Source organism: Oncorhynchus kisutch, linkage group LG26, assembly GCF_002021735.2.
Source record: "Oncorhynchus kisutch isolate 150728-3 linkage group LG26, Okis_V2, whole genome shotgun sequence".
In the NCBI taxonomy this organism is placed as follows: domain Eukaryota; kingdom Metazoa; phylum Chordata; class Actinopteri; order Salmoniformes; family Salmonidae; genus Oncorhynchus; species Oncorhynchus kisutch.
The window spans coordinates 44300246-44428134 of NC_034199.2; the positions used below are offsets into that span (position 1 = coordinate 44300246).

General features: G+C 43.1%; 4 protein-coding genes and 1 pseudogene across 11 annotated transcripts; 2 read left to right on the forward strand and 3 right to left on the reverse strand.

Annotated features, from left to right (window-relative positions):
* Window positions 1–578: 578 nt before the first annotated feature.
* On the forward strand, window positions 579–21367 carry LOC109871083 (serine/threonine-protein kinase 24). Of its 3 annotated transcripts, none has more exons than XM_020461910.2 (11): window positions 579–726; window positions 8186–8416; window positions 14381–14437; window positions 14577–14685; window positions 14783–14940; window positions 15646–15831; window positions 16113–16258; window positions 16446–16578; window positions 17955–18023; window positions 18410–18549; window positions 18699–21367. In XM_020461910.2, exons 1-11 carry the CDS (start codon window positions 706–708, stop codon window positions 18730–18732), a joined length of 1284 nt encoding a protein of 427 aa, XP_020317499.1. In that variant the 5' UTR covers window positions 579–705; the 3' UTR covers window positions 18733–21367. The 3 variants fall into 3 exon arrangements, with proteins under 3 accessions (XP_020317499.1, XP_020317497.1, XP_031661851.1); XM_020461908.2 differs by having other exon boundaries at window positions 682–1610; XM_031805991.1 differs by lacking the exon at window positions 579–726 and adding an exon at window positions 7468–7922.
* Window positions 21368–26136: 4769 nt separating this feature from the next.
* Window positions 26137–40025, reverse strand: LOC109871084 (INO80 complex subunit D-like). The gene is made up of 10 exons (XM_020461912.2): window positions 39718–40025; window positions 37826–38072; window positions 36794–37710; window positions 36543–36648; window positions 36236–36457; window positions 35437–35534; window positions 35127–35260; window positions 34816–35042; window positions 31953–32110; window positions 26137–31689 (listed from the first exon to the last, which is right to left on the reverse strand). Exons 2-10 carry the CDS (start codon window positions 38041–38043, stop codon window positions 30725–30727), a joined length of 3045 nt encoding a protein of 1014 aa, XP_020317501.1. The 5' UTR covers window positions 38044–38072; window positions 39718–40025; the 3' UTR covers window positions 26137–30724.
* A 1675-nt stretch (window positions 40026–41700) lies between these two features.
* On the reverse strand, window positions 41701–52020 carry LOC109870772 (NADH-ubiquinone oxidoreductase 75 kDa subunit, mitochondrial-like; annotated as a pseudogene).
* Window positions 52021–56579: 4559 nt separating this feature from the next.
* Window positions 56580–62655, reverse strand: LOC109871259 (G-protein coupled receptor 1). Of its 3 annotated transcripts, none has more exons than XM_031806301.1 (3): window positions 62362–62655; window positions 61233–61344; window positions 56580–60981 (listed from the first exon to the last, which is right to left on the reverse strand). In XM_031806301.1, the coding sequence occupies exon 3, from the start codon at window positions 60964–60966 to the stop codon at window positions 59857–59859; it is 1110 nt and encodes a 369-aa protein (XP_031662161.1). In that variant the 5' UTR covers window positions 60967–60981; window positions 61233–61344; window positions 62362–62655; the 3' UTR covers window positions 56580–59856. The 3 variants fall into 3 exon arrangements, with proteins under 3 accessions (XP_031662161.1, XP_020317659.1, XP_031662162.1); XM_020462070.2 differs by having other exon boundaries at window positions 56580–60984; XM_031806302.1 differs by having other exon boundaries at window positions 61217–61344.
* Window positions 62656–64353: 1698 nt separating this feature from the next.
* Window positions 64354–120350, forward strand: LOC109871303 (disintegrin and metalloproteinase domain-containing protein 23). 4 transcript variants are annotated; one of them, XR_004205685.1, is made up of 27 exons: window positions 64354–64632; window positions 66276–66493; window positions 66995–67071; window positions 83734–83797; window positions 85606–85688; window positions 87312–87375; window positions 88974–89046; window positions 89430–89497; window positions 92393–92458; window positions 92870–92938; window positions 94920–95086; window positions 95408–95492; window positions 95571–95658; window positions 95835–95886; window positions 100622–100721; window positions 100834–100905; window positions 100994–101080; window positions 102862–102942; window positions 103032–103082; window positions 103320–103383; window positions 103556–103661; window positions 104003–104122; window positions 104369–104537; window positions 105823–105934; window positions 115787–115877; window positions 117630–117891; window positions 119942–120350. XR_004205685.1 is itself a non-coding variant. In XM_031806278.1 (26 exons), the coding sequence occupies exons 1-26, from the start codon at window positions 64557–64559 to the stop codon at window positions 119985–119987; spliced, it is 2349 nt and encodes a 782-aa protein (XP_031662138.1). In that variant the 5' UTR covers window positions 64354–64556; the 3' UTR covers window positions 119988–120347. The 4 variants fall into 4 exon arrangements, 2 of the variants coding, with proteins under 2 accessions (XP_031662138.1, XP_031662139.1); XR_004205684.1 differs by having other exon boundaries at window positions 117630–117810; window positions 119942–120349; XM_031806278.1 differs by lacking the exon at window positions 117630–117891 and having other exon boundaries at window positions 119942–120347.
* Window positions 120351–127889: the final 7539 nt, after the last annotated feature.

Here is a 127889-nt window from a genome sequence, read left to right on the forward strand (position 1 = left end):
ACTTTTGCAGACATTATGACCAACCCATCAAGGTCATGAATGTCGTTTTCGATGAACTCCTCAGCCTCAACCACCTCCACCTCTGCCCCACGACTTCTTTTGATATTGCTCTCTCTTAATTCATATAAAAAGATACTTGTCAAGAATTCTATTCTGGAAGAATATAACAAATACAGCCTATAATTTCACTCCTCCACCAAATCGCTAAGTCCCCTGCAGTAGGCCTATCGAGAGCACTCTCTCTGAGGTGAATTAACTCAGACTGCTGAAGTGATGTATAGCGAGCGCTCTCAGACTTGTCTGTCAACCAAAAGCTAATTGTAATGTTTTACAATACATACAAGTCCATTGTAATGACGTGTCATAAATCCTAGACAAATATACATACATATTTTAACTTTTTTCATCAGTCACTGAGACTTAACCTACCTCTCTCTCTCCAATATGTTTCTTCTCACAACAAGTCTATTTCTGAGGGGAAGACAGAGGGGCAGCTGATTGGCAGATAATTAAGGTATTCATATATTCAAAACCCATACCAGGAAGTTTAGTAATAAGAGACAACTCAAGTCATATCAACTGATATCAAATCAACAATTCAGCTTTATTAAACATAGATAGACATATTTATTCAAGTTTTATTAAACCCACTACATCATTGTTGTCAACTCCTTGCCTTCTGGGACATCATGGTAACAGGACACAATGCAACTATACAGACTGAAGGTTGGGAGTGAGAGAGAGATGCAATCCATTACCAGCATAACTGTAGTTTGTGTATTTTAAAACCTGAAACTAATAATCCTATCTCATTCGTTAGCTAGTTGACGCAGTTTACATATAGCATTGTATATACGTCAATATTTGTCAGTCAATCGGAGCTGGCTGAATTTCAACAGTGACTCCCGACAGTATCTAGCTAGCTACTTTGCCGCTTTGGACGCGGTATGTATTCTCCTCGGACGCGGTATGTATTCTCCTCGGACGCAGCGGTGGAAGCGTTGCTGAGAGCCCATTGGCTATCGGTCTTGATTGCTTAAACACTTCCATGGAGGAATATTCCGGTTCACTGCGCACGGCTGTAGTTTTCCTGAAGTGTTTCCCTAATGTCAGAATGACAGCTATAAAAATGGCGGAGGGCAATAGAGAAAAGTGATGAGGACGGGGCAACAAATGAGACAACTATCCTCAATTTATTATATTATTCTCATTGTTCATCGGATATTCTCGAAAACATTTAAGGTTTGGTGAGACTTGTGCAGAGCCTAGTTTGTTCTTCTGTTGAAGATTTAGCTAGCTAACGTTAGCTAGTTTGCTATCTGCGGAAGAGGCACAACTTCCAAGACATTGCAGCTAAAAAAACAAGCAATGTTTTTGAGCTGATTTCGTGATAGTTGGGGACTTTTTGTAAATCAGGCATTATAATTCCAATAACGCAAGGTATCATTAGCTGGACATAAACCGCTTTGCACTCTCCGATTTGGGCTTGCTACAGTAACTCATTTAGCTAGCAAACAAAGTGGCGTCAACTGACTACAAATTTAGCTGATTGTTTATTTTATGACGACATGGCTCGTTCCCCGGATCAGAGTGGCATTCCAGGGATGCAGGTAAGATTTGTCTTAGTTCATCAAGTAGTCGGTCTCCCTCAATTTCTTTGCAGTACTTTAGCAAACTTGTTAGCCAGCTAACCTTAACGATACTGACTCGATTACGTGATCAGTAACTCGACTTTATTTATGATCACATCCTCACTAGCTGTGTTAGTTTATTAGTTAACGTTAACTAGCCACTTAGCTAGCCAACTATGGAAAGACACAAGGTATTGGATTCTTTGCACCAGAAAGAGGCCCACTGATGAGGCCAATCTATTGAGCCATATTTATGTTTAGCAGAGATGTGGCCAGATTGGCCCCATGTGGTGCAGTCTGTCTCTGACAGTCCTGTAGACTGGATGGCAAAGTTAAGCATATGGTTTACAATATATAAACTATTTAGCATGTTGCTAAAACAATAAGTGTTTGCCATTTAAGCCAAATCCTAAGCTACAACTGAAATGCTTTCCCTGTAGTGTTACACTAATGCACATTAATTGTTTGTGTTTACTCAAAGGCAATACATTTTAAGCACGACTCAATGGCTCAACCACTAAACAACTACCTCTTTCCTTACTGTATTTATTTTATTTGGCTCCTTTGCACCCCATTATTTTTATTTCTACTTTGCACATTCTTCCACTGCAAATCTACCATTCCAGTGTTTTACTTGCTATATTGTATTTACTTTGCCACCATGGCCTTTTTTTGCCTTTACCTCCCTTCTCACCTCATTTGCTCACATTGTATATAGACTTGTTTATACTGTATTATTGATTTTACTCCATGTGTAACTCTGTGTCGTATGTGTTGAACTGCTTTGCTTTATCTTGGCCAGGTCACAATTGTAAATGAGAACTTGTTCTCAACTTGTCTACCTGGTTAAATAAAGGTGGAATATATATATATATATATATATATATATATATATATATATATATATATATTCCTACACACTTTATTCAACAAGGAAACATGAAAGCAAAACAGTAAGTTACTGAGGTGCCTGCCAGTTGAGGCAGTGGAAAGTAATCGTTCCTCTTAAACATTCTTGACATTTTTCAGTGCAGGCAGTCAACAAGAAAGCTGCCGGAACATGACTTATCTTGTAAGAAAACTAGGTCTCTAGGTCATTCCCCATTCTGACAATGGACATATGACTGTCATTCTCATGGGGCACTACCACAAGATAGCCTTGAGCTGCATGAATAGAGCCATGTTTCACCACTGTACTGTCCTGAATGGTGGCAACATGGTTCATTCAGGCTTGGCCTGGGTAGAGCTGACCCAGAGGGAGAAGTGGAGTGTGTGTATATGGGGCGGGGGGGGGGGGGGAGATGAGCCTCAGGGTGCAGACGGACTGCATTGGACCACGCAATCTGGTGGTGCAGGTGGGAGAGGAGCAAACTCATGCTTTTTATAGGGATGTTTTAGCAGTGGTGATAAACCTGACTGTGGAGGCTCCCACCCAGCATGTGGAGCCTGTAGTCACAGTGCCCAGTGTTTTTCCCCATTGAGGTCAGTCTCAATAGGATGATTTTTTTTCACCTGGATGACTGCTCTGTGTTTGTGACAGGCTTTATTCTTCTTCACCCCCCCCCCCCTTTCAACTCATGTCAAGATATTAGTAGTCTCTTTGCCTCTTTTTAATGGAGTAGATTTACAACATTCTCCAGGGGTTGTTATGACAACAATAGGCTAGCTGTTCAGCATTGTTTTTATGGTCAATTCAACTGTAATTCTAGTGCAAGCAAATCAAGTTCCTCTCTCTTTCCAGAATGCCCCATAATGGGTATCTTATTGTGAATTTTTAATTTTTTATTTATTTTTTAAAGAGTATAGGGATATGAAATCTTTATGCCTGTAGTGAAATTAATTGGACATTGTTCACCTATAAAACAAAGTGTTTTCACTAGGAAATGTTCCTTCACACTATTTCTATTATGCAGCATAATAGACCGTTCCATAATTTGTGACAAAAGTGCCTCAGGCAGTTAATCGTTGCAGTGCAGGAAGTGAATTGTAATGTCAAGCGTGAAGAGGACCATCCCCTCATTTGTAGACCACAGGGGGGGGAAAAGAGGGCCTGTCTGAGGGGAGGGGGTGTTGTGTTCCTGCTCCAAGCTATTCTCCATCTTTATGGAGGAGGCCTTGGTTCTATTCTTTTACTGTCCGTATTGATGTTTAGATTTTTTTTTACTCCCAAGAGATTTTCTCACTTTATCATATCGGGATTTTCTTGTCGGGTTGAGCTGCTTCACAATTTCCCACTTTACTGGCCAAAGTACAAAATCCCAGTAGATTGTCCCAGTAGGGGCGGCAGGTAGCCTGGCAGGTAGGAGCGTTGGGCCAGTAACCGAAAGGTTGCTTGATCAAATCCTTGAGCTGACAAGGTAAAAATATGTTCTGCCCCTAAGCAAGGCAGTTAACCCACTGTTCCCCGGGCGCCAATGACGTGGATGTATATTAAGCCAGCCCCCCCCCCCCCCCCCCCCCCCCGCACCTCTTTGATTGATGGTTGGGTTAAATGTGGACGACACAATTCAGTTGAATGCATTGTTGTACAACTGACTAGGTATCCCCCTTTCCCTACATAGTAGGTATCCAGCCCAGCCCGCCTCCACTGCTGAAAAACATCCTAAGGGAAACACTGATTGCCTAACTTAAAGAAACATAGGGCCTATTTGACAAAAATGGATAAAGGCAAGTGACCAAAGAGTCACTATTGCAGGGCAGAAAGTGTGAAAGACTGCTTTGTTTGTCAATAAGGCCGAACTAAAGCCATCGGATTAGTGGTGCTGTTCACCTATTGGTTGTTACGGGTGTTTAGAATGAATTCCTCAAGCCGCTTGAGTTTCTCAGGGGTATAATGATGATATTATTGGTTTCAGCTTTGGGAATCCAAAGCTGTGCCCCCCCCCCCCCCTACACCAGAATCCTTTGTATTATAGCGTTCTGTGATTGGCCCAGGGAAGCATTAATAACTGAACAGAGCCTTAATAGTCTTACCATGTTGCAGAGTATGTAACCCTTCATCCATTGAGAATTTACAATAGTTACTCAATGTTTTTGAAAAATCTTTCCAGCTCACTTACTTTTGATAACCACTCAGTGTGAAAGCGAAAAATGTCATGCTCTGATCCAGTGGAAACATCATAAAATAGGCCTACCTGATAACTTCTTATCAGTGCTTGACTTGGGCTGAAATAGGTTCCGGTACTCATTTTGGGTGCTGGTACTTTCCGAATGCACTGTAAACAGTATTCAGACCCCTTGACTTTTTCCACATTTTTTTACATTACAGCCTTATTCTGAAATGGATTAAATTGTTTTTTTTCCCCCTCAATCTACAAACAATAATGACATAGCCAAAACTGTTTTGTTTATACAAAAAAAAAAAGAAGGGAAATATCCCATTTACATAAGTATTCAGACCCTTTACTCAGACCCTTTACTTTGTTAAAGCACCTTTTGGCAGCAGTTACAGCCAAGAAAACTAGAGGCTATGATGCTACAAGCTTGACACACCTGTATTTGGGGAGTTTCTGTCAGATTGGTGGGAAAAACAACACTGGGCACTATGACTACAGGCTCCACATGCTGGGAGCCTCCACAGTCAGGTTTATCACCACTGCTAAAGCATCCCTATAAAAAGCATGAGTTTGATCTGCAGTCATTCTGCACCCTGAGGCTCATCGCTCCCTAAACACATGTGGAAGACTCATTTCAGTTGAATGCATTCAGTTGTACAACTGACTAGGTCATCCCCCTTTCCCTAGATAGTAGGTATCCCCCCCCCCCAGCCTGCCACCACTGCTGAAAAATGGGGAGCGTGGCTGCACAGCTATTTTCAGGTCTCTCGAGAGATTAGATCAGGTTCAAGTCTGGGCTCTGGCTGGGCCACTCAAGAACATTTGGAAACTTGTCCCGAAACCACTCCTGCATTGTCCTGTTGGAAGGTGAACCTTCGCCCCAATCTGAGGTCCTGAGCACTCTGGAGCAGGTTTTCATCAAGGATCTCTCTGTACTTTGCTCCGTTCATCTTGCCCTCGATCCTGACTAGTCTCCCTGCAGCTGAAAAACATCCCCAGAGCACAATGCTGCCACCACCATGCTTCACCGTAGGAATGGTGCCAGGTTTCCTCCAGACATTACGCTTGACATTCAGGCCGAAGAGTTCAATCTTGGTTTTATCAGACCAGATAATCTTGGTTCTCATGGTCAGAGTCTTTAGGTGCCTTTTGGCAAACTCCAAACGGGCTGTCATGTGCCTTTTACTGAGGGGTGGCTTGCGTCTGGCCACTACCATAAAGGCCTGATTGATGGAGTCCTGTAGAAATGGTTGTCCTTCTGGAAGTTTCTCCACAGAGGAACTCTGGAGTTCTGCCAGTGACCACCGGGTTCTTGGTCATCTCCTTGACCAAGGCCCTTCTCCGCCGATTGCTCAGTTTGGCCAGGCGGCCAGCTCTAGGAAGAGCTTGTTGGAAGAGCTTGTTGGTTCCAAACTTCTTCCACTTAAGAATAGAGGGCACTGTGTTCTTGGACCTTCAATGCTGCAGAACATTTTTGGTACCCTTCCCCAGATCTGTGCCGTGACACAATCCTGTCTCGGAGCTCTAAAGACAATTCCTTCGAACTCATGGCTTAGTTTTTGCTCTGACATGCACAGTCAACTGTGGGACCTTATATCGACAGTTGTGTGCCTTTCCAAATCATGTCCAATCAATTGAATTTACCACAGGTGGACTCCAAGTTGTAGAAATATCTCAAGGATGATCAATGGAAACAGGATGCGCCTGAACTCAATTTTGAGTCTCATAGCAAAGGGTCTGAATACTTATGTAAATAATATATTTCTGTTTTTTATTTTTAGTAGATATGCAAACATTTCTAACAACCTGTTTTCACTTTGTCATTATGGGGCATTGTGTGTAGATTGATGAGGGGAAAATAGTTTAATCCATTTTAGAATAAGGCTGTAAAGTCCCCAGTTTCGTGAGATCCAATTGGTAGTTTTCACCTCTCCCGGACTCGGGAGAGGTGAAAATTGAGAGCCATGTGTCCTTCGAAACACGACCCTGCCAAGCTGCACTGCTTCTTGACACACTGCTCGCTTAACCCGGACACCAGCCGCACCAATGTCGGAGGAAACCCACAACTGGCGACCATGTTAGCGTGCATGCGCCCGACCTACAACAGGAGTCACTAGAGCGCGATGGGACAAGGACATACCTGCCGGCCAAACCCTCCCCTAACCCGGACGACGCTGGCCCAGTTGTACGCTGCCTCATGGGTCACCAGGCTACAATATTTTCTTGTTGGTTTTTGTTGCCTTTATGTAGGCAATTTTTTTTACATAGTTAGCAATAAAGTTTCTTTTTAGGTTTTGTCATTTTCATATAGATTTGGATAGAATTTTGATTTCGGTTTCACGAAAATGTACATATGAAAACCAAAACTGGCACGCATATCAGTAAAAATTGTAAGATAAATTGGCATTCGACATGAGTGGTTGCAGACTCCTCGTGTAGGCTATTATCGGCAACTTCGGGAGAGTAATGGTAGAATCTGCGAAAGTCAGCAGGAGTGGGAGGAGAAAAGTTGGGTCAGGTTAAGATTTTTTTCTGGTTATCTAGATCTCTTGAGGGATATTTCATCAAACCGTAATGTTTTTTTAAAGTATCAGACAAACTCTTCCTAATAGTTGATTTTATTAAAATGCATAGGGTGTGTCTATATATGGACAAATACACCCCCCAAAAAAATTCTACCAATATACTAGTCGAAAGTACAGATGACTTTCGGTCTACCAAGATTTTTGTTGTTGGGGACAGCTCTAGTCTGAATTTTTTTTTTTAAATACATTTTTTAATTGTAGATTTGGTTGTCTGGATTTTATACTGAGGAAGGTGAGCTGTTGTGTGAACATTATCTCTAGCACAAGGGGAAGTTCATTTGGTTATACAGGAAGCAGATGTTCATAGGCTATATAAAACAAATATCAGTCAACAAAGCCACTGGCCCAGATAACATCAGCAACCATGTTCTGAAATCCTGTCACAAGGTATTGCTGGCTGTTCAATCGCTCACTGAGGAAACACGCAGTACCAGCTCTGTGGAAATCAGCCTTCGTATGCCCAGCCTGTTAAGTTTCATTTTTTTATTTTTATTTCTCACCACCCTAATAACTATAAACACAACCCTCACTATTGTCATTGGTTGCACGAATTGCGCTGTTTGTCTACATAACCCGGTTCAAGCATTCATGACATCACCCTGAAGAAGGCACAGTGATGCTGCAACATTGGTGGTTTACCCAATAAAACTGTGAGCTTGTATATAAAGGGTCCAACTCTTTTATAGCGTACCGTTAGTCAGCACCTCTACTAACTTTTTATTTAAAAAAACTTGGGGGGGGGGGGGGTGGATGTGCCAGCCAGCTCATGCTTTTTATTGGACTATTATTAAAACCAGACAGGCTACAATCAGGTTTTTATTCTATGCTTGATCGCATGGTGGTCCTTCTTTACCTGTGATTTGAATGTTGCTCTGCTGTCCTTACCACAGCCCTGTTTCTCTCCTTCCATCAGAACTTTAAAGCCGATCCGGAGGAGCTGTTCACCAAGCTGGAGAGGATAGGGAAAGGCTCTTTTGGAGAGGTGTTCAAAGGCGTTGACAATCGGACTCAGAAAGTAGTGGCCATTAAGATAATTGACCTCGAGGAGGCCGAGGATGAAATCGAAGACATCCAACAGGAAATAACAGTCCTCAGCCAGTGTGACAGTCCCTTCGTTACCAGGTATTATGGATCATATTTGAAGGTAAGTTGACCAAACCTTGTGTTATTTCAACATGCTGTGAAAAAAGGATTTTGGCTGAATAGTCCATCCACAAATTGTGGCAAAGCATTGTTCTCTCTTTCTACATTTTTTCTCCCCCCCCCCCCCCCCCCCCCCCCCCACCCCCTCTCTCTCTATTTGTGACAGTTGTGGTGTCAGTTCAAGTGTTGCTGCCAGTGGTGGTATGTGTAACAATTGCAGGCAACTGTATGTGGGTCAATAAATCATTCATATGGTTAATGGGACAAGGCTCTCATTAATTGTGCCTGAGCATTAGGCCTATGGCATGGATTGGTGATGGTGAGCAGAACACAGGCATGCATTACTTCATTATCCTATATGTCCTACAATGTACTGCATGTCATGCGAGGACAGTAATACTATTAAAAAAAACAATTAAGCATTCATGAGGATCCCGTGTTGACTTGTTCGTGAGGGATTTCATCATTTCCTGGCCCTTGGTTGCTGTGAACTATAGGTTTGAAATGAATCTGGAGTAGGCAGAGTACTCCAGGTCTACATGTGATAGGGCTTAAGTGGCTCTTAGAGAGCATGTAAGTGTGTTAGTGGCAGTACTTAAGTTAAAATACTTTAAAGTACTACTTAAGCTGTTTTTTGGGGTATCTGTACATAACTATTTCTATTTTTGCCTGCTTTTGCTTCACTATATTCCTAAAGAAAATAATGTACTTTTTACTCTGTACATTTTCCCTGACACCCAAAAGTACTTGTTATATTTTGAATGCTTAGCAGGACAGGACAATGGTCCAATTCACATAGTTAGTAAGAGATCATCCCTACTGCCTCTGATCTGGTGGACTCCCTAAACACACATGCTTCATTATTAAATGATGTCTGAGTGTTGTAGTGTGCCCCTGGCTATCCATAAATAAATAAAACCTCTGTCTGGTTTAATTAATATAAGCATATTAATTTTATGCTTTTAATACTTACATTTTTGCAATTACATTTACTTTTGATACTTAAGTATATTAAAACCCAAATACTTTTAGACTTTTACTCAAGTAGTATTTTACTGGGTGACTTGCACTTTTACTCAAGCATGAGAATTGGGTACTTTTTCCAATGACTGGTTAAGGGTTTACCTGAGGCCAGTGGTGAGAGGGCCAGCTAGCTGTTGGCTCCAGTTGTACTGGCAGATGGAGGCTAGTGTTGTGTGCGTGTCTGAAAGTGGGGCAAGCAGGCAACAGGTGCTACTCCAGCCCTTGGAGCGCTGGTTCGTATAGCTCAGACCCAACATCTGCCCTCCCAGAGACGGCAACAGCCTGGCTCTGACCACACTCTGTTCAGCCAGACAATCAGCCTGTAGCCTGCAGCACGATCAGGCCAAGTCTAGGTGAATACACATACTGATGTTAAGCAGTCTCTGAAAACGGTAGCTGAATCGTATAGCATTTCAAATGCTTGGTTCTAAGGCTTGTGCTCACTTTTTATATTTGATGTAAAAAAAAAAAAAAAAATGTATGTAATGCTGCCCTCCCTGACATGAAATGGATCGATGTGGTATAACATCCCTAGCCTTGACTGTCAACGGTTGACCACCGAAAATAAATTTGACCAGTCATGCTTATTGGTTAATTTGCATAATTTAGTGGAATTATCATCCCCAGTTTACAATTGGCTCATTCATCCCCCTCCTTTCCCCTGTAACTATTCCCCAGGTTGTTGCTGTAAATGATAGTGTTCTCAGTCAACTTACCTGGTAAAATAAGGGTTAAATAAAAGAAAATGATAGGCTCGCTATTGTCGCATGACCTTCGATGCATAGTATTTTCTGTCACATAATTTTACAGCTTGGAACGAATTTAACCTTTTGTTAACCGATGAATTTGCTCAATTGCAATTTGTGGGAAAACACAAGTTAGAAGCATAGTCGATAACAAAATTTGCATCCCAAGTCAAGGCCATATCAAAATTGGTTACACAGACTGACTTTAAATCTCTCAATAATTCCTGGTAAAACTGTCATACAATAAGAACCATTAGAGAAGATATTAGTGTCAGTCAGTGATGAATTAGAACTCCTATAATTACTCATAGGCCTAGTCTTTCTAAAAATATAAATAAATAAAAAAGGTGAAATGTACTCTTTTACACATGACGCTGGCACCTCAGGCAGGTTTATCTAGTCTGTCTGACCACAGGCCTCCGTCTGCAGCTCATACTTACTCATCCACACACCACTGGCCTACATGATTACCTGTCTACAAGGGGAAATTCACAGCCGCAGCAGACAGTCATGCACAGCCATTTATAACAGAAAATGCTCACTCAGGCAGAATCGCCTTATGTTGCAGTCAACGAAGGTTGCAATTTGGTTCATTTTATATATTTTTCAGAAACACTAAATGACTAAATGTATGTGGACACCTGCTTATTGAACATCTCATTCCAAAATCATGGGCATTAATATGGAGTTGATTTCCCCCCCCCCCCCCCCCCCCCCTTTGCGGCTTTCCACTAGATGTTGAAACATTGCTGCGGGGACTTGCTTCCATTCAGCCACAAGAGCATTAGTGAGGTTGGGCGATTAGGTCTGGTTCGCAGTTGGCATTCCAATTCATCCCATAGGTGTTCGATGGGGTTAAGGTCATGGCTCTGTGCAGGCCAGTGAAGTTCTTCCACACCGATCTTGGAAAAACATTTCTGTATGGACCTCAATTTGTGCGGGGGGGGGGGGGGCATTATCATTCTGAAACTGGTGGGGAAGGCCCTTTCCTAACTTTACAGTTGCCACTATGTATTCGGGCAGGTAGCGTTCACCTGGCATCCGGCCCTCGGACTGACAGATGTTTGTGTGATTCATCACGCCAGAGAATGCGTTTCCACTGCTCCAGAGTCCAATGGTGGCATGCTTTACACCACTCGAGCCGTCACTTGGCATTGCGCATGGTGATCTTAGGCTTGTCTGTGGCAGCTCGGACATGGAAACCCATTTCACGAAGCTCCAAACTAACAGTTATTGTGCTGACTTTGCTTCCAGAGACAGTTTGGAACTCTGTAGGGAGTGTTGCAACTGAGGACAGGCTGTCCCATTCTGTGAGCTTGTGTGGCCTACCACTTCAGGGCCGAGCCGTTGTTGCTCCTAGATCATTTCCACTTCACAATAACAGCACTTAGAGTTGACCGGGGCAGGGCAGAACTGACTTGTTGGAAAGGTAGAGTTCTATGACTGTGCCACATTGAACGTCACTGAGCTCTTCAGTAAGGTCATTCTACTGCCAATGTTTGCATGGCTGTGGTCAATTTTTATATTCCTGTCAGCAATGGGTGTGGCTGAACTGACCAAATCCACAAATTTGAAGGTGTTTCCACATGCTTTTCTATATATAGTGTATCCCCCCCCCCTGACTTCCAGGTTTTCTTCTGCGGTCATGTAGTATTTGTGCCTGATCATAGCTGTTCCTTATGACCCTTGTTTGAGTGCATAGGCTACTTTATAAACTCTTGGGTATTGTTCACCACAGTGCCTAGTGAAAGTCAACACAGTCCTCACATTTTTATGCCTTAAAATGAAATCTAAAAAGGGAGTAAATTAGATTTACACAATCTGCTCCATGTTATAAAAGTGAGAAAAAAAATTACATTTTCCAAATCAATGAAAAATGAAGATTTATTGATTTTTATGAATGTCTTCACCTTAGTTAATACACATTTGGCAGCCATCACAGCTTTGAATCATTTTTAATACGTGTCTACCAACCTTGCACAACACATCCATTGATTTGTCAAATTTGTTAAAGTTCAGTAAATTTGGTTGGGCAGAAATATTTAAAACTCGTCTGATTTTCAAGCAGATTTAAGTCAGAACTGAGACTGAAGCACTCAACATCTCTTGAAAAGCCGTTCTTTGACATTAAAATGTGTGTAAATACCCCAGGGTGAAAAGAGGAGTTTTCTTCCATGTTAACAGCACCGTGCAGGGCCCATTACTTCTGCTCCACATACTGTTGCATTATGGTTTACAAATGAAATGCTCTGTCTGATCCCATACATAAGGATAAGAGCTGGTTAGTAGGCTATGGCAAGCTGCTGAAGAGATTCAGGCCAGGGAGGCTGGGAAGGAGAGATTCAGGCCAGGGAGGCTGGGAAGGAGAGATTCAGGCCAGGGAGGCTGGGAAGGAGAGATTCAGGCCAGGGAGGCTGGGAAGGAGAGATTCAGGCCAGGGAGGCTGGGAAGGAGAGATTCAGGCCAGGGAGGCTGGGAAGGAGAGATTCAGGCCAGGGAGGCTGGGAAGGAGAGATTCAGGCCAGGGAGGCTGGGAAGGAGAGATTCAGGCCAGGGAGGCTGGGAAGGAGAGATTCAGGCCAGGGAGGCTGGGAAGGAGAGATTCAGGCCAGGGAGGCTGGGAAGGAGAGATTCAGGCCAGGGAGGCTGGGAAGGAAACCAACTGGTTTATGGATCATAACGAGGAAGAAAGTCTGGTCTTTTTTTGTGTGTTTAGTGCATAACACACTAGACCCTTATAGCTAAACATCCTAGTTGTATTTCTTTGACCTGAGGCTATTCTGCTTTATAAATTGTTGTATTATGCCATTTCTCTCTCTCTCTCAAGGTTATCAAGTAGCACATGAAACGCCAGGGTTGTGGGTTCAATTCCCACTGGGGGACCATTATTTAAGAAATATAAGGATGAAAATGTATGCACTCACTACTGTAAGCCACTCTTGATAAGTGTCTGCTAAATGATGCCATTTTTTTAATGTGCTGCGTTATTGAACTGCACTTGTTCCGGGCGTCGCTGGGCGGTTGTGTTCCGGGCGTCGCTGGGCGGTTGTGTTCCGGGCGTCGCTGGGCGGTTGTGTTCCGGGCGTCGCTGGGCGGTTGTGTTCCGGGCGTCGCTGGGCGGTTGTGTTCCGGGCGTCGCTGGGCGGTTGTGTTCCGGGCGTCGCTGGGCGGTTGTGTTCCGGGCGTCGCTGGGCGGTTGTGTTCCGGGCGTCGCTGGGCGGTTGTGTTCCGGGCGTCGCTGGGCGGTTGTTGCGTCAGACCTTAGGTCACTTAACTTTCCACCATTTTGATATGATCCCTGATGCAGCCAGATGTGCTGTGATTGACTCCCCTCTAGGCTCACCGGGAGAAGAGATTGCTGAAGTGCTTAGCTTAAGCTTCTCATTTAATATGAATTATTATGAAAGTATTAAATGAGAGGTTAACTGTCTTCATCTTATATTTAATTTCCCCTTCCACTCTATTCAAATCAAATCAAATGTATTTATATAGCCCTTCGTACATCAGCTGATATCTCAAAGTGCTGTACAGAAACCCAGCCTAAAACCCCAAACAGCAAGCAATGCAGGTGTAGAAGCACGGTGGCTAGGAAAAACTCCCTAGAAAGGCCAAAACCTAGGAAGAAACCTAGAGAGGAACCAGGCTATGTGGGGTGGCCAGTCCTCTTCTGGCTGTGCCGGGTGGAGATTATAACAGAACATGGCCAAGATGTTCAAATGTTCATAAATGACCAGCATGGTCTATTATTATTATTATTATTATTATTATTATTATTATTATTATTAAGGCAGAACAGTTGAAACTGGAGCAGCAGCACAGTCAGGTGGAAGTTGAAACTGGAGCAGCAGCACAGTCAGGTGGAAGTTGAAACTGGAGCAGCAGCATGGCCAGGTGGACTGGGGACAGCAAGGAGTCATCATGTCAGGTAGTCCTGGGGCATGGTCCTAGGGCTCAGGTCCTCCGAGAGAGAGAAGGAGAGAATTAGAGAACGCACACTTAGATTCACACAGGACACCGAATAGGACAGGAGAAGTACTCCAGATATAACAAACTGACCCCAGCCCCCCGACAAACTACTGCAGCATAAATACTGGAGGCTGAGACAGTGATGCAGAATTATAACAGTACATGTTGATCTGTTTTAATGAAGACTCATCATGATTTATGATTAAAACATTCTCTCTTTTTAATTTCAGGATGCGAAATTATGGATTATTATGGAATATTTAGGAGGAGGATCAGCTCTGGATTTAGTAAGTTTCTCTACAGTATAGTAAACTCCTCAGTAAGATGGCATTGATGTAACACAGGCCTAACCCAAAAGGAGTCTTCACATTTCCATCAAGGTCCAGTAGAACACTTTTTTTTATTCCAGCCTGTTTTCTCTTTTAGTTGGAGCCCGGTGCCTTGGACGAAACCCAGATTGCCACTATTCTCAGAGAGATCCTGAGGGGACTTGAGTACCTGCATTCTGAAAAGAAAATCCACCGAGATATTAAAGGTACTGTTTAGAACCCACTATGGCCATACAGTGCAGCATGAATATCCAACTGACTGGCCACCATGGTAAATCTCATAGTTTGTGTTATTGCCCCCAGCTGCTAACGTGTTGCTATCGGAGCAAGGAGACGTGAAGCTGGCAGACTTTGGAGTGGCGGGGCAGTTAACGGACACCCAGATAAAGAGGAACACGTTCGTGGGCACTCCGTTCTGGATGGCACCTGAAGTCATAAAACAGTCTGCGTACGACTCAAAGGTCAGAAATACCACATGCTCTCTTTCAGGTTCTAGGTTGTCTCTTTCAGGTTCTAGGTTGTCTTTCAGGTTCTAGGTTGTCTCTTTCAGGTTCTAGGTTAAGATGGCATATCTGTTCATAGGTTCGTGAAAGTGTTATAATGTGTCATAGGCAATGTGTGGAATTGTCAACAAAATGTTTAATGCAAATTTGTTTTCATAGTGGGGAACCTAATAAATCAAATGGTGTCCAATTTCTTTTTTCCCTGGCTGAATTGTTCTGCTGAGTAGAGGCATTGCAGAGGTAGCTTCAGCTCTGTAACCTGCTGTGATCACACTACAGCCAGGGAACAGCACTGCACACAGATAGAAAATATCACCAGACACATTAGGAATGACCACAACATATGAATCACCATGCGGCAAACCAGAGCCACCACAGTCTCTCACTGGGCTGACGGTAGTTCCTTAAATGGCCTACTACAGGATCAGGTTCTGTCTGTCTGGCGAAATATAAAATGGCTCCCTCATCTTTTGAATAGAAATCTCAAGTGTTATTATCACTTTCATTCTGTGAATCATGCTGTCTGTATATCCTTTGTCACAAACCTTCCCTATTGATATTTGCTAGGAGGTTTTGAAGTCCGTTGTGGAAGTGTGATGAATTTGTTCAAAAAAATCTTTCTTAAGTGTCTTTTTTCTTTTTCTTTTTATCGTTGTGTCGCAGGCGGATATATGGTCGCTAGGTATAACAGCCATAGAGCTAGCCAAAGGAGAGCCGCCCTACTCAGAGCTTCACCCTATGAAGGTCTTATTCGTCATCCCAAAGAACAACCCGCCCACCCTGGAAGGAAACTACTGCAAACCCCTCAAAGAATTCATAGAAGCCTGTTTGAACAAAGAGCCCAGCTTTGTAAGTGGTGTTTGGGGAGCAATTGAGCTCAAATGGGCATTTCGTTAATTAGCGGTTAAGAGTGTTTGGGCCAGTAACCGAAGGTCGCTGGTTCGAATCCCCGAACCCGACTAGGTGAAAAATCTGTCTGTGCCCTTGAGCAAGGCACTTCTATTGCTCCTGTAAGTTGCTCTGGATAAGAGCAACTGCTAAATTACAAAAAAATGTAGAAAGTCAACCCTCTGTACATTTAGAAAACACATCCAATGTTTACACTTGTTTGACTCGATGTTCCTCCTCAGAGGCCAACTGCCAAAGAGCTGCTGAAACACAAGCTGATTATCCGGCACGCCAAGAAGACGTCCTACCTTTCAGAGCTGGTGGAGAAGTACAAGAAGTGGAAAGCAGAGCAGTCTCGGGAGGACTCCAGCGACGACGAGTCGGACTTGTAAGTCGTCATCATTTGATCCATTAAAGTCCTTTAATGTTATTTAGCCGATCGTGGTCATTCGTTCCTCGGCAATTCACACACACAAGTGGTTGTTAACCAGATTGTTTATTGGGACAGATTACTAATATGCTTCAGACTGTGCTTCCATGTGAGGTTGTCTAAAAGGTTGTCTTTGTCTTGTCAGTGAGCAGGATGGCCAGGCGTCTGGAGTGAACGACTCTGGGAACGATGACTGGATCTTCAACACCATTAGGGAGAAGGACCCCAGGAAGTTCCTGAATGGTGCCGCCCAGTTTCATGAGCTGGAGAGGAACCAGGTAAGATGGCAGAGAAACATGCATCTTAGGTTATCATGGTTATCCTCAACCCAAATTCTGATTTAAGCTGAGTGTGTATTCATACCATTGTGTGTTTATACCATTGTGTATATTTATGCCATATTATAAACCAGGTGGTTTGAGCCCTGAATGATGATTGGCTGAAAGCCGTGTTATATCAGACCATATACCACGGGTATGACAAAAACATTTTTTTTTTACTGCTCTAATTACGTTGATAACCAGTTTATAATAGCAATAAGGCACCTCAGGGGTTGGTGATATATGGCCAATATACCACGGCTAAGGGCTGTATCCAGGCACTCTGCATTGCGTCTTGCCTAAGAACAGCCCTTAGCCGTGGTATATTGGCCATATACCACACCCCCTCTGCCCTGGTAATTATACCAGGGCATTCTAGAGCACTCATTATTTCCCTCTAATGCACGGTAGAATTCAATGGCTATAGTTAATTTTTACATGTTTCGTTTGAGCTACTTTTGAAAGCAGAAGTCAAATTTAAAACATTGGCATTGTTGGAATTCTGAATGTGTTGATTTTTCAGGTTGTCATTGGATTTGGGGTGAAAAAAATGGGGTCCCTGGAAACTCTGCAGGGGATAAAATGGGTACCACGCGGGAAAGTTTGAATACCACTGCCATAGTGTATTCCTACCATACTCGTACCATGGTATATACAGTATTTATACCGTAGTGTACAAAACACCTTACTACTACCGAGTTTGCCCTCAGACTAGCCTTAATTCGTCGGGCATGGAATCTACAAGTTGTCCAAAGCGTTCCACAGGGCTGCTGGTCCATGTTGACTCCAATGCTTCCCACAGTTGTCAAGTTGTCTGGATGTCCTATAGGTGGTGGACCATTCTTGATACACACAGGAAACTGTTGAGTGTGAAAAACCAAGCAGCATTGCAGTTCTTGACACAAACCGGTGTGCCTGGCACCTACTACCATACCCCGGTCAAATGCATTTAAATCTTTTGTCTTACCAATTCATCCTCTGAATCCTTCTCTCGGGGCTTAAAAATCCTTCTTTAACCGGTCTCTGCTTCATCTACACTGATTTGAAGTCTATTTAACAAGTCACATCAATAAGGGATTATAGCTTTCACCTGGTCAGTCTGTCATGGAAGAGCAGCTGTTTTAAAAAAAAATGTTTTGTATACACTTAGTTTATATATTTATACCATAGTGTGTGTATTCATACCATCAGGATCTAACCAAACAGTTGTTCAGGTGGTTTCTGGGTATTCTCTGTTTTAATAAGCTGACGTTCACTCTTCAGCTGTTTTTCAGCTCTTGCACTGAGCCATCAGTATGATTTTATTTTATTTTATTTGATACTTTCTTTATCAGGTGCAAGACAATCCAGAAAGGCCTCTGTCACAGAGCTGGTGCACTATCATGTCACCTTTGTTTGCCGAGGTAAGAATGTATTTGGGCTCATTTTAACTATATCTTCTGACGTTACTATTTCTCTTTTTATCTCAAGATAATAACGGTGAATCTCAGTCAAGTTGAATGATTCCGGGTCAAACTGTTCTGATATCTGTTGACCTTATTGAAGTTACAGCTGTACACTTTAAGATTTTATTGAACTAGGCAAGTCAGTTAAGAAATTCTTATTCACAATGACGGCCTACACCGGCCAAACCCGGATGACGCTGGGCCAATTGTGCACCGCCCTATGGGACTCCCAATCACAGCCGGTTGTGATACAGCCTGGATTGGAACTATGGTGTCTGTAGCACTGAGATGCAGTGCCTTGGGAGCCAAAATCATGCAGTAAACTGTCTCTCCTTCCCTTACAGTTAAAAGAGAACCAGGTTGAGGCAACCAATGGCAAGCCAGAGGCTGTGGAGGAGCTGAGGGAGGCCGTTTTCATGTCAGAGGAGTCCTATCCTGGTATCTCTGACGCCCTGGTTTCTGAACTAGTGCACAGACTACAGAGGTAATGGCATCAACACCTCCTGTGATTTGATGACAACTCATAGTATTGTAATTTTATTCCAACATTAGGGTGCAGACCTATAAGTCTAGTGTTTCTCACACCTCCATCCCAAGCTAAATCTTCCCATTGTTCATCCTTTGCTCCTGCAGGTTTTCTCTACCCAGGGCCTCATCCTCCCAGTGACACCCCCACCCCTACAGTAGCAGCAGTCCGTCAGTCCATGGCCTCTGACATCAACAGCCAAGATGAAGTCTCCCAGGAAGTTCTCCATCACTCATTCATTCACCTAAAGCAAAGCCTCAGCCCACTTTTCTTTTTTACTTAAGGTATATTGTCACTTTGCGGCCAGTCACGGGCCTGTTGGTCAGCTGCCACTGACTGACAACTGCTGTAAGACCTTTTGGCCTCAATACCTCCGATATGAACGCAGGACCATTGATTCAAACATTTGTGTGGCTTATTCCTAAAAGGTCCTGAAGCCTTTCAGGGAGGATCTAACTTTTTTGTGTGTGTGTGTGTGCATGTGAGCATCTCCTTTGAGATCCTGTGAAATGTGCGGTGGAGATTGAAGCATTCTTTTCAAAACTCAGGTATCCTGCTTTTAAGTGGATGGGGGTCCTCTGGGAGAATTAAGAGATCTGTTGGGTGGCTGTACAAACTTGTAAATAGGCACATTTTTACAAATATTGAGAAATAATGGAGTGTACACAAAGGAATCTCTGTGGCCAAATGCTTCTGTACATATATTCTGTTAGAAAGGGTCAATGTTTAAAGAGACATGTAAATGGTCATAACTGAGATTGCTTTGCCTTTATTACTTGCTCTTTTTGTATTTCAGTCATGGGTTCCCTCTTGTTTAAACACATTATCTTGGATTCCCTCTTGTTTAAATACATTATCTTGGATTCCCTCTTGTTTAAATACATTATCTTGGATTCCCTCTTGTTTAAATCATACATTTTCAAGGACACATCCATTCAATGGCAATTGCTTCCCTCTGTCGTGTTTTTATGTTAATTTTTTTTTTTTAAATGCTCTTTGACCTTTTTGATGTCTCACTCTGTGACATGGCTGTAGTTGCCATGCAGTGCAGACCACAGAAACAGAATCTGTCCAGGTGCACAACTTCTAACCCTCTCTAGTCTTGACACTGGGTTCTATGTTGCCAGAGCATCGAACTTCATGAGACCACATGGTTTCATGACAAGATGTCTGTTGGATGGCAGTAAATTCAATTACATCATCCCACAACAGACACGTCTTCTTTGTTACTGCAGTGGTACAATCTATTCAACAGCTTGACTTGCAGATTTTTTTTGTTGTTGCCGTAAGACCCCGTGGTCATTATTGTACAGGCATGTCTCAATGCTACATAAGACAAATGTCCACCTGTAGCAACACAGCTTGGAGCATAGTATAACAGAACACTGTAAACGTGAATTCCACACAAAGTTTAGTTGAAAAGGATTGCAGAAGTGCGTTATGGTGTGTTCATACTAGTTGACGTAAAGTAGCAGAAAGCCAGCGGCCATTTAGGAAGCATACCGCACTTCCCTGCTGCTACCCCCCCCCCCCGTGTGTATGTGTTAATGCACAAGCATTTCGCTACACCCAGTAGACACATGTTTCCATAAAGTTTAATTTGATGAAAAATAACTCCTGTGACTTGGCCTGCACAGTATTTATTTAACTAGGCAAGTCAGTTAAACACCATTTTTATTTACAATGATGGCCATAGGAACAGCGGGTTAACTGCCTTGTCAGCTCAGGGATTCGACCAAGCAACCTTTCAGTTACTGGCCCAACGCTCTAACCACTAGGCTACCTGCCACCCCTAATATGCATTGTAGCAAGCATGCTACTGGACTCTTAACCTGATGTCCTGGACCTTGAGTGTTCAAGTCAGCCTTAGCAACTTTGTTGAGAGTGGGGTGCAGTCACATTTTTTATTTATTTTATGTTTTGAGCCAAGTGTTACATGGCAGCATGGACACATTTAACAATTGATTTACATCAGCTAAGTTAATGGTTTTTGCTCTTTACATGGGGTTAGATACTATAGCTTCATAAAGCACACAGAAGTATGAACACTGGGTCTCCTATGGGATTTCAACAGCTACTGGAAACCTTTTGTATTTGCTGTGTTCAGACCAATGTGATGTCCAGTATTGAACTGTTTTTCTTCTGAGTTTTGGGCATTTGGGATTAGAAACAGAAGTCCCCCCCTTGTTTTGAACCCACTTCTGTTGACCAGTTTTTCCAACATTTTGAGTGGACCCCCTTTTGATCTATTTCCGTTATTCCCCTTATGTCACACATGAAAGTGCCATGTATGGACGCCCATCTTGTTTTTTTTTTGTTTTGTAATTTGCACCTTGTGGAGACAACTGTCCTGTTTTTTATTCTTTGTGTTGCACTTTTTGTAAGTGTTTTCTTCAGGATTCAGGTAAGAATAATGGTACTTGAGACCATAGGTTTTTTTTTTTCTTCCGTTGTCATATCTTCCGTGATTACTAGCAAACCTTTTTGAGTGTGGCGATAAAGCAGTGGCGGTGTCAGGACACATTTATCAGCAGATATATTCTACGGAACAAGAATATATTTTTATAACTCACACAAGCAGTATGTATAGAATAAAGAATATTGTCCTTCCGTTTGTTATTAATGATCACATTAAAATTGAAATGTCATTTTCTGTAACATTGCAGACTGTTTATAGTCTTGTATATAATCATTGTTCATTGTCACTCAAATTCCAAGGTATTGGGAGTCTTTGTAAGCTTTCAAGTGATTAAAATCTAATGCAAATTTAAATGGATATTTCTTTTGTGTGGAGCAATATAGTTTTTTTTACCAGCATTACAATGCAATACCAGAGTGCAGCTTTTTAAAACCTCTATAGGATCAGTGTCCTGGCAGGATGGTTGAGTTAACATTGACTAATATGATTAGCATGACGTTGTAAGTAACAAGAACATTTCCCAGGACATAGACATCTGAGATGGGCAGAAAGCTTAAATTATTATTAATCTAACTGCACTGTCCAATTTGGAGTAGCTATTACAGTGAAATAATACCATTGCTGTTTGAGGAGAGTGCACAGTTATGAACTTGAAAATGTGTCAAACCAATTGGGCACATTTGTGCAACATTTTGAAATTAAATGGTTCATTGTATCAGTCTAAAATGCTGCACACTGCTACCATCTAGTGGCCAAAATCGAAATTGCACCTAACCTGGAATAATACCTTGAACTTTCTCTTGCATTTAAAAAAAGATGGAACAAAAAAATTCATGGTTTTTTTCTTTGGATTCTTTGACCAGATCGATCTGTGTTATATTCACCTACATTAATTTCACATGTCCACCGACTTCAAAGTGTTTCCTTTCAAATGGTACCAAGAATATGCATATCCTTGCTTCAGGTCCTGAGCTACATGCAGTTAGATTTGGGTATGTCATTTTAGGCGAAAATGGAAAAAAAGGGTCCGATCCTGAAGTAAATTCACAAAGTTGTCATAAAAAAAAAAAACGCCATTAATGAAAGAAACCCTACATTAGGCAGCTGGTTGTTTGGTCAGTACTGTGCATTCAGTTATGTTCTCATGCGGTTCCATCCGAGATGTTAGCTTCCTTGACAGGGCGAGGGGCAAAAAGGCCCTAAAGTTAGTTTACTCATCACAGAAGGCATGCCTTTGTGACTTGAAGGTCCGGATTCCGACAGGAAATTATGCCTTAACTACACACTTCTCAGTAGTTGGTATTCAGAGTTACTTTATGAAGGTGCGTAACTGGCTTTGCAGGCGTAGCTCCCTTGCACGCGCTAAATAAATGTAATTCAACCGATGAAAACTCAACAGATTTTCTTGTGGAGCTGCCATTCAATAGGGTTTTCAGTACACTTAAACCATCCCTTTAAATACGATTTACCTTTTAATTAGAATTTTGTCAACAGACTAGACTACATCGAGAGAACGGGTTCAGAAAATAGGGATACATGAAAGGAAGCTAAATATATGCATATTTGTCTCCGTTTCAACACCAACTGGTAGATTTCAAATTGTCAGATTTGATGGATTATTTCAGGGTTAGGAAAGTATGTATGAATCACGAACAGGTTTGGAGAACCTTTTGCGCACTGAAATATATTGATTAATAAAACACTGGTTTGATTCAACCTAAAATCCTTGTTCTTAACTAGCTTACCTGGTTAAATAAAATAAAAATAAATTGTCATATTCAAATTCAATCCATGAAATATTAGAAAATGGGGGAAATCGTGTACAATGGGGGTGCCCTAATTCTCACTAATCATGCTCCATGTTTAACCGTTTGGTCTGAGTGCCATAATGATTAGATGGTAGATTTATAGGACATGTCCCGACATAATTTGCTAATAAATTCATTAAAAATCCTACAATGTGATTTTCTGGATTTTTTTTCTCATTTTGTCTGTCATAGTTGAAGTGTACCTATGATGAAAATTACAGGCCTCATCTTTTTAAGTGGGAGAACTTGCACAATTTGGTGGCTGACTAAATACTTGTTTTGCCCCACTGTACATAGCTATGCCTTCAATTTGCGTTTATGAAATTTTGACAACCAAGCTATTGGTTTCTGTAGATCTGAACCTGCCGAGTTGGTGTATGCGCTATAGAATGTTCAATATTCTAGGCTTTTCTAGGTTTTATTTTACAATGTGTATCATGATAAATATTAGCCACTATAGGAAGCCATCGTCAGTAATACTCACATACATTTATAACTGTCACTTTAGTGTTCGTTTTGTTCCATCTGTCACGTCCGTGTAAATTGTTCCTGAATGTCGTTAGTGGATCATGTTAGGCTAACGGCCCGTCTGAAGTTTGCTAGAGAGCATTTGGATGATCCAGAAGAAGATTGGGAGAATGTCATATGGTCAGATGAAACCAAAATATAACTTTTTGGTAAAAACTCAACTCGTCGTGTTTGGATGACAAATAATCTGAGTTGCATCCAAAGAACACCATACCTACTGTGAAGTATGGGGGTGGAAACATGCTTTGGGGCTGTTTTTCTGCAAAGGGACCATGACGACTGATCCGTGTAAAGGAAAGAATGAATGGGGCCATGTATCGTGAGATTTTGAGTGAAAACCTCCCATCAGCAAGGGCATTGAAGATGAAACGTGGCTGGGTCTTTCAGCATGACAATGATCCCAAACACACCGCCCGGGCAACAAAGGAGTGGCTTTGTAAGAAGCATTTCAAGGTCCTGGAGTGGCCTGGACATGTACTGGCTTAAGCAGGGGGACACGTCTGGCACTGCTGGCACTGCACTGAGTCCCTTGCGGCGTAGTGTGTTACTGATGGTAGGCATTGTTACTTTGGTCCCATCTCTCTGCAGGTCATTCACTAGGTCCCCCCGTGTGGTTCTGGGATTTTTGCTCACCGTTATTGTGATCATTTTGACCACACGGGGTGAGGTCTTGCGTGGAGCCCCAGATCGAGGGAGATTATCAGTGGTCTTGTATGTCTTCCATTTCCTAATAATTGCTCCCACAGTTAATTTCTTCAAACCAAGCTGCTTAACTATTGCAGATTGTCTTCCCAGCCTGGTGCAGGTCTACAATTTAGTTTCTGGTATCCTTTGGTCTTGGCCATAGTGGAGTTTGGAGTGTGACTGTTTGAGGTTGTGGACAGGTGTCTTTTATACTGATAACAAGTTCAAACAGGTGCCATTAATACAGGTAACGAGTGGAGGACAGAGGAGCCTCTTAAAGAAGAAGTTACAGGTCTGTGAGAGCCAGAAATCTTGCTTGTTTGTAGGTGACCAAATATTTATTTTCCACAATAATTTGCAAATAAATAAATTAAAAATCCTACAATGTGATTTTCTGGATTTTGTCCCCCCCATTTTGTCTGTCGTAGTTGAAGTGTACCTATGATGAAAATTACAGGCCTCTCTATCTTTTTAAGTGGGAGAACTTTCACAATTGGTGGCTGACTAAATACTTTTTTGCCCCACTGTATATTCTATTTCACTGTGGAAATGGGGTCCCAATACATGTCATATATACAAATCTGTCGTTCTGCCCCTGAACCAGTTAACCCACTGTTCCTAGACCAGTTAACCCACTGTTCCTAGACCAGTTAACCCACTGTTCCACTGTTCCTAGACCAGTTAACCCACTGTTCCTAGACCAGTTAACCCACTGTTCCACTGTTCCTAGACCAGTTAACCCACTGTTCCTAGACCAGTTAACCCACTGTTCCTAGACCAGTTAACCCACTGTTCCTAGACCAGTTAACCCACTGTTCCTAGACCAGTTAACCCACTGTTCCTAGACCAGTTAACCCACTGTTCCTAGACCAGTTAACCCACTGTTCCTAGACCAGTTAACCCACTGTTCCACTGTTCCTAGACCAGTTAACCCACTGTTCCTAGACCAGTTAACCCACTGTTCCACTGTTCCTAGACCAGTTAACCCACTGTTCCTAGACCAGTTAACCCACTGTTCCTAGACCAGTTAACCCACTGTTCCTAGACCAGTTAACCCACTGTTCCACTGTTCCTAGACCAGTTAACCCACTGTTCCTAGACCAGTTAACCCACTGTTCCTAGACCAGTTAACCCACTGTTCCTAGACCAGTTAACCCACTGTTCCTAGACCAGTTAACCCACTGTTCCACTGTTCCTAGACCAGTTAACCCACTGTTCCTAGACCAGTTAACCCACTGTTCCTAGACCAGTTAACCCACTGTTCCACTGTTCCTAGACCAGTTAACCCACTGTTCCTAGACCAGTTAACCCACTGTTCCTAGACCAGTTAACCCACTGTTCCTAGACCAGTTAACCCACTGTTCCACTGTTCCTAGACCAGTTAACCCACTGTTCCTAGACCAGTTAACCCACTGTTCCTAGACCAGTTAACCCACTGTTCCTAGACCAGTTAACCCACTGTTCCTAGACCAGTTAACCCACTGTTCCACTGTTCCTAGACCAGTTAACCCACTGTTCCTAGACCAGTTAACCCACTGTTCCACTGTTCCTAGACCAGTTAACCCACTGTTCCTAGACCAGTTAACCCACTGTTCCTAGACCAGTTAACCCACTGTTCCTAGACCAGTTAACCCACTGTTCCACTGTTCCTAGACCAGTTAACCCACTGTTCCTAGACCAGTTAACCCACTGTTCCTAGACCAGTTAACCCACTGTTCCTAGACCAGTTAACCCACTGTTCCTAGACCAGTTAACCCACTGTTCCTAGACCATCATTGAACAAGGCAGTTGAAAATATGAATTTCTTCTTTACTGACTTGCCTTTACTGACTTGTCAAATCAATGTAAAAAAATAACCAAATGGTTTCCTCACGCAAAGGTGGTGGAATTATTCCCTTTCTCACTTTTCTCTATTCTGACCTTGAATTTGCGCACGAGAATAGCATGCTATTTTTTTTTTTTTTCCGGTGTGGAGATCTAAGAAATAAAGGTGTGTCGACAGAGACACTGTATTCTGACTTATTTTCCCTCAAACGTACCATTTACGTACATATGGGGGGTATTATTGTCAGAATTGTGGATCTATAAATAAAAACCGACAACCCATGACAGCAAATACCTCACAGCAAGGTTTATTTATACATCCAAAAACAAAAGATCACATTTTATCACACTATATACACATTCCATACAGTGTTTATACACATATTACATCATTTGTACACAAGAAAAATATACATAAAAATGTAAACCTTTGTATACAAAAAAAATTGCTTAGACAAATTATACAAGGACCGATAACAAAAGGTGACTAGATTATTATTAGCTCATCTTATCATCTTTAAAAACAGTAATACAGTACATTCAATGAGTATAGGAATTTGTCAGCCATCTCTCAGATTTCAAGCAGTTACGAGTGCCTACAGAGCCCTGCTTAGTTTGTTCTATATGGTTGGTGAGGAGTCAAACTGCAATGATTCTAATCTCATGCTTTGTGAATACAGCAGTGTCGCCTTGCTTGCGAAAATTCAAGAAAACATTCCAGCCCACCTATTTCCTAGGGGCTGTACATCTAGGAACAATGCTGTGGTCAAGCAAAAAAGAAACTGAAACTTGAAGCATCTGCTCTGGTAATGTCTGTCTCTTTGAAATAACTAGGCCTTCTCACAGTTGGAAGTGGGGCCTGCTCGGTTCTAAGCAGTGTGTGTGCAGTTAATGGCAGCTGTTCGTTTTTCGTATCATGACAAAAGGCACGATGCTTACTGGGAGTATCTGGCCTCCCACAGTGCTGTTTAGAGCAGGTCAGGGGTGTGTTCCAAATCCAAAATGAATATGGGTGCTGTTATGTGCAATATACATATATATATACATATATATACACATATATACATATATATATATACACATATATATACATATATATATACATATATACATACATACATACATACTTGCGAGAAAAAAATTATGCTATGGCTGGATTTACTGCTACCAAGAGATCTGCTAATCACAATAAAGGGAGAAATGTTGTGGCCTTTCACTCAGCTGTAAAGTTGTCTCGCCATGCAACCCCGGTCTTTCAGCAGCAACTACTTGCCAGAGTTTAATAACTATCAAAAATACTGTCTCACATTAGACATTCTTCCAGTTTGGTTAGCTAAATGACAATGTACACAAACAATCGATCATTTCACTTTGAAGAGAAACTACGAGAGTTTTGATAGCCATTAAAACAAGGGGTGTTCCACAAAAAGTTTCCATCAAGCGCATCACAAAAGACTGACTTCATTTTTCAATCCATTGCCACTCATTAACTCACAATAAAACCTAAAACTGTAGAGACCTCAACCCTATAAATATATCTAATACTTAACAATGAGTAGACTTTCCGTTTCTAAAAAATAAAAAATAAAAAATAAAATCCATGATTTACTACTGTAGAGTTTAAAACCAGACAGGGCAGAGTTGTCTGGTTAATTCCATCCTCATTCCTTAACAGTTAACATTTAGACCCATGCTTCATTAACCTTAATGCACCTGAGAATATGTATTTATTTAGTACAACAAACAGTGCTATCTATACCTCAGAAATGCTCATTGCACCAGTTTACACCAATGGTGTCACACTACCACACAAAACAGATAAGATGCTAAAACAAGGGGGCATCATTTCACATGTCCATATACCCATCCTACGTATCCATATACACTGCTAGACTAGTGAAAGATGACTTTCTGGTCCTTTACTGAGGGAGTTACAGAGTGGACAAAACATTAGGAACACCTGCTCTTTCCATGACAGACTGACCAGGTGAAAGCTATGATCCCTTAATGATGTGACTTGTTAAATCAACTTCAAATCAGTGTAGATGAAGGGGTGGAGACCGGTTACGGGATTTTTTAAGCCTCAAAACAATTGAGACATTGAATGGCACACGTACACAATCCGAGGGTGAATAGGCAAGACAAAAGATGTAAGTGTATTTGAACGGGGTTATGGTAGTAGGTACCAGGTGCACCGGTTTGAGTCAACTGAAGCACTGCTAGGTTCATGCTCAGCTTCTCATGTATCAAGAATGGTCCACCATCGAAAGGACATCAAACAAGGGCCAGCATCCCTGTGGAACGCTTGACACCTTGTAGAGTCCATGCCTGACAAATTGAGGCCATTCTGAGAGTTAAAAGAGACAGGGGGGGGGGGGGGGTGCAACTCAATATTTGGAAGGTGTCCTACTGTTTGGTATACTCAGTGTTTACCCCCCCAGGTTCCTTAAGTAGTTTCTATCTAGATGGGACCATATCCTTGAATGTCCTTTTAAAATGCCATTATATAGCAAGAGCACCATGGAGAGTTGTGGACACCCGAGCCCATGGATTTGGCCCCTTGCAATAACTACTCAGTATGACCTAAGAGAAGCATCCTGTTCAATGATCAGTTACAGTCTCTCTCTACTCAGACAGTTCAGATTTGATTTAGAACAAACGGTTTATGTCACAGAGAGTTACACAGGCCCAAACATATCTGTTCCACATCGGTTTGGATTACATAGTGAAGATACATAAAGTGGAGATTCAATTCAATACTGTGACAAGAGTGTGTGCCAATGTGTTTATTGCTTCAAGTAACACAATTTACCTTCAAGTGGCTAATAGGTCACCCATAAGGAGTCCCACAATGGTGAGGTCAATCGATCTTTTACGTTTCTGAGTGACCCAATAATAGAGCAAATATATACACAATATATTAAAATTAAAACGCTGTTTAAAAGTGGTTTGGCCAAATTCTCTGTTAAGTGATGGAGGACTAGACTACATCATGGTAAGATGGCGGAGCCATTTACTCTGTTGCTTCACAATGGGTCACCCGCATACAAGGACCTACCTTAGAATCTCTTTCAAAAAAGTGAATGGAACAGATGAACCCATGCAATGACCATAGCCAGGCAGGATACACTACCCTACGTATTTATTTGGACAGTGAGGAGAAAACGTTTAAATTTGGCTCTATACTCCAGCATTTTGGATTTGGATTCGTATGAGGCAACAGAATGTAACCTTGAATTTGAGGATACATTCACACACATCCGTTTTACCGTTTAGGAATGAAAACACGTCATGTATCTAGTGCCCCTCATAAGTATCTGGAAAAATCCCCTTGTGTATTAAAGTAGTCAAAAGGTGTAACCTAGCACGCAAGGATTACATCAACCTTGTGACTCTACAAACTTGTTGGATGCATTTAAAATTTGCGTTTCAGATTATTTTGTGCCCCATTAATATTAAAATGGTAAATAATGCAGTGTCATTTTGGAGTGACTTGTGTTTCTGAACACTTCTACATTAAATGTGGAGGCGGCAGGGTAGCCTAGTGGTAAGAGCGTTGGACTAGTAACCAAAAGGTTGCAAGTTCATATCCCCGAGCTGACAAGGTACAAATATGTTGTTCTGCCCCTGAACAGGCAGTTAACCCACTGTTCCTAGGTCATCATTGAAAGTATTTGTTCTTAACTGACTTGCCTGGTTAAATATAGGTAAAATAAAATACCATGAATAATGAGTGAGAAAGTTAGAGGCATAAATATCATACGCACACCAAAAAAAGCTAACATCCTGTAATGGAGAGGGGTTATCATGTCTTGTGGGTATGATATAAAATGCTAATGCATCCAACATGGTTATCATGTCTTGGGAGTATAAACTTTGTGCCTCGAACTTACTCACGACTCATTCATAATCATGGTAGCATCCACATTATTGTAGAAGTGTTTAGAAACATTCTGTATATTTTTATATATAAGTGACTATACAAGATTTACTTTTCATTTCTATGGGGGCACAACATAATCTGAAACATCAACAAAACAAACTAAATTGCAGCCAACAAGTTTGCAGAGTCACAAGCTTGATGTGTGCTAGGAAACTGGGACCAAATACTAAACTTGACTACTTTAATACACAAGTGAATTAATCCAAATACTTATGACACATTCAAATCGGAGTCTAGATACATAGTGCTTTTGTTTCTAATTTAATCTCAAATCCAAAATGCTGGAGTATAGAGCCAATTTAAAAGTTTTAGCTTCACAGTCCAAATAATACGCAGGGGAGTGTTGTTGATGGATGTCAGACGACGACTAAACTGGCAATATTATTTTTTTTATTTTTTTTATTGACCATTGATTGACGCTTTGTCTCCGTATTCTCTAGCACTGTTGTTTTCACTATGATGTAAATAATCCTTCAATGTTCCCCCACATCAATCCATGTATTCCTCGTGTCACTATTTCTATTGTATCTTGAACTCCGCATTGTTGGAAAAGGACTCGTAAGTAAGCATTTCACGGTTAGTCTACACCTGTTGTTTACCAAGCATGTGACAAATAACATTTGATGTTTCTACTGAACCACCTCCCTCCACACACACACACACTCTGCCCCCTGCTGGCGAAACTCTGGAGCTGCATTTACATCAAACCACTGGACCCTTTCAGGTGGCCAACTGGCTATATTACCACCAAATCATTACACGGTTAAGGAATATCTGAGGTTGTGCAAATTCCAATAGAACAGTGAAGCGTTAGGTCCGTTACCACATTGCACACTTGAAGCAGAAGGGAAATGAATGGACACTGGGTGAATACGTTTCTAGAGTCCACGGTTTGACCTACAGCCATTGTACTGTGCACGGCTTGCTCTAGTTACTGTGTGGAAAGGGGGGCGTTGCACTGTTGGCACTTGCAGCGGTGGCACTAGCTATGGAGAAGCCAGTGGGGGGCGCTGTGGAGCTGTGACTGGGCTGCACGTCCTTGGGGATGCCACTGTGGGATGCCAGTTGGTGGCCGAAGGCAGCACTGAACTGAGGGAGCTGCTGCTTGGGAAGGGTGGAAATCAAGAGGTCGTGTGGTGGCGAGCGGGCGGGGAGCGCAGTCAAGCCCGTCAAGCCGCTCTGGGGCAACGCTGAGAGGGCAGCCATGGGCTGTAGGGTCACAGAGTGGGAGGAGGGGGGAGTGGACAGAGAGGTGGATACGAGGTGGCCCTCTGGTCTGATGAGGTTGCCGAACTGTGTGGGGTCAGTGAGGGCCAGGGGGAGGTTGTTCCAGGAGGAGCGTGGGGTACTTGGTACCTCCAGCAGGAGAGGAGAGTCAGTCTGAAAGGAGGTGGCGTGGGTAGAGGACATGTGGTCGTTGTAAGGGGATGGTACATGCTCGCTGCAGTAATGGCTGCCCTGCAGAGACGATGTGGGCGCCTCCGGCTTGGCCAAGATGTGGGGCGGGTGTGTCCTGGGGACTGTGCGGGTGGAGGAGGTGAGGCTGGGTCCCGAGGGAGGAGTCTGGCCTTGGGCAGGGGGCTGCTGAGGAGACACCGAGGGGGAGAAGTGGCCACCAGCAGAGTGCAGCAGGTTGTCCTCCAGCTCCTGATTGGAGAAGTTCTCTACGGGGATGCGGCCATTGAGCAGGTCCCCCATCCCCCCCGGCTGGACCCCTGGCCCAGGGAACACTGCTGCCATGGCCCGGTGGTCCACGCCATCTGCCTGCGCCATCTCCGCCATGGAGGTCAGGCACACCAGGGAGTCTGGGTAGGAGCCCATCAGCCCAGCCTGTAGTGCACGCACCAGCTCCTCTGCCTCCTCTGTGGTGGGAAGCAGCTCCCCATTCTTACCTGAGGATATACACAATATCTCTTACCCACACCGTAGGAATCTACCAACCATCCCCCTTTCTCAGAGAGCAGGAAGAAATGTTTGAGTAAATACTTGAGCCTTCAGCTTATTCAATAATATTCCGACAAACCTGTTCAAATAAAACAATTTTTTGTAAAGATAAAAAATAGCTGATGTCACACACACAAGCTAAAATTACCCCTTTTTGGAAAGTAGAGTGGTGAAATCCATGAGAACAATAAGCAAAAAAAAAAAAAAGTACCTTCAAACAAGTCAAAGTCCTGAAGGTCATCGGGGAGCCTGGGTAACACGTCCGAGAAATCCTCCTGGTTCAGCTCGAGGTCGTTTGGAATGTCTGACATGTCATTGGTGATGTCATCGGGAAGTTCATCGGTGCTCAGTTCAGGCGTCGAGGGACTCCTGCCATCAAGGGAGAAAAAAATTCAGTACATAAGGACTGTTCATGCACAACACACACTCCTCGTGTCTGGAACACTATGTTCATAGCAGCGGAGGCTCCTCAGAGGAAGGGGAGGACCATCCTTCAAAAAATGTAAAGTTAAAATGTTCAAAAGTTATCCTTTTTAGATGAAACTATAATAAATATAATCATGTCACCAAATAATTTATTAAAACTGTTTTGCAAAGGTTTACAGTAGCCCAACACCCTCTAGGGTAGCATCATGGTGTAGCCGGAGGACAGCTAGTTTCCATGCTCCTCTGGGTACATTGACTTCAATACAAAACCTAGGAGGCTAATGGTTCTCACCCCCTTCCATAACCTTACACAGTAATTATGATAACTTCCAGCGGATGTCCTCCAGTCTATAGGAGCTCTTGCAGCATGAACTGACAAGTACACCCAATCAAAAGATCAGAGAATGAATCTAGTACTGAAAGCATAAGATACAGCTAGCTAGCACTGCAGTGTATATAATATGGTGAGTAGTTGACTCAAGAGAAAGAAAGTTTAACAGTTTTGAAAAAATGTATTTTTCAAAATGAAGGAGAAGCGAGAGAGAGCTAGCTATATTTAGTCTTTTTTTCACTTTCACCGCTAGCTAGTTTAGCCAACTCAAACACTCAGCTCAAACAGAGAGGGATGTTATGTTAGCTAGTTGGCCATGGCTATCCAACACGAACTCTTTCAAGTCAAGGTTTAATTAAATTTATTGCTACCGGGGCCTACCGATGTAATTGCTAAACTGCTCGCTGTACACTGTACTGCATGATTGTAGCGGGTTAACTAACACGTTAGTTCTAGAACTATGTTGATGGCACCGGAGGAGATGGCTGAGGTTTTACAGGCTCCTTACCAATTGTGCTATTTTGTGGGGGGGTTTTCGCTTAATTTGTAACTTATTTTGTAAATAATCTCATGACCGAAAAGAGCTTCTGGATATCAGAGCAGTGATTACGCACCTCGCACTGAACAAATTTTTCATTTCTTTAACAAGTCGGACGCAAATGATTTACTCCAGATACCTGACCAGGCCCAAATCCCTGTCATTCTAGTGAAGAGAAGACGCAGGTCCGGGTGCCTTATGAGAATTTGTTGGCGAGTGGGTTTACCCGCCTCTACCATCCGTCTTATTGGCCAATGTGCAATCATTGGAGAATAAACTGGATGAGCTCCATTCAAAACTATCCTACCAACGGGACATTAAAAACGGTATTATCTTATGTTTCACAGAGTCGTGGCTGAACAACATATACAGCTGGCTGGTTTTTCGTGCGTCGGCAAGACCGAACAGCTGCCTCTGATAAGACAAGGCGTGAAGGTCTGTGTCTATTTGTCAATAACAGCTGGTCTCAAGGTTTTGCTCGCCTGAGGTAGAGTATTTCATGATAAGCTGTAGACCACACTATTTTCCAAGAGAGTTTATCTATATTTTTCATAGCTGTCTATTTACCACCACAAACAGATGCACTAAAACAGCACTCAGTGAGCTGTATACAGCCATAAGCAAACAGGAAAATGCTCATCCAGAGGTAGCGCTCCTAGTGGCCGGGGACTTTAATGCAGGGAAACTTAAATCTGCTTACCTCATTTCTACATGTGCAACAAGAGGAGGAGAAAAAAACCTCTACACCAAAAGCCTTCAGAACAACTTTTACCCCCAAGCCATAAGACTGCTGAACATCTAATCAAATGGCCACCCAGACTATTTGCATTGACCCCCCCCCCCCCCCCCCCCTTTTTTTTTAAACATTGCTGCTACTCTGTTTATTATCTATGCATAGTCACTTTACCCTACCTACATGTACATATTACCTCAATTACCTTCACTAACCTGTACCCCCGCACATTGACTCAGTACCGGTACCCCCTGTATACAGCATCGTTATTGTTATTTTATTTAGTTATTGTATTTATTATTTCATTATTTCATTTAATTACCATTTTATTTAGTAATTATTTCCTTAACTGCATTTTTAGTTAAGGGCTTTTAAAAGTAAGCATTTCACGGTTGTACACCTGTTGTATTTGACGCATGTGACAAATAACATTTCATTTGATTTGACTATGACGTTAGCTAATATGGTGAAAACGATGTAGGCTGTGTGTAGCAGTTAATGGTATGAAGGTTTGGCTTGGAAAGTTTTTTTTTTCCACCTGGTCACAGACGGTTGTGCTCTTCAGTCCACAAGCGAAGGGAAAAGGTGAGATGAAGAGTGCGGAGAAGCGAGGAGGAAAGTGATCAAATAGTTTGTATGTGGCTGCTATGAATGTGAACTGTGTTTACAGGTGATCAGTGGTGCATTCATTCTGGCGATTCTGTTGAAAAACATTTCACAAACAGAATGGGGATAAACATACCTGAATTTGTCCAATAGAAACACATGTTTAGAATTGTTGGACTAATGACTAGACCCTAGATCAGCTAGATGCAGGCAAGAGCGTGCAAGGCGGTATTGAACGCGTGTCACTTTCACCTTGATTACTCAAATTTGTTTCTGTCCTGTGTGCACCTACGTTGTAACCTTGAATTCATAGGTTAGATTGTAGCAACCTCGTGATAGGTACAGGGGAAATTCTAGTATCATTGTAGTAGCCTAAACCTATATAGGGACTAGGGTTCCATTTCAGACCCAATGAGAGACCAGATGGTTCTGGGACAGACCTGATGTTGGCCTGGGTGGGCATGGTCAGGCTGGAGGAGGAAGGCATTCCCAGGTTCCCCTGGGGCAGCGCCGGCGGGATGGGCTTCTGGGGCCGCCACGGCCCTCTCCTCCTCTTCTTCTTGTGTTTCTTGGTGAGTGCAGGCGGTTTGGTCTTCTTACGCGGCTTTCGCTGCTGCTGCTGCTGGTGCTGCACTCTTCGGTTACCGTCTCCACGCAGGAAATTGTCCTATAGGAAAAAAACACGTGTCCGTAAGTATAGTAATACAGAGCAGATACATATGTATAACAATGGTACTCCCAATGTACTGACCATCTTTTTGGCATGCTCCTCACAGAGCGGTGTCTGATGCGTGATGTCAAACACAGGAATGGAGCACTGTTGTCCATCTGCAAATTTGGCTGTGCAACTGGAGAAGAGCTGCTGGGAGCGATTCAACAGAATGTCTGCAGAAAAAAAAACGTGAAGGAAGCACTCCAGTGGAAAAGAGGACAACTGTCATGTCTCAAAAACAGAAGCCATAGTTTGAGTCTGTTAAGTTCTATTAGGACAAGTTGTAAAGCCATATTCTGCAATAATGACAGTTTGGTCCCAACATTCCAGAGGTTGGTGAAAAGGATACGCTGGAAGCAGTGTCGGGTGAAGGGTAGAGCTCGGCTGCTACATGCCTGGCCCTTGGTGCTTCCAGTGCAGATTCCCGTCTCCTGCTGCCCTGGCGCACTGAGCAGAGAGACAGATAGGCCCACGCTTAGGACACAACCATGTCAACACTCTCTCAGCTCTTCACAACACAACTATCATTACTGACCACATTACCAGTGTGAGAGGGCTGGCCGATGTCAGTCACGTAAAAAAGGGTTTTACTAAAACAACTGGAAAGGTTTCTTCCAAATTTTTATAAATAAGAGAAAAAAAATGAAAAAAAAGGCTTAAAAAATGGCAAAGAGTTAAAATTGTAAAAACAAGGACTAAAAAGATTAAGACAAAGAATAAAATAATAATCTTCGCTGGTCTATCCCTACTTACCTCTCTTCCCCACTGGCACTCTCCCACAAACAGCTATAGCTCATCATCTCATTTAGGTGCAGGGGGCCAATAGCAAATTCAGACACTCAATTTACTAGACACTTAAATGGTTCTGGTGAAATTAGATCTCAACTGTGGCATGATATGAATAATGTAAGTTAAGCAGGAACCTCTTATACAATACACATAGAAATACATTTAAAAAACGCACAAATCCAATTTAAATAAGGAACTGTGCTCAAATGAGGATGTACTCACATCACAACCAGGAAAAGCTTTAGTATCTAAGTCATTTAAAAATTTACCATTGACATGGTATTGGAGGAGACTATTAAGGTTAGTCGGGCTCAATTTCACAAAGGGGAGTGTTGAGCAGTGTTGATTATTTAGTTTACCTTGAGGTCTGGGAGACCTTGTGCAACTTCTGAATCAACTGGCCAGCACAGTCAGGGTCTTTACTGGCGGCGTGCAGCAGGGCTTTGCGGAAGGCATAGTGGTATTTCTTCTGGCGCATGGTAGCCCTCTCCTGCCTGCACAGGTGCTTGTATTTCTCCTGGAGGTATGAGCACAGCCGAGCCAGCCGCGTTCTCCGCGAGCTGCCAGCATCTTCATCTGAGCTGGAATAAATAAATAAATAAACAAGTAAAAAACAAATCCATGTTTGATTTCATGATAGTATAACTATGTATGTAAGAAACTTACACATCCTGCAGGTGTCCTTCCTGTAGTCTCCAGGCATTGTGATAGGGTGGAACTCTCTCTGCCTCCACTTCATCATCCTCTGAACTGTCTTCAGACCAGTCCAACCCTGAAAGAAGATAACCTGTTAGTACAGCTGGTCTCAGCAGTATAATGTCAAATGATCTTTATTTATCTCGTCTTACACAGACCCAATACGACATTCAACTAATAAGCCAAATACAGTATGTCATGTGAATAGGGAGGAGAGGTACCTAGATGATGGAAGAGGTCTCCGTGCTCCTGATGTCTTTGGGTGCAGAGCTGCACCAGATGCTGTAACCTTGCCATGCAGGCAAGGGGAGGTGAGAAGGCAGCCGGACGCATGGCCACCAAATGATGCTGAGTGCTGTCCCAGCTACTGGATGGCAAGTGCGTGGCAGTGAACAGAGCTTTCCTGCCGAGGGGGGGACAGGAGGACTGCAGCGGACTGGGAGCTGTGTTGGGGGGCAGTCCGACAGGCAGAAAGGCGGGAATCTGAGGTGGAGCTAGCTTACATAATAAACCCTGCAGCTGTCCTGGGAGGACAAACGAGGGCATGGTGGAGGGCTGGGGGAGTCCTGTCTGCAGCTGTCCAGGGAGGACAAACGAAGGTATAGTGGAGGGCTGGAGGAGTCCTGTCTGCAGCTGTCCAGGGAGGACAAACGAAGGTATAGTGGAGGGCTGGAGGAGTCCTGTCTGCTGCTGACAGGGAAGATGAGGATGGAGGGGTGAAGAGCGGTGCACACAGGTAAGAGGAGAGGGGCTAAAGTGCTCCGGAGGTGGTTGGAGGAGGGCATTGTCGTGATGGGGGAGCTGGAGTTTCTGGCTGAGCACCAGTCGACTGTGTAGTTTCTTCCTGACGGTGGAGCCCTTCTGAGGAGGGCCCTCTTCCCCATCAGTGTCCTCCTCGTAGAAGGCAAAAGGGTCCAGGAGCTCCCCATCTGGGAGGGGTAGCAGACGGATGCAGGGTGGAGAGGGTGGCAGCTCGTCCAGGCCATTGGAGGCCTTCAGAGCTAGCGAGGGCACAGTTATGTTAAGAGCCACTGACTCCAGGTGAGGTGTTGAGCGCATCTCCTCCAATGCATTGTGTTTCTTCCTCCGCTCCTTCTTGGGGATAAAGCCAAGGACTTGGAGGTGGCTGTTACAGTATCTGTGGAACAAACACACCTTTAACATGCTGTTTCACAACTATGACAGATACATCAATCACAAAGACCTGACGTCTTCTGTGGCGAGGACAGCTTCTACTGGAACGCCACACCCACCTGCGGTCCTCAGACTTGGGGATGGGGTTGGTGCATCGTTGGCTGTTGTACTTGGCCACATATTCACATTGCTTGAAGGGAGCGGTCTTATCCTCCAGGACATGACGGATACAGAAGGCATAGCCATTGAGTCTGCGCTGCTTGCAGAGCTTTGGGCTGTATGAGCACAATGGCTTATTGTCCACCTCCGAGAAGTGGATGTGTTTGCCCTCATACATCACGTGACTCTGGTCCTTGAGAACATCAGCTGATGGGAGAGGGAGAAAGCAAGGAAAACCATGAGTCTTACATTATGCACAGTAATTACTGAGACTGCCCTGAATATGCAAACAAGACAAAAACAGACCAAGGGTACAGATTGTAATAAGCATTTACAGCTCCTCTGACTCTATAGTTTGACTGTTGCTAGCAAGAACTTAACATGCACAATTCAGGCAACTAATTAAGAATGTGGTAAAGAAAATAGTCTACTAGTGTAAAAAAAAAAGTTTCAAACAAACATGCATACATGACTAAAACATTAGGAAGATGTTCTAACAAATCAAGGGTGAAATTGGAAATGTCAAGATACACTGTGGCATATGACTTCATCTTAAATGTGTTTTTGATCCAATGATGTAAGGGCTATTTCTGGCTTAGCACCCTCAGGTTTAGAATTTAGACTGTACGCTTTCCCAAACATGTGGCTACTGTCAATTCAAGCGCCCGGGATGCAGCGTCAGACTGAGGTTTTCTGTTACATGCAAATGCAGGATATGGACACGGACTGTACAGTACTGTCACAATGTAATTTGCCAAACGGAGGGTAATACAGTAGTGTGTCCACGTAACATTGAATTAAATGTGTCTCTCGTAAAAACAGCTATTAGCTAGCGCTATAGCTAACGTTATGATTACATCTGGAGGAATTGCATAGCTAACTAGCTAAACTAAATGCATGAAAACGTGCAGACTTGAGCAAATTTACATCACGAGTTAGCTGTGCAAGTGAGTATTTGTTTAGCAAATAATTAGCTAACTACACAGAACAATGAACTTTGCATAACTAGGTACCTACTAGTTATCAAAACAAATAGGTTATTTTCCTACTTACTACCTAACGTTAGCTAGCATAGATAACCTAGTTAGGTAAAGTTAACAAACCCGAGCTAGTTAACGTTAGCTACCTAGATTTTGTGTGGTTGTTCCCTTGCTAACTAAATAGCTACATTCTGGCAAATTTGCAATAATCCGAAAACAGAGAATAGGCATTGGACAACAAGTAGATATGTGGTTAACGTATACATTAACATCATACAATAAAACGACCTTATAAAAATTGCAATTTTAGCCTGCTACGGTCTAGTGATAGGTAGCTAACTAGTTAGCACATTAGCTAGCTACGCTAAAAACACAAGTAGCGGTAGCCAGGAAACGGAAACATCAAGGCATAGAAGATTTCTATGAAATATGATGGGGAATTTACAATATTTTTTTTGTGTATTTGGAAATAGTTTAAAATATAAAAAGTACTTAAGATTAGGATTTCACGACAATCAACCCGCCTAATTTGTGGCAAATAGGAAAACAAAGGGATAGGCACAGAGGCTCTTTCAAAAAGGCCTTAAACTAAATATTGCCCGCAAGTCATCCGGTCATTTTCTGTTTAAGAAAATGAATACATTTAGGTGAATAACGAAACGTTGTGAATATATGTATATAATAAAACAACTCCGTAACTATCATAATCATATGTTGTGTGATACAGATAACGATCAAAAGTTAAACATTTAACATGAAACGATAAGGCCTATCAGACCTAGTAACCCTAGGGCCTCGAGTAGCAAAGTCGTCCCGACTAGTCCTGCGCCATAAGCGGCCTCTCCAAAAATTGAAGTCGAGGCTTCACTTACCTTCAATTTGTATAGGCTGTGTAAGGTATTCGCTCCTGATAGAGTAGAAGTGCCTATTACAACCAGCTCGCCTATTTGTGCATCGATATTCGATATTTTAGGTAACTAATAATGCTCCTATCTGAATGCAATATCATTGAAAATACTGATGCATGTAAATGTAGATTATCCACAGCAAACATTAGCAGGTGGGAGCTGCTGAGGATTTTAGATTAGTCCACAGCAGACTCCTCACAGCACCACTACAGGCACTGCGGGGACATGACAACAGTCCACAGTCCAACAACAACCTCTCTACCATATTGGAAATTCAACTTTGTATAAGCTACAGCAGGGAAGAAATACAATGTTATGTCTTGTCGACTGCATGCATGGCAATGCTGATTGATGGGTAGAGTAGCTATAGTTATGTACTTTTAAATAAGTTAAATGTCCCTGCTTATATCAACATGGTTTAGAAACTCTTATATAACACATGTCAAATTCCTATCTGGCAACGGGCTTATGTCACATTCTTTATGAATGGTTCTCTACTCTCGCTGCAACACTGTTGCTCAATGCTGATGCAGCATGTGACCATCTCCTACTAAACACTTGGAACGCTAAAACATTATAGGAACACAGTTTAAGGCCCTATACTCCTAAGGCCCTACATCCCACATTTGTCGTATTCTTTCCCCAAGGAGAGTATTTAAAAGTGATTGTTTTTTACTTTCTTGCCTTAATGATTTGAAAGGCACATGTTACCAGCTCAATTTGACCATACTACATGCATTTGTGGGTGAGTGACTATAAACACGTATTTAATGAAGGCATTGCAATTTAGTAAATTTGATCCTATTTCAACAGTGTAATACAGATATGTGTAATCACTGGTATAAACTGTGCTATAATAATAGTGGCACATAAGATATTCCACTGTGATAGATTGTGCTGACCAATGTCTCTATACAGGCTTTATCTAAAGATTAAGAACATGTTGTGATTTACCATTTATTACTACTGAAGAAAAATAGATTTCTTAAATAGTTTCTTGTGTACATTATCTACAAAGCAGCATATTCTCAATAGTTATTGGAGGAATAGGAATAGGCATCTATAAGAATGACTTTACTGCATAATAAATATGTGTCTACGGATGTTTAACAGCTATTTTTTATAAGTGAGGATTGGATAGGTACTGTATCTATCGCATTGACTTTACAGAATACATTCAAGTAATTGTCCAGTGAAATTCTCACTTTTAAAAGTTCATATTTTGTTAACTCATACCCAAATAATGTTGTTGAATCATATGTGGCCAAAGCATAAATTGGATTTTTAAAAACACATTAAAAAACCCACCTCAAACTTGTATTTTATTTTTAGTTTATTGAACCTTTATTTAACTAGGCAAGTCAAACCAACCGTCTCAAAAATGCTTGTTATTTCCTGATGGAGGATGTTTTCCTCCTGAAGAGGATGAGCTGGCCAATCAGTGGTTTACTCTAATGAATATTTTTATGACTGGTATATGCCCAGACCCTTCTGTTGTTGGGGTATACCCACACCATTCCAACACAGAAATACTGCTTTTTAACGTAATTAATTACACTTTTTTGGAAGGAAATCTATTTCACTCTCATATGGTACAAAAAAAGGTACAATTTCAGTTTGTCTGTGCTGTGAACGCCGAGAAAATTTAAACTTTCCACCTTCTCCACTGCTGTGTGGATAGGGTGCTGCTCCCACTGCTGTTTCCTGAAGTCCACGATCATCTCCTTTGTTTTATTGACGTTGAGTGACAGTTGAACAGGCTGGAATCTATTACAATGACACTGTATGGCATATAATAACATTTCTATGGATGTATGTAGGCCTCAGAGTTATTTCTGTCTGTGTGAGTTGGATAGACAGCTTGTACATGTCGAGAGGAATGACCTGGAAAACAGATCTTAAGCATATGGATGGCTCCTCTATAGCTTGGGCTCCTTCGGTCACAGCCTACACACACTTAGCCATGGTCTGACAGGCTCTGCTGATTGGATCTGTAGACAAGAGGGATATTTTAACACAACCAGTGCCTGACTTGGGCAGGATCTCACCGGAGCCGAGTACCAGTATCTGAAATGTTCTACTGCTTGAGCTCCTGTTCCTCTTGTCGAGTATTATCTCAAAAGTATTGTGGATCTCCTGCACCTAAATGTAAACAGTACCGGCACCTATTTCAGTCCAAGTCAAGCACTGAACACAACATTCACATACAGTAGTGAAGACAGACAGAGTCAGATGATGTGGGTTCAATTATTAGAATTCCATTTCTTCTTCTTTTTTTGTGAGCTCAATGCACCATCGCACCGCTTAATCTAAAGATACATTAGATCCAGACTGAACTGTGCAATGTAGTAAGGAGTTGTCGTTTCCAACATGCCAATATTCTAGGTAGTATTGTGCATAAAACGTGGTAATTAACTACAATGACTAGGGTTGCACATTTTGGGCAATTCAGAGGTGGAAACTTTCCGTGGGAATTAACGGAAATATATGCAAATTCATATCAATACCATTTAAATGTAGATGTTTTTTTGCATTGGATATATTTACCATATAATAATTGCAAATAATTAAATCCTTACAATATAAATAAAATAAAAAACATTTAGTTACAAATTTAACTTTAAATAAATGAGTTGACTCTTCACATGGGATGATTTCACTGAACAACAAAAGAAAGGCAATATTGAATTATCCCCAACGATCCATTGCATCTGTAAAATGATAGTCTAGAAACTAAAGCTTTGGTTGTCTTCCTCTCAGGCTTCCATGTCTTCTCCCTGGACCTCCTCAATGTCCACCTCTTGAACATCAGACTCTTGAGGCCTCATCTTCACTGTCACTTTCCAACCTTGTTGAGGATGGCTCATTGTCAGGCTCAAAAAGCCTCACATTTTCCCAGAATGCCACCAATTCTTCAACCCTTGTATTGGTCAGCGTGTTGAGGGCTTTGGTGTGTGTGTTCCCAAACAAGGACCAGTTGCGCTCTGTGGCGGCTGATGTTGGTGGGATTTGGAGGATGATGGAGGCAACAGGGGAAAAGAGCCTCAAATCCACAAAGTCCCTTCCACCAGGTGGCTGATGAGATATGTTGGCATGACTGCCATATTGCATCTCGGCTACGAGAACATAGGAGGGAGAAGAGGTCTGATTGCGGTTCCAATCGCTCACCCAAGGATCCCACCGTGCATCTGATGAACTCCGGTAGTCCCTGGCGTCTTCGTCCCCGAGGGAATCCAGGTTTACCCGAGTTCCTCCAAGAGCCTCCGAAGACTGCCGATTTGCCTTTTCCAGAGCCGATGCAGCTCGGCAGGGCTGGGCTGTCTCCAGCTGATTCTTAAGGATAATGTTGCTTCTCCCCCTACTCGCCCCCCTCTCTCCATGCCACCCTGCTGTGGGGTGACCAGTCCAAGTCTCTCCAGATACTCATCGACTCGGGAGCCGATATGAGTCTTATGGACGTTACCCTGGCGTCTGAGCTGGGCATCCCCACTGAACCCCTCTCCACTCCCATGGATGTTAGAGTGCTGGACGGGCGCTCTATAGGCCGGGTCACCCACCGTACCGCTCCCATCAACTTATGAGTGTCGGTGAACCACAGCAAGACGATCCAATTCTAATTGAGTCTCCGCAAGTTCTTGTGTTATTGGGATTCTCTTGGCTCCAGCGACACAATCCATCGATTAACTGGTCTACTGATGCCATCGTGGGCTGGAGCCCGTTCTGCCACACCCACTGCCTGAAATCCTCTCTGCCTGCCGCGGGACATCTTCCTGGGGGCTTGGAGATTGTTTCGAACCTCTCCGTCATTCCCACGGAGTATCAGGACTCCAGGCCTCATCTCTGAATTCCAACACCGACACGCCGGTCAGCCAGGTGGCGTCCCTAGGTGTGTGTGTGTGTGTGGGGGGGGGGGGGTATTGTCACACCCTGATCTGTTTCACCTGTCCTTGTTTGACCCCCCTCCCCCCCAGGTGTCGCCCATCTTCCCCACTTATCTCCTGCCTATGTTTCTGTCTGTCTGGTCCAGTTCATCTTGTTTGTTCAAGTCAACCAGCATTTTGTCTCAGTTCCTGCTTTTCCCCAGTCTCTCTTCTTCTTGTCCTCCTGGTTTTGAACCCTGTCTGCCATCCTGTGCCTTTGCCCCTACTCTGGATTTCCGACCTCTGCCTGACCTGACCCTGGGCCTGCCTGCCGTCCTGTACCTTGGCCCCACTACTCTGGATTTCCGACCTCTGCCTGACCTGACCCTGGGCCTGCCTGCCGTCCTGTACCTTGGCCCCACTACTCTGGATTATTGACCCCTGCCTGACTTGACCTGTCGTTTGCCTGCTCCTGTTGTTGCAAATAACATTGTTACTTCAACACAGTCTGCACTTGGGTCTTACCTTATACCCGATACTCATTAGTGTGCAAGATCTTGAGAATCAGTTGAACATGTGATGGAAGAATGCACTGTGCATGCAGAGGGTTGCAATTCCATTGAATTGGGGATAGTTTAACCAAAATATGGCACAAGACCTAGAATTGCCTTATGTGTATCCCACAAAAGGTTCACTAACCACTTGGCTACCTGCCGCCACAAAATTGAATTCTGTAACACAGAATAAAATAAGTAATAAAAGTCCCATGATGGTAGTGACTGCCCATTACGGCGTATTAACCATAGTTTATTCACACGACTTTAATCAAATATTTCACTTGTGTAGGTTATATTACATTTGTTTTATTTGATTACTTTATTATTTCATCTCTTCTCTATAAAGCTGCTGTCTGGGGGAAAAACAACTCTTTTGTAGTTCAAAGTAAATAAGGCCTACTTGTATGACTGCTGAATACCAACTATCAATCACTTAGATCATATTTTCAGGTAAGAGATTCATTTTGCTTAAATTCATCCAAAAAGTTTTAGCTTTAGAGCGTTGGACCAGTAAATCGAAAGGTTGCTGGATCGAATCCTCGAGCTAACAAGGTATAAATCTGTCGTTCTGCCCCTGAACAAGGCAGTTAATCCATTGTTCCCCGGTAGGCTGTCTGTGTAAATAAAAATTAGTTCTTAACTGACTTGCCTAGTTAAATAAAGGTTCAATTTAAAAAATCCAATCCACATAATGCATAGTTAATTTAATGTTTAAAAATACATAATCTAAACCGAAAACCGCGATTATCTTTTAATAATCGAACAGAAACCGACCTCAAAAAGCACTAATCGCTCTGCACTACTCACCTGTCATGTAAAAGTTTCGAACACTGAGCGGTGGAGGGACCAGAGGCTCTGTGAGGACAGTCTGATTCACATCCTGCGGTAGAAGACAGACATTATTAGTTAACAACCTCACTAACCATAGGCATGAGAGAATAATGTCAAAATAACAGTAACATGTTTATAGGAGGGGTTTTCCTTAGGCCAACTATGTCCGTCATTAGAGGACCATTAGAGGACCACCAATATTCTGTATGGCGCTCCAGGGAGGAGAGAGGGGTGTGTGTGGGTGTACTATCATCATAGCGCAAACCTCCGCCAATCTGTCACCCACCTCATCCATGGTGTCGTAGAGCAATGTCACTCCAGCAAGCTTTAGGGTAACCCCCCCCCCGCAACAATGATGCTAACTCATGAAATTACTACTGAACACATTCACTGACTAGTGTGGTGAAACATTAGTTTACCTCAGTTATGGCAGAATGATCTTCCAATCCTGCCTGGCCATGCCTGGAGCAGTCACAGCCAGCCTGGTCTGCTGGTCGCGCCCCTCAGTGTTCACATAGGTGCTACATTTCTCTGTGTACGCTGCTCCAGGGAGAATGATGTCAGCCATCGCCGCCCCAGCGCCTCCATGGTGCCCTGTGTAGAGGTCTGAAACTAAAAATACATTCAGTCTGACACAAGACTCAATTAAAGATAATGGATATTAATTCTAAGTGCTGCACATCTGATAATGTTTTTTTGTGTATCTGTTGTGGAAGAGCGTTGCAGCCAGCATCTGCCCCAAGGAGGAACAGGAAATGGAGTGACAGATAAACAAAGAGGGAGTTGAAAACTGATCTGTCAATAGCATTTTTTTAAATTCACCATCAATCTAAATGTGAGATCAGGTACAGTAGTAGATATTAGCTGTGAAGCACATTGAGAACCTTCCAGCATTCTCTTACTCCACTGCTGGCATTCTGAGCAATGGTGGACACGGCTGCGTTTATAGCGCCTCCATTCCTCTCTCTGCAGAGAACCACTACCCAGCACCACTACAGGATGCTTTGCCTTGGCAAGAACCTAGGAACAAGATTTTTAATCATTGTTGACATAGTGAATTCTCTATGACTACACTTAGTGACCAACCATCAGACATGTATAAATAATAGATGATTACCTTAGAGAAGGGGTGGGTCCCAGAAACTATTTCCTGCAGGACCTTAGCAGACTCCCCCAGATAATCGTACGTGTAGGTCAGGTCCACCTCCTGCCCCACCAAGGCCACCTACAGCTTGTTGTGAAGCCAACTACCAGGGGTACATGAAGTATCCATAGAATACCACCAGTCACGTTTCAGATTTATAGTTTCCACTTAAAGAGAGAGCGTAAATCAGGAGCTGGAAGCAGTTATTTATATGCAAATTGAGATGCCAGTGATTTTCGACAGCACTTAAATCCCATCCCGACCTCCCAGCTATACCTCTTTCTGATGCGTGCGTTGAAAAGTGGTGCCTCATAGTGTGGGTTGGTGCCAACTAGGAGCAGCCAATCAGCCTCTTCAATGCCAGCGATGCAGGAATTCAGAAGGTAGTTTGAGCGCAGGTCAAATCTAAAGGAAATAGAACCCAGATCAGGAATGTTCCACTGTTCCCCTCAGGCTCGGCCAGTGTTTCCCCTATATTTATTTAGCAATTGCGCTAGCATCCTAGTTGTTCCTGTAGACTTCCAGTCATTGCGCTAACGCTAGTTAGCAATGGCTTGCGAAACTACCTTCAAATCGATGGAGGTTATGATATCGTGAAGGACCTTGAGCGTGGCTGAGGTGCACCCATGACCAGCTCTGAAACCAGATTGCACAGCGGAGAAGGTACGGTGGGATTCGAAATGGGGAGAACCAAGGGAGAACCAAGGGCTATATCTGTTCCTGGTTATACATTTCTTGAATGGGGCATGCTTATTTAAGATAGTTAGGAATGCATTTAAAAAAAATAACCAGGCATCCTCTACTGACAGGATGAGATCAATATCCTTCCAGGATACCCCGGCCAGGTCGATTAGAAAGGCCTGCTCGCTGAAGTGTTTCAGGGAGCGTTTGACAGTGATGAGTGGAGGTCGTTTGGCCGCTGACCCATTACGGATGCAGGCAATGAGGCAGTGATCGCTGAGATCTTGGTTGAAGACAGCAGAGGTGTATTTAGAGGGCAAGTTGGTTAGGATGATATCTATGAGGGTGCCCGTGTTTACGACTTTGGGGAGGTACCTGGTAGGTTCATTGATAATTTGTGTGAGATTGAGGGCATCAAGCTTAGATTGTAGGATGGCTGGGGTGTTAAGCATGTTCGAGTTTAGGTCGCCTAGCAGCACAAGCTCTGAAGATAGATGGGGGGAAATCAGTTCACATATGGTGTCCAGTGCACAGCTGGGGGCAGAGGGTGGTCTATAGCAGGCGGCAACTGTGAGAGACTTGTTTTTAGAGAGGTGGATTTTTAAAAGTAGAAGCTCGAATTGTTTGGGTACAGATCTGGATAGTAAGACAGAACTCTGCAGGCTATCTCTGCAGTAGATTGCAACACCGCCCCCTTTGGCAGTTCTATCTTGTCGGAAAATGTTATAGTTAGGGATGGAAATGTCAGGGTTTTTGGTGGTCTTCCTGAGCCAGGATTCAGACACGGCTACGATATCCAGGTTGGCAGAGTGTGCTAGGGCAGTGAATAAAACAAACTTAGGGAGGAGGCTTCTAATGTTAACATGCATGAAACCAAGGCTTTTACGGTTACAGAAGTCAACAAATGATAGCGCCTGGAGAATGGGAATGGAGCTAGGCACTGCAGGGCCTGGATTAACCTCCACATCACCAGAGGAACAGAGGAGGAGTAGGATAAGGGTACGGCTAAAGGTTAAAATAACTGGTTGTCTAGTATGTTCAGAATAGAGAGTAAAAGGAGTAGATTTCTGGGCACGGTAGAATAGATTCAAGGCATAACGTACAGACAAATGTATGGTACGATGTGAGTACAGTGGTGGTAAACCTGTGCATAGAGTGACGATGAAAGAGATACAGTGCCTTGCGAAAGTATTCGGCCCCCTTGAACTTTGCGACCTTTTGCCACATTTCAGGCTTCAAACATAAAGATATAAAACTGTATTTTTTTGTGAAGAATCAACAACAAGTGGGACACAATCATGAAGTGGAATGACATTTATTGGATATTTCAAACTTTTTTAACAAATCAAAAACTGAAAAATTGGGCGTGCAAAATTATTATTAAAAGTAAATAAGAATTGCTCTGATTTGAGTGCAGACTGACTTGAGTTGTCAGTGCTAGTTAGCTGGCTAGCTTCTGTTGGGGTTCTGGTTCAGGCGACGGATCAGCAGGGCTCCATATGGTGGGTATAGTGGCCAAAGAATATGTCCGATGGGCCTCTTAAGCTAACAGTCCGATGTAGTTTAGACAGCTAGCGGGCCGTGGCTAACTAGTAGCCAGCTAGCTTTTGATGAGTTGATGAGTTCTTAAGTATAAAAATAGCAGATCCGTACCACATTGTGTGAGGCGGGTTGCAAGAGAGTATATTCAGTCCGTAGTTAGAAAGTGATATTAAAATATTAAATATATATCTTTTTTTAAACAAGGAAAAACGATGTTTACACGGGACAGGAAGGGCAAGAGAAAAACACATGTCCGACTGCTACGCCATCTTGGAGAAAGTCTATATACTACTACTTGGACTATATTCCAAGAGCCGACTTGTACTGTATACACAACAGAGTGCACATAGCTGGTCTCCCAGGGACAGGAAGTGAGGGCATACGGCTTGGAAGTCAATGCTCCCACAGGGCGTACGTCAATCACATTCCCAGACAGCGCAGACATGAACATCTTCTCCACATGAATGCCAATCTGCAGGTCCTCTGCCAGTGGTCCCCAGATCCTCCACACCTGTAATCTCACTGGCAAAGCTACAAAGGGGAAAAACCTTATTTGGGCATAGATGTCTGTCCCCTTTGAAATTCTTGGTAATAATTAGGTGTTGCCCTCTATAATGAATGCTTCCAAGGTGGACCATACTATGATTACTAGCCTGACTCAGTGGGTGGCTAGATACAGCGGGTCATGACGGTCTTGATGAAGGGACCAATGTTCTTGTCCTCCACAGCTCTCTTGCTCTCTAAGAAGCGGCTCCGGTCACTGGTCCTGCACAGATCAGCACACAATGGCAACATGTTCCTTTAAGAAGTCCAATGCCAAAAACCTTGTTGCCAGTCCCTCCCACAAGCTGAACCATCATCATGACTAACCAGCCCCTCCCACAGGCTGAACCATCATCATGACTAACCAGTCCCTCCCACAAGCTGAACCATCATCATGACTAACCAGCCCCTCCCACAGGCTGAACCATCATCATGACTAACCAGACCCTCCCAGAGGCTGAACCATCATCATGACTAACCAGTCCCTCCCACAAGCTGAACCATCATCATGACTAACCAGCCCCTCCCAGAGGCTGAACCATCATCATGACTAACCAGCCCCTCCCAGAGGCTGAACCATCATCATGACTAACCAGCCCCTCCCACAGGCTGAACCATCATCATGACTAACCAGCCCCTCCCAGAGGCTGAACCATCATCATGACTAACCTCTAAATGAGGCTTAGAAGCTTTAGGAAACAATGATGTTACGTTTTTACATGAAGGTCACATTCTCCCCCCGGGTCACAGGTTGGGCAATCTAAAGTGTGATTGGCCAACAGAAACTCCATCACACCCTGGCTACCAGAAGACGTAGGTAAAAGTTATTTAAAAAAACACTAGAATACTGGTGATTATCACCAAATAAGAAGGTAATGCAAACATCACTATTGAGAAACAGACTATCAAAGGGATGATGTGTTTCCAGTTGATTCTACCTACCTACTATTCCTTATCTTGTCAAGAGTCGGTTCAAATGGTCCAACTCTTCAGGGCTAATGAGTGGCACAACGGTCTTACGCACTGCATCTCAGTGATAGAGGCGTCACTACAGACCCTGGTTCGATCCCGGGCTGTATCACAACTCATAGTTGGTAACAGAAGCGAGGAATATACACTCCCACCTTTTCACATGCCTATAAAACAAAACAAACAAAAAACTGCAAGAAGCCTCATTGCCGAAACGGTTACTATCTACAAAAATGAGACAAGATGCTCTATTCTACAATCAGATACAGTGAGTAGAGCCCCTGCTACCTGCAGCACTGTAGTTTCTGGTTCCACTATGAGTGGCTTCCCATCCACACACACCGCCAGGTTACTTCCTGCTTGCTGTAGCTGTGGTGCGGACTACAAACACAGATGACAAACCCCACATCGTCTGCATCCTTGTATCAGAAATCACACTGCGTCTCACACAATGACGTCGGCTTTATTAGTATCCCCAGTACATCATGCGTTAGTTAAATGTGAAGTGTACCATCACAATAAAAGGTAGTTTTAACAAACCACCTATACTAAATTGAGCAGATCTGATGTCACCATTCCGGCAACGTCCTTGCACCTATTCTCATTCCCTCCTCGGTTCATCTGTAATCTTGCAGATAATCCAGAAATGGAATAAGGGACCACATGGGCACACTTCTTACTCCTGCAGCTGTGATAACAGATCATGATAATAATAATAATAATAATAATAATAATGATAATAAATCATGCTATAATAATGTGAATAATAATAATATGAATGCTAATAATTCTAATAATAATGATCATGCGAATAATAATACTACTAATAATAATACCAATAATAATAATACGAATGCTAATAATACTATTAATAATGCTAATAATACTAATAATAATGCTACTAATGCCGATAATGCTAATAATACTAATAATAATGCTATTACTAATGTGAATAATACTAATAATAATGCTAATAATACTATGCATGCCGATAATGCTAATAATACTAATAATAATGACCATGATAATAATGCTAATAATAATACGAATGGTAATGCTAATAATAATATGAATAATAATACCAAGAATAATACTCCTGCCGATAATGCTAATAATACTAACAAGAATGCTAATATTAATGCTAATAATACTACTGCTGATAATGCTAATAATACTACTAATAATGCTAATAATAATGCCAATAATACTAATGCTGATAATGCTAATAATACTACTAATAATACTAATAATAATGCTAATAATAATGATAATAATGATGATGATAATAACAATAATAATGAAAACTGTTGTGCTGCTTTTTGACTGTAACACCAGTGTTATACTAGCAGGGTAATATGATTGGTAATTCACCGTATGTCTGCCTTGATGTTTATAAAACTCCACATACCCCCTCTCTACTCTTGCTCAGTGGTACACAGAACTATATATGTGACCTCTTGGTTACGGTGACACCGTTCTGCCGAAGACACCCAAAGCCCAAGGTGCCCGACCCTTTCTGGAAGGGGCTGTAGCCCTGCTTGGAATATTTAGCCTACATTGGCTATTGGTTGAGACGCATGGCTCATTCTAGCTAGGTATGTCAGGGTGGGCAATTGGAAATGTGAATCGGGCCAAGTTGGAGGTAATAATGCATTTAAGTAATAGTTTATTGAGATGCAGGTAAAACATGAAGAATTATTATTCATGATTAACAGGGATGATGCATTATTGAAAGTTGGTAGCATATGCCTAACTTAGTGTTTGAGGGTATTAAAAATATAACATTTTCTTGAGAAAATATGTGTGGGCAAACGTTGCAATTGGAGGATGCGTTTTATGCTTATTCTATAATGATAGGCTATTCAATTATCTATGCCTGTCTGTAAAAAATGTTGATTGAAGAAATATTCAGAGAAAGAAAAGAGCACTCCCTTACCTAGAAAAAATGACACTACATCACTGTACACTAGTGTATACACATTTATGTTATTCTAGGGAAATTGTGATTATTATCCTTACACTTTCAAAAATACTAGTCGAATATGATGGGAGATGACGAACTTTGGCAAAGAGATTTATTTATAGACTAATACAAAAATCAGTATCGATTTAGGTACGGGCGACATGGGTAGGGCGGCATCTTGCTGGTGGCAGGATGGGAAGATGTGCCTGACAGAATTCTCTCCCCCCCCCCCCCCCCCCTTCGCGTTCTTCATTGCTGCGACTTGCTTGCTAGTTGAGGTTTCTGCTCTTCACTCCTTTGTCAGTTTAGCCTACATTTCACTGATCTTAGTAGTAGAAAGCATTTTTGCCTGTAGTTTTCAGTTTGGCTATTTGTTTCAAGTGTATGTGGCGGTTCTAGCTTGTATGGCGTCCTGGGCGAACCCCCCTCTTCAGTGCCCGCCCATGTCACCCGTACCTAAATCCGCTACTGATTTTGTATTAGTCTATAAATAAATCTCTTTGCCAAAATTCGTGTTTCTCTCCCATGTCTTATTCAACTAGTATGTTTTAAAGTGTAAGGATAATAATTCAGCCATAGTTGTTCTGAAATGTTTATTGTTTGCCAACATTTTACTCCCTCCTTTATGTTTAATATAACACACATACATTAATTATTCATTTCGGTTGCCTATTATTTTCACGATTTGGACGTTCATTCGCTTTCCATCTGAGCAGCATTTTGTATTCCTAGTTGAATTAGTTAGGGAGCATAAACAAAGTACAAACTTTTTTTTACATTTGAAATTCAATAGCTCCTTGGTCATGTGACCTACTGGACTCAAATAAGGTTCAGAATGTCCACTGACTACCCTTCTATATTCCACACCCTTTGGTTTGTCCATTTTCGTCTCACACGTTTTCACATTCATTTTTCTAACTTTTTCATTTCAAAAGCTCCTTGGTCATGTGACCTACTGGACTCAAACAAGGTTCAGAATGAACACTCAGTGGAACTACACATTGCACACCCTTCAGTTTGTCCATTTTCATCTCACACCTATACATTTTTTTTCAATTTATAATTTCAATAGCTCCTTGTTCATGTGACCTACTGACTTCAAACAAGGTTCACTCAGTTGATGGTGCCGCTAGATACTGCGAGGGGTATTTCTTTCTCAAGCCTATAAGTATTGTGCTGGCACTTGATGTTGATTGGGTGTAAAAAAAACTGTTAAAGTCCGCAGAAAGTTAGTAGAGGCAATTGATGTCCAGTTTGTAAGACAGAAAAGCCTCTGATGATACCACCGGGTGTGACTCAGGGGGTGGGGGCAGACTTAGTCTCTGGGCGGGTCACCAGGTGCACAGACCTTGATTCAGGTTACCAGGTGCACAATGAGGCCTCCATCAAGGCGGGGGGCACTCCGAGTCCAAGCGGGGCGGGGGGCCGGACTTGGGGGCAGAACTCAGGGCATGGAGGTTGGAGTGGGGACTTAAGTCTGTGAGCAGAAAGAAACGGGCGGGTCACCAGGTGCACAGAGCCTGTTTCGGGTTACCAGGTGCATAGAGCCTGTTTCGGGTCACCAGGAGCACAGAGCCTGTTTCGGGTTACCAGGTGCACAGAGCCTGTTTCGGGTTACCAGGTGTACGTGGTTCCTGATGGTAGGACTATAGAAGTCTTAGGGGAGGAAGCTATACTCTAAGGCCAAGGGAGAGGGGTGTTGACCGGGTAGGGAGAGTAGGTGTGGAGGTCTGTAGTTCCAGGGAGTAAGCTTTACACTCTCAGGCCCAGGGAGAGGGCAGGCAGGCAGGGAGTGTAGGCTAAGAGGCCAGGAGTCAGAGGTCATCAGGTCAATGGAGGAATGCCTTGAGATCAGGAAGGCCCAAGTGAATAGGTGTGTGAGTGACACTGTCCTTCAGGGGGGCAGAGCAGGCAAATTAATGTAAAATCGTGTGAGATGAAAATGGACAAACAAATAAAATAAAATTGTATTTGTCACATACACATGACTAGCAGATGTTAATGCGAGTGTAGCGAAATGCTTGTGCTTCTAGTTCAGACAATGCAGTAGTAACCAACGAGTAATCTAACCTAACAATTCCACAACTGCTACCTTATACAGACAAGTGTAAAGGGATAAAGAATATGTACATAAAGATATGTGAATGGGTGATGGTACAGAACGGCATAGGCAAGATGCAGTAGATGGTATCGAGTACAGTATATACATATGAGATGAGTAATGTAGGGTATGTAAACATTATATTAAGTGGCATTGTTTAAAGTGGCTAGTGATACATTTTTTACATCAATTTCCATTATTAAAGTGGCTGGAGTTGAGTCAGTATGTTGGCAGCAGCCACTCAATGTTAGTGGTGGCTATTTAACAGTCTGATGGCCTTGAGATAGAAGCTGTTTTTCAGTCTCTCGGGCCCTGCTTTGATGCACCTGTACTGACCTCGCCTTCTGGATGATAGCGGGGTGAACAGACAGTGGCTTGGGTGGTTGTTGTCCTTGATGATCTTTATGGCCTTCCTGTGACATCGGGTGGTGTAGGTGTCCTGGAGGGCAGGTAGTTTGCCCCCGGTGATGCGTTGTGCAGACCTCACTACCCTCTGGAGAGCCTTACGGTTGTGGGCGGAGCAGTTGCCGTACCAGGCGGCGATACAACCCGACAGGATGCTCTCGATTGTGCATCTGTAGAAGTTTGAGTGCTTTTGGTGACAAGCCGAATTTCTTCAGCCTCCTGAGGTTGAAGAGGCGCTGCTGCACCTTCTTCACAACGCTGTCTGTGTGGGTCGACCAATCCAGTTTGTCCGTGATGTGTACGCCGAAGAAATTAAAACTTACTACCCTCTCCACTACTGTCCCGTCGATGTGGATTTCCTGCTGTTTCCTGAAGTCCACGATCATCTCCTTTGTTTTGTTGACGTTGAGTGTGAAGTTATTTTCCTGACACCACACTCCGAGGGCCCTCACCTCCTCCCTGTAGGAGGCGTGCATGGCCACGCAGTCGTGGGTGAACAGGGAGTACAGGCCTGGGCTCAGAACGCACCCTTGTGGAGCCCCAGTGTTGAGGATCAGCGGGGTGGAGATGGTGTTACCTACCCTCACCACCTAGGGGCGGGCCATCAGGATGTCTAGTTCCCAGTTACACAGGGCGGGGTCGAGACCCAGGGTCTCGAGCTTGATGATGAGTTTGGAGGGTACTATGGTGTTAAATGCTGAGCTGTAGTCGATGAACAGCATTCTCAAGTAGGTATTCCTCTTGTCCAGATGGGTTAGGGCAGTGTGTAGTGTGGTTGCAATTGCGTAGTCTGTGGACCTATTGGGGTGGAAAGCAAATTGGAGTGGGTCTAGGGTGTCAGGTAGGGTGGAGGTGATATGGTCCTTGACTAGTCTCTCAAAGCACTTCATGAAGTGAGTGCTACGGGGCAGTAGTCATTTAGCTCAGTTACCTTAGCTTTCTTGGGAATAGGAACAATGGTGGCCCTCTTGAAGGGGCCAAGACTGGGATAAGGATTGATTGAATATGTCCGTAAACACACCAGCCAGCTGGTCTGCGCATGCTCTGCGCATGCTCTGCGCAGACGGCTGGGGATGCCGTCTGGGCCTGCAGCCTTGCGAGGGTTAACACGTTTAAATGTTTTACTCACGTTGGCTGCAGTGAAGGAGAGTCCGCAGGTTTTGGTAGCGGGCCGTGTCAGTGGCACGGTATTGTCCTCAAAGCGAGCAAAGAAGTTATTGACCCAAGTTAAATAATTTAAAGGCAATGCTACCAAATACTAATTGAGTGTATGTAAACTTCTGACCCACTGGGAATGCTGAAATAAATCATTCTCTCTACTATTATTCTGACATTTCACATTCTTAAAATAAAGTGGTAATCCTAACTGACCTAAAACAGGGAATTTTTACTAGGATTAAATGTCAGGAATTGTGAAAAACAGAGTTTAAATGTATTTGGCTAAGGTGTATGTAAACTTCCGACTTCAACTGTATAACCTTATCAACGTCTTGACTATATTTCCTATTAATTTTGCAACTCATTTCATGTATGTTTTTATTTGTTATTTTATTTTTTATTTTACCCCTCTTTCTCCCCAATTTCGTGGTATCCAATTGTTTAGTAGCTACTCTCTTGTCTCATCGCTACAACTCCCGTACGGGCTCGGGAGAGACGAAGGTTAAAAAGTCATGCGTCCTCCGATACACAACCCAACCATGCTGCACTGCTTCTTAAGACAGCGCCATTCAACCCGGAAGCCAGACGTACCAATGTGTCAGAGGAAACACCGTGCACCTGGCAACCTTTGGTTAGCACGCACTGCGCCCGGCACGCCACAGGAGTCGCTGGTGCGCGATGAGACAAGGATATCCCTACCGGCCAAGCCCTCCCTAACCCGGATGACGCTAGGCCAAATGTGCGTCGCCCCACTGACCTCCCGGTCGCGGCCGGTTGCGACAGAGCCTGGGTGCGAACCCAGAGTCTCTGTATGTTTTCATGGAAAACGATGACATTTCTAACTGACCCCAAACTTGTGAACGGTAGTGTAAACATGTAAACATGTTGTTTACAGTAGTGTACATGTTGTTTACAGTAGTGTACATGTTGTTTACGGTAGTGTACATGTTGTTTACAGTAGTGTACATGTTGTTTACAGTAGTGTACATGTTGTTTATGTAAGGGATTTCCTCCTCTTCTTCCGAAGAGGAGAGGCGAAAAGGATCAGAGGACCAATATGCGGCGTGGTAAGTGTCCATGGTTCTTTTAATATGTAAACTTACTCATGAACAACTGATACAACAAAACAAGAAACGTGTGAAACCCTAAACAGCCCTATCTGGTGCAAAACACAAAGGCAGGAACAACAGAGCCGAAGGTTACATAGAAATAATCCCGCACAACAACCAGGCGGGCCGGCTGTCTAATAAAGGCAAACTAATTAACCCTACACAGGTGCTACCACTAAACATACAAGGAGGGGGAGGAAAAACAATCAGTGGCAGCTAATAGGCCGGTGACGACGACCGCCGAGCGCCACCCGCCCGGGAAGAGGAAACACCCTCGGTCGGACTCGTGACAGTTTAAAAAAAAGTTTAAAACATACTAGGCCGAAACATAGAAAACCCCAAATCATAGAAAATCAAACATAGACTGCCCACCCAACTCACGCCCTGACCATACTAACTAAATACAAAACACAGGAAATAAAGGTCAGAATGTGACAGTTTACAGTAGTGTACATGTTGTTTACAGTAGTGTACATGTTGTTTACTACTCCCCAACACTGCTATCTAATCGATAAATTGCCATATCTCTATGAATGCATTATCTACCAATAGTGAACACAGCTACTCAACAATAAACATTTTAGTATTTTTAATTAACCACAACTACTCAACAATAAACATGTTAGTATTTTTAATTATACACAACTACTCAACAATAAACATGTTAGTATTTCTAATTAAACACAACTACTCAACAATAAACATTTTAGTAGTGTTTTTAATCTGTTAATTAGTCTACTGGTCATTTCTTTGCATGTCATGTGAGAGAATTTCAGACGTTCTCACTGGCTGAGCAATTCATTTCCATCAATGACTTGCAGAATGCTTTTGCTTCACTGAGATGCAATTGATTTTCATTCCTATCTCAATTCAATTCAAATTGTGCCGAAATCTAAGATTAAATGTCCAAAAACCCTAATCTTGTTTCATTCATTCCAAATTATTTTTTATTTAACAATTCCATCCATTTGCCAGTTAAATTAATCTGAATCAAATGTCAATAGCCCACTTTTCCAAGCATTGCATCAATATATTTGTGAGGACAGACACTGGGAGACGAGAAGCAAGTACAAGGAGTGAATATTGAATAAATAACCGACATGACACTAATCAAGGACAGCATCTGGACAGGGGGAACAAAACAACATTAATGCTGACACAGGAATGAAACTGAGGAATAGACAGATATAGGGGAGGCAATCAATAAGTGATGGAGTCCAGGTGAGTCCAAGGAAACGCTGATGCGCGTAACGATGGTGACAGGTGTGCGTAATGATGGGCCGCCTGGCAAGCTTGAGCACCAGAGAGGGGGAGCGGGGGCAGGCGTCACAATATTGATGGAGGAAATGGGGGTAATTAACAAACAATGATACAGTTGATGTTCTTTGAGGCCATGGTCCCAGATGTGGACTTCACTCAACCAAACTCAAGTCATCTCGGTTTGTTTGCTATGGGGGGTTTTGGCAATAACAGGAAATAGCTGCATTTACATTGTAAACAACTGGACTGAACTTCAGGAAGCCAGCAGTTAGGACTAAGTGAGGTACTGTTTCAAGTTATATTGTCACGTGCACAAGTACAGCGAAACGCCTTTATTGGAAATGCACATCTGTGAGAGTGGAGAGCGGCAAAACTCTCTCTAGCTATACCTGAATAGGTGTTAGGTATTCAGGTCTTGTGTTTCCTGCTTCCATCAACTATGTGTGTAGTATTTTCATTCCATCTACAGGGTATTGTAACCATAATTGAGGTTACAGGCAATATACCGTTGGTCCTGTTAGATTGAGCACCACTCTATATAACGGCACTTCTGGCACTGCGTCTGTATAACACAGAAGGAAAACATATTAACACCCACTACCAATACAGAGAAGGGACTGGATTCATTGTTTATTCCTTTATATTACAATTAACAAGTCAATTGCATGCCAGATGTCCCTCATATATTTCAAATTCCCACAAAAAAAAAAATCGCACACAGTGATTGACAATGTGAACACTATTAGAAAATGTCATTTAAACATTGAGATTAATTTATACACTTAATATAATTACAACATAAAAAGAACGGCCTAATAGAATTTGTCTCATGTGTACAGCAGACATATAATAACAGAGTACACTACAACAGCAAATCAACTTGTAATGGGAAACTTTTCAACGCAACAAGACAGAGAAGGACTCAATTCCCGTCAGGGTTAAACTTGGATTTGTTTGATGACCGAAATCTAAATACAAAGTGTTTTTTGAAAATGGTAGATCTGCTTCTAATCATTCCTGTTCCAGAGGCAGTCTGTTCCAGAGACAGTCTGTTCCAGAGACAGCCTGTTCCAGAGACAGCCTGTTCCAGAGACAGTCTGTTCCAGAGACAGCCTGTTCCAGAGACAGTCTGTTCCAGAGACAGTCTGTTCCAGAGACAGCCTGTTCCAGAGACAGTCTGTTCCAGAGACAGTCTGTTCCAGAGACTGCCTGTTCCAGAGACAGTCTGTTCCAGAGACAGCCTGTTCCAGAGACAGCCTGTTCCAGAGACAGTCTGTTCCAGAGACAGCCTGTTCCAGAGACAGCCTGTTCCATAGACAGCCTGTTCCAGAGACAGTCTGTTCCAGAGACAGTCTGTTCCAGAGACAGCCTGTCCCAGAGACAGCCTGTTCCAGAGACAGTCTGTTCCAGAGACAGTCTGTTCCAGAGACAGCCTGTTCCAGAGACAGTCTGTTCCAGAGACAGCCTGTTCCATAGACAGCCTGTTCCAGAGACAGTCTGTTCCAGAGACAGTCTGTTCCAGAGACAGTCTGTTCCAGAGACAGCCTGTTCCAGAGACAGTCTGTTCCAGAGACAGCCTGTTCCAGAGACAGTCTGTTCCAGAGACAGTGGGGAAGGGTGGCCTCCTTTCCTATTAGTCTTTGCGGTAAATAGGATCAGATACTTCTTTTTAAAATCATTAAATAAAGTTGCTTCTTTTCCCCTGTGCAAGTTATACTTTTAGTGTATGTCTTTACTCAAGTTTTCCTATGAGGGCACTCAAACAGACCTTGGCACTCAAACAGACCGTGGCACTCAAACAGACCTTGGCACTCAAAGTAATTGCTACTTGGAAGTATCCAACTCAAACAACTAGCACAAATGTTACACGAAGTAAAATATAAAATAAGTCACATTTGGACTAAAAGAATGGTCAGGCTGGTTCTTTTAGGTCAAATGGCAGTTTCTGCTATAGGTAACTGTGGGATTAGATCAGTATAATCAAACAGTTGATGATTCTGTGGGATCCTGTGGTGCACTGATGTATGGAGCTCTTATGTCAGCTACAGACACTGATTCTGTTGCAGAGATGGACTGGTTGAGCTCCCGCAGAGAACTCTTTGTGATGTCCAGACACGAGCGTTTCAGGAGCTGGCGAACCTTCTTACCCACCAGCACGTAGATGAAGGGGTTGACGCAGCTGTTGAAATAGGCTAAGCTCGTAGCAAGAGGAAAGCCTGTCTTCAGAACAGCATGTAGGTACAGTGATGAGTTGAAGGAAAGCTCCATTAAACTAAAGATATGGAATGGTGCCCAGCACAAAAAGAAGGCCAGAATGACAGCTGAAACTGTCTTAGAAAAGCTAGACAGGCACACAGAATCGTCAGACTGGTGGACTTTGATTGCCAGGAGAATTCCAGTCACACAGACAGCACTGAAGGGCAGTAAGAAGCACACTGCTGTACGGATGACCACCAACGTAATGTGTCTCACAGCAGCTGTATGTCTATCCTGGACATTAAAGTTGTTGAAGCACAACACCCGGTCATGGTAACTCACAGTATCACGGAATATCAGGGTAGGGAGGCTCAGTAGAGCAGACACCCCCCACACACAGCCACATACGATCCAGGCTCGCCATACACTGCGACACCTCTGAGACCAGCTAAGGTGAATCAATGAGACATACCTGTCTAGACTGAGCATTGTGAGAAAGAGCACACTGGCATACATGTTCATCACAGACACAAACGAGTTTAGCTTACACATGACCAGGCCAAAGCACCAGTGGAAGTCTCGAAGGACGTAGTCGATAGAGAAGGGTAAAAAGAGCACAAACACAAAATCTGCTATAGCCATGTTCAGCAACCAGACACTGTTCACTGTCCGTTTGCTTTTAAATGCCAACACCCATATGACTGTTCCATTTCCAGTGACGCCGAGCACAAATGAAATACTATACATGACGACTGATATGATGTGCATAGCCTCCTTCTGGGAGTATCCGTCTGGGGCTTTTTCTTCATCGAAGTCTCCGTACTCCAGATAATCGTAGGTGTAATTGTCGTAGTCCTCCATGGATTTTTCCATTGCTGCAACACTACCTACCATGTGTAAGCAGAGGTCCTGCTAGAATGAGAAAGCAATACATCCATTTTAATATGTGGATTTTATTCAGTAAAACTTTTACAAGTTGCTCTTGTACGTACTGGTGTAGTTTAGAAACAATAATTATTCTTTTTAACACAATGTTGTTAATTACTGTGTAACCGCACAAGTATAAGAACTTAATATATGTTACCAGAGTTTCTGTCAACACAACAGCCTACTGTTTTGTCATAGTAGCCCATAAGGTTTTTACCTCATAGATTATTCACCTGAAAGCCCTTGCACTTCTTTGACACAAATGTCCTTGTAATTATCCCGGTCACAGTTCCTCCAGTTGTTTTAGAACAGAGATTGTAAAACACAGCTGGGTTGGTCCTTATCCTGTTAGAGAGTGTCATCATTAGTACGTCGACTAGAAAAAGAGGGGATGTGGAGTGCCCACACCCTTCACACACACACACACACACACACACACACACACACACACACACACACACACACACACACACCCTTCACACACACACACACACACACACACACACACACACACACACACACACACACACACACACACACAAACACAAACACACATACACACACACACACAAACAAACACACACACACACACAGAAACACAACACAGAAACACACACCCTTCACACACACACACACACAAACACAAATACACACACACACACACCCTTCACACACACACACACAAAATCAGGAAATCATCCTGCTTGTCTGTTTCTTCTGGGCATTAACATAAACTTGTGACCTTTAAACACAGGAAACCTCCAACCTGCACAAATGTGGACAACATGGTGTATTCTGTCTCAGTTCCTCTAATTTAGACCTTGAAGGTTTATAGTCAGATATAAACTGACGGCAACAGTAGAAACACTTAAAAACCCGGTACAACATAATCTTCCATTTAACTGCAGGCCTAATAAAAATGTATTTTGTTTTAAAATAATTTGCCACATGATACAGTATGTGAGCTATGAAACTATTACTAACATAGACATGCGTGGGCTGTGCGTATTCTATAAAATACAGATAACACTGATTGATCAGAAAAAAATTACATCTAATATTTTGCGGATGCTGTCCATTTTCCTATGCCTTATCCAACAGCCACGAAAGCCTAGTCTACTTATACAGTAGCCTATATATATATAATATATTATATTATATATAGGAAGGTATGTATATATAGGAAGGTATGTGTATATATATATATATATATATATATATATATATATACACATACCTTCCTGTCGCTGAAAGTTACTATGTCCTGCCAATCCTCTCCGAGTTGGAATCACCCAAAATCAAAACTTTTAGAAGTTCAACGGCGTAAACGTAGTTAGGCTACAGCAACTGCCAATACTTTACCATTTGTTTCATTCGGTGATATGTTTCATTGAAATTCCAAACTCCATCCCTATTTTATCACTGGAGTTTGGGTATTGTTCCTGTTCGGGTATCTTCGTTAGTCTGTGCTGTGCATAAACCCGTTACGCCGTAATACATATTGGAGGAGTTGTGTTGTCGTTCAGTAGGCGCGTCCACTGACGCGTCACTTGCGCTGTATAAGAATGAGGAGTACTGGGGTAAAGGAATGCCTTGTGTAAGATTGTACAATCGCTATACTTGTAGTCTGTCAAAAAAAAACAGTTCAGGACGGATTTCCGACTGGTTGACCACTGGCAATGAAATCTCAGAAGTTCTAAGCACCAACCTACAATGGAACATTTATACAATCTAACCAACCAACATGATTTACTGTAGTGTAGCACATCATACAGCAGCAGCTCAATATACCGAGTCTAAATCAGTCTAAAGCAAAAACACATTTAAAAAAAGACTCCGGTAAGTAACACTGGTCATCACGAATACAGATATGGCATTATTTCGATGTTTTACAATCACTCCTTATCATCTTGTGCAGATTTTAGATTTGATGTCAAGTATAAGTTATGAAATGAAAATCCTCAGCATTCCAAAGTTGTCTGATTGATTGATGAAGCTAAAAAATCCGTTGGTGCAAATTAAATCTCCAAACGATGTCCTTTAGGTGGAGCACTGCTCACGTATTACCCCCGCTTGCGTCGAGAGATAACAAAACAGGCTTTTCTCTTATCTCCGCCAAGCGACCATCCCACTGCAGACCCATTTAGCCCTGAGTGAGGAGCTGTCAGATCCTGCGGGACCATTTACATTTTAGTTGTTTAGCAGACACTCTTATCCAGAGCAACTAGGGTTAAGTGCCTTGCTCAAGGGCACATCGACGGGTTAGGATTCAAACCAGTGACCTTTCAGTTACTGGTCAAAAAAAAAAACGCTAGACTACCTGACGCCTCATGATAGGATGTGTGTGTGTGTGTGTGTGTGTGTGTGTGTGTGTGTGTGTGTGTGTGTGTGTGTGTGTGTGTGTGTGTGTGTATGTGTGTGTGTGTGTGTGTGTGTGTGTGTGTGTGTGTGTGTGTGTGTGTGTGTGTGTGTGTGTGTGTGTGTGTGTGTGTGTGTGTGTGTGTGTGTAATTGTTGGACCCATACATTATTTGAACTGGACTTGCTGGGCGCTGTCTTATAAACATGATTGAAATACTGCCTTCTGTGAGCATTTCCTTGACTGCTTAAAGTGCTGTGGACATTAAATCTGAAGGTGCCACGTGTTTTATGCAAAGCTTTATCAAATATTTAAAACACAGAAATGCAGGCAATCATGGACATTGATTGTGTCCTTTGAACTCTAGCCTTAGCGAAGCAGATATACTCTCCCACTAGCTCCGATCGTAAAGCATCTGTCTGTGTGGGGGATATGTATCACACACACAATTTCCCAATACAGATCGTAGTTTAGTCTAGACTTTGGTCAATCAACAAAATCCCACTAATGTTGCTGCATTTTAATGAACACTCTGTTTAAGGGAAGGACACGATGATTGACAAAAACAATGCCCAATTATTAGCTCTTCAACTGTTAAATAATTCTTCAACTGTTATGATGTTTATCACTGTGAGATTAGACAGTGGAGCAGAATACAGTAAACTTATAATAATCAGTCTGTAAAATACATAGGACATACACATTAGCCTATACCCACCATATCACAAAACTGCTCACTATTTATTTTGACTATGTAAAATACAATGGGAATCATGATACACATGACATGATACACTACAATAGATGAATGCAGTAGTAGGGATGGGAGGCAGTTCAAGCTGATGATCTCTGGGATGCGGCATGCCGGGATATCTTCCCTGTGAAAAAGCACTTGCTTGTACTTTTAAAGCTCGTGCACGAGCCTGTGCTATGGGCGCGCGGGCAAAGCGTGGATTTATATTGAATTGTAAAACACCGCACTTGCGCGGATGCAGCATAGGAGTCTGCTCGTTGGTTTCAGGTGTCTGGCCATCGCCTTCCATTCGCCCCGCGCCCGATGCTGCAAGAGTCATCTCCCACACTGACTGGATACATGAAGACTTTCCCGTAAACGATATCTCCCCCGCTATAACGGGCCGGAAGATAATTACTGCGTTGACGTGTTGATATACATATATTTAAAATATCAAATATGAATCATGCATTTGATATTTCTAGCAAATTTGCTCGTGAGCATCCTTGCAGCCGGACTCCATTCATCCATAGCATCAATCGGTATGTAGCCTACTTGCATGTTCTTAGCCCAGTCAGAACGGTATCAGGTGCATCTAATAACTTGCATGCTCCTTTGTGTCATTATCTGATAGATATGATATGTTTCTAATTTGTGACGGAAGTGTCTGGCCCGGAGGACAAGTCTTTTTAAGTGACGTTGAGAGAGTGGGCTCAGTATCTTTTTGTTTAGGTTATGAACATGAAATATATCTAAATTAACCTGTGAGGAATGTTTGACATTAACTCCTTTTAACTCTAGGCCTACCATTTTGTCCAGTTATTACTGGCTATTTTCCAGAACATTTCAGAGGAGCCAGCAAGAATAGTGCACTCTATATGTGCTCTGGGTCATTAGACACCATTAGACATGCACCTGTCTGGGGAGTGGACATGACTTTTTATTTCTGTACCAGTGCTATGGCCTAATATCTAAATGTTGCTATGGTTACGCCATTGGGACTATGCCAGAACGGAGTTAGCAGGATGTCTGTTTATTTTTTAAACTATTGCTGTGGCTCTAATGGTTCCATATGAAACCAAACTAAAATCAGTGCAAGGCAATAAGATAATGGTGACTAAATTCCAGAGGGGATGAGTCATGAAAAGGAGTTACTATGAGTGTGATGTAAGGAGGACAAATGAGTGTGTGCCGGGGGTTGAAAAGGCAGTTGTTTTCACGAACCAGCTCGGCTTTTATTGTATTGTAATAAATGTCTATTTGAACTCACAGGCTCCGGTATTTGAGAATGATTATACGACATTATTAGTACCTCAACGAAGATCAAAACACCTTTTATAAACTGCTGATCTTTGAGATGTTATTTACCAGCATTGACCTTAACAAGGCGCTTATATTATGAATTGAACGGTGCTTTTTCCAATAGTAGAATTATATTATATTATGAATTGAACGGTGCTATTTCCAAAAGTAGAATTATATTATATTATGGATTGAACGGTGCTATTTCCAATAGTAGAATTATATTATATTATGGATTGAACGGTGCTATTTCCAATAGTAGAATTATATTATATTATGAATTGAACGGTGCTATTTCCAAAAGTAGAATTATATTATATTATGGATTGAACGGTGCTATTTCCAATAGTAGAATTATATTATATTATGGATTGAACGGTGCTATTTCCAATAGTAGAATAATATTATATTATGGATTGAACGGTGCTATTTCCAATAGTAGAATAATATTCAACAAAACATAAAGTACTCTACCCGGTCTGTCATATTCAATTGATCTGATTCTTGATCTGAGTCAACTAGAGATTTATGTAATGGAATTTCACATTATTTTGAGTTTTTATAATTGTGTATTTCAATGTAAGCATAGCATTTTGATGAGAATCCCCAGGTATCATTTTTAAATAGATTGAAAAATGTATATCATAGTTTACTGCCATACCCTGTATACTCAAATGGTCTGAATACACAACATTATACAGCAATATGTACTTCACGCTCTCTCCTCTGTATCCAGGAGGAATGGGGAAGTCATGAGCACTTCCTGCAGTAGCAGCATGTTTTACATGATTGACAGGCTTCCTTATGTGGGGGCTATGCAGAGTGCCAACTGACTGTCACATGCTTGTGTGGTGGTGTATCTCCTCTTCTGCACTTTCTCAAGGAGGAGAGAATGAGGTGGTGGAGAGAGACGCAGAACCATTATTGTCGGAGCGAGAGGCAACTGCAGCAGCGGCCACAGACAACACAAGTCACAGTGCGGCTGAGCATGTGATCACTTACCCCTCTCGGCTCATCTATTACCTGAAGGAGGACTCAGAGAGCACTTACCATGACCTGGACACCCGGGCTAGAAACCAGGGCACAGAGGGTCATGACCAGGTACGACAACATACCAGACTGATATGCATATGGCCATCCTATTACAGCCTCAGAGTTGATGTGAGGTTATACTTGTCAATGGAAGTACACTTGTCCACGTTGGCACACTGGATAAAGTAAACTGATGAATGGGTATACTTTGATTGAAATGATAGCCACGACGGAATCATCAACGAGAGCATTGTGAGGGTGATTAACTATTTTACTTGATATGCAAGGGACTTACTTAACTTGGATTGGCAGTGACGTTGGCATGCCATTCCTGACAGTCATTATTACAGTTGCAATTTCTCAATGTAATACCCATGGCTATCAGATTCAAATAATTTGGTTATTAACTAATAATAATTATAATAATACATTTCATTTGTATAGCTCTATATCTACTCTTACCATTATCAAGGGTGACCATTCTCCCAATATACCTACAATTAGAAAGGAAAACAACTTGATAAGAAGAGAAAACAGTGACCTGTGTTTAACATTCTGTCTGTTCCACAGGCAGTCCATCTTGCCCAAGCCAGTTTCCAGTTAGATGCCTTTGGCTCCAAATTTGTACTGGACCTAACGTTAAACAAGTAAGAGCTTTTATCTACCTTAAACCTCACTGTTCTTACTCAATACAGTTTTGTCAGCAGGCTGATATTTTAGCTTATGAAATAGGCATGGGTATTTGCTAACAGTGATGAATATGGGAATTTGGGTGTGGCACTGCTCTTGGTTTTTCATGTTTTACAGCAAGGAGGTCTTTTTATATGAACTTAAGGAGTCAATTTCTGAGCAGTCTTCCATTTTGAAACAGATCCAGTTTGTGGAACACATCCAACTACAGTTTCTGTTGTCCAGGTCATGGTTACAACAGTAGCCACATTTTGCATGGCTGCCAGGCTATACTCATTGATACGGAGAGCACCATATTGGGCTGAGTGGGACATCTTAAATCAAAAGTGACAGGCCCCATGATTCCTGGGAGTTCTATGTGAACTCCTGGGAGCTCTAACTCACTAGTAATGAGGTGTATTAAAGGAAGATACCTAATCAGTTGTACAACTGAATGAATTCAACTGAAATGTGTCTTCCACATTTAACCCAACCCCTCTGAATCAGAGAGATGCGGAGGACTGCCTTAATCAACATTCACCACGCCCAAGGAACAGTGGGTTAACTGCCTTGCACAGGGGCAGAACGACAGATTTTTACCTTGTCAGCTCGCGGATTCAATCACGCAACCTTTCAGTTACTGGCCCAACTCTCCTTATCCGCCAGGCTACCTGCCGCCTCATGTGAATGATTCATGCAGGGCCTCACGTAGATAATGGGGTCTGCTATGGCGATTGAACAGGTCATCTTGAGAGAGAGAGACTGCCTGTTTGTCTCATCACTGGTAGACTTCATATTGCGACCACCATCAGTCTTCTCAGCACTGTCACATGAACAACATTAGCTCCTATGACTGTGAACATACATTATGGTGTGGGCTGACTATAACAAGCTAAATTAACACTTATAGAATGAGCATGGCAAATGCATTGTCTTTTCAAGTGAATAGAGGAATTGGGAAGCATGGAGACTCATGGCAGACATCAACTACTGAAGGTGGTGTGGTCTGATGACCATGTGAAGGTAGCGTGGTCTGATGACCATGTGAAGGTAGTGTGGTCTGATGACCATGTGAAGGTAGCGTGGTCTGATGACCATGTGAAGGTAGTGTGGTCTGATGACCATGGAAGGTGGTGTGGTCTGATGACCATGTGAAGGTAGTGTGGTCTGATGACCATGTGAAGGTAGCGTGGTCTGATGACCATGTGAAGGTAGTGTTGTCTGATGACCATGTGAAGGTAGCGTGGTCTGATGACGATGTGAAGGTAGTGTGGTCTGATGACCATGTGAAGGTAGCATGGTCTGATGACCATGTGAAGGTGGTGTGGTCTGATGACCATGTGAAGGTAGTGTGGTCTGATGGTCTGATGACCATGTGAAGGTAGTGTGGTCTGATGACCATGTGAAGGTGGTGTGGTCTGATGACCATGTGACGGTAGTGTGGTCTGATGACCATGTGAAGGTGGTGTGGTCTGATGACCATGTGAAGGTAGTGTGGTCTGATGACCATGTGAAGGTAGTGTGGTCTGATGACCATGTGAAGGTAGTGTGGTCTGATGACCATGTGATGGTAGTGTGGTCTGATGACCATGTGAAGGTGGTGTGGTCTGATGACCATGTGAAGGTGGCGTGGTATGATGACCATGTGAAGGTGGTGTGGTCTGATGACCATGTGAAGGTAGTGTGGTCTGATGACCATGTGAAGGTAGTGTAGTCTGATGACCATGTGAAGGTAGTGTGGTCTGATGACCATGTGAAGGTGGTGTGGTCTGATGACCATGTGAAGGTGGCTTGGTCTGATGACCATGTGAAGGTAGTGGGGTCCGATGGTCTGATGACCATGTGAAGGTAGTGTGGTCTGATGACCATGTGAAGGTAGCGTGGTCTGATGACCATGTGAAGGTGGTGTGGTCTGATGACCATGTGAAGGTAGTGTTGTCTGATGACCATGTGAAGGTGGTGTGGTCTGATGACCATGTGAAGATGGCGTGGTCTGATGACCATGTGAAGGTGGTGTGGTCTGATGACCATGTGAAGGTAGTGTGGTCTGATGGTCTGATGACCATGTGAAGGTAGTGTGGTCTGATGACCATGTGAAGATGGTGTGGTCTGATGACCATGTGATGGTAGTGTGGTCTGATGACCATGTGAAGGTGGCGTGGTCTGATGACCATGTGAAGGTGGTGTGGTCTGATGACCATGTGAAGGTAGTGTGGTCTGATGACCATGTGAAGGTAGTGTGGTCTGATGACCATGTGAAGGTAGTGTGGTCTGATGACCATGTGAAGGTGGTGTGGTCTGATGACCATTTGAAGGTGGCTTGGTCTGATGACCATGTGAAGGTAGTGTGGTCCGATGGTCTGATGACCATGTGAAGGTAGTGTGGTCTGATGACCATGTGAAGGTAGCGTGGTCTGATGACCATGTGAAGGTGGTGTGGTCTGATGACCATGTGAAGGTAGTGTGGTCTGATGACCATGTGAAGGTAGTGTTGTCTGATGACCATGTGAAGGTAGTGTGGTCTGATGACCATGTGAAGGTAGCGTGGTCTGATGACCATGTGAAGGTGGTGGGGTTTGATGACCATGTGAAGGATAGCAGTAGAGATGGGGGAAGTGGTCATGTGGATCAATGCTGTCAGAGGAAGAGGGTTGATGTTCCTGATTGCCAGGGGCCAGATGTTGGCACTCTGTTTGGAGACGTTTGACCATGGGTCCACTATGCCTTAATCACTGTCATTCCAGAGGGAGTAGGGATTGTGGTAGTTTATAGCCATGTAATCTAGAACCATGTAGCTGGGTGTATAGATTAGCACCTGGCCCTCACACACACACACAGACACACGCACACACACGCACACACACGCACGCACACACACACACACACACACATACACACATACACAGTAAACTACAACAGGAAGCATGTAGCGACATGAGGGGTTGGTGTCCTGTCCCTGACCTGAGAACTTAACCATCTCCGGTCCTCACAACACAAACTAGTTTTGATGTTACTCTCAGTCCCAACACAATTGCACAACAGGCTTTGAACAATGGGGTTTAAGCAAGAACACAAGTGTTTTTTTGATCAGATAATAATTAGACAACGACCTGGGCGGCGGGGCAGCAGGTAGCCTAGCGGTTAAGAGTGTTGGGCCAGTAACCGAAAGGTCGCTGGTTCGAATCCCTGAGCTGACTAGTTAAAAACAAATTTGTTGATATGCCCTTGAGTAAGGCTCAACAACCCTAATTGCACATGTAAGTCGTTCTGGATAAGAACATATGTTTAATGATTAACTACGTCAATCTGCAGAAGAGAAGCTGTGCTTTGTGACCAGATTCTATGTTGTTCTTCATTGTTTGTGAGTGAGCTTACTTTGGGGCATGTTTTTCATTGTCTGTGTCTATGGGTAGGATGAATTGTGTTCACTGTTGTAGCTGCGACAGTGCTGATCTAAATATAGATAGGTCTGCAACCCTCCAATGGGCACAACTTCTACCCCCTTCTCACTGCTACCTGTCACTATTGCACCTGGAGAACATATTTTCAGCATAATGGAGATTCATATTCTTAAAGGAATAGTCCACCCAAATTACAAAATGACATGTCGATTTCTTTCCCTGTAAGCATTTGTGGCACACATCCCATTCAAGTCATGCTACTGATATATTAGCATTTTTTGGTGCATCATGTTCATATCATCTATAAGTGACATTGTTGAGCTTCGCAGTCCATTTTAGATACTTTCGGGCGATGTGGACACGGCCAGCGAAAATTGTGAATATTGGTATCATGACTTGAATGGGATTTGTGCCATTAAATGTTAGCATTTGGAAACAGTGTCAGGAAAATAAAACCAAAGCATGGATTGCTGTCATACCTTTTCCATAGACATATTACAGGGCAAGAAAACCCATGTTTAATTTTGTAATTTGGGTGAACTTGTAACGATTCTCGTTGGTGGAAGAAGGTGAGGACCAAGGTGCAGCGTGGTAAGTGTTCATGATTTTAAATATAATTAAAACAGAACACTAAACAAAATAACAACTAGGAAGACCGAACAAACGAAACAGTCCTGTCTAGTGAATACACACAAAACAGAAAATAAACACCCACGAAACACAGGTGGAAAAATGCTACCAAAGTATGATTCTCAATCAGAGACAACTAACGACACCTGCCTCTGATTGAGAACCATACTAGGCCAAACTCAAAACACAACATAGAGAAACGAACATAGACAACCCACCCAACTCACGCCCTGACCACACTAAAACAAAGACAAAACAAAGGAACTAAGGTCAGAACGTGACAGAACTATCCCTTTTGAGGAGAATGGTGTTTTATTGTCATTACAGCATAGCATGCTGGGTAAATCCATTAAAGGTGCTCAAAGTTGAATTATTTAGATTTTTGATTAGATCTATTAGGATCTGAGCGATATAAGAAAGATCAGGGAACAATTTATTAGTATTTTTATTTTACACGTATTTAACCCCTTATTGTTGGCACTAAACAGTCTCCATATACTGTATACTTTCATACATTTTTTTCAATTGGTACCGGGGGACCTTCAGACGAGTCTTGTGAGGTCTGTGGGTGTCCTAGAGCAAAAACAACCGATATGTTCATGGGAGTCTCACCTTTCCACAGAGGGGTCATATTAGTGTGTAGCCCAAACTGTTCAGAACCTACCGACAGAAGTTGGCAGATCGGCTGTGGGGGGGTCGTAGAGCAAAAACAACCAATAGGAGTCTCACCTTTCCACAGAGGGGTCATATTAGTGTGTAGCCCAAACTGTTCAGAACCTACCGACAGAAGTTGGCAGATCGGCTGTGGGGGGGTCGTAGAGCAAAAACAACCAATAGTAGTCTCACCTTTCCAAAGAGGGGTCATGTTAGTGTGTAGCCCAAACTGTTCAGAACCTACCGATAGAAGTTGGCAGATCGGCTGTGGGGGGGTCGTAGAGCAAAAACAACCAATAGGAGTCTCACCTTTCCACAGAGGGGTCATATTAGTGTGTAGCCCAAACTGTTCAGAACCTACCGACAGAAGTTGGCAGATCGGCTGTGGGGGGGTCGTAGACAAAACGGAGAACGCCATCGTGTTGGTGAGAGTCTCATCTTTCCACGGAGTGAAATATATATAGATATATATATATTTTTTTACGTTTTTTGTGAGAAAACAGACTTTTGGGATGTCTCATGGTCTGACAAACACTGCTCTAGCTCTGCCACCTTCCACTGCAGATGGGGAAGGGCGATATCAGCAGATGTGGTGGATTGAGACAATGCAACAAAAAAAAACGGATATTTGTATTTTAAACAATCAGATTTTGATGGGGGCGCAGAAATTGTATGCTAATTGTAATTTGAAACTGTAAGACCACAAACCACATGGTGGATTGGCTATATATGACTTCCAGGCTAAATTACCAATACTATACACACCAAACTCCTTTTGTCGACAACATTCTTTTGTGTCAGCTGTTGTTGCCAATTCTAAGACTCAATGTAGATGGCATGGCGATCGAAGAATAACAACCATGTAGTGACTATCAGGTGTGTTCCAGAAAATATAGCGTTCACAAGTCAAAGCAGCCCCCCCCCCGAAAAAATGTTGGCTACCGTGTCAGACTCATCACACTCTGATACTTACATTGTGGTCAGCGCTTACAAGATTCACTGTCAATGATGGTACAGCATCCATTTTCAGGATTAGTTTTCTGGCAATACCCATTGAATGTTCTCTCCAATTGATAAGCAACTTCACTCAAAATGTGACATGCTCATAATTTTCGGTGCAGCCTGTCCACCCGAAATGAAAAGCAGCCAATACAGTCAGATGTCTTCATTCTTCGGAAAATAATGGAAGGTTAATTTTACGCTATGGCAACCAGTCACAACACAGTGTGCTTTCGCCGGCATGCTGGTAAGTAGCTTGCTAGCTAACAGTCACACCACAGACGAAAGGTTACCACTATCTTTGGTCATACGTTCTGCTTATGGTTTGTAAACAAAGCAAGGTGTAGACATGAAACATGACATAATACAGAACATCAATAGACAAGAACAGCTCAAGGACAAAATTACATAATCATTTTTTAAAGGCATGTAGCCTACATATCAATACATACACACACTATCTAGGTCCAATAGGGGAGAGGAGTTATACCCAACTATCTAGGTCCAATAGGGGAGAGGCGTTATACCAAACTATCTAGGTCCAATAGGGGAGAGGCGTTATACCAAACTATCTAGGTCCAATAGGGGAGAGGAGTTATACCCAACTATCTAGGTCCAATAGGGGAGAGGCGTTATACCAAACTATCTAGGTCCAATAGGGGAGAGGCGTTATACCAAACTATCTAGGTCCAATAGGGGAGAGGAGTTATACCAAACTATCTAGGTCCAATAGGGGAGAGGAGTTATACCAAACTATCTAGGTCCAATAGGGGAGAGGCGTTATACCAAACTATCTAGGTCCAATAGGGGAGAGGCGTTATACCAAACTATCTAGGTCCAATAGGGGAGAGGCGTTATACCAAACTATCTAGGTCCAATAGGGGAGAGGCGTTGTGCCGCAAGGTGTTGCTTTATCTGTTTTTTAAAATCAGGTTTGCTGTTTATTTGAGCAATATGAGATGGAAGGAAGTTCCATGCAATAAGGGCTCTATATAATACTGTATGCTCTCTTGAATTTGTTCTGGATTTGGGGACTATGAAAAGACCCCTGGTGGCATGTCTGATGGGGTAAGTGTGTGTGTCAGAGCTGTGTGTAAGTTGACTATGCAAACAATATGCTCTCTTGAATTTGTTCTGGATTTGGGGACTATGAAAAGACCCCTGGTGGCATGTCTGATGGGGTAAGTGTGTGTGTCAGAGCTGTGTGTAAGTTGACTATGCAAACAATTTGGGATTTTCAACACATTAATGTTTCTTATAAAAAGAAGAAGTGATACAGTCAGTCTCTCCTCAACTCTTAGCCAAGAGAAACTGGCAGCATAGTATTTATATCAGCCCTCTGATTACAATTAAGAGCAAGACGTACTGCTCTGTTCTGGGCCAGCTGCAGCTTAACTAGGTATTTTCCTTGCAGCACTGGACCACTCGACTGGACAATAACCAAGATTAGACAAAACTAGAGCCTGCAGAACTTGCTTTTTTGGAGTGTGGTGTCAAAAAAGCAGAGCATCTCTTTATTACGGCCAGACCTCTCCCCATCTTTACAACCATTGAATCTATATATTTTGACCATGACAGTTAAGGTAACACCAAGTAATTTAGTCTCCTCAACTTTGTCAACAGCCACACCATTCATTACCAGATTCAGCTGAGGTCTAGAACTTAAGGAATGATTTGTACCAAATGCAATGCTCTTTGTTAAGGGTTTCAGTGACTCCATTAGCTCTGGTTGCTGATGTGTCAAATGGTTGAATCATCAGCAGGTTATGGTTATGGTCAATAATATCTAACAGTACAGCACCCCACAATCTTCTTATTATCAATTTATTTCACCCAATCATCAGTCATTTGTGTCAGTGCAGTACATGTTGAGTGCCCTTCTCTATAATTGTGCTGAAAGTCTGTTGTTAATTTGTTTACAGAGAAATAGCATTGTATTTGGTCAAACACCATTTTTTTCCCCAACAGTTTGCTAAGACTTGGCAGCAAGCTGATAGCTCTGCTGTTACAACTAGTAAAGGCCACTTTACCACTCTTGGGTAGTGGAATGACTTTGGCCTCCCTCCAGGACTGAGGACAATGACTTTCCTCTAGGCTCAGATTAAAGATGACAGATAGGAGTGGCTATAGAGTCAGCTACCATCCTCAGTAGCTTTCCATATTTGTCAATTGTCAATGCCAGGAGGTTTGTCATTATTGATCGATAACAATACTTTTTTGACCTCTCCCACAATAACTTTACAGAATTCAAACTTGCAATGCATGAATACAATGGCTTGGCCACTTTTCCAATGAAGTAATCATTAAAATAATTGGCAACATCAAATGGTTTTGTGATGAATAAGTCATCTGATTGGATGAAAGATGGAGTTGAACGTCTTTCTGCACATGATTTCATTTAAAGTACTCCAAAGTTTTTTTCCAACATTCTTTAGATCATTGATCTTGGCTTCATAATACAGTTTATTCTTCTTTTTGCTGAGTTTAGTCACATAATTTCTCAATTTGCAGCCAGACTTATTAGCCACTCCTTTTGCCCCATCTTGTTCAACCATACAGTTTTTCAATTCCACATCAATCCATGGAGCCTTAACAGTTCTAACAGTCAGTTTCTTCTTATGGGTGCAGGGGCAGTATTGAGTAGCTTGGATGAAAGGTGCCCAGAGTAAACCAGCCTGCTCCTCAGTCCCAGTTGCTAATATATGCATATTATTAGTAGTATTGGATGGTAAACACTCTGAAGTTTCTAAAACTGTTTGAATGATGTCTGTGAGTATAACAGAACTCATATGGCAGGCGAAAACCTGAGAAAAATCCAACCAGGAAGTGGGAAATCTGAGGTTGGTTGATTTTCAACTCATTGCCTATCGAATATACAGTGTCTATGGGGTCATATTGCACTTCCTAAGGCTTCCACTAGATGTCAACAGTCTTTAGAACCTTGTTTGATGCTTATACTGTGAAGGAGGGGGGAATAGGAGCTGAATAAGTCAGACGTCTGCTAGAGTGGCATGAGCTGATCACGCGCGTTCATGTGAGGGTTAGCTTGGGTTCCACTGCATTTCTACAGACAAAGGAATTCTCCGGTTGAAACATTATTGAAGATTTATGATAAAAACATCCTAAAGATTGATTCTGTACTTCGTTTGACATATTTCTACGAACTGTAATATGACTTTTCGTCCGAACTTTCGCCTGGACCTGCCCGCACGTCGTGAGTTTGATTGTGTACTGTTTGTACTCAGATTATTTCATGGTGTGCTTTTTCCGTAAAGTTTAAAAAAATCTGACACAGCGGTTGCATTAAGGAGAAGTATATCTATAATTCTGTGCATAATACTTGTATCTCTTATCAAAGTTTATTATGAGTATTTCTGTAAATTGATGTGGCTCTCTGAAAATTCGCCTGATGTTTTTCGAGGCACAACATTACTGACCATAAAGCACCAATGTAAACTGAGATTTTTGGATATAAATATGAACTTTATCAAACAAAACATACATGTATTGTGTAACATGAAGTCCTATGAGTGTCATCTGATGAAGATCATCATAGGTTAGTGATTCATTTTATCTCTATTTCTGCTTTGGCTGGAAAATGGCTGTATGTGTCTTTGGAACTAGGCTCTGACCTAACATAATCATATGGTGTGCTTTCCCTGTAAAGCATTTTTGAAATCGTACACGATGGGTAGATTAACAAGAAGTCAAGCTTTAATTTGGTGTATTGCACTTGTGAATGTTTGAAAGTTAAATATTTCTAAAAAATATTTTTTGAATTTTGCAATCTGCCTTTTCAGTGGATGTTGTCGAGGCGGAACCCCTAACAAGTTGAGAGTCACAGCAAAATATTTTGTACGATCTCTTATACATTATTTAAGGACCAGCTGTTTGAACTTTGGCTTTCCCGGAAATGGCCACTATTCTGTGATCCAGCTTTAAAACAAAGTTCTACAGTATTTGTAAAAATGTGATCGATACATGAGGATGATCTTGTTCCTGTAGTGTTCGTAAACACCCTGGTAGGTTGATTCATAACCTGAACCAGATTACAGACACTGGTTACAGTAAGAACCTTCCTCTTGAGCGGACAGCTTGATGAAAACCAGTCAATATTCAGGTCCGCAAGAAAGTAGTCCTCTGTGTTTACATAACATACATTTTCAAGCATTTCAAAAATATAATTTAGAGACTGACTGTTCACGCTTGGTGGCCTATAGCAACACCCCAAAAGAAAAGGCTTTCAAGTGAACCACACTTCAATAAGACTTGACATAAGATCTTCTCTAAGTATGACATGGAATTGGCTCTGAATATATACAGCAACACTTCCCCCATAAGCATTTCTGTCTCTTCTATAGATGTTATGTCCTTGTTTTGCTACTGCTGTATCATCAAATTAATTATTTAAGTGAGTCTCAGAAATGGATAATATATTAATGTTATCTGATGCTAGCAAGTTACTGATTTCATGAACCTTATTTTTAAGGCTAGATGTATTCATATGTGCTATTTTCAGCCGTTTCCTGAGGGCCTTATCAGAGATAGACATAATACTGAAAAGAGCAAACAAAGCAAAAGAAAAAATATATACATTCATTCCATTAATCAATATATGTGTGTGTGTGTGTGTGTGTGTGTGTGTGTGTGTGTGTGTGTGTGTGTGTGTGTGTGTGTGTGTGTGTGTGTGTGTGTGTGTGTGTGTGTGTGTGTGTGTGTGTGTGTGTGTGTGTGTGTGTGTGTGTGTGTGTGCGTGCTGCGGGGTTGAAGCTACGAAAACCATAGGCTTGGCTCTCTCATCCCCTCCAGGCTTCTGGGAGGGAGGTTTGACAATGAGCCTGTCATAGCGGATGTAGGCCATGTCAACCCACACGCTCTGGCAGCTTTCATGACAGGATCAGTTCTTTCCTGTTCTGGCGCACAGCTTCAGGATAGTCCTCGTTAAGGAAGATATACAGTGTCTTACAAAAGTATTCATCCCCCTTGGTGTTTGTCCTATTTTGTTGCGTTACACCCTCTAATTTAAATGGATGTTTATTTGGACTTCATGTAATGGACATACACAAAATAGTCCAAATAGGTGAAGTGAAATGAAAAGAAAATCACTTGTTTCAAGAAATTCCCCCAAATAAAAAAACTGGAAAAGTGGTGCATGCTGTCACGATGGGTGAGGAGTCAAACGCAGAGAGCAAAGTAAACGGGAAAAAACGCTTTCATGTCCTTAACAAAGTAACAGGTCCAAACATGGGTGAAGCCCTAAAACACAGGTGCAATAACAAACCCAAAACCTTAGTTACACAAACCCGGACAGCGAAAACCCAAAACCGACAATACGTAACAAACACAACAAGCCCGCACAAACACCAGCGGGCTAAACAAACTTAAATAATCATCCCAAAACCCCAACAAGGAACAGGTGAAAACAATCAGACAAAAACAAACGAAAAGGAAAAAGGGATCGGTGGCAGCTAGTAGACCAGCGACGACAACCGCCGAGCGCCGCCCGAACAGGAAGGGGAGCCACCTTCGGTGGTATTCGTGACACATGCATATGTTATCACCCCCTTTGCTATGAAGCCCCTAAATAAGATCTGGTGCAACCAATTACCTTCAGAAGTCACACAATTAGTTAAATAAAGTCCACCTGTGTGCAATCTAAGTGTCACATGATCTCAGTACATTTTCACATGTTCTGAAAGGCCCCAGAGTCTGCAACACCACTAAGCAAGGGGTACCACCAAGCAAGCGAGACCAAGGAGCTCTCCAAACAGGTTAGGTACATAGTTGTTGAGAGGGCTGCCCACCAAAGCTCACGGACCAGGCAAGGAGGGCGTTAATCAGAGAGGCAACAAAGAGACCAAAGATAAACCTGAAGGAGCTGCAAAGCTCCACAGCGGAGATTGGAATATCTCTCCATATGACTACTTTAAGCTGTACACTCCACAGATCTGGGCTTTATGGAAGAGTGGCGAGAAAAAAAGCCATTGTTTAAAGACAAAAACGAGCAACACGTTTGGTGTTCGCCCAAAGGCATGTGGGAGACTCCCCAAACATATCGAAGAAGGGACTGATCAGATGAGACTAAATTGAGTTTTATGGCCATCAAGGAAAACGCTATGTCTGGCGCAAACCCAACACCTCTCATCACCCCGAGAACGCCATCCCATCCCACAGCATCATGCTGTGGGGACGTTTTTCATCAGCAGGGACTGGGAAACTGATCAGAATTAAAGGAATGATGGATGGTGCTAAATACAGGGAAATTCTTGAGGGAAATCTGTTTTAGTCTTCCAGAGATTTGAGACTGGGATGGAGGTTCACCTTCCAGCAGGACAATGACACTAAGCATACTGCTAAAGCAACACTCGAGTGGTTTAAGGGGAAACAGTTAAATGTCTTGGAATGGCCTAGTCAAAGTCCACACCTCAATCCAATTGATAATCTGTGGTATGACTTAAAGATTGCTGTACACCAGTGGAACCCATCCAACCTGAAGGAGCTGGAGCAGTTTTGCCTTGAATAATGGCCAAAAATCCCAGTGGCTAGATGTGCCAAGCTTATAGAGACATAACCCAAGAGTCTTGCAGCTGTAATTGCTGCAGAAGGTGGCTCTACAAAGTATTGACTTTGGGGGGTGAATAGTTATGCATGCTCAAGTTTTCTGTATTTTTGTCTTATTTCTTGTTTGTTTCACAATTTTAAAAAAATCTTCAAAGTGGTAAGCATGTTGTGTAATAGCTTGATTTGGAGCTAGTTACCCTTAATAGCTCCTTTGTCAGCAGGAGTCACTAAAGCACAATGAGCCAAGTAAAGCCCCCCAGCTTTACGACGCTGGGACACAGCCTGGAATCTAACCTGGCTACTGTAGTGACATCTCAAGCACTGTGATGCAGTGCCTTTGACCGCTGCGCCACTCAGGAGGCTTTTATTGCAATTCAATGTTCAAAACATATTGCTGACTACATGTCTGATGTCTGCGTGTCTGCTGTCTGCATGTCTGCTGTCTGATGTCTGCATGTCTGCTGTCTGATGTCTGCATGTCTGCTGCGGAGGGACAAGAGAGAGCCATGAGAAAAACAAATGTTCTTCAGACAAAGAAATGAAAGTGCTGAAAACAAATTGGCTCCCTATTTGCACTGAACAAATATATAAACGCAACATGAAACAATTTCAACGATTTTACTGAGTTACAGTTCTGTTGGTCACATATACATAAAAAAAAGGTAGGGGTGTGAATCAGAAAACCAGTGTGACCACTATTTGCCTCACGCATTGCGACACATCTCCTTCACTTAGAGTTGATCAGGCTGTTGATTGTGGCCTGTCGAATGATGCCCCACTCCTGTTGAATGGCTTTGCGAAGTTGCTGGATATTGGCAGGAACTGGAACATGCTGTTGTAAACATTGATCCAGAGCATCCCAAACTTGCTCAATGGGTGACATGTCTGGTGAGTATGCAGGCATGGGAAGAACTGGGACATTTTTAGCTTCCAGGAATCGTGTACAGATCCTTGCGACATGGGCTGTGCATTATCATTCCACATCACATAAGGTGATGGTGATAGATGAATGGCATGACAATGGGCCTCAGGATCTCGTCATCGTATCTCTGTGCATTCAAATTGCCAGGTGGCTTATGGTAAAGAAATAAACATTACATTCTCTGGCAACAGCTCTGGTGGACATTCCTGCAAGCCATTTGCACGCTCCCTCAAATTTTGAGACATCTGTGGCATTGTGTTGTGTGACAAAACTGCACATTTACTAGTGGCCTTTTATTGTCCCCAGTACAAGGTGTACCTGTGTAATGATCATGCTGTTTAATCAGTTCTTGATATGCCACACCTGTCCAGTGGATGGATTATCTTGGCAAAGGAGAAATTCTCACAAGGGAAAGGGACTGAATGGACTGAATGCATTCAACTGAAATGTGTCTTCCGCATTTAACCCAACCCCTCTGAAATAGAGGTGTGGGGGGCAACAGGGATGTAAACACATTTGTGCACAACATTTGAGAGAAATTTGCTTTTTGTACGTACATGTATGGAATATTTCTGGGATCTTTTATTTCAGCTCATGAAACATGGGACCAACATGGGACCAACATGGGACCAACATGGGACCAACATGGGACCAACATGGGACCAACATGGGACCAACATGGGACCAACATGGGACCAACACTTTTATTCAGTTAAAAAAATATATATGGAGCAAGCTATGAAGGACACTTTCAGTGCAGTTCCAACCTACTAGCACAAAAATAATGTTGCGATATTGTCAAAACTAAACAACATATCGTCAAAAATACTATCCCGATATGTAACTTTATTGATTTTTCCTTCCATCACTTGCAAACATTTATGGAAAGTTTTGTTTAAATCAAAAGGGATGCTGTTAAAAAGTAATTGAATTCAAATGGATTTATCCAATATAGTTTTCATAGAACCCCTATATGCAGATAGTTTAATGTATTGTAGATGGAGTATTTTTGGGGGCTCATAATACCTCTGTGTTTTAATAAGCATTGATCTGGGACTGCTTCAGTCATTCAGTATGTCTGGGTCTTGGCTGCAGAACAGTATGTCTTGTCCTCCCTCTCCCATAGCATCACTATTCAATTCTGAGCAGAGCTGATTATTTCCATGTGTCAGAGACATAGCAATGATAGCATCACGTGTCAGTGAATTTGGGCTGGAGCTGGTCCGGTGCCAGGTCCCAGAACCTCCTGCAGTTTCTGGTCTCCCCCTCTCTTCTAACACTGCATTGTCAGTCTCCTGTGGACTCAAAGACCTCAGGGAAGGACTCCCTCCTCTTTAGCCACACACATAAACACTCATACACACTGACTGCACATTGCACACTGCGACGTGTACTTTCTCCGGCCTCCCTTCTCCCCACACTCCACTCACTCCACTCACTCACACACACACACACACACACACACACACACACACACACACACACACACACACACACACACACACACACACATACACACACACTCACACACACACACACTCACACACACACACACACACACACACACACACACACACACACACACACACACACACACACACACACACACACACACACACACACACACACACACACACACACACACACATCTTTGCATTCCACTGATCCAGCCCACCAGACTCTGCAATGCTGCACTCCCCCCCTCTTTCTATCGCTCTCTCTCTCTCTCTCTCTCTCTCTCTCTCTCTCTCTCTCTCTCTCTCTCTCTCTCTCCCTGTCTCATCCATCAAGCTAAAAATAGCCATTCACTGGTGCTTTGACACTCTCTCTCTCTCTCTCTCTCTTTCTCTCTCTCTCTCTCTCTCTCTCTCTCTCTCTCTCTCTCTCTCTCTCTCTCTCTCTCTCTCTCGCTCTCTCTCTCTCTTATCTCTCTCCTTCTCTACACCTAACTGTGTGCAGGACTTCCTGCCCACTCGCTGAGCATTGCTCAGAACATGTCAGGCACACACACATTTCAAAATATCTTTCTTAGTATTTTGTTTCTACTTATCTGCAGCAAAAGGTGCTGTATGTCCAGGGGTAGGAGGGTGTGTTCAATTAGATCTACAAGGTTACCTTGAAAAGTGCCATTGTGGCAGAAATGGCAGTCTCTTGAAGTCAGTGGTCAGCTAACATATTGACTGTGTGTAACTGTGTGGTGTGGCATGGCTTGCTGAGTCAGACGGTGGGAACAGCCTGGAGGACAGCGGGGGCTCAAGGTGAACCAAAGGCCTCAAACAATCGTTTATCATGTCATGCTTCATTGACACCATGTTGAAAGGGGATATGTCTTATATCAATGTCATGCCTGTCGCTGATGTTCTTTCTATGTTTTGTCTGTCATGGATTTTCTTTCTAATCAATGCATTTGTGAAATAGTGAAACATTGTTTTAGATATTTTCTTGCTTTAGATGTGTTTCAAAGGTTAAAATAGATTTGCCATTGTTTTGACCTCCAACGAGCACTTCACTGGTTGGCTCTGTAAATTACAGCTTTGTGATGAATTCTGGATCCCATTTTGTACGCTGACTGTCACCACTGTGTTTTGACTGATTTTCAAACGGTTTCAGAGTATGTACCTTACTGTGTTATACCTACAGTATCTATCTTATAATGTATTATTGGTATAGTCTTTAAATCAAAATCAAATGTATTTATAAAGCCCTTCGTACATCAGCTGATATCTCAAAGTGCTGTACAGAAACCCAGCCTAAAACTCCAAACAGCAAGCAATGCAGGTGTAGAAGCACGGCAGCTCCACAAAAAGGATCTGGTGCATCTTACCTGCTGATGCAGCATCTAACCCGCTGATGCAGCATCTTAAATACTGATGCAGTATCTTAAATACTGATGCAGTATCTAACCTACTGATGCAGCATCTAACCTACTGATGCAGCATCTTACCCGCTGATGCAGCATCTAACCTACTGATGCAGCATCTTAAATACTGATGCAGCATCTAACCTACTGATGCAGCATCTAACCTACTGATGCAGCATCTAACCTACTGATGCAGCATCTTAAATACTGATGCAGTATCTAACCTACTGATGCAGCATCTTACCCGCTGATGCAGCATCTAACCCGCTGATGCAGCATCTAACCCTCTGATGCAGAATCTTACCTGCTGATGCAGAATCTTACCTAGTCTTCCTATAGCTGCACAGAATGCAACGTTTAAGCTACCTTTAACTGTCAGATGATGTGGGTGGATGTATTTAGGTTGACGTGGGTGTATTTGACTGTGGGGTTTGAATAAGATTAAGGTTTGTGATGCTTGTTGAATGTTGTTCAGCTGTTAAACAGGATGAACCTCTCCGTGTAAGCCACAAGGAAAACTGAGTCACGGTTCTCGATCAGACCACAGATGGTTAGGGCAGCAGGTCATCACAACAGATACTAACCCACGCCCCCTTCTCTTTCTACTTCCCAGTGACTTGTTGTCGTCGGATTATGTGGAGATCCACTATGAGGAGGGTAAACCTGTTCTATCAAAGGTAACATCTCCAGTCAGAACACTCACTCTGTTTTGGGTTCCTGTTTTCATTTACCTTTTTTTTTCTTTTTTTTTCGGGCGGAGCCTAATTGGTTCCCAGTGGAAGATACAGGGCCTACAGCTGGTAAAGAATGGATTGGTTTGTTTTATGGGGGGCTGATTAGGGCCAATCAAAGTACAAGTGGATAGTTAAAGTAATATGTAGCAAAACGCTTAAAGACTATTCAGTTGTACCATGTCTACAGGACCTCTGGAGTTCACAGACATTCAAATAAATAATATGGCGGCCATTGTCCATGTAGAGTACAGAGAGGTACTTTTATATTTCCACTGTGATGTTATTTATCCACTTGGTCTTGATCTGTCCTAATATAGCTTGTATTGATTAGCAATACCTAACTTCATCAAATACAGTATGTGGTGCCGGTTTGCATCATCAGTTCAAATCTGATTCATCCTGATGTTCAAATCTGATTCATTCTGATGTTCAAATCTGATTCATTCTGATGTTCAAATCTGATTCATTCTGATGTTCAAATCTGATTCATCCTGATGTTCAAATCTGATTCATTCTGATGTTCAAATCTGATTCATCCTGATGTTGCGTAAGTGTTGTTTCTGTTTTAACGATGAAGAAAGAGAGTGAGGGAGAGCTAGGGGAGATAGAGACAGGAGAAAGAGAGAGGGAGGGAGGGATAGATGGGGAGAGGAAGGATGGATGAGAGAGAGGGGGAGAGGGATGGTAAAGAAAGAGAGTGTGAGAGGGAGGGATGGTAAAGAGCGAGAGAGCGAGAGAGAGAGAGAGAGAGAGAGAGAGAGAGAGAGAGAGAGAGAGAGGGGAGAGGGGACTGCCACTGGTGTTGCTGAATCAGGATCAGGCTGAGGGGCTGATGACTGAGTGGCTGATGGGCTGGGGGGCTGATGGGTTGAGGGGCTGAGGGGCTGATGGCTGAGAGGCTGATGGCTGAGGGGCTGATGGGTTGAGGGGCTGAGGGCTAGGCTGAGGGGATGAGGGCTAGGCTGAGGGGCTGAGGGCTAGGCTGAGGGGCTGATGGATTGAGGGGCTGAAGGGCTAGGCCGAGGGGCTGTGGGCTCAGGGGCTGAAGGCTAGGCTGGGCACAGTGGAGCTAGCTGACTCAGCATGGCTCCACTCCGCTCCCCTGCAGCCTCCTGCCTCTCCTGCCTGCCTGGCTGCAATCCAGATCACGTGACAGGGAAGGGAGAGACTGGCGCTCTGCAGTAGCTATGCAGCGTGGGATGGTGGCTCTTTCTGAGAGAGAGAGAGAGAGAGAGAGAGAGAGATGTGGACCATTGAGGTCTGAAGAGAACAGTCAAGTTTGAGGCCCACAGACACAACCCACACTCCCGAAATGTATTCTTTCTAAATGTGGGCTGATTTCGTTAACCAGGCTGCAGAAAATGTACTGTATTGGAGACAAGTATAGTCCTCCCAACTGAATAAACAGTATTACAACAGTGTTGCAATAATGCAGCAAATACACAAAGGTACTTCATCTGAAGTATATTCCAGATTGTATAGATGGATTAGTATTTGAATATATTTGTTTGTTGAATGTCTTGTAGAAGACCACTGGAGTAGTGCTCTAATCATCATGTCCCCCATCTTCTCCACATTAGGTTGCTGTGATGTGAAGTGTTGTCTAAGTGTTGTCTAAGTGTTGTCTAAGTGTTGTATAAGCGTTGTTGAAGTGTTGTATAATTGTTGTGTAAGTGTTGTATAAGTGTTGTTTACATGTTGTTTACATGTTGTTTAAGTGCTGTTTAAGTGTTGTTTCTGTGTACCCTCAGGGTGGTGAACACTGTTACTACCACGGCCAGGTGAGGGGGAAAGATGATTCCCACGTGGCCTTGTCTACCTGCAATGGGCTGCAGTAAGTGAAGGAACAGCAGCAGTTGTATATATAATAATCCGTGCCTGGAATATGTGTGGAGATTCATCTGTGCTCTCGACAGCTGCTATTGACTCAGTATTGACTGTCTTCTCTCTTCACTTTTCCTCTCGTTCCCCCTGCCCTTGCCTCTCGTTCCCCCTGCCCTTGCCTCTCGTTCCCCTTGCCCTTGTCTCTCATTCCCCCTGCCTTTCCTCTCATTCCCCCTGCCCTTGCCTCTCGTTCCCCCTGCCTTTGCCTCTCGTTCCCCCTGCCTTTGCCTCTCGTTCCCCCTGCCTTTCCTCTCGTTCCCCCTGCCTTTTCCTCTCGTTCCCCCTGCCCCTTGTCTCTCATTCCCCTTGCCTTTCCTCTCATTCCCCCTGCCTTTCCTCTCGTTCCCCCTGCCTTTCCTCTCATTCCCCCTGCTTTTGCCTCTCATTCCCCCTGCCTTTCCTCTCGTTCCCCCTGCCTTTTCCTCTCGTTCCCCCTGCCTTTTCCTCTCGTTCCCCCTGCCTTTTCCTCTCGTTCCCCCGGCCTTTTCCTCTCGTTCCCCCTGCCTTTCCTCTCGTTCCCCCTGCCTTTTCCTCTCGTTCCCCCTGCCCTTTGTCTCTCATTCCCCCTGCCTTTTCCTCTCGTTCCCCCTGCCTTTTCCTCTCGTTCCCCCTGCCTTTCCTCTCGTTCCCCCTGCCTTTCCTCTCGTTCCCCCTGTCTTTCCTCTCGTTCCCCCTGCCCTTGCCTCTCGTTCCCCCTGCCCTTGCCTCTCGTTCCCCCTGCCTTTCCTCTCGTTCCCCCTGCCTTTCCTCTCGTTCCCCTGCCTTTCCTCTCATTCCCCCTGCTTTTGCCTCTCATTCCCCCTGCCTTTCCTCTCGTTCCCCCTGCCTTTGCCTCTCATTCCCCCTGCCTTTGCCTCTCGTTCCCCCTGCCCTTTCCTCTCGTTCCCCCTGCCTTTCCTCTCGTTCCCCCTGCCTTTGCCTCTCGTTCCCCCTGCCTTTGCCTCTCGTTCCCCCTGCCTTTGACTCTCGTTCCCCCTGCCCTTGCCTCTCGTTCCCCCTGCCTTTCCTCTCATTCCCCCTGCCTTTGCCTCTCGTTCCCCCTGCCTTTCCTCTCGTTCCCCCTGCCTTTCCTCTCATTCCCCCTGCCCTTTCCTCTCGTTCCCCTTGCCTTTCCTCTCGTTCCCCCTGCCTTTCCTCTCGTTCCCCCTGCCCTTTCCTCTCGTTCCCCCTGCCTTTGCCTCTCGTTCCCCCTGCCTTTGACTCTCGTTCCCCCTGCCCTTGCCTCTCGTTCCCCCTGCCTTTCCTCTCATTCCCCCTGCCTTTGCCTCTCGTTCCCCCTGCCTTTCCTCTCGTTCCCCCTGCCTTTCCTCTCATTCCCCCTGCCTTTGCCTCTCATTCCCCCTGCCTTTCCTCTCGTTCCCCCTGCCTTTCCTCTCATTCCCCCTGCCTTTTCCTCTCGTTCCCCCTGCCTTTGCCTCTCGTTCCCCCTTCCCTTTCCTCTCGTTCCCCCTGCCTTTCCTCTCGTTCCCCCTGCCTTTGCCTCTCATTCCCCCTGCCTTTCCTCTCATTCCCCCTGCTTTTGCCTCTCATTCCCCCTGCCTTTCCTCTCGTTCCCCCTGCCTTTGCCTGACAGCGGAATGTTTGACGATGGACTCTATCTCTATATAATGGAGCCTTTGCAACAGACTCACTCAATTGTAAGTTCTTCCTTCCATTTAGGTTTTTAATAATCTTTGCTACACAAATAACATTGTTCTACCTCTACTTGTGCTACTGCTAGGATCGCTTTTGCCACTTTTACCCTTACTAAAGCCCCCTTTACCCTTACTAAAGCCTCCTTTATCCTTACTAAAGCCTCCTTTACCCTTACTAAAGCCTCCTTTACCCTTACTAAAGCCTCCTTTACCCTTACTAAGTCCTCCTTTACCCTTAGTAAAGCCCCCTTTAACCTTACTAAAGCCTCCTTTTACCCTTACTAAGGCCTCCTTTACCCTTACTAAAGCCTCCTTTACCCTTACTAAAGCCTCCTTTACCCTTACTAAGGCCTCCTTTACCCTTACTAAGTCCTCCTTTACCCTTACTAAAGCCCCCTTTACCCTTACTAAAGCCTCCTTTACCCTTATTAAGGCCTCCTTTACCCTTACTAAGTCCTCCTTTACCCTTACTAAAGCCTCCTTTACCCTTACTAAAGCCTCCTTTACCCTTACTAAACCCCCGTTTTACAGTAAAGGCATATTAGGTTATCTAGTGAAAATTGATACTTCATTGTCAAAGGCAATCTTGTTTTTGAAGGAAGTCCATGGTGTACTATAATGAAGGACATATGATTAATCATCAATCAATCACATTTATTTATAAAGCCCTTCTTACATCAGCTGATGTCATAAAGTGCTGTACAGAAACCCAGCCTAAAAACCCCAAACAAAAGTGCTGTATGTTTTGCCTCACTAATCTCTCATGGATCTTTTTCTAAAGTCACATAAGCCCAGAACACCTTATCCCATTCAAGGTCCATGATGATAATGGAAAGGATAATGATCATGGAAAGATTAATGATAATGGAAATGATAATGATCATGGAAATGATAATTATAATGGAATGACAATGACAATGGAAAAGATAATGATAATGGTAACGGAAAGGATTAATAACAATGGAAATGATAATGGTAATGGTAACGGAAAGGATTAATAACAATGGAAATGATAAAGACACCGGAAAGGATAATAATAATAGTGGAAAGGACAGTGATAATGGAAATATTAATGATAATGGAATGATAATGATCATGGAAAGATTAACGGTAATGGAAAGGATAATGATCATGGAAATGATAATTATAATGGAATGACAATGACAATGGAAAGGATAATGACAATGGAAATTATAATGGAATTATAATGATAATGGACAGGATAATGATGATGGAAATAACAACAATAATGGAATGATAATGACACCGGCAAGGATAATAATAGTGGAAAGGACAGTGATAATGGAAATATTAATGATAATGGAAATATTAATGATAATGGAATGATAATGATCATGAAAAGATCAATGGTAATGGAAAGGATCATGGTAATGTAATGATAATGTTTTTAGGGTATTCCATTTTATTTATTGATTAATGTTGACTCTGTAGTTGTGAAAACCTGATCATGTGCCTTGTTATACAGTGGAATGGGAATACCCTCCGATACCCTCTTCTTCTGTAACTTGACCCCTGTTCCCTGTTCCCTCCACCCTCATCGCACCCCTGTTGACGGCCTGTTGGCGGTTTCTCCCTCACAGGATACAGCCGCACGGCCCCACTCACTGCGCAGGATGCCCAGCCTCCAGTGGAACAGTGACTCAGAGGAACTGGGTAAGGTGTTCTGCATCTGACTGCCATCTTGGATCTTGCATAACGTCCACCCGCCCTCCACCACTTTACATCAACACTCTCATGGCCTGTCTACCTGGCCTTCCAGAACCTCTCCTACTAACGCTGACATTAGATTCCCCTCATCTGTGTCAAGTACATCATGTCAAATACGTTCAAAAACCCTGTGTTGCGCTCGATTTGGTTTGTCCAGTAGAGTGGAAGGTAAATGAACTGAAAGCATACCTCAACTTAATACTTTAGTGTATATGACGCAGGTAGGGACTGTTGACACATAACCACAGAACCCAGCATGGTGGCATCGGTATCCTGGCGTAGTTTATCGACCTTTGTTATTGTGTTTCTGTGTTCCCGTGTTTCTCTAGTGAAGGACGAGCGGCTGCTTTCGGAGCTGGACGACATGTCCTGGCTGAAGCGCAGGAAAAAGCGGGCTGTAAGTCTGTGACCTCATCAGTCCCTTAAAGGGATTTTGTAAAACACTCCACCTACTCCAACCCTCACCCTACTGTAACCATACCCTAACTCTAACCCTACTATAACCCTACTGTAACACTAATCATATTGTAAACCTACTGTAACCCTACTATAACCCCACTGTAACCCTACTCTAACCCTACTATAACCCTACTGTAACCCTAACCCTACTGTAACCATACTGTAACACTAATCATACTGTAAACCTACTGTAATCCTACTGTAACCATACCCTAACTCTAACCCTACCCTAACCTTACTGTAATCCTACTGTAACCCTACTGTAACCCTAACCCTACTGTAACCCTACTATAACCCTACTGTAACCCTAATCCTACTGTAACCATACCCTACTGTAACCCTAATCCTACTGTAACCATACCCTACTGTAACCCTAACCCTACTGTAACCATACTGTAACCCTAACCCTACTGTAACCCTACTATAACCCGACTGTAAACCTACTGTAACCCTACTGTAACCCTACTGTAACCCTAACCCTACTGTAACCCTACTATAACCCTACTGTAACCCTAACCCTACTATAACCCTACTGTAATCCTACTGTAACCCTACTATAACCCTACTGTAATCCTACTGTAACCCTACTGTAACCCTACTGTAACCCTAACCCTACTGTAACCCTACTATAACCCTACTGTAACCCTAATCCTACTGTAACCATACCCTACTGTAACCCTAATCCTACTGTAACCATACCCTACTGTAACCATACTGTAACCCTAACCCTACTGTAACCCTACTGTAATCCTACTGTAACCCTACTGTAACCCTAACCCTACTGTAACCCTACTATAACCCTACTGTAACCCTAACCCTACTATAACCCTACTGTAATCCTACTGTAACCCTACTGTAACCCTACTGTAACCCTAACCCTACTGTAACCCTACTGTAATCCTACTGTAACCCTACTGTAACCCTACTATAACCCTACTGTAACCCTAACCCTACTGTAACCCTAACCCTACTATAATCATACTGTAACACTAATCATACTGTAAACCTACTGTAATCCTACTGTAACCCTACTATAACCCTACTGTAACCATATGGTAACCCTAATCCTACTGTAACCCTACTGTAACACTAATCATATTGTAAACCTACTGTAACCCTACTATAACCCTACTGTAACCCTACTGTAAACCTACTGTAATACTACTGTAAACCTACTGTAACACTAATCCTACTGTAACCATACTGTAACCCCAACCCCAATGTAAAGCTACTGTAACCCTAATCCTACTGTAACACTACTGTAAAGCTACTGTAACCCTAACCCCACTGTAACCCTACTGTAACACTAACCCTACTGTAATCCTACTATAACCCTACTGTAACCCTACTGTAATCCTACTGTAACCCTAACCCTACTGTAATCCGACTGTAATCCTAACCCTACTGTAACCCTACTGTAATCCTAACCCTACTGTAAACCTACTGTAACCCTACTGTAACCCTAACCCTACTGTAATCCTACTGTAACCCTAACCCTACTGTAACTCTACTGTAACAATAACCCTACTGTAACCCTACTGTAACAATAACCCTACTGTAACCCTAACCCTACTGTAACCCTACTGTAACCCTAACCCTACTGTAACCCTACTGTAACAATAACCCTACTGTAACCCTAACCCTACTATAACCATACTGTATCAATAACCCTACTGTAATCCTAACCTTACTGTAACGCACTCCTCCTACTGTTCATCTACCCTTGCTGTTTTATAACCTAGTGTGCTATGTAGCCTCTTGTTATGACCTAATGTGCTATGTAGCCTCATGTTATAACCTAGTGTGCTATGTAGCCTCTTGTTATGACCTAATGTGCTATGTAGCCTCATGTTATAACCTAGTGTGCTATGTAGCCTCTTGTTATGACCTAATGTGCTATGTAGCCTCATGTTATAACCTAATGTGCTATGTAGCCTCTTGTTATAACCTAGTGTGCTATGTAGCCTCTTGTTCTAACCTAGTGTGCTATGTAGCCTCTTGTTATGACCTAATGTGCTATGTAGCCTCATGTTATAACTTAGTGTGCTATGTAGCCTCTTGTTATGACCTAATGTGCTATGTAGCCTCTTGTTATGGCCTAATGTGCTATGTAGCCTCATGTTATAACCTAGTGTGCTATGTAGCCTCTTGTTATGACCTAATGTGCTATGTAGCCTCTTGTTATGACCTAATGTGCTATGTAGCCTCATGTTATAACCTAATGTGCTATGTAGCCTCTTGTTATAACCTAGTGTGCTATGTAGCCTCATGTTATAACCTAGTGTGCTATGTAGCCTCTTGTTATGACCTAATGTGCTATGTAGCCTCATGTTATAACCTAATGTGCTATGTAGCCTCTTGTTATAACCTAATGTGCTATGTAGCCTCTTGTTATAACCTAATGTGCTATGTAGCCTCATGTTATAACCTAGTGTTCTATGTAGCCTCTTGTTATGACCTAATGTGCTATGTAGCCTCATGTTATATCCTAGTGTTCTATGTAGCCTCTTGTTATGACCTAATGTGCTATGTAGCCTCATGTTATAACCTAGTGTGCTATGTAGCCTCTTGTTATGACCTAATGTGCTATGTGGCCTCTTGTTATAACCTAGTGTGCTATGTAGCCTCATGTTATGACCTAATGTGCTATGTGGCCTCTTGTTATAACCTAGTGTGCTATGTAGCCTCATGTTATGACCTAGTGTTCTATGTAGCCTCTTGTTATAACCTAGTGTTCTATGTAGCCTCATATAATCCTCTATTTTCTTCTCATCCTCTATAAATCTGTCATTGCTGTGTCTTATGAAAATTAACTAATCTGTGGCTTTTTCAGATGCCTAGGAATGTATTTGAGGAGATGAAGTATTTGGAGATTATGATCGTCAGTGACCATAATATGGTATGTGCCCTCAAAAGCCAAGCAACACTATCTAAACAGAAGACAGGAAACACGAATGAATATTTCAGCAATGTTTCATTATTTTACTGTTAAGATTCTCGACAGCATTCCGTCAACACCAAGGAGACTTTGTTTTTCCTCCTCTCGTGTCCTATGCTTAGCCAGCTACACCCACAAGAGAATGCAACATTGTTGAATGTGGTGGTGGATGCATGATTCATATCCTAGCTAACGTAACTGTTGTCCAGATGTGAAAACACCAGTGTTGGTGTGGACCATCAAAAATCAACATGTATATTTGATGTATTTTCTAAAAGGGGTGTTGTAGAAGCTTGTATGAGAATTGATTCATGTTCCCCTTAATAATAGTTTTGAATAACATTTGTGTCATTGTTTTTGTGTGGTCTGCAGTATAAGCGACTCAAGACCAAGCAGCACACCAGGAACTCTGCCAAGTCAGTGGTGAACCTTGTTGATGCTGTGAGTAACATCTTCAGTTGGCTCTGAGAACTGATTCTTATTTTTATTTGTCCATCAGAACAATCTAGAATAATGTTGAACTGATTCTAATTCCCTGGCTCTTGTGTGACTAAATAATATTTTCAATGCAATCATAGTTGAATCAATCATCAATCATAGTTGAATCAATCATAGCTTAATCAATTATTGTGTTTGCAAAACACAAGTATATCTAAACATTGAATTTACAGATGAATTGATCAAATGTATATGTATTATTTTGTTGAGAACAGCTGTTTACCATTTATATTGAAGTTCCCCTAGAGGTAGAACCCAGAATTGACCACTTCCTCATGTCATACACTACTTATCTCATGTACCCTGAGTCTCATGTTCCCTCAGTTTCCTGTATCTCAAATCACCTGTAATCTGAGTCTCCTGTAATCTGAGTCTCCTGTAGTCTGAGTCTCCTGTAATCTGAGTCTCTTGTAATCTCAGTCTCTTGTACCCTCAGTCTCCTGTACCCTCAGTCTCCTGTACCCTCAGTCTCCTGTACCCTCAGTGTCCTGTAATCTGAGTCTCTTGTAATCTAAGTCTCCTGTACCCTCAGTCTCCTGTACCCTCAGTCTCCTGTAATCTGAGTCTCTTGTAATCTGAGTCTCCTGTACCCTCAGTCTCCTGTACCCTCAGTCTCCTGTAATCTGAGTCTCTTGTAATCTGCGTCTCTTGTAATCTGAGTCTCCTGTACCCTCAGACTCCTGTAATCTGAGTCTCATGTAATCTGAGTCTCTTGTACCCTCAGTCTCCTGTAATCTGAGTCTCTTGTAATCTGAGTCTCTTGTACCCTCAGTCTCCTGTAATCTGAGTCTCTTGTAATCTGAGTCTCTTGTACCCTCAGTCTCCTGTAATCTGAGTCTCTTGTAATCTGAGTCTCTTGTACCCTCAGTCTCCTGTAATCTGAGTCTCTTGTAATCTGAGTCTCCTGTACCCTCAGTCTCCTGTACCTCAGTCTTCTGTACCCTCAGACTCCTGTGATCTGAGTCTCCTGTACCCTCAGACTCCTGTAATCTGAGTCTCTTGTAATCTGAGTCTCATGTAATCTGAGTCTCTTGTACCCTCAGTCTCCTGTAATCTGAGTCTCTTGTAATCTGAGTCTCTTGTACCCTCAGTCTCCTGTAATCTGAGTCTCTTGTAATCTGAGTCTCTTGTACCCTCAGTCTCCTGTAATCTGAGTCTCTTGTAATCTGAGTCTCTTGTACCCTCAGTCTCCTGTAATCTGAGTCTCTTGTAATCTGAGTCTCCTGTACCCTCAGTCTCCTGTACCTCAGTCTTCTGTACCCTCAGACTCCTGTAATCTGAGTCTCCTGTACCCTCAGACTCCTGTAATCTGAGTCTCTTGTAATCTGAGTCTCTTGTAATCTGAGTCTCTTGTACCCTCAGTCTCCTGTACCCTCAGTCGGCCCCATACATGTGTCTGTTATTTTCAGATTATACACTGTATCACTGTGCTTGTTGTTGCTCTGTGTAGCTGGGATGTGGAATAACAGTCTTGTGTCTCTCCTTGCTCCCAGTGTGCTGTATCCCCTGTCCTGTCTTGTCCCATGTCTCTCCCTGCTCTCAGTGTGCTGTCCTGTCCTGTCTTGTCCCATGTCTCTCCCTGCTCTCAGTGTGCTGTTTCCCCTGTCCTGTCCTGTCCTGTCTTGTCCCATGTCTCTCCCTGCTCTCAGTGTGCTGTTTCCCCTGTCCTGTCCTGTCCTGTCTTGTCCTATGTCTCTCCCTGCTCTCAGTGTGCTGTTTCCCCTGTCCTGTCCTGTCTTGTCCCATGTCTCTCCCTGCTCTCAGTGTGCTGTTTCCCCTGTCCTGTCCTATCCTGTCCTGTCCTCAGACAGTACAGATGATCATTCACACCCAGTATTCTTCTCCTCTTCCTGTGCTGTGATCTCTCCATCTCTCTCTCTCTCTCTGTGTGTTCTCCCACTATCCCAACACGCTCCGATGACAGATCTTTAAGGAGCACCTGCACACACGGGTGGTTCTGGTTGCCGTGGAGATCTGGTCGGACAAGGACCCGATTCCCATCAGTGTGAAGCCTCTGGACATGCTGAAAGATTTCTCTAAGTACCGGGCGCAGAGCATCAAGCAGCACACTGACGCTGTGCACCTCTTCTCGTAAGTGCTCTCTCCTCCCTGTTCCTCAGGGCCACCCCATACTGATGCTGTAGTAAGTATCTCTTGCACACAGAGCCCTTTATGGCTTCCCAGATCAGTAGATCATGTTAAAGGACTAGGCCCTAATGCTTTTGCTTTAACAACAAAGCAACCTTTTTCCATCCACTTTCATTTTTCTTCCAAGGGTGGCTGAAATACCACTCACATGTCCAGCATATGTCTGTCTGCCTGTCCACCTGTCTGTCTGTGTATCTGACTGCCTGTCTGTCTGCCTGTCTGTGTGTCTGTCTGATAGTTACTCTGTGTCTCTTCGATGCACAGCAATGTGACCTTCCACTATCGCCGAAGCAGTGTAGCGTACTTCGGGGGGATGTGCTCTGTGAGCCGTGGAGTAGGGGTCAACGAGGTGAGACTAATGTCCAGTATCATACTTTTTTTATTATGGCAGAACAGACTAGTAACTGCTAATGTTTTGTACCTGTAGTATGGCACCACATGGACCATGGCTTCGTCACTCTCCCAGAGCTTGGCACAGAACCTCGGCATCCAGTGGGATCCAGCTGCAAAGAGAAGTACACAGACCAGCTCACATTCATCACTGCACATTCATATATGTCTCACAGATTTACAAAGCATTCCTTTTTTTAAATTTAAATATCTAATTTTACAATCTATGTTTAAAATTTGGAATAATTTTAGGCACATATGTTTCTTTGATGGACATGCTGTGTGTTGTTCTCTCTCACAGAGGAATGCGGCTGCTCTGACTCCTGGGTGGGCTGCATCATGGAGGACACTGGGTAATGGGCTGCTGAACTACTGTTATTCTCACTCTCTGTTTCTGTCTATGTCTCGCTCTCCCTGTCACATGTGCCCCCCTCACACACACATACACACAGACAGATATATATATATATTTATATATATATATACACTACCTGTCAAAAGTTTGGGGTCACTTAGACATTTCCTTGTTTTTGAAAGAAAACAGCAGTCTCAACGTCAACAGTGAAGAGGCGACTCCGGGATGCTGGCCTTCTAGGCAGAGTTGCAAAGAAAAAGCCATATCTCAAACTAGACAATCTAATGTACTTGTCCTCTTGCTCAGTTGTGCACCGGGGCCTGACCACTCCTCTTTCTATTCTGGTTAGAGACAGTTTGCGCTGTTCTGTGAAGGGAGTAGTACACAGCGTTGTATGAGATATTCAGTTTCTTGGCAAGTTCTCGCATGGAATAGCCTTAATTTCTCAGAACAAGAATATACTGACGAGTTTCAGAAGAAAGTTCTTTGTTTTTGGCCATTTTGAGCCTGTAATCGAACCCACAAATGCTGATGCTTCAGATACTCAACTAGTCCAAAGAAGGCAAGTTTTATTGCTTATTTAATCAGAACAACAGTTTTCAGCTGTGCTAACATAATTGCAAAAGTGTTTTCTAATGATCAATTAGCCTTTTAAAATGATACACTTGGATTAGCTAACACCACGTGCCATCGGAACACAGGAGTGATGGTTGCTGATAATGGGCCTCTGTATTCCATAAAAAATCTGCCATTTCCAGCTACAATAGTCATTTACAACATTACCAATGTCTTCAATGTTTTTCTAATCAATTTGATGTTATTTTAATGGACAAAAAAATGCTTTTCTTTCAAAAACAAGGACATTTCTAAGTGACCCCAAACTTTTGAACGGTAGTGTATATAGAGAGAGGGGGAGAGGGAGAGGGAGAGAGAGAGAGGGATAGGGAGAGAGAAAGAGGGAGAGAGAGAGAGAGAGAGAGAGAGAGAGAGAGAGAGAGAGGCGGAGAGAGAGAGAGAGGTGGGGAGAGAGAGATGGGGAGAGAGAGAGAGAGAGAGAGAGAGGTGGGGTGAGAGAGAGATGGGGGAGAGAGAGAGATGGGGAGAGAGAGAGATGGGGAGAGAGAGAGAGAGAGAGAGAGAGAGGGTGGGGAGAGAGAGAGATGGGGAGAGAGAGAGATGGGGAGAGAGAGAGAGAGAGAGAGAGAGGTGGAGAGAGAGAGGAGAGAGAGAGAGGTGGGGAGAGAGAGAGATGGGGAGAGAGAGAGATGGGGAGAGAGAGAGAGAGAGAGAGAGAGAGAGAGGTGGGGTGAGAGAGAGATGGGGAGAGAGAGAGAGAGAGGTGGGGGTGAGAGAGAAAGTGAAAAGGAGAGAGGAAGATAATATAACACTATGAAACAGATGTTATTATTAGAGCTCCGGAGAGAGAGAGAGAGAGGTGGGGAGAGAGAGAGATGGGGAGAGAGAGAGATGGGGAGAGAGAGAGAGAGCGAGAGAGAGGTGGGGTGAGAGAGAGATGGGGAGAGAGAGAGATGGGGAGAGAGAGAGAGAGAGAGAGAGAGGTGGGGAGAGAGAGAGATGGGGAGAGAGAGAGATGGGGAGAGAGAGAGAGAGAGAGAGAGAGAGGTGGAGAGAGAGAGAGAGAGAGAGGTGGGGAGAGAGAGAGATGGGGAGAGAGAGAGAGAGAGAGAGAGAGGTGGGGTGAGAGAGAAAGTGAAAAGGAGAGAGGAAGATAATATAACACTATGAAACAGATGTTATTATTAGAGCTCCTATTAGGAGAGAGAATAGATTATTTCCGCGGATTTCTGTTGAGGGAAATGTGTAATGATGAGCTGCTAACCACCTAGATCATTTTCTCTATGAGCTGCTAACCACCTAGCCCCCTCTCTCTATAAGCTGCTAACCACCTAGCCCCCTCTCTCTATGAGCTGCTAACCACCTAGCCCCCTCTCTCTATGAGCTGCTAACCACCTAGCCCCCTCTCTCTATGAGCTGCTAACCACCTAGCCCCCTCTCTATATGAGCTGCTAACCACCTAGCTCCTTCTCTCTATGAGCTGCTAACCACCTAGCTCCTTCTCTCTATGTGCTGCTAACCACCTAGCTCCCCCTCTCTATGAGCTGCTAACCACCTAGCCCCCTCTCTCTATGAGCTGCTAACCACCTAGCCCCCTCTCTCTATGTGCTGCTAACCACCTAGCCCCCTCTCTCTATGTGCTGCTAACCACCTAGCTCCCCTGCCTCTCTCTATGTACTGCTAACCACCTAGCCCCCTCTCTCTATGTGCTGCTAACCACCTAGCCCCCTCTCTCTATGAGCTGCTAACCACCTAGCTCCCCTGCCTCTCTCTATGTGCTGCTAACCACCTAGCCCCCTCTCTCTATGTGCTGCTAACCACCTAGCCCCCCCTCTCTATGAGCTGCTAACCACCTAGCTCCCCTGCCTCTCTCTATGTGCTGCTAACCACCTAGCCCCCTCTCTCTATGAGCTGCTAACCACCTAGCCCCCTCTCTCTATGAGCTGCTAACCACCTAGCTCCCTCTCTCTATGAGCTGCTAACCACCTAGCCACCCCTCTCTATGAGCTGCTAACCACCTAGCCCCCTCTCTCTATGTGCTGCTAACCACCTAGCCCCCCCTCTCTATGAGCTGCTAACCACCTAGCTCCCCTGCCTCTCTCTATGTGCTGCTAACCACCTAGCTCCCCTGCCTCTCTCTATGTGCTGCTAACCACCTAGCGCCCCTGCCTCTCTCTATGAGCTGCTAATCACCTAGCACCCCTGCCTCTCTCTATGAGCTGCTAACCACCTAGCTCCCCTGCCTCTCTCTATGTGCTGCTAACCACCTAGCCCCCCCTCTCTATGAGCTGCTAACCACCTAGCTCCCCTGCCTCTCTCTATGTGCTGCTAACCACCTAGCCCCCTCTCTCTATGTGCTGCTAACCACCTAGCTCCTTCTCTCTATGAGCTGCTAACCACCTAGCCCCCCCTCTCTATGAGCTGCTAACCACCTAGCTCCCCTGCCTCTCTCTATGTGCTGCTAACCACCTAGCGCCCCTGCCTCTCTCTATGAGCTGCTAACCACCTAGCCCCCTCTCTCTATGAGCTGCTAACCACCTAGCGCCCCTGCCTCTCTCTATGAGCTGCTAACCACCTAGCCCCCTCTCTCTATGTGCTGCTAACCACCTAGCCCCCCCTCTCTATGAGCTGCTAACCACCTAGCCCCCCCTCTCTATGTGCTGCTAACCACCTAGCACCCCTGCCTCTCTCTATGTGCTGCTAACCACCAAGCACCCCTGCCTCTCTCTATGAGCTGCTAACCACCAAGCACCCCTGCCTCTCTCTATGAGCTGCTAACCACCAAGCACCCCTGCCTCTCTCTATGTGCTGCTAACCACCTAGCCCCCTCTCTCTATGAGCTGCTAACCACCTAGCCCCCTCTCTCTATGTGCTGCTAACCACCTAGCCCCCTCTCTCTATGAGCTGCTAAACACCTAGCACCCCTGCCTCTCTCTATGTGCTGCTAACCACCTAGCCACCCTTCTCTATGAGCTGCTAACTACCTAGCGTCCCAGCCTCTCTATATGAGCTGCTAAACACCTAGCCACCCTTCTCTATGAGCTGCTAACTACCTAGCGTCCCAGCCTCTCTATATGAGCTGCTAAACACCTAGCCACCCTTCTCTATGAGCTGCTAACCACCTAGCGTCCCTGCCTCTCTCTATGAGCTGCTAACTACCTAGCCCCCCCTCTCTATGTGCTGCTAACCACCTAGCCAACCTTCTCTATGAGCTGCAAACTACCTAGCCCCCCCTCTCTATGTGCTGCTAACCACCTAGCACCCCAGCCTCTCTCTATGTGCTGCTAACCACCTAGCCCCCCCTCTCTATGAGCTGCTAACCACCTAGCCCCCCCCTCTATGTGCTGCTAACCACCTAGCCACCACTCTCTATGAGCTGCTAAACACCTAGCCACCCTTCTCTATGAGCTGCTAAACACCTAGCCACCCCTCTCTATGAGCTGCTAAACACCTAGCCACCCTTCTCTATGAGCTGCTAACTACCTAGCGCCCCAGCCTCTCTATATGAGCTGCTAAACACCTAGCCACCCCTCTCTATGAGCTGCTAAACACCTAGCCACCCTTCTCTATGAGCTGCTAACTACCTAGCGCCCCAGCCTCTCTATATGAGCTGCTAAACACCTAGCCACCCCTCTCTATGAGCTGCTAAACACCTAGCCACCCTTCTCTATGAGCTGCTAACTACCTAGCGCCCCAGCCTCTCTATATGAGCTGCTAAACACCTAGCCACCCCTCTCTATGAGCTGCTAAACACCTAGCCACCCTTCTCTATGAGCTGCTAACTACCTAGCGCCCCAGCCTCTCTATATGAGCTGCTAAACACCTAGCCACCCCTCTCTATGAGCTGCTAAACACCTAGCCACCCTTCTCTATGAGCTGCTAACTACCTAGCACCCCAACCTCTCTCTATGATAGTAGGCCAATGACAGGATGTATAGAGCTGTATCTGCAGCCACCAGAGGCTGTGCAGGGTCATGACCTGCGGTAGCATGTGAAAGTTGCCTTGACTTCATGCTTGTGCTGTTGACAGTGGCTCGTGTTGCACACTGGTCCAGAGTCACCTGACGTGAATAACATCTGCCACACCTTTCACTCTCACGCTAGGACATGGTCAATGAACAGTTGGATGATAAAGGTGGATCTCCTTTCCCCCTCAGGGTCCAGCATCCCCGGAAGTTCTCCAAGTGCAGCATCGCAGACTACAAGGAGTTCCTGCTGAAGGGCGGTGGATCATGTCTCTATAACAGGCCGACCAAGGTGAGTTGTTTACGTTGCGGTCGCCATACAGCTGAACATCAAAAGAGCGATACTGTATATAACCAGTCATTCAGATACCGTTATAACCCTCTGATTCTGTTTGTTTGGGCAGCTGTTTGAATCTACAGAGTGTGGGAATGGATACATTGAGGTGGGAGAGGACTGTGACTGCGGAGATAGAACAGTAAGTTACTATTAAATACTGGTTTATTTACTTCTCATTAATATGGTTCAAATACAGTGGCAGACTGGTGCTGCTGTCTATGTTGTAGGAGTGCTACAAGGACTGCTGTAAGAAGTGTTCCCTAGCTAATGGTGCACATTGCGCTGACGGACCTTGCTGCAACAACACTTGTCTGGTAAGAGCTTTTTAATAACTGTGTCAGGATGCTCACTAAGTACCGATATGGCTGTTTAATCACTGTGTCAGGATGCTCACTAAGAACCATTATGGCTGTTTAATCACTGTGTCAGGATGCTCACTAAGTACCGATATGGCTGTTTAATCACTGTGTCAGGATGCTCACTAAGAACCATTATGGCTGTTTAATCACTGTGTCAGGTTGCTCATTAAGAACCAATATGGCTGTTTAATCACTGTGTCAGGTTGCTCACTAAGAACCAATATGGCTGTTTATTCTCTGTGTCAGGTTGCTCATTAAGAACCAATATGGCTGTTTAATCACTGTGTCAGGATGCTCATTAAGAACCAATATGGCTGTTTAATCACTGTGTCAGGATGCTCACTAAGTACCTATATGGCTGTTTAGTCACTGTGTCAGGATGCTCATTAAGAACCGATATGGCTGTTTAATCACTGTGTCAGGATGCTCACTAAGAACCATTATGGCTGTTTAATCACTGTGTCAGGATGCTCACTAAGTACTGATATGGCTGTTTAATCACTGTGTCAGGATGCTCACTAGAACCAATATGGCTGTTTAATCACTGTGTCAGGATGCTCACTAAGAACCATTATGGCTGTTTAATCACTGTGTCAGGATGCTCATTAAGTACCGATATGGCTGTTTAATCACTGTGTCAGGATGCTCACTAAGAACCAATATGGCTGTTTAATCACTGTGTCAGGTTGCTCATTAAGAACCAATATGGCTGTTTAATCACTGTGTCAGGTTGCTCACTAAGAACCATTATGGCTGTTTAATCACTGTGTCAGGATGCTCACTAAGTACCGATATGGCTGTTTAATCACTGTGTCAGGATGCTCACTAGAACCAATATGGCTGTTTAATCACTGTGTCAGGATGCTCACTAAGAACCGATATGGCTGTTTAATCTCTGTGTCAGGTTGCTCATTAAGAACCAATATGGCTGTTTAATCACTGTGTCAGGTTGCTCACTAAGAACCAATATGGCTGTTTAATCTCTGTGTCAGGTTGCTCATTAAGAACCAATATGGCTGTTTAATCACTGTGTCAGGTTGCTCACTAAGAACCAATATGGCTGTTTAATCACGGTGTCAGGATGCTCATTAAGAACCATTATGGCTGTTTAATCACTGTGTCAAGATGCTCATTAAGAACCAATATGGCTGTTTAATCACTGTGTCAGGATGCTCATTAAGAACCAATATGGCTGTTTAATCACTGTGTCAGGATGCTCATTAAGAACCAATATGGCTGTTTAATCACTGTGTCAGGATGCTCATTAAGAACCAATATGGCTGTTTAATCTCTGTGTCAGGATGCTCATTAAGAACCAATATGGCTGTTTAATCACTGTGTCAGGATGCTCATTAAGAACCAATATGGCTGTTTAATCTCTGTGTCAGGATGCTCATTAAGAACCAATATGGCTGTTTAATCACTGTGTCAGAATGCTCATTAAGAACCGATATGGCCGTTTAATCTCTGTGTCAGGTTGCTCATTAAGAACCAATATGGCTGTTTAATCACTGTGTCAGGATGCTCATTAAGAACCAATATGGCTGTTTAATCACTGTGTCAGGATGCTCATTAAGAACCAATATGGCTGTTTAATCACTGTGTCAGGATGCTCACTAAGAACCAATATGGCTGTTTAATCACCAGTTTGTTTTTGTTGTTGTTATTGTTGCTTAAGAGACCTGATAAGATTGGTACAGGAAATCCCGGTCTCTTGTTCTCTCTTTCTATGTTAGTTCTACCCACGTGGTTACAGTTGTCGCTATGCGGTGAATGACTGTGACATCTCAGAGACATGCTCAGGAGACTCTGGCCAGGTGAGTTGGGCTCTAACCATTCATTTCTGAAACAGGATGAAACGTTCAGCTGTCTTAAAAGGAAATATTTTTTATGTTGTTCATTGTAGTGCCCTCCCAACCTCCACAAACAAGATGGCTACCAATGTCAAGTCGACCAGGTGGGCTGCATGATCACTAAGCCACAAGGACATACTGGATACCTATTCAGATGAAAATGATAGTCATTATGAACTTGCTTGAACATATAGGGAATGAATGAGGATACTCCGTGATTCTACACATGCATTGTTTGCTGTTTGGGGTTTTAGACTGGGTTTCTGTAGAAGCACTTTTTGACATCTGCTGATGTAAAAAGGTGCTATGTAAATACATTTTATATGATTTTGTCTCTTTAGGGACGCTGCTACAGCGGAGAGTGCAAGACCAGAGGAAACCAGTGCAAATATCTCTGGGGCCCAAGTGAGTTCAGAACCCCCCTTGCTTAACTTACTCAATGCCACTACGTACAGTGGTCAAGATATGTCATATAAAATGCAGAGAATCTGAGACTTGTACTTTAGTGATATTAGCTTGTGGTGAGGTGTGGTCACCCTCCTCCCCTTCTCCTCTCCTGTGTTACCTCCTTGTGCAGAGGCGGGAGGGTCTGAGAAGTTCTGCTACGAGAAGCTAAACACAGAAGGAACCGAGAAGGGTAACTGTGGAAAGGATGGAGATAAGTGGCTCCAGTGCAGCAAGCAGTGAGTTTACAGCTGATACCAAATATACACTGGCGTACACTGTAGTCATGCACTATACCAGAACAAATAGTCAAGTACTGCTGTGTCTGTTCTACATCAAATGTAGTATTCACAAATTGTCAATGTTCCCGTAGTCAATTCAATTCAAGGGGCTTTATTGGCATGGGAAACATGTGTTAACATTGCCAAAGCAAGTGAGGTAGATAATATACAAAAGTGAAATAAACAATAAAAATTAACAGTGAACATTACACATACAGAAGTTTCAAAACAATAAAGACATTACAAATGCCATATTATATATATACAGTGTTGCAACGTCTCTGTTTCTCCCTCGGCAGTGATGTGTTCTGTGGGTTCCTGCTGTGCAGTAACATCGGACACAACCCCCGCATCGGCATGATGAAGGGAGACATCACTCGTACCTCCTTCTACCATCAGGGCAGGCCGGTGAACTGCAGGTGGATACAACCTCCTCACCGGTCAACGCACAGAGACAACATACGGATACTAACTGGCCTCTCTCTCTATGGTCTCTCTCTCCCTCTCTCTATGGTCTCTCTCTCTCTCTCTATGGTCTCTCTCTCTCTGGTCTCTCTCTATGGTCTCTCTCTCTCTCTCTGGTCTCTCTCTATGGTCTCTCTCTCTCTCTCTGTTTCTCTCTCTCTCTATGGTCTCTCTCTTTCTCTCTTTCTCTCTCTCTCCAGTGGTGGCCATGTTCTTTTGGACGATGAGACTGACTTAGGCTACGTGGAGGACGGAGCGCCCTGTGGGCCGTCCATGATGTGCCTTGACCACAAGTGTCTGCCCATCCAGTCCCTCAACATGAGCACCTGCCCCAGCGGGCCCAACGGCCAGGTGTGCTCATCCCACGGGGTGAGTCCAGGGGAGCTGGTTCACCAACTGGCAGGGTTCCCCAACTGGCGGCCCGCGGGACGAATTTGGCCTGTGGTTGGGGGGGGGGGGGGGTTCAGTGTTGGACATTAAAAGACAGCTCCAAAAAAACAGCTCCAAAAAAACAGCTCCAAGTGATTTTAATTTAAGAAATCTGTTCCCAAGTATTTCCCACACATAATAGAGAGACAACGTGATTGGATACAAATGTAAGGTTTGAAATTATTATGTTTTAGTCAAACATTCTGTTTGGGATTCTTGTGGTCAATCTGCAGTCCACAAATGATCCCGCAGCTGAATCTAGTTGATCCCTGCTCTAGGTGTACCCATATGAAGCTAAATCTAGTTGATCCCTGCTCTAGGTGTACCCATATGAAGCTAAATCTAGTTGATCCCTGCTCTAGGTGTACCCATATGAAGCTAAATCTAGTTGATCCCTGCTCTAGGTGTACCCATATGAAGCTAAATCTAGTTGATCCCTGCTCTAGGTGTACCCATATGAAGCTGAATCTAGTTGATCCCTGCTCTAGGTGTACCCATATGAAGCTAAATCTAGTTGATCCCTGCTCTAGGTGTACCCATATGAAGCTAAATCTAGTTGATCCCTGCTCTAGGTGTACCCATATGAAGCTAAATCTAGTTGATCCCTGCTCTAGGTGTACCCATATGAAGCTGAGTCTAGTTGATCCCTGCTCTAGGTGTACCCATATGAAGCTGAATCTAGTTGATCCCTGCTCTAGGTGTACCCATATGAAGCTGAGTCTAGTTGATGATCCCTGCTCTAGGTGTACCCATATGAAGCTAAATCTAGTTGATCCCTGCTCTAGGTGTACCCATATGAAGCTGAATCTAGTTGATCCCTGCTCTAGGTGTACCCATATGAAGCTGAGTCTAGTTGATCCCTGCTCTAGGTGTACCCATATGAAGCTGAATCTAGTTGATGATCTCTGCTCTAGGTGTACCCATATGAAGCTGAATCTAGTTAATGATCCCTGCTTTAGGTGTACCCATATGACCCGAGCCCAAAACTACAACCTTGAAGGCTTTGTTATTAGCCATAAGGGCCCACAATGGTGTCTCCAATGACACAGTGTCAGCAAGTGAATTATTCACTACAATTTCACCAATCGTGTAAAATCCCCAGCATGCAGTAGTAATTTAGCCTGGGGACGAGTTTAACAAGGATGACGTATTAATTTGTCATGGAGCGTAGATTAATGAATTCCTCCCTGCCGCCTCTCTTCCTCCCTTTGTCCTACCTGGCCAGGTGTGTAACAACGAGGCGACGTGCACCTGTGACACCACCTGGGCGGGGACTGACTGCAGCATGCCCGACCCTCCCAAGGAGCCTGCACCCACAGAAGACGAAGAACCAAAAGGTTTGTTTCCATCTCGTTTTCAGAACCTATCTATGGTAGACTAAAGTAACATGCTTCCCTGACTACAATCATTCCTTTGACTTTCTGATCATCTTTACGGCAGTTGGTTTTCAAATACCTTCTTCTGTCTAAAGATCAGAGCTACAGTTGAAGTCAGACGTTTACATACACCTTAGCCGAATACATTTAAACTCAAGTTTTCACAATTCCTGACATTTAATCCTCGTACAAATTCCCTGTCTTAGGTCAGTTAGGATCACCACCACTATTTTAAGAATGTGAAATGTCAGAATAATAGTAGAGAGAATGATTTATTTCAGCTTTTATTTCTTTCATCACATTTCCAGTGGGTCAGAAGTTTAAGAAGTTTACATACACTCAATTAGTATTTGGTAGCATTGACTTTAAATTGTTTAACTTGTTAGCCTTTCAGGTTAGGTTTATATAGGACTCGTTTTACTGTGGATATAGATACTTTAGTACCTGTTTCCTCCAGCATCTTCACAAGGTACTTTGCTGTTGTTCTGGGATTGATTTGCACCTTTCGCCCAACGCGTCTCCTTCATGAGCAGTATGGCGGCTGCGTGGTCCCATGGTGTTTATACTTGCATACTTTTGCTTGTACGATGAATGTGGTACCCTCAGGCGTTTGGAAATTGCTCCCAAGGATGAACCAGACTTGTAAGGGTCTACAATTATTTTTCTGAGGTCTTGGCTGATTTCTTTTGATTTTCCCATGATGTCAAGCAAAGAGGCACTGAATTTGAAGGTAGGCCTTGAAATACATCCACAGGTACGCCTCCAATTGAGTCAAGTACTGTCAATTAGCCTATCAGAAGCTTTTCAAGCCATGAGATAATTTTCTGGAATTTTCCAAGCTGTTTAAAGGCACAGTCAACTTAGTGTATGTAAACGTCTGACCCACTGGACTTGTGATACAGTGAATTATAAGTGAAATAATCTGTCTGTAAACAATTGTTGGAAAAATGACTTGTGTCATGCACAAAGTAGATGTCCTAACCGACATGCCAAAACTATAATTTGTTAACAAGAAATGTGTGGAGTGGTTGAAAAACAAGTTTTAATGACTCCAACCTAAGTGGATGTAAACTTCCGACTTCAACTATACATGTCGCAGAACATGTGTACATGTCAAAGTGAATGGAAGGTCCTTCAAGATGGCTATGGCATTTAACTAGTGTGCCTTTTAATTCTTCTTTGACTGTTTTTCATTTATAAATGTTTTTAATCATTTTTTAACTTTAATATATATATATATTTTATGTCTGCTTTTGTTGCTCTTATTGTTTTATCGTGCTATTTTATAGTTTTTTTTTAAGTGCTAATTTGAACAGAACTTTAAGTTGCTGATGCTTGTATGAAAGGTGCTAAACAAATCAATTTGATTATAATCATTAAAGTTATTATTCTGGAATAGGCACACAGATACATCTAATGATTCCCAGGAGAATAGGTGCTGTAGCTGTGGCCTCTAATATCATCACAGATATAGACATCGTGATATCATCACAGATATAGACATCATGATATCATCACAGATATAGACATCATGATATCATCACAGATATAGACATCATGATATCATCACAGATATAGACATCATGATATCATCACAGATATAGACATCATGATATCACCATCATCACAGATATAGACATCATGATATCATCACAGATATAGACATCATGATATCACCATCATCACAGATATAGACATCATGATATTACCATCATCACAGATATAGACATCATGATATTACCATCATCACAGATATAGACATCATGATATCATCACAGATATAGACATCATGATATTACCATCATCACAGATATAGACATCATGATATCATCACAGATATAGACATCATGATATCACCACAGATATAGACATCATGATATCATCACAGATATAGACATCATGATATCATCACAGATATAGACATCATGATATCATCACAGATATAGACATCATGATATCATCACAGATATAGACATCATGATATCATCACAGATATAGACATCATGATATCACCATCATCACAGATATAGCCATCATGATATTACCATCATCACAGATATAGACATCATGATATCATCACAGATATAGACATCATGATATCACCACAGATATAGACATCATGATATCACCATCATCACAGATATAGACATCATGATATCACCACAGATATAGACATCATGATATCACCATCATCACAGATATAGACATCATGATATCACCATCATCACAGATATAGACATCATGATATCACCATCATCACAGATATAGACATCATGATATCACCATCATCACAGATATAGACATCATGATATCACCATCATCACAGATATAGACATCATGATATCATCACAGATATAGACATCATGATATCACCATCATCACAGATATAGACATCATGATATCACCATCATCACAGATATAGACATCATGATATCACCATCATCACAGATATAGACATCATGATATCACCATCATCACAGATATAGACATCATGATATCACCATCATCACAGATATAGACATCATGATATTACCATCATCACAGATATAGACATCATGATATTACCATCATCACAGATATAGACATCATGATATCATCACAGATATAGACATCATGATATTACCATCATCACAGATATAGACATCATGATATCATCACAGTTATAGACATCATGATATCACCACAGATATAGACATCATGATATCATCACAGATATAGACATCATGATATCATCACAGATATAGACATCATGATATCATCACAGATATAGACATCATGATATCATCACAGATATAGACATCATGATATCACCATCATCACAGATATAGACATCATGATATTACCATCATCACAGATATATCAAATCAAATCAAATCAAATTTATTTATATAGCCCTTCGTACATCAGCTGATATCTCAAAGTGCTGTACAGAAACCCAGCCTAAAACCCCAAACAGCAAGCAATGCAGGTGGAGAAGCACAGTGGCTAGGAAAAACTCCCTAGAAAGGCCAATACCTAGGAAGAAACCTAGAGAGGAACCAGGCTATGTGGGGTGGCCAGTCCTCTTCTGGCTGTGCCGGGTGGAGATTATAACAGAACATGGTCAAGATGTTCAATGTTCATAAATGACCAGCATGGTCGAATAATAATAAGGCAGAACAGTTGAAACTAGAGCAGCAGCACAGTCAGGTGGAAGTTGAAACTGGAGCAGCAGCATGGCCAGGTAGACTGGGGACAGCAAGGAGTCATCATGTCAGGTAGTCCTGGGGCATGGTCCTAGGGCTCAGGTCAGTTGAAACTGGAACAGCAGCATGGCCAGGTGGACTGGGGACAGCAAGGAGTCATCATGTCAGGTAGTCCTGGGGCATGGTCCTAGGGCTCAGGTCCTCCGAGAGAGAGAAAGAAAGAGAGAAGGAGAGAATTAGAGAACGCACACTTAGATTCACACAGGACACCGAATAGGACAGGAGAAGTACTCCAGATATAACAAACTGACCCCAGCCCCCCGACACATAAACTACTGCAGCATAAATACTGGAGGCTGAGACAGGAGGGGTCAGGAGACACTGTGGCCCCATCCGAGGACACCCCCGGACAGGGATAGACATCATGATATCACCATCATCACAGATATAGACATCATGATATCACCATCATCACAGATATAGACATCATGATATCACCATCATCACAGATATAGACATCATGATATCATCACAGATATAGACATCATGATATCACCACAGATATAGACATCATGATATCACCATCATCACAGATATAGACATCATGATATCACCATCATCACAGATATAGACATCATGATATCATCACAGATATAGACATCATGATATCACCATCATCACAGATATAGACATCATGATATCACCATCATCACAGATATAGACATCATGATATCACCATCATCACAGATATAGACATCATGATATCACCATCATCACAGATATAGACATCATGATATCATCACAGATATAGACATCATGATATCACCATCATCACAGATATAGACATCATGATATCACCATCATCACAGATATAGACATCATGATATCACCATCATCACAGATATAGACATCATGATATCACCATCATCACAGATATAGACATCATGATATCACCATCATCACAGATATAGACATCATGATATCACCATCATCACAGATATAGACATCATGATATTACCATCACCACAGATATAGACATCATGATATCATCACAGATATAGACATCATGATATCACCATCATCACTGATATAGACATCATGATATCACCATCATCACAGATATAGACATCATGATATTACCATCATCACAGATATAGACATCAATCCCTTCTAGACAACTTCCTAGACAAAACGTTTCACTGTCATAGTAGAAAACCTAAACAGTATATTTGACCTCTTAGCTTCCATATCACATCAAAACATTGCAAGCAGGCAACAACAAAAAATTAACAACAAGGACAAATGGTTTGATGAAGAAGGCAAAAACCTAAGAAAGAAATGACAAAACATAGAGATCCAGAAAACCTGAGCCTATGCCTTCACTGTGGTGAATCTCGAATACAGAAATACACTATGGGAAAAGAAGGAACAGCACTTCAGAAATCAGCTCAATGTAATTGAAGAGTCTATAGAATCTAACCACTTCTGGGAAAATCGGAAAACTCCAAACAAATAACAACACGAAGAGTTATCTATCCAAAATGAAGATGGATAATGTATGGATAAACCACTTCTCCAATATGTTTGGCTCTGTAACAAAGAACAAACAGCGTTCTTTGTTATAGAATAATGTTAGTGGCGGTTTGAGGAAGATGGCGGACTGAACACAAGAGGTGCAGATCGCCTCAAGAAGAAAAGAAATTCAATATCTGTAAGTTTGACTAAATATGAGCACTTCAGAGATAGAGATGGAGATAGACCCCGGTCAAGGGAAGTGAACCGTAGTGAGATACTGTATCCTGTCTGTGAGTGGTGACTAGGACTCCCAAAGAGATCCAATGTGGTCATTTTCCACTGTCCATTTATCCGCATATAGATCACCTGTCACTAACGTCATGCAGCCTGTCATCGGAAGCTAATGTAGGTTAGGCTGAGACTGTAGCTAGGTACATGCTGCCATAAAGGAGTAAAACATCTCTCAGTCTAAGATAATACAGTAAGAGAGGTTTATGATCTCCCGAGATTTGTTATGCACTAACGACCATGTTTATGATAATCACTACTACCACGGCAATGTTGAGTAGAAGGTCCTGATAATCACTACTACCACGGTAACGTTGAGTAGAAGGTCCTGATAATCACTACTACCACGGTAACGTTGAGTAGAAGGTCCTGATAATCACTACTACCACGGTAACGTTGAGTAGAAGGTCCTGATAATCACTACTACCACGGTAACGTTGAGTAGAAGGTCCTGATAATCACTACTACCATGGCAATGTTGAGTAGAAGGTCCTGATAATCACTACTATCACGGTAACGTTGAGTAGAAGGTCCTGATAATCACTACTACCACGGTAACGTTGAGTAGAAAGTCCTGATAATCACTACTACCACGGTAACGTTGAGTAGAAGGTCCTGATAATCACTACTACCATGGCAATGTTGAGTAGAAGGTCCTGATAATCACTACTACCACGGTAACGTTGAGAAGAAGGTCCTGATAATCACTACTACCATGGTAACGCTGAGTAGAAGGTCCTGATAATCACTACTACCACGGCAATGTTGAGTAGAAGGTCCTGATAATCACTACTACCACGGCAATGTTGAGTAGAAGGTCCTGATAATCACTACTACCACGGTAACGTTGAGTAGAAGGTCCTGATAATCACTACTACCACGGTAACGTTGAGTAGAAGGTCCTGATAATCACTACTACCACAGTAACGTTGAGTAGAAGGTCCTGATAATCACTACTACCACGGTAACGTTGAGTAGAAGGTCCTGATAATCACTACTACCACGGCAATGTTGAGTAGAAGGTCCTGATAATCACTACTATCACGGTAACGTTGAGTAGAAGGTCCTGATAATCACTACTACCACGGTAACGTTGAGTAGAAGGTCCTGATAATCACTACTGCCACGGTAACGTTGAGTAGAAGGTCCTGATAATCACTACTACCACGGTAACGTTGAGTAGAAGGTCCTGATAATCACTACTACCATGGTAACGCTGAGTAGAAGGTCCTGATAATCACTACTACCACGGCAATGTTGAGTAGAAGGTCCTGATAATCACTACTACCACGGCAATGTTGAGTAGAAGGTCCTGATAATCACTACTACTACGGTAACGTTGAGTAGAAGGTCCTGATAATCACTACTACCACAGTAACGTTGAGTAGAAGGTCCTGATAATCACTACTACCACGGTAACGTTGAGTAGAAGGTCCTGATAATCACTACTACCTCGGTAACGTTGAGTAGAAGGTCCTGATAATCACTACTACCACGGTAACGTTGAGTAGAAGGTCCTGATAATCACTACTACCACGGTAACGTTGAGTAGAAGGTCCTGATAATCACTACTACCACGGTAACGTTGAGTAGAAGGTCCTGATAATCACTACTACCACGGTAACGTTGAGTAGAAGGTCCTGATAATCACTACTACCACAGTAACGTTGAGTAGAAGGTCCTGATAATCACTACTACCACGGTAACGTTGAGTAGAAGGTCCTGATAATCACTACTACCACGGCAATGTTGAGTAGAAGGTCCTGATAATCACTACTACCATGGCAATGTTGAGTAGAAGGTCCTGATAATCACTACTATCACGGTAACGTTGAGTAGAAGGTCCTGATAATCACTACTACCACGGTAACGTTGAGTAGAAAGTCCTGATAATCACTACTACCACGGTAACGTTGAGTAGAAGGTCCTGATAATCACTACTACCATGGCAATGTTGAGTAGAAGGTCCTGATAATCACTACTACCACGGTAACGTTGAGAAGAAGGTCCTGATAATCACTACTACCATGGTAACGCTGAGTAGAAGGTCCTGATAATCACTACTACCACGGCAATGTTGAGTAGAAGGTCCTGATAATCACTACTACCACGGCAATGTTGAGTAGAAGGTCCTGATAATCACTACTACCACGGTAACGTTGAGTAGAAGGTCCTGATAATCACTACTACCACGGTAACGTTGAGTAGAAGGTCCTGATAATCACTACTACCACAGTAACGTTGAGTAGAAGGTCCTGATAATCACTACTACCACGGTAACGTTGAGTAGAAGGTCCTGATAATCACTACTACCACGGCAATGTTGAGTAGAAGGTCCTGATAATCACTACTATCACGGTAACGTTGAGTAGAAGGTCCTGATAATCACTACTACCACGGTAACGTTGAGTAGAAGGTCCTGATAATCACTACTGCCACGGTAACGTTGAGTAGAAGGTCCTGATAATCACTACTACCACGGTAACGTTGAGTAGAAGGTCCTGATAATCACTACTACCATGGTAACGCTGAGTAGAAGGTCCTGATAATCACTACTACCACGGCAATGTTGAGTAGAAGGTCCTGATAATCACTACTACCACGGCAATGTTGAGTAGAAGGTCCTGATAATCACTACTACTACGGTAACGTTGAGTAGAAGGTCCTGATAATCACTACTACCACAGTAACGTTGAGTAGAAGGTCCTGATAATCACTACTACCACGGTAACGTTGAGTAGAAGGTCCTGATAATCACTACTACCTCGGTAACGTTGAGTAGAAGGTCCTGATAATCACTACTACCACGGTAACGTTGAGTAGAAGGTCCTGATAATCACTACTACCACGGTAACGTTGAGTAGAAGGTCCTGATAATCACTACTACCACGGTAACGTTGAGTAGAAGGTCCTGATAATCACTACTACCACGGTAACGTTGAGTAGAAGGTCCTGATAATCACTACTACCACAGTAACGTTGAGTAGAAGGTCCTGATAATCACTACTACCACGGTAACGTTGAGTAGAAGGTCCTGATAATCACTACTACCACGGCAATGTTGAGTAGAAGGTCCTGATAATCACTACTATCACGGTAACGTTGAGTAGAAGGTCCTGATAATCACTACTACCACGGTAACGTTGAGTAGAAGGTCCTGATAATCACTACTACCACGGTAACGTTGAGTAGAAGGTCCTGATAATCACTACTACCACGGTAACGTTGAGTAGAAGGTCCTGATAATCACTACTACCATGGTAACGCTGAGTAGAAGGTCCTGATAATCACTACTACCACGGCAATGTTGAGTAGAAGGTCCTGATAATCACTACTACCACGGCAATGTTGAGTAGAAGGTCCTGATAATCACTACTACTACGGTAACGTTGAGTAGAAGGTCCTGATAATCACTACTACCACAGTAACGTTGAGTAGAAGGTCCTGATAATCACTACTACCACGGTAACGTTGAGTAGAAGGTCCTGATAATCACAACTACCACGGTAACGTTGAGTAGAAGGTCCTGATAATCACTACTACCACGGTAACGTTGAGTAGAAGGTCCTGATAATCACTACTACCATGGTAACGCTGAGTAGAAGGTCCTGATAATCACTACTACCACGGCAATGTTGAGTAGAAGGTCCTGATAATCACTCCTACCACGGCAATGTTGAGTAGAAGGTCCTGATAATCACTACTACTACGGTAACGTTGAGTAGAAGGTCCTGATAATCACTACTACCACAGTAACGTTGAGTAGAAGGTCCTGATAATCACTACTACCACGGTATCGTTGAGTAGAAGGTCCTGATAATCACTACTACCACGGTAACGTTGAGTAGAAGGTCCTGATAATCACTACTACCACGGTAACGTTGAGTAGAAGGTCCTGATAATCACTACTACCATGGCAATGTTGAGTAGAAGGTCCTGATAATCACTACTATCACGGTAACGTTGAGTAGAAGGTCCTGATAATCACTACTACCACGGTAACGTTGAGTAGAAAGTCCTGATAATCACTACTACCACAGTAACGTTGAGTAGAAGGTCCTGATAATCGCTACTACCATGGCAATGTTGAGTAGAAGGTCCTGATAATCACTACTATCACGGTAACGTTGAGTAGAAGGTCCTGATAATCACTACTACCACGGTAACGTTGAGTAGAAAGTCCTGATAATCACTACTACCACAGTAACGTTGAGTAGAAGGTCCTGATAATCACTACTACCACGGTAACGTTGAGTAGAAGGTCCTGATAATCACTACTACCATGGTAACGCTGAGTAGAAGGTCCTGATAATCACTACTACCACGGCAATGTTGAGTAGAAGGTCCTGATAATCACTACTACCACGGCGATGTTGAGTAGAAGGTCCTGATAATCACTACTACCACGGTAACGTTGAGTAGAAGGTCCTGATAATCACTACTACCACGGTAACGTTGAGTAGAAGGTCCTGATAATCACTACTACCACAGTAACGTTGAGTAGAAGGTCCTGATAATCACTACTACCACGACAATGTTGAGTAGAAGGTCCTGATAATCACTACTACCACGGTAACGTTGAGTAGAAGGTCCTGATAATCACTACTACCACGGTAACGTTGAGTAGAAGGTCCTGATAATCACTACTACCACGGCAACGTTGAGTAGAAGGTCCTGATAATCACTACTACCACAGTAACGTTGAGTAGAAGGTCCTGATAATCACTACTACCACAGTAACGTTGAGTAGAAGGTCCTTATAAGCATGCAAAAAATATACCATACGTGAGTCATTCATGTCTTTCTCCCCCATAACCCTTTGCAGGTCCTAGTGCCACCAATCTTATAATAGGCTCCATCGCCGGTGCCATCCTGGTGGCTGCCATAGTGCTGGGGGGGACCGGATGGGGCTTTAAGTAAGCAACACACCACACGCCTCTTCTCCATGACTCTGGCATCCCCTGCTGTTGCATATAGACACCAGTGTTTGAGCTCCTGCTACAGAATACGGACATGGACTCAGGGACAAACAGACACGCACGCACACACACACACACACACACACACACACACACACACACACACACACACACACACACACGCACACACACACGCAAACACCTGATACAGAATGGGACACACACACATACCTGATGCACGTTTGTCCGATGTACCATCACTTGCACAGTAAGCAGTAAACACACACTGACATGTTTGAAGTCATCTTGCATGTGTTCATGATACCTTTACTTTTCTTAAAGGTCCACAATCAATCATATAGGGTGAATAAATACCATAGAGATTATGTTGGGGGAGAGGTTGGGCATCTGTGAGTCTGTGGCAGAATCTCAAACTGATAAAACGGGCACAGTGCAAAGTTTGACGTGCATGTTCAGTACAGTTACTAAACCTGCTAGCTAAGCAGAATAATCATTAAATCAGCTAGGAGCACTTGGAGACCAAACTGTTCTTACTACTAATCTAGTATGTGCATTAAGATTATACTGTAGCTTCTTGACACATTCAGATTATAGCTCCTTGACACATTCAGATTATAGCTCCTTGACACATTCAGATTATAGCTCCTTGACACATTCAGATTATAGCTCCTTGACACATTCAGATTATAGCTCCTTGACACATTCAGATTATAGCTCCTCGACACATTCAGATTATAGCTCCTTGACACATTCAGATTATAGCTCCTTGACACATTCAGATTATAGCTCCTCGACACATTCAGATTATAGCTCCTTGACACATTCAGATTATAGCTCCTTGACACATTCAGATTATAGCTCCTTGACACATTCAGATTATAGCTCCTTGACACATTCAGATTATAGCTCCTTGACACATTCAGATTATAGCTCCTTGACACATTCAGATTATAGCTCCTTGACACATTCAGATTATAGCTCCTTGACACATTCAGATTATAGCTCCTCGACACATTCAGATTATAGCTCCTTGACACATTCAGATTATAGCTCCTTGACACATTCAGATTATAGCTCCTCGACACATTCAGATTATAGCTCCTTGACACATTCAGATTATAGCTCCTTGACACATTCAGATTATAGCTCCTTGACACATTCAGATTATAGCTCCTTGACACATTCAGATTATAGCTCCTTGACACATTCAGATTATAGCTCCTTGACACATTCAGATTAAAGCTCCTTGACACATTCAGATTATAGCTCCTGGACACATTCAGATTATAGCTCCTGGACACATTCAGATTATAGCTCCTTGACACATTCAGATTATAGCTCCTGGACACATTCAGATTATAGCTCCTCGACACATTCAGATTATAGCTCCTTGACACATTCACATTATAGCTCCTGGACACATTATGTTGTGTTCACTAATCTGAGGCATCAAGTGGCAGTCGCTCACTGGTCAACCTGTTGTGTTGGGCAACAGGGGTGTTACACGCCATTAATCTAAAGAAAGAAAAGGAGTTGATAAATATAGTTCAGCCACCAAAGCATGCCAGTTAGCAAAGCATCATGTTTGTCACCAAAACATTTATTTCTGCATGTTTACTTGGATAAGGTCAGTTCATTGCACAAAGGCTGAGCCTAACCCAGGATGACATGCTCCTGGGTTACCATACTCTTATCACTACCATCATCTTTTTCTCACTCCGGCACGAGGGTTCGAGGGTGAGAGTTTAAGCGGAAGTGGTGAGAGAGAAGCCAGGGCCATATTGTTGGCCGCAGCCTTTGTGTCATGGCTGGCCACACCCACCTGGATGGCCAGGCTCCGCCCTAGAGCAGAGCAGGACTCCCGGACCCGCCCACAACAGCTGCCATTGCTGCCTGCTTCACAGACCTGGTACACACACGGCGCATTGTACTGCATGACCCACCACGCACATCAATAGAGCCATCTCCAACTGGCCTACTATTGAAACAGGTGCATGACAGACTGCTAGAAGCCCTACATCAAGCCACTTACAGAGAGGTTATGCACCAACTCATGTTGTTGGTGTTATCTTGTTGTTGTTGTTGTCGTCTTTGTGGTTGTTGTTGTTGTTGATGTGTCGTTGTCTCCTCTTTCCCTTCTTTATAGAGTACATTTGTGTTGGTTCTCTCTCACCCCAGATGCTAATGTTTTGAATGGAACAAATGTGTATTTTCCTGTCAAAGATGGTAATGAGAGATTTGTGTCCTCTCCTTGTCCTTGTGTTTTGGAAAGCTAACTGTATGCCACATGGACTAGCACAGCCTCTTCTCATTGCCTCCAGCACCATGCTGTGGTTGCTAATGAGAAAAACACAAAATCAGTCTCATTGCAATGCAGACTAATTTACTCACGGTCTTTCTGAAAAATAAACAACCATAAAAGCACTGCACATACCAATAGTTAACATACCAATAGTTAACATACCAATAGTTAACGTTCCAATAGTTAACGTACCAATAGTTAACGTACCAATAGTTAACGTACCAATAGTTAATTTATCAATAGTTAACGTGCCAATAGTTAATTTATCAATAGTTAACGTACCAATAGTTAACATACCAATAGTTAACATACCAATAGTTAACGTACCAATAGTTAACATTCCAATAGTTAACGTACCAATAGTTAACGTACCAATAGTTAACATACCAATAGTTAACATACCAATAGTTAACGTACCAATAGTTAACGTACCAATAGTTAACGTACCAATAGTTAATTTATCAATAGTTAACATACCAATAGTTAAGTTATCAATAGTTAACGTGCCAATAGTTAACATACCAATAGTTAACATACCAATAGTTAACGTACCAATAGTTAACATACCAATAGTTAACATACCAATAGTTAACATACCAATAGTTAACATACCAATAGTTAACGTACCAATAGTTAACATACCAATAGTTAACATACCAATAGTTAACATTCCAATAGTTAACATACCAATAGTTAACGTACCAATAGTTAACATACCAATAGTTAACATACCAATAGTTAACATACCAATAGTTAACATACCAATAGTTAACATACCAATAGTTAACGTACCAATAGTTAACATACCAATAGTTAACATACCAATAGTTAACATACCAATAGTTAACATACCAATAGTTAACATTCCAATAGTTAACGTACCAATAGTTAACATACCAATAGTTAACATACCAATAGTTAACATACCAATAGTTAACATACCAATAGTTAACATACCAATAGTTAACGTACCAATAGTTAATTTATCAATAGTTAACGTGCCAATAGTTAACGTACCAATAGCTCATTTATCAATAGTTAATTTATCAATAGTTAACGTACCAATAGTTAATTTATCAATAGTTAACGTACCAATAGTTAACGTACCAATAGTTAATTTAACAATAGTTAACGTACCAATAGTTAACGTACCAATAGTTAATTTATCAATAGTTAACGTATCAATAGTTAACGTACCAATAGTTAATTTATCAATAGTTAACATTCCAATAGTTAACGTACCAATAGTTAACGTACCAATAGTTAATTTATCAATAGTTAACATTCCAATAGTTAATGTACCAATAGTTAACGTACCAATAGTTAACGTACCAATAGTTAACATTCCAATAGTTAACGTACCAATAGTTAACATACCAATAGTTAACGTACCAATAGTTAACATTCCAATAGTTAACGTACCAATAGTTAACATTCCAATAGTTAACATACCAATAGTTAACGTACCAATAGTTAACGTACCAATAGTTAACGTACCAATAGTTAACATTCCAATAGTTAACGTACCAAATAAATACCAGGAATCTACTCTCCAGTGACGTCACTGAAGACCTTAGCTGCAGTGAACAGTCCATTATGAAACCACCAGATATGACTGCTGTTGTCTTAGAGATGAGTGTGGCTGCTTCTCCAATGTGCACTTACTGTACCACCATAATCTGTAATATACCAGACATTAACCCCTGTCTTCTTTTCCGACTCTCCCCTGAACGTGAAGAAATGTGAAGAAGCGAAAGTACGACCCCAACGCCAGCGCCATATAAGGTTGGAGGAGAGGTCAGCGGGCACAGAGGGAACCTTCTGGGCTTCCTTAGTACTCTACAGCTGGACTGCACTTACTGCGGAGGATTTTTTGGGCATTAGATTTACTTGAAAAATACATAGAGGACAATTTAACATTATCCATCTTAGTCATGTAGAGATGTAGCCTTTTTCAACCCTAACAACCCACCTAACAACCTCACCCACCTACCGAACAACCCACCTAACAACCTCACCCACCTACCTAACAACCCAACTAACAGCCTCACCCACCTACCGAACAACCCACCTAACAACCTCACCCACCTACCTAACAACCCAGCTAACAACCCCACCCACCTACCTAACAACCCACCTAACAACCCCACCAACCTACCTAACAACCCACCTACCTACCTAACAACCCACCTAACAACCCCACCCACCCACCTAACAACCCCACCCACCCACCTAACAACCCCACCCACCTAACAACCACACCCACCCACCTAACAACCACACCTACCCACCTAACAACCACACCCACCTACCTAACAACCCCACTCACCTAGCTAACAACCCCACCCACATACGTAACAACCCCACTCACCTACCTAACAACCCCACTCATCTACCTAACAACCCCACTCACCTACCTAACAACCCCACTCTTCTACCTAACAACCCCACTCATCTAACTAACAACTCCACTCACCTAACTAACAACCCCACTCATCTAACTAACAACTCCACTCACCTACCTAACAACTCCACTCACCTAACTAACAACCCCACTCATCTAACTAACAACTCCACTCACCTAACTAACAACCCCACTCATCTAACTAACAACTCCACTCACCTAACTAACAACCCCACTCATCTAACTAACAACTCCACTCACCTAACTAACAACTTCACACCTAACTAACAACTCCACCCACACACCTAACAACCCCACTCACCTAACAACCACACCCACCCACCTAACAACCCCACCCACCTACCTAACAACCCCACTCACCTAACAACCCCACCAATGGCGGACTGGCCGTCAGCAGCCCCGGGACATTCCCGGTGGCCTGAGGGTTGTTTGGGACTGCTGTGAATAGTCAACTTGACCAGCGATAATATAGCAAGCAGGAATTAGTTGACGGAGAATCCACGAATCAGGCGCGACTCTCACACTCTTGCTGCAGTGTCCCAGTGCCAAAAATGACCTCAGGTCTCTCCACGACGCACATAGCAACCGTCTACCTGCTTCTCTACCGATAACATTTTAGACAAGTCGCACGGCGAAATGGTCAGAAAGGGAAAAGTGGAGCAGAAAGGAAGAGAATAAAAAACAGAAAGGCCTTTTGCCACAGTCAAAAACACACACACTGACACACACACGTCACCCAGCATGGCTAGCTAAGTAGCCTAGCTAAAAATAGTGACACAATGGCAGGTAGGCTAAACAGTTTGCACGTCTTACGTCTTCGTGGAGGAATTTTATCATAGCAATGAGTGCAACATAGCGATCATAATATGACATTGAAGGCAATATGTTTCAACTAGTAAAACATAGTTAACCTAGACTATGGACTTGCCAGGATTCGGTCATGACTCATGCCACATAAGCGAGGGAAAATGCACATCCACTGTACAGTGAAACAGGCTACAGTAACCTAACCATAATGCATCCATGAACATAACACAGTAGCCTGTGTGACACAGCACAGGCAATGACAAAGATCATTAGCGCCATTAGTACCAGCATTACAAGTTACTACGATAATATACAGCTCTGGGGGAAAATTAAGAGACCACTCCAAATGAAGAGACCACTCCAAATGAAGAGACCTCTCCAAATGAAGAGACCTCTCCAAATGAAGAGACCTCTCCAAATGAAGAGACCACTCCAAATGAAGAGACCACTCCAAATGAAGAGACCACTCCAAATGAAGAGACCACTCCAAATGAAGAGACCACTCCAAATTAAGAGACTACTCTTAATTTTTCCCAGAGCTGTATTAATGTAGCCTACTGATACACTAATGATAGTATGATAATAGAGTCTTTTCTTTGTAAAGGTGGAAGGAAGCAGCAGAAGCACTAGAGCTTCAGGTGCTCCTGTAGAACTGGAGGAGGTGGTCAGTTCAGAGTCAGACTCAGACCAGGAACCTTCAGCTACAACTTAAGAGCACAAACCTAAACATGTAGGTGTGCTTTATTTATGAGATTATCAGTAGGACTGTAATCGGGGGCCATACCTTGTACATTTGTATGTGCTATGATTGGTGTATTCCTAGAGAGTTTATGAGGGGGCACCCATAGCCATAGCATACCTTGAAAACTCAGTGTTCAGATAGGCTACTTGTTGGTCAGTCCCAAATGTTTGCATTTTGTCATGTGGGTAACTTTCTTCCCAGATTAACATAGTGGCCAAATGTATAACTAGTTTGGTACCCGTTACATCAACAAATAGGGTTAGCCTACAAAATTAGCAGTCTGGTGGTTTGTGTGAACAGGGTGGCCTGGGATGGAGTCAAATTCTCCGCCTGAATTATTGTTTCAGTCCGCCCCTGAATCCCACCACCTAACAACCCCACCCACCTAACAACCCCACCCACCTAACAACCCCACCACCTAATAACCCTACCCACCTAACAACCCTACCCACCTAACAACCCACCCACCTAACAACCCCACCCACCCACCTAACAACCCCACCCACCTAACAACCCCACCACCTAACAACCCCACCCACCTAACAACCCCACCCAACTGCCTAACAACCTACCTAACAACCCCACCCACCTATCTAACAACCCCACCCACTTACCTAACATCCCACCTAAAAACCCCACCCACCCACCTAACAACCACACCCACCTTCCTAACAACCCCACACACTTACCTAACAACCTGCCTAACAACCCCACCCACCTACCTAACAACCCCACACACTTACCTAACAACCCACCTAAAAAACCCTCCCACCTATCTACCAACCCCACCCACTTATCTAACAACTCACCTAACAACCCCACCCAACCACCTAACAACCCCACCCACTTACCTAACATCCCACCTAACAACCCAACCCACCCACCTAACAACCCCACCCACCTACCTAACAACCCCACCCACCTTCCTAACAACCACACACACTTACCTAATAACCCCACCCACCTACCTAACAACCACACCAACCTTCCTAACAACCCCACACACTTACCTAACAACCCACCTAACAACCCCACCCACCTACCTAACAACCCCACCCACCTTCCTAACAACCTCACCCACCTTCCTAACAACCTCACCCACCTACCTAACAACCTCACCACCTAACAACCCACCTACCTAACAACCCACCTACCTAACAATCCACCTACCGGGCCTCCCGGGTGGCACAGTTGTCTAAGGCACTGCATCGCAGTGCCACCAGAGATTCTGGGTTCAAGCCCAGGCTCTGTCACAGCCGGCCGCGACCGGGAGGTCCTTGGGGCGATGCACAGCGTTGTCCGGGTTAGGGAGGGTTTGGCCGGCAGGGATATCCTTGTCTCATCGCGCACTAGCGACTCCTGTGGCGGGGCGCAGTGCATTTTGACCAGGTCGCCAGGTGTACGGTGTTTCCTCCGACACATTGGAGGACGCACATATAGGTTGGATGTGCATTATGTCAAGAAGCAGTGCGGCTAGGTTGGATTGTGTTTCGGAGGAAGCATTGCTCTCAACCTTTGCATCTCCTGAGTCCGTACGGGAGTTGCAGCGATGAGACAAGACTGTAACTACCAATTGGATACCATGAAATTGGGGAGAAAAAAGGGCTAAAAAAAAAATCATCAAAAATAACAACCCACCTTCCTAACAACCCAACAATCTAACAACACCACCAACCCTACCTAACAACCCACCTTCCTAACAACCCACCTACCTAACAACCCAACAATCTAACAACCCCACCAACCTACCTAACAACCCACCTTCCTAACAACCCAACAATCTAACAACCCCACCAACCCTACCTAACAACCCACCTTCCGAACAACCCACCTACCTAACAACCCAACCACCTAACAACACCACCCTGATATCTATAGCCACAGAACTCCTCTCTTCTGATCGCCAGTCCACAGAGGTTCACCAGGCATGATTTCCCTCACAGAGCGTGCAGCTCGCTGGCCCTGGCATGCGGAGCCCTCGCAAAGAACTGCATGGCAAAACTATGAACAGCACACAGCAAAAAGAGAGATCTACTGAATCATCAAATGGAGGAGATGGCCTCATAAAAATGGGAAATACAGACCACATTCAATAAATGGAAATATATACATTGGGCAAGATTGTACATAAAAGAGGAACAAGAGTCCAGCTTCTGAATTATAACATATAATTTCTGCTTTGGGTTTATTTTAAGCATGTTGTATTAGCGGGTGTTTATGGTAATGTTAATGAAAGAAAACAGTAACGGAATTATGATTTGGTCCAAAATGCTATGGATAACCAGAGAATGTAATGATCTACCTATTAGGTGTTCAGCAAAATTATCACTTGTTACACACTGTATTTATCCAATATAGAGGTCAAGGGTCAAGGTCAGTATACATGGGACAGAGCAGAGGTCAGATTTAGGGGTGTCTTCTCCGGAGGTCAGATTTAGGGGTGTCTTCTCTGGAGTTCAGATTTAGGGGTGCTTCTCCAGAGGTCAGATTTAGGGGTGCTTCTCTAGAGGTCAGATTTAGGGGTATACAGTACATGTGTCTTCTCTAGAGGTCAGATTTAGCGGTATACAGTACATGTGTCTTCTCTAAAGGTCGGGGCATAGTGATAATGACAAAAAGATGGATCACACATGACACAGTCTATGAATGACGTCATCGGGTTCCTTAAGTACTTCCAGTAGTGACTCAAAATCCAAAGAATCAATCACGTGGAATGTTTGGATGTTGTCGCACACAGAGCACTTTCCCCATAGTCTGTTCCTCTCTCTCACAGTGCTGCAGACAGACACACAGTGTGTCCCTGCAGACTAGTTCCACCTGTCTGATCAGGTGGTGTCACTATTTAACAGTCCTCATCAACACCCACTATACTGGCTGGCTTGTGCTCTCATAAACTCTTACTAGAAATCAAGTTCATCTCTGCTGGTACGCTGCATGTATTCACACTATAGTGGGCTTATAATTCTGTAAGGGAGTCCCAAATCCGCAAGATAAAATATGATGCTAAAGAAATGGTGCATGTCAACAAACAAAATATTTACATTTTATTTCTATGCAAAGAAAGATGTTGCACAAACTTATGGGGTTATTACATGAAATAATGATATCAGTATAAACATGGAATAAAAACCTCTGCGAATCAGCCAACATTTTGTATTCAGCTATTCCCACATCTCATTTCATTTCGCTTCAAAGTACTGAAATAAAGAATGACAATGTGCATAATTGAATCAACATGTCCAAGTGAAAGAGCATCCTTTTACATTAGTGGAATCGAAGAAAATATATATTTTGTGTGTTTTTCAACCTATCTAAAAATGACTATTCCAAATCTGACATACTGTATGTGCCGAGGCCTCAACAGGTTACATTTCCAGGACTTTAGTTTCCAGCTCAGCTGACAGACAGTTGGTGTGTTCCAAGTGCTGCCATAGCACTGGCATTGTGTAAAACTCCATGTTAGTCATCATCTCGTGTCCCTATCAACACTGCATCATGTACAGTTGGACCGACGAATAAACTACTGAAATATTTTATCCAAGGACCTCTGTCTTTCTTATTAGCCTGAGAACTAGTAGTACACATCTGGCCTAAATTATACAGGCAATGTACACCATAAACAAGTTGAGGGCAGCTGTTGTATTGCACTTGATTCTGTGTATAAATCCATCATGTGATACTGTCCATATCCTGTTCTCAGACGTGTTGAATAGGAACATGAACGTGATTGTATTATAAATATGTAGGCCCCTATGTCATGAAAAGCAAACTGCCTCATTAGCCAGGAAGTGCAGCTCAAACTCCTGTAAGTGAAGTCTTCCAAAGTGTTTTATGCTTCTGTCACACATGTACAGTATAACAACCACTATCCTCATGTTTATATCATCTAAATGAATAGTGAGCCCTGAACTTCCTTCTTATAATCGCTCTATCATATTGATTTGAACTTTATTCCTAAATTGTACCCTGACGTGATTGCTTTCCTTTATCTGAAAGACAATTCTAGTGTCTTCTTATCCAACCTGGTCTCAGAGCATTTAGTATTATTCTGTACGTAAATCCGAGACGTTCCATTTAGTATGATATGATATGTTTCGTAGGGTATGTATTAATTTGTGGACGTCTGTCACTCATTCACGTCTGTCACTCACGAATTACAATTTGGATTACGCCGAATACAACGGGTGTAGACTTTACCGTGAAATGCTTGCTTACGAGCCCTTCCCAAAGATGAAGAGATAAACATTTATAATTAAACATTTTAAAAACACGAAGGGCCTCCTGAGTGGTGCAGCAGTCCAAGGCACTGCATTGCAGTGTTTCGGTGTCACTACAGCTTAGGGTTTGATCACAACCGGTTGTGACCGGGAGTCCCATAGGGCGGCGCACAATTGGCCCAGCGTCGTCCAGGTTAGGGGAGGGTTTGGCCGGGGGGGGGGGGGCTTTACTTGACATATTGCACTCTAGTGTTTCCTTGTGGTGGGCTGAGCGCCTGCAGACTGACTTAAGGACGTCAGTTGAACAGTGTTTCCTCCGACACATTGCTGCAGCTGGCTTCCGGGTTAAGCGAGCGGATGTTATGAAGCGGGGTTTGGAGGAGGAGGCCTGACTCAACCTAGGCCGTTGGGGAGTTGCAGCGATGAGACAAGATCGTAATATCCCGAAATTGGGGAGAAAAAGGGGGTAACATTACAAAAAAAAAAGTTTAAAACATTTTTTAAAATAAAATACACAAGAATGGAGCTATATACAGGAAGTACCAGATCAATGTAGAGCTATATACAGGAAGTAACAGTACCAGATCAATGTAGAGCTATATACAGGGAGTACCAGTACCAGATCAATGTAGAACTATATAAAGGGAGTACCAGTACCAGATCAATGTGGAGTTATATACAGGGAGTACCAGATCAATGTGTAGCTATATACAGGAAGTACCAGTACCAGATCAATGTAGAGCTATATACAGGGAGTACCAGATCAATGTGTAGCTATATACAGGGAGTACCAGTACCAGATCAATGTGCAGGGGTACGAGATATTTGAGGTAGATATGTACATGGAGGCAGAGTCAAGATAATAGGCATCAAGATAGATAATAATAAGAGTAAAATAAAGAGCAGAGTAGCAGCAGCAAATTAAGAGTGTAAAAGTGTGTGTGTGTGTGTGGTTGGGTGTATGTGTGAGTGTATATATAGTGTGTATATACAGTATAGTCTTGTGAGTGTGAATAGAGTCAGTGCAGATAGTCTGGGTAACCATTAACTATTTAGCAGTCTTATGGCTATTAAGCTATCTTATGGCTTGGGGGTAGAAGCTGTCTCGGAGTCTATTGGTCCGTGGGCCGATGCTCCGGTACCGTTTGCCGGACGGTAGCAGAGTGAACAGTCTATGGTTTTATCACGAACCCCGCTTCCTGAGTCTGTGTTTGCCTGTGTTTCTGTCCTGGAGTGTGTTTCCGGTGTCCTGGAACGCACCCTGTCTGGTTGCCGGGCAGATTAGCTTGTTGGGAGATCGATGTTCACCCGCACCTGTATCCCATCAGTAATCTGCACACCTGTCCTGATCATCACCTCTCCCCTTCAAAAGCTCTGACCTGACATCCATTCCCTGCCGGATCGTTAGCCATGAACAGTATGTTGTGCCATAGTATCAGCCTCAAGTTGGATAGAATTTGTTTTGTTGTTTTGTACGTCTTGCTTGCCTTCAACT

Bases quoted from the DNA above. Each gene is read 5' to 3' on its own strand.
- LOC109871083 (XM_020461908.2), top strand. From the start codon at position 1,569: ATGGCTCGTTCCCCGGATCAGAGTGGCATTCCAGGGATGCAG. The intron at 15,832-16,112 runs GTAAGTGGTGTT...GTTCCTCCTCAG, and splicing joins TGAACAAAGAGCCCAGCTTT to AGGCCAACTGCCAAAGAGCT. The intron at 16,259-16,445 runs GTAAGTCGTCAT...TTGTCTTGTCAG, and splicing joins AGCGACGACGAGTCGGACTT to TGAGCAGGATGGCCAGGCGT.
- LOC109871084 (XM_020461912.2), bottom strand. From the start codon at position 38,043: ATGTATGAGGGCAAACACATCCACTTCTCGGAGGTGGACAATAAGCCA. The intron at 35,043-35,126 runs GTCAGTACATTG...TTTTTCCTATAG, and splicing joins AGGAGCATGCCAAAAAGATG to GACAATTTCCTGCGTGGAGA. The intron at 31,690-31,952 runs GTACTTTTTTTT...GTATATCCTCAG, and splicing joins GGACTTTGACTTGTTTGAAG to GTAAGAATGGGGAGCTGCTT.
- LOC109871259 (XM_031806301.1), bottom strand. From the start codon at position 60,966: ATGGTAGGTAGTGTTGCAGCAATGGAAAAATCCATGGAGGACTACGAC.
- LOC109871303 (XM_031806278.1), top strand. From the start codon at position 64,557: ATGCATTTGATATTTCTAGCAAATTTGCTCGTGAGCATCCTTGCAGCC. The intron at 100,722-100,833 runs GTGAGTTGTTTA...TTGTTTGGGCAG, and splicing joins TCTATAACAGGCCGACCAAG to CTGTTTGAATCTACAGAGTG. The intron at 101,081-102,861 runs GTAAGAGCTTTT...TTTCTATGTTAG, and splicing joins GCTGCAACAACACTTGTCTG to TTCTACCCACGTGGTTACAG.